At 43.0% G+C, this 144,179-nt stretch overlaps 5 long non-coding RNA genes across 7 annotated transcripts; 2 read left to right on the top strand and 3 right to left on the bottom strand.

The window, feature by feature from the left end:
• The first annotated feature begins 25,994 nt into the window (after nucleotides 1-25,994).
• Nucleotides 25,995-39,199, top strand: LOC309857264. Its single transcript, XR_014307590.1, has 3 exons — nucleotides 25,995-26,080; nucleotides 35,590-35,658; nucleotides 39,113-39,199. It is a non-coding gene; the product is annotated as an uncharacterized lncRNA (long non-coding RNA).
• On the bottom strand, nucleotides 39,098-61,432 carry LOC309857265. The gene is made up of 3 exons (XR_014307591.1): nucleotides 61,025-61,432; nucleotides 59,917-60,044; nucleotides 39,098-39,181 (listed from the first exon to the last, which is right to left on the bottom strand). It is a non-coding gene; the product is annotated as an uncharacterized lncRNA (long non-coding RNA).
• On the top strand, nucleotides 39,270-45,600 carry LOC309857261. The gene is made up of 3 exons (XR_014307587.1): nucleotides 39,270-39,554; nucleotides 45,185-45,271; nucleotides 45,356-45,600. It is a non-coding gene; the product is annotated as an uncharacterized lncRNA (long non-coding RNA).
• A 1,008-nt stretch (nucleotides 61,433-62,440) lies between the features above and the next one.
• LOC309857262 lies at nucleotides 62,441-73,230 on the bottom strand. The gene is made up of 7 exons (XR_014307588.1): nucleotides 73,089-73,230; nucleotides 72,127-72,154; nucleotides 71,197-71,270; nucleotides 69,918-69,942; nucleotides 66,251-67,183; nucleotides 63,306-63,405; nucleotides 62,441-62,829 (listed from the first exon to the last, which is right to left on the bottom strand). It is a non-coding gene; the product is annotated as an uncharacterized lncRNA (long non-coding RNA).
• A 779-nt stretch (nucleotides 73,231-74,009) lies between these two features.
• LOC309857260 lies at nucleotides 74,010-90,356 on the bottom strand. Of its 3 annotated transcripts, XR_014307584.1 has the most exons (5): nucleotides 90,286-90,356; nucleotides 88,833-89,004; nucleotides 79,026-79,103; nucleotides 74,968-75,044; nucleotides 74,010-74,035 (listed from the first exon to the last, which is right to left on the bottom strand). It is a non-coding gene; the product is annotated as an uncharacterized lncRNA (long non-coding RNA). The 3 variants fall into 3 exon arrangements; XR_014307585.1 differs by lacking the exon at nucleotides 74,010-74,035 and having other exon boundaries at nucleotides 74,466-75,044; XR_014307586.1 differs by lacking the exons at nucleotides 74,010-74,035; nucleotides 88,833-89,004; nucleotides 90,286-90,356 and adding an exon at nucleotides 83,514-83,560 and having other exon boundaries at nucleotides 74,466-75,044.
• Between the last annotated feature and the right edge of the window lie 53,823 nt (nucleotides 90,357-144,179).

The raw sequence follows: 144,179 nt of genomic DNA, 5'->3' as shown, positions 1-144,179 counted from the left end.
CACTGTTGTACTATTCTCGAGGCTAGAAGTCTGGGAGCGAGGTTATCAGAAAGGTGATTTCTTCTGAGGAAAATCTGTTCCAGGTCTCTCTCCTTTGGCTCATAGATGGTGATCTTCCCCCATTGTCTTTTCACACCATCTTCTCTCTACATGTGCTTCAAATTTCCCCCTTTTTGTAAGGATACAGGTTAAACTGGATGAGGAGCCCACTCTACTCCAGTATGCCCTCATCTTAACTAATTACACTTGCAATGACCCTATTTCCAAATAAGGTCACATTCTGAGATCGTAGGGATTAGGACTTCAACATATAAATGGGGCAGCCACAGTTTAACCCGTAACATGCATATTTTGAAACATAAATAAAATTTAAATTTTAAAAGGTAAAGATAAATAGAAATACTGTAATGTTTTCTTCCTGTACCCTCAATGGATTATTTTGGTTTTTTGTTTTGTTTTGTTTTAAAAAACAGCTTTCAGGGGCTCCTGGGTAGCTCAGTTAGTTGAGCGATCAACTCTTGATTTCATCTTGGGTCATGATCTCAAGATTATGAGAGCAAGCCCCGCATCAGGTTCCACGCACAGTACAGACATAGTCTACTTGAGATCCTCTCTCCCTCTCTCTCCCTATGTCCTTCTGCTTGTGTGTGCACACTATGAACAAATAAATAAGTAAATAAATAAATTCTTTGAAAAAACAAAACAGCTTTGTTTTTGTCTATATATAAACAAATATAACTCATTATATATATATATATATATAACTCATACACCATACAATATATGGTGATATATTGTAGAGATATAACTCATACACCATACAATTCACCCATTTAAAATGCACGATTCAATGGTTTTTAGTACATTCATAGGGTGGTACAATCATTGCTATAATCAACTTGGGGGCTTTCCACTGTCCCCGGAGGAAACCCCATACCATCAACAATGAGTCCTCATCTTCCCTCAACTCCCTGGCAACCACTAATTTACTTCCTATCCCTATAGATTTTCCTATTCTGGATATTTTATATAAATGGGATCGTATGGTATGTGGTCTTTTGTAACTGGCTTCTTCCTCTTAGCATCATGTTTTCAAGGTTCATCTCCACAACATCCATGAATACTTAGTTTCTTCTTTTTTAAAAAATATTTTGTTTATTTATTTGACAGAGAGACAGTGAGAGAGGAAACATAAGCAGGGGGAGTAGGAGATGGAGAAGTAGGCTCCCCACTTGGAGCCCGATCCAGGGCTACATCACAGGACCCCACGATCAGGACCTGAGCCAAAGGCAGAGGCTTAACCACGGAGCCACCAGGCTCCCCTACTTTGCTTTCTTATTGCTGAATAATATACCATTGTATGAAACTGGCCACCTTTATTTATCTGTTACTCAGTTGGTGGGCATTTGAGTCGTTTTCACTTAAGATTATTACAGGGGTGCCTGGGTGGCTCAGTGGGTTAAAGCCGCTGCTTTCAGCTCAGGTTATGATCCCAGGGTCTTGGGATCGAGCCCCACATCGGCTTCTCTGCTCCACAGGGAGCCTGCTTCCTCCTCTCTCTCTGCCTGCCTCTCTGCCTACTTGTGATCTCTATCTGTCAAATAAATAAATAAAAATCTTAAAAAAAAGATTATTACAAATAATATTGTGCACAAGTTTTTGGGTCAGTGGATTTGGCTAAGTCACCAAAAGTGGAAGTGCTGAGTCATATGAGAAGTCTACATTTGACTTTTTGAGGAACTGGCCAACTATTTTCCAAAGTGGCTGCCCCATTTTACATTTCCACTGAAAGTGTACGAGGATACCAACATATTCCCATCCTCCTCAACCCTGGTTGGTATCTTGGTGAGATGCCAGTGTGTGTGAACTGGCATCTCACCATGGTTTGGATTTCCCTTTCCCTGATTATTAATGGTGTTGGGCAACTTTCCATGTGCTTGCTGGCCATTTGCCTGTCTTCTTTGGAAGATGTCTATTCAGTTCCTTTACCCACTTATAACTGGCTTTTGTCTATTCATTATTGACTCATGAGTGTTCCTCACATATCCTGGAGACCAGTCCCTTACCAGATGCATGATTTCAAATATTTTTCTCCCAGCCTGTGGGCCATTTTCTCAGCTTCTTGATGGCATCCTCTAAAGGGAAAAAAAAGGGCTTTAATTTTGATAAAATCTAGCTTATCCGCTTTTCTTTTCTTTTGTCATTTCTGCTTTTGGTAATAAGATCTAAGAAAGCTTTGCCTAATCTAAGGTCATGAAGATTTATTTATTCCTGTGGTTTCTTCTAATGGAGGATGAGCTGGGGCCTCTTCGAAGCTTGCTGTGTTATTTACCTGTCACTAGTAATGAGGAGGAGGAGGAGAGCTGAGCTCATGCTCTTCTCTTCACTGCTTTATCCTCAAAACATCCCTCTAAGGTAAGAATTATCATCCTTGTTTCGTAGATAGAAATGTTGAGGTTCAGAAAGACATACCTGTGGCAAGAGACAAATCACATATTTAAACCCAAATATCTCTAACAACAAGCACTGGCCACGTCCCAGCCACCCCACCCATGTCATCTCCCAGGTAAGCTCAGAGAATTTTAATGATAAGCTGTTCTTACGTTGACATTCATGTTGACCCCATAATTCATGATGACAGTACTTATAAGTGGACCCAGATCGACCGCATCAGAAGAGCTGGTTAAGACCTACATCTGGGTCTCTCCTATGGGCCCTGGCTCTTTTCAGGTCATCCGGACTAACTTGATAACCTGATAACCTGGTGCTAATCATCTGGCTGGAATAAACACAAACTTTGCCATCAGACAAAACTGGATTTGACTCCAGCCCTTGCCGTTCACACTCAGTTGTGGTCACGAACACACTACTGAACTTCTCTGGATCCGTTTGCTCAACTATAAAGTAGGGATAATAAAATGACCATGAAAAAAAAAACCCAAAGTTATAGTCTTTTGTGGTTATTTTTCTCAAATAGGTGAGAGTGAGAATCAGAGAGGCCAAGCAACTTACCTAAGGTCACAGAGCTAGTCAAGTGGTAGAGCTGGGATTTGAACTCATGTCTGTTAGATTTGGGGGTATAATGTCTACCTGCCATGTTACACAGTTCTCCACAGAAAACTAGCCATGAACTTACCAGAATTTGTAAAAAGGATTTCAATCCAGTGAAGTCTTCACCCAACTGCTGAGCACCTTACACTGAGACTATATGAAATCTCCCCTGCGACCAAAAGAAAAAGGTCCAGAATTCCCTAATTCCCACTGGCTCCCTATAGAACTAGCCTTCGCAAGTTTGCTTGCAGCACAGGAATTTGGAGAGCCCTTGGAGAGAGTTCATTTCTCTAATCTCGCTAGGCACAAGGAGAATTTGGGAGACATGAAAGGTAGCCATTATTTATTTCATGCATAGATAACAGCAAGCCATTTAGAGAGAGCAGTGGCAGGAAGATGAAAAAGCTATTAATACAGTTGGAAGCTCATCTCTTCTGGAGTGGTCAGTAGCAGCATGGGAGGACAAAAACGAGAAAATATTGCAGTGGGCGCTCCTGACAACACAAATTATTCAGGAGATATTAAAGTGCATTGTTCACCATCATAAACATTTTTTTTATGTTTATGAGATCTGTTCAAAGGCATCTTGATGGATGAAACCCAATAGCATTTTGTGTGCATGTGCACATGCTCACAATTCTTTTGTCCTAGTATCCTTTGTAAATCCTCTCTTTGGGCCGACATACTCAACACTGGCTGGGCTGGGCCTACATAATGCAAAGTGAAGCCCATGCCCTTGTTCCTTGGGGAACTGTCCTAGTCTTGATCTGTGCTGCAGGTGGGACTCTGGGAAGCAGGGAGCTGATGTGAGGCAGTCCAATGGGGGCAAAGCAAATGCTGCATTTCTAGGAGGAGAAAGACCATGAGGAGCCTGAGGAGAAGGATGTAGCAGGATGTCCCAGTATACAATGGGAACTGTATATTCCACTCCTCAAAGAGGGGCCACAGAGAGTCGAATTTGGACTGCCATGGAGATTCACAAGGGGTCCTGTTCAAGGCTGCATGGTTCTTGAGGTCAAGCTACAGACCCCTTTGACATGGCTTGCTTCCGCTCACTTCCCTGTCCCTGACCATAGTGGGACACCTGCAAAATTCGGGTGCCTTAGAGAATGCTTTGAGAAATACAACTTGGAGGTGATAAAACCGAGCAAAGCTGTTAATCACTGTAACCAAGCCATGATTATCACCTATACATGATTGATAGTTTAATTACCTTAAATGAAATGACTTGCCATTTAGTTAATAATTGGCCAAATTAGACAACTTACTGGCTTGATCCAAGTCCCCCCCCCCACCTTGAACTGGCTTATTATTCAATTTAAGACTCATGCACACAACAAACTTAACTCGAAGCATAGAACTGAGTTTTGAATCTGTGTGACCTAGCTTTTGTAGACTAATGAAGAACGCTAGCCAGGGAGTCAATCCCACCAGAGTTGCATCCTGGCACCCTCACTTTCTAGAGGCGGGACTTTAGGAATGTCACTGGCCCTCTCTATTTACATTTTTGTTTTTTCCTCTGTAGGAGGGGAGCAAAAATGCTTGAACCTAATACATTGGCTTGTATGGATTAGCTGATATAATGCAGGTGAATTGTGAACACAGGGTTGTCATGTAGTGAATTCTTACTGCGTGTTGCTTACCACCATTGTCATTGCCATCACCATCATCAGAAGGAAGAGGAGGAGTCAGCAGGTGAACCACAAATCTGCCAGTCTCAGGGATGCCAGCCGGAAGGAAGCTGGACTCTTTGTGATATCAACAGAAGGAACATACCCCCTAGAGATAAATGATTATATTGCTGGGGGGGTTATATGCTGACCACTGACCCAACGGTGTCCTCAAGCTCACCATACTTGGTTGTCGGGTTTGTTTATGACATGACCTGTAGTTTGTGGAGTGAAGTTGCTGATGGATGACAGTGGGGCACCGGGTCCCTAGTGAGGTATTCACACAGAGGGATCCAAAGCCCTGTGGCTTCCCTATGCTCCAGACCCACATTCACACCAATGCTCATCCTTGAGACCAAGATGGTTTCAACGTTGGAGTTTGGCTCCGGATATCCAAGCCATTCATGATGCTATTAGCCTCACATGTTGCTCTGATCCTTATTTTGTATCCTCTCTTTTTTTTAATTGTTTTTATTAACATATAATGTATTATTTGCCCCAGGACTACAGGTCTGTGAATCATTAGGCTTACACATTTCACAGTACTCACCATAGCACATACTCTCCTCAGTGTCCATAAGCCTACCACCATCTCCCTACCTCCACACCCCCCAGCAACCATCAGTTTGTTTCATGAGATTAAGACTCTCTTATGGTTTGTGTCCCTCCTGATCCCATCTTATTTCATTTTTTTCTTCCCTCCCCCCAAACCCCCCACTCTGCCTCTCAAATTCCTCATATCAAGGAGATCATATGATAATTGTCTTTCTCTGATTGACTTATTTCACTCAGCATAATACCCTCTAGTACCATCCACGTCGTTGCAAATGGCAAGATTTCATGTTTTTAATGGCTGCATAGTATTTTATTGTCTATATATACCACATCTTTATCCATTCACAAATTTTCAATGATGTGAAAATATTTGGAGGAAGAGTGAACTATCTGGTTAACACAGCAAACAGCAGTCCGGCGATCTGTAAGAACATATCACAACAGCAGCCACACAAAATATTTCTGATTCTGTTTCCCGTCCTTGAGAGTTGTACGTGTCTCAGTGACTCACTCAGCTCAAAGAGGGACGATTGGACAGCACAGCAGAGGTGTATCTCTCATCACCATGGTGATGGTGTCATCATAGACCTTTCAGAGTCACTACAGCTGCACAGTGGCCAACTCCTTATGTCCAGACAGGTGCCTAGTCACAGACAAGGGTGGAACATGAGAGGAAAGACTTCCTTTCCAAAGTTGAACTCTGGCCTCACACATTAACCCTCTGTTTTTGAAAAAAAAAATGACATGAGGGGAGGTGACCTGCCCCTTCCCCCAGAGAGTCAATAGCCCAACTTTAGGGTGAAGAGGGGGAAAGAAACTCATATTGAGAATAAATAGAGGTCCCATTCTTGATTGAGAACACCATCCCTATCCATTTTTACCATCCTGAGTCACCAGACATTTCTAGAACCAAGTTTAACATGGGTCCCAGATGAAATCAAAAACAGTGTTAATACCAATTCCATTTTCCAAAGTCGTATTTCTCTAAGCACATACTAATCAAATTTTGTCATTCTTTCACCATCTATGTATTTGATCTGCTTTTTCTCTGTGTGTAGCTAAGGCTAGGTACTTCATTATCTCTCGACCTTTGTGAACACACTGAACAATTTCTTGGTCACTGTGTGTGGGAAAAACAGGCTCTTCATGAGTAATTATGAGAAACAAATCACTGTTTTTTCAACACAGCATTTCTGTACGAGTGGACGAGTGGAGGGAAATACATAAAATCGATACTTATCTAAATGAAGTATTTTAAATACTCCCCAAAAGGTAGGGTTCAGTGTGTGTTCTGGCACATAGATGGATACTACATGATTTTGTTCTGTTCACGAAAAGGATCAAAAAAGGAGACTGTGGACCCTGAGAATCAAACTGATGGTTTTGGAGGGGAGGGGTGGGGGATGCATGAGACTGGTGGTGAGTAGTAAGGAGGGCACGTATTGTATCGAACACTGGGTGTTATACATAAGCAATAAATCTTGGAATGCTGCATCAAAAACTAATGACATATTGTATGATGACTAACAACACAGTAAAACTTTAAAAAAGGAAAAAAAAAAAAAAAAGGAATAGTGCAGAGGACCATAGGGGGAGGGAGGGAAAACTGAATGGGAAAAAATCAGAGAGGAAGACAAGCCACGAGAGACTCTGGATTCCTGCAAAAAACTGAGGATTACAGAAGGTTGAGGGGACAGGAGCAGAGGGGGTATCGGGCGATGGGTATTAAGGGGGACACATGTGGTGAGGAGCACTGGGTGTTCTATGCAAACAATGAGTCATTGGACACTGCATCAAAAACTAAACATGTACTCTATGGTGGCTAATTGAACATAAGAAAAACAAAGAATGTAGACAAAAGAGGAAAAAAACAACTAACGGTCCACACGTTGGCTAGAGATGTTGTTTACTGTTCAACAGGAGCCAATTCTGGAGTTGGAGTGAATCTTGATGTCTAGAGTTAGAGGCACTACTGATTGACTGGATCAACCACCCTTGCATACAGGAGAGAGGAATGTGGCTAAACATCTCATAGTTTTGTCTTAAATATGGGTCACTGATTAAAATAGACTCATTATTCTGAAATGAACCTAAAGAGTGTGTTTCCACAGTACCTTCAAGTAGGTCATCCATAGGGGGCCTTCCGTTGTTTGGCCTGATGTGATGTTTCCTGAATCACTGCTTCAGACTAGTTGACAGACTAGTTGATATTCTTCACCTCAGGTGAACATTTCTTCTTAATCCTTGAGGCAAGATCCTGGAAAATGCATCATAATAGAGAGAAATGTGGACATCTTGCTGGCAGAAGAACCCAGGGAAATGGGTGATAGCCTATTCCTAGTTCAATCCTTTCATCCCATTATTCACCTGCTGACTGTTCAGTAGAGCCTCCTGAATCCAAGTTGCGCTTGTGGAGCTTTTGCAGTTGGGGGTGCACTAAGAACACCAGACAGATAGGTCCTGTGGGCACATGCCTTCATTTGACGGAGGCATTGGAGAAATGCAGCAACGGGCAGTATGCATGATTGATGGCCTGTGGTCCAGCTCCATTAAGAAGCCAGCAGTATGCAGAATGTTATGTAGATCCCTTTGTGTCTCATTTCCCTGAGATGTTGAAATGTGAATGTGGCCTACTTATCAGTATGATGTTATGAGGCTAAACATAATTAACCACAAGGAAAGCCCTAAGAAAAAATAGATGACTGGTGTTTCCTAATTGCCCTAGTGTTGAATCCCTGAGTGAATGCAAGAAGTAGACACTTGGTAGTGGTTGAATCCAGAGAGGGGATTTGGATGGCTCCACAGCAGGGAGGAAGGATGCTCCCTCTTAGCTTTCACATGGGAATAGTGTTTAACAGCTAGTGGATGACACCTTTGACCATCTCCTGTAATCCCCAGGTGGGCCCTTTTGAGGTGTGGGGGGACAGAAAGGGGTTGTAAGCCATATTCTAGAGTGAGAGCCCTGATATGCACAGAGATAAATTGACATACCAGGAGTTACCAAACAGATGAGGATGGGTCCAGGACAGGAATAGAGTTGGTTCCCTGGGGGGAGAGATCCCTGAAGACGAGACACCTTCCTGGGGTACCTGACATCATGCCCTGTCACCCACAGCCAAGTCTCTTTCTTGGACACTCCTGCTGGAGGAGGTGCCTGAGCCAACAGAAAAGTCCACATGCTCACTCAGCCTCCCACCTCTAGGTTTCCACCCATGACCCAAACCCCAAGACAGTTACCTCCAAGGGAAGCCCCTCTGAAGTGCCAGTGGAAAAAACCCACTATGGCCATCCTCCATCAGTCTTCATATGACAAGCTGTCTCACATGGAGCCTTCCTAGGGACCAGCTGACCACACTTAGTGGCCAGTGAGTGGTCTCTCAACTGCTCAAACTGCTGAGAACATGGGACATTCCAAACCAACTGTCATAGGATGGCTCCTACAAGAATTAGATTCCTTTTACTGACCAACTCTGGTTGACCAGTTACTGTGCACACACTGGGAAAATGGCCGCCTGCATTGGTGCTTTGGTGGCTTAATGAATTAAAGCTGTGACCTTCAGTGTCTTACCGCTTGTTGATCTGAACAAGTGTACAAACAGTTTGGACTAAGGCCTGGCTGAGAGTGAACAGGGGCTGCACTGGCTCTGAGTGGGGAAATTTTCCACTCTTTCATAGCAAAGCGTCTCCCCAGATTATGTCTCTATCGACTTTCTCCTTCATTATTTCCTTAAAGGGCAGGGGACTTGTTCCATCTCCTCTTAGAAGGGCCCTTCCATACCCACAACCTGCAGATTCCCTCCGCAAAATACTCACCAAGGGTCACCAGTCCTATTTTCCTATTTTCTCTTGCATTCAGGAAAACTCTATGCTTATGAGTTCCAAACTTTCAGAATTACCATGGCTCCACATCAAATCTAAAATTTTTGCTCAAGCTATGGCCCAGATATTCAGAATCTTATTCAGCAACTCCACATGGTTGTGTCACGCCTCAGTCTTCATATTTCTAAAGCTGAAGTAAAAGGCAAGGGAGCTTCTGGAAGTAGACCCTTGCTGGAGCAATCTTGAAAGTTGAAAGAGAGGGGGAATTGTGCATCTTCAGAGCCACCCAAGTCAGGAAAACACCAGTGTGGGTAGTACCTGGGCCAGAGCCAGATTTTGCAGGGTTCCGTTAGAGCAGGGTGGGCCTAGTACACCTGACTTAGCCCAGCTCCATACCTGGGGAGTCAGCCACTATCACTTGCATTTGGGCAGAGATTCAAAGGCAGCATAGGAGTAGGGAAACATTGTACAGCCAGAAGGAAAGGCTTCAGGGATGCCCCAATTAGAGCCTCTTGGCATAAGGAAGCTGTAGCCAGTGGTCTAGAAGCATGGCATCCCATGTCTTTGTCAGGGTTATTGTATCTGCTGGGCCTTAGGTCCATATAGGGAAAGAAATCAGGCACAGTCTCAGTTACAAACCATGTCCTGGTCATTTGGGGACAATTGCTACAGAGGTTATTGGTTCGCTTTCTAGGCCGGATGGCCCAGATTGTGCTCTGATGCCTTCCAAGGAGAAAACTGTAGATAATGGGTTGATTTCCTGGGCTACACACTTCAAGCCAGAGACTTTTTTTTTTTTAAGATTTTATTAATTTATCGGAGAGATCACAAGTAGGCAAAGAGGCAGGCAGAGAGAGAGGGAAGCAGGCTCCCCATTGAGCAGAGAGCCCAATGTGGGGCACGATCCCAGCACACTGAGTTCATAACCTGAGTCGAAGGCTTAACCCACTGAACCAGCCAGGCGCCCTCATAGACCTACTGTTATATACAGTCATGGCACTGCCGGTTCGTATCTTCCACGTATCTGTCCCCATTTTGGGCCTTATCTCACTTGGGAGAGGTTGGCCCAGTTGAGAAGACCAGAGATCCCACACTTCACTGCTGGACATGCTCTAGTTATCTTCATAGGCAACTGTATTGGAAGATCTTCTTGACCATGCATGTGATAATGGAACATAGATGCTTGTAAGACTCTGGCCAGAATGCAGTGGACCAGCACTATGACCACTATGAACACAAGCAAAACAAACAAAAGCATGTTAAGGGTATATATAGGGTGCTTCTAAACAGGAACCCCTATTGCTCAACCCAGTCCAAGAGAACTAATCCCTTAAGCCATGAGGATCAACCTTAATGCCAAACAGCTTCTTCCTAAGGCCTTTCAGAGACTGTTCTACCTTTCTTACTTTATGGACCAAGCACAAAAGGTATAAACAATAACACAAATACACCTGCCCAAGAACAATGAACAAAGACTTGAACCTGCCCCCTTTTCTTTGGTTGTAATCTTTCTTCTTCCTATCACGCCATCAAACCCTACCTATGGTTTACAGTGTGTCCCACCAGACAGCCTCTGTGAGGGGTCATGCTAAGCCCGACCCAGTAAATCCCCTGCTCAGTTCTCAACACACATGAACCAAATATAAGCAAGGCCTTGTTGCTTGGCATAGGCAGAGCAGAAAAGAACAGGTCTGGGGGAAAGATAATTTTGTAAAAGTTTTTATTGATTCATTTGAGAGAGAGAAAGACCACAGGCAATGGGAGGGGCAGAGGCAGAGGGAGAAGAATGCTCACCACAGGGCAGGGATAAAGATGTGTGGCTCAATCCCAGGACCCTGGGTTCATGGCCTGAGCTGAAAGCAGACACTTAACAGACTGAGCCACCCAGGCATCCCTGGGGAAAGAAGATCTTAAATAACAAAGCAAGAAAAGGTGACTACAAACATGCAGCCAATAGAGGTGACAGATCTTACTCTTATGTCATTAAAATAGGAAACATGAGGGCCATTTCCTTTTTTTAAAAATTTTTTTTATTTTTTATAAACATATATTTTTAACCCCAGGGGTACAGGTCTGTGAGTCGCCAGGTTTACACACTTCACAACATTCACCAAGGCACATACCCTCCCCAATATCCATAACCCCACCCTTCTTCTCCCAACCCCCCTCCCCCCAGCAACCCTCAGTTTGTTTTGGGAGATTAAGAGTCACTTTTGGTTTTTCTCTCTCCCAATCCCATCTTGTTTCATTGACTCTTCTCCTACCCACTTAAGCCCCCATGTTGCATCACCACTTTCTCATATCAGGGAGATCATATGATAGTTGTCTTTCTCTGCTTGACTTATTTCGCTAAGCATGATATGCTCTAGTTCCATCCATGTTGTCGCAAATGGCAAGATTTCATTTTTTTGATGGCTGCATAGTATTCCATTGTGTATATATACCACGTCTTCTTGATCCATTCATCTGTTGATGGACATCTAGGTTCTTTCCATAGTTTGGCTATTGTGGATATTGCTGCTACAAACATTCGGGTGCACGTGCCCCTTTGGATCACTACGTTTGTATCTTTAGGGCAAATACCCAGTAGTGCAATTGGTGGGTCATAGGGCAGTTCTATTTTCAACATTTTGAGGAACCTCCATGCTGTTTTCCAGAGTGGTTGCACCAGATTGCATTCCCACCAACAGTGTAGGAGGGTTCCCCTTTCTCCGCATCCTCGCCAGCATCTGTTATTTAATGACTTGTTTATTTTAGCCTTTCTGACTGGTGTGAGGTGATATCTCATTGTGGTTTTGATTTGTATTTCCCTGATGCCAAGTGATATGGAGCACTTTTTCATGTGTCTGTTGGCCATCTGGATGTGTTCTTTGCAGAAATGTCTGTTCATGTCCTCTGCCCATTCCTTGATTGGATTATTTGTTCTTTGGGTGTTGAGTTTGCTAAGTTCTTTATAGATTCTGGACACTAGTCCTTTATCTGATAGGTCGTTTGCAAATATCTTCTCCCATTCAGTCAGTTGTCTTTTGATTTTGTTAACTGTTTCCTTTGCTGTGAAAAAGCTTTTGATCTTGATGAAATCCCAATAGGTCATTTTGCCCTTGCTTCCCTTGCCTTTGGCGATGTTCTGAGGAAGATGTTGCTGCGGCTGAGGTCGAAGTGGTTGCTGCCTGTGTTCTCCTCAAGGATTTTGATGGATTCCTTTCTCACATTGAGGTCCTTCATCCATTTTGAGTCTATTTTCGTGTTTGGTGTAAGGAAATGGTCCAATTTCATTTTTCTGCATGTGGCTGTCCAATTTTCCAAACACCATTTATTGAAGAGGCTGTCTTTTTTCCATTGCACATTCTTTCCTGCTCTGTCGAAGATTAGTTGACCATAGAGTTGACGGTCTATTTCTGGGCTCTCTATTCTGTTCCATTGATCTATGTGTCTGTTTTTGTGCCAGTACCATGCTGTCTTGATGATGACAGCTTTGTAATAGAGCTTGAAGTCCGGAATTGTGATGCCACCAACGTTGGCTTTCTTTTTCAATATCCCTTTGGCTATTCGAGGTCTTCTTTGGTCCCATATAAATTTTAGAATTATTTGTTCCATTTTTTTGAAAAAGATGGACGGTACTTTGACAGTAATTGCATTAAACGTGTAGATTGCTTTAGGTAGCATAGACATTTTCAAAATATTTATTCTTCCAATCCAGGATCATGGAACATTTATCCATTTCTTTGTGTCTTCCTCAATTTCTTTCATGAGTACTTTATAGTTTTCTGAGTACAGATTCTGTGCCTCTTTGGTTAGGTTTATTCCTAGGTATCGTATGGTTTGGGGTGCAATTGTAAATGGGATTGACTCCTTAATTTCTTTTTCTTCTGTCTTGCTGTTGGTGTAGAGAAATGCAACAGATTTCTGTGCATTGATTTTTATATCCTGACACTTTACTGAATTCCTGTATAAGTTCTAGCAGTTTTGGAGCGGAGTCTTTTGGTTTTTCCACATATAGTATCATATCATCTGCGAAGAGTGATAATTTGACTTCTTCTTTGCCGAATTGGTTGCCTTTAACTTCCTTGTGTTGTCTGATTGCTGAGGCTAGGACCTTTAGTACTATGTTGAATAGCAGTGGTGATAATGGACATCCCTGCCGTGTTCCTGACCTTAGCAGAAAAGCTTTTAGTTTTTCTCCATTGAGAATGATATTTGCAGTGGATTTTTCATAGATGGCTTTGATGATATTGAGGTATGTGCCCTCTGTCCCTACACTTTGAAGAGTTTTGATCATGAAGGGATGCTGAACTTTGTCAAATGCTTTTTCAGCATCTATTGAGAGTATCATATGGTTCTTGTTCTTTCTTTTATTGATGTGTTGTTTCACATTGACTGATTTGTGGATGTTGAACCAACTTTGCAGCCCTGGAATAAATCCCACTTGGTCATGGTGAATAATCCTTTTAATGTACTGTTGAATCCTATTGGCTAGTATTTTGGTGAGAATTTTCGCATCTGGGTTCATCAAGGATATTGGTCTATAGCTCTCTTTTATGATGGGATCATTTTCTGGTTTTGGGATCAAGGTGATGCTGGACTCATAAAATGAGTTTGGAAGTTTTCCTTCCATTTCTATTTTTTGGAACAGTTTCAGGAGAATAGGAATTAGTTCTTCTTTAAATGTTTGGTAGAATTCCCCCGGGAAGCCGTCTGGCCCTGGGATTTTGTTTGTTTGGAGATTTTTAATGAATGTTTCAATTCCCTTACTGGTTATGGGTCTGTTCAGGCTTTTTATTTCTTCCTGGTTCAGTTTCGATAGTTTATCTGTTTCTAGGAATGCATCCTTTTCTTCCAGATTGTCAGATTTGTTGGCGTAGAGTTGCTCATGGTATGTTCTCATAAAAGTTTGTATTTCTTTGGTGTTAGTTGTGATCTCTCCTCTTTCATTCATGATTTTATTTATTTGGGTCCTTTCTCTTTTCTTTTTGATAAGTCTGGCCAGGGGTTTATCAATTTTATTAATTCTTTCAAATAACCAGTTCCTAGTTTCGTTGATTTGCTCTATTGTCTTTTTGGTTTCTATTTCATTGATTTCTGCTCTGATCTTTGATTTCTCTTCTCCTGCTGGGCTTTGGGTTTCTTTCTTGTTCTTTCTCCAGCTCCTTTAGGTGTAGGGTTACCTTGTGTACCTTAGACCTTTCTTATTTCTTGAGAAAGGCTTGTACCGCTATATATTTTCCTCTCAGGACTGCCTTCGTTGTGTCCCACAGATTTTTGAACATTGTGCTTTCATTATCATTTGTTTCCATGATTTTTTTTCAATTCTTCTTTAATTTCCCGGTTGACCCATTCATTCTGTAGAAGGATGATGTTTAGTCTCCATGTATTTGGGCTCTTTAAAAACTTCCTCTTGTGGTTGAGTTCTAGCTTCAGAGCATTGTGGTCTGAAAATATGCAGGGAATGAGTCCAATATTTTGATACCGGTTGAGTCCTGGTTTGGAACCGAGGATGTGATCTATTCTGGAGAATGTTCCATGTGCACTAGAGAAGAATGTGTATTTTGTTGCTTTGGGATGAAATGTTCTGAATATATCTGTGATGTCCATCTGGTCCAGTGTGTCATTTAAGGACTTTATTTCCTTGTTGATCTTTTGCCTGTATGATATGTCCATTTCAGTGAGGGGAGTGTTAAAGTCCCCTACTATTATTGTATTATTGTTGATGTGTTTCTTTGATTTTGTTATTAATTGGTTTATATAGTTGGCTGCTCCCACGTTGGGGGAATAAATATTTAAAATTGTTAGATCTTCTTGTTGGACAGACCCTTTGAGTATGATATAGTGTCCTTCCTCATTTCTTATTATAGTCTTTGACTTAAAATCTAATTGATCTGATATAAGGATTGCTACTCCTGCTTTCTTCTGATATCCATTAGCATGGTAAATTCTTTTGCACCCCCTCACTTTAAATCTGGAGGTGTCTTCGGGCTTAAAATGAGTTTCTTGGAGGCAACATACAGAGGGGTTTGGTTTTTTCTTTTAATCCATTCTGATACCCTTTGTCTTTTGATTGGGGCATTTAGCTCATTAACATTCAGGGAAGCTATTGAGAGATATGAATTTAGTGCCATTGTATTGCCTGTAAGGTGACTGTTACAGTATATTGTCTCAGCTCCTTACTGATCTACCACTTGTAGGCTCTCTCTCTGCTTAGAAAACCCCTTTCAATATTTCCTGTAGAGCTGGTTTGGTATTTGTAAATTCTTTCAGTTTTTGTTTGTCCTGGAAGCTTTTAATGTCTCCTTCTATTTTCAATGATAGCCTAGCTAGATTTAGTATTCTTGGCTGCAAGTTTTTCTCGTTTAGTGCTCTGAAAATATCATGCCAGCTCTTTCTGGCCTGCCAGGTCTCTGTGGATAAGTCAGCTGCCAATCTAATATTTTTACCATTGTATGTTACAGACTTCTTTTCCTGGGCTGCTTTCAGGATTTTCTCTTTGTCACTGAGACTTGTAAATTGTACTATTAGGTGACGGGGTGTGGGCCTATTCTTATTGATTTTGAGGGGCGTTCTCTGAACCTCCTGAATTTTGATGCTCGTTCCCTTTGCCATATTGGGGAAATTATCCCCAATAATTTTCTCTAGTATATATTCTGCTCCCCTCTCTCTTTCTTCTTCTTCTGGAATCCCAATTATTCTAATCTTGTTTCGTCTTATGGTGTCACTTATCTCTCGAATTCTCCCCTCGTGGTCTAGTAGCTGTTTGTCCCTCTTTTGCTCAGCTCCTTTTTTCTCTGTCATTTGGTCTTCTATATCACTAATTCTTTCTTCTGCCTCATTTATCCTAGCAGTGAGAGCCTCCATTTTGGATTGCACCTCATTAATAGCTTTTTTTTATTTCAACTTGGTTAGATTTTAGTTCTTTTATTTCTCCAGAAAGGGCTTTTATATCTCCCGACAGGGTTTCTCTAATATCTTCCATGCCTTTTTTGAGTCCGGCTAGAACTTTGAGAATTGTCATTCTGAACTCTAGATCTGACATATTACCAATGTCTGTATTGATTAGGTCCCTAGCCTTCGGTACTGCCTCTTGTTCTTTTTTTTTTTTTTTTTTTTTTTTTTTTTGTGGTGAATTATTCCGTCTTGTCAATTTTTCCAGATAAGAGTATATGAAGGAGCAAGTAAAATGCTAAAAGGGCGGCAACAACCCTAGGAAAATATGCTTTAACCAAATCAGAAGAGATCCCAAATCAAGAGGGTGGAGAAAGGGGATAAAAAGAGGTTCAAAAAGAAAGAAAGAAAAAAAAGAAAAAGAAAAGAAAAGAGTTAAAAAAAGAAAACAAACAAAGAAAAATATAAAAATGAAAAAATATATATATTAGATAAAATAGTTAAAAAACGTTAAAAAAGAAAAGGGTAAAAGTTAAAAAAATGTATCACAAGAAGAGAAAAAAATAAAAAAGAAAAAAATTAAATTAACTGCAAGACTAAAAAAATCACAGGGAGAAAGCCATGAGTTCCGTGCTTTGCTGTCTCCTCCTCTGGAATTCTGCTGCTCTCCTTGGAATTGAAACCGCACTCCTTGGTAGGTGAACTTGGTCTTGGCTGAATTTCTTCTTGATCTTCTGGGGAGGGGCCTGGTGTAGTGATTCTCAAGTGTCTTTGCCCCAGGCGGAATTGCACCGCCCTTACCAGGAGCTGAGTAATGCGCTTGGGTTTGCTTTCAGGATTTTTTGTTCCTGAGCGCTTTCCGTAGAGTTCTGGAGGACGGGAATACAAATGGTGGCCTCCTGGTCTCTGGCCTGAAGGAGCCGAGAGCCTGGGGCCCCACTCCTCAGTGCACCCTCAGAGAACAGTGCCCAGTTACTCCCGTCTGCCTGACCTCCGGCTGCACTCTGAGCTCACCAAGCCTGCGACTGGTTCAAGGTAACCCCCAGCTGTGAGCTTACTGTCAGCTCTGTCTCTGTAGCCGGCTTCCCAGTTCCAATACCTGCAAGCTCTGTGACACTCAGACACCCCCAATTCTTCTGTGACCCTGTGGGACCTGAGGCCACGCTGATTCTGCGTGGGCTTCGCCCTGGTTTAGCCTCTGGAGTGATGTCCCTCAGCGGAAAAGACTTATAAAAGTCCTGATTTTGTGCTCCGTTGCTCTGCTGCTTGCCAGGAGCTGGCCCCTCCCCCCGGGGTCTATCATCCCTTCACTTTGGATTCACTTCTCTGCCAGTCCTACCTTTCAGAAAGTGGTTGTTTTTCTGTTTCCAGAATTGCTGTTCTTCTTTTCGATCTGCTGATAGATTTGCAGGTGTTTGCAATTTTTAGATAAGCTACCTATCTGATCTCCTGCTAGCTGAAGTAGTCTCAGCTTGCTACTTCTCCGCCATCTTGACTCCTCTCAGGGCCATTTCCTTTTAAAGAATTTATTTATTTATTTGACAGAGAGCACAAGCAGGGTGAGCAGCAGAGGGAGAGGGAGAAGCAGGTTCCCTGCCGAGCAGGGAGCCCGATGCAGGACTCTATCCCAGGACGCTGGGATCATGACCTGAGCTGAAAGCAGAGGCTTAAACATCTGAGCCACACAGGGACCCTAGGCCATTTCCTTTTTCTGATTTCCTAGCTCCTTTCTTTGTCTCCATGCCACAGGTGTAACCTGACTGCTTCCTGAACCTTCTCGCATGGCATGTGGCTGAGAGTGCTCCAACCTGGGGTGTCTTAGTCTTTGCTGCTCGAATTGTACTTCTGTCCACACTCCAGTCATTAGAGAAATAAGTACGAGCAGCAGGTTATTAGAGAGTGGGGTTCCCTCCTTCCTGCTACTCTAGCAGAGGCCAGGCTGGCTCACCCGGCATCACCTGCTCTTCCTCCAGACCCTCAGACTTGCCCTGGGCTCCCTGGAGTCAGAGCCCTTCAACAAGACCTTGAGCACTGCTGCTAACCTTCAGCGAGAGGAAGGATGCCCTTCATACGACAATTCCCTCTATCCACAGGATCACGATAGCTCTCACCTGCGCACGAATTAACCTGTGATCCCAACAGTGGTGGAAACAGTCTGGGTTAGACTGAACAGGTGCCCTGGGGAGCTGTCTGTGACGATGGAAATGTTCTGTGTTGTAAGCATGCACTACGGGGCACCTGAACTGTGACTGGTATGATGAGGAATGGGAATGTTCAACTTCATTTAATTAATTTAAACATGAGCGGGCATGTCTGGCTAGCAGCTGCCCCTGGATAGCACAGTTCTAGGATCCAAACACAAAGAAGATGTGACCTCCATGGTCTGGGGGTTCCTGCAGAGGTGTTTCCTGGCCTGATCTGATCGTTTATTTGCAGATTCTCCCTGGGATTCTGCTCCCATGCCAGGCATGGCAGGCCCTGGGGACACTCACACGGGAAGGTCAATACCCAGGTCCTAAAGGAATTTCAGCAGGGGCCCCCTTGTAAGCAGAGCTGACGAGCAGGACCCCATATATTTGTGCTGGATGGAATGAGAGCAGCAGAGCAGACAGGGGCCTCCTAACTGTCCGAAGGATCCTGCCTTTCCATTCCCCGGTCCAGGCAAGAGCCTGATCTGAACTCATCCCTCTCCTGGCTTAAGGGGGAACGGGACTCAGGGTCTTCTGTCTCCAGCCAGACCCTGTGGTCTGTTCCTGCTAGCCCATGCCAGGCCTGTCTCCTGTGCATTGGCTCTAGCCAATTTTCCAGGATGGGAAGGGTCTGGAATGTCATGGTAGATGGAATGACAATGGAACAGGAAGGATGCTTCTCCCTGTAGACGTTTGGGAAGATGTCCTTGCCATTCTCAGTCTAGCAATAACACCTGCCTCGTGCCTCCCTCCCACTTAGAAGAAGCATAAACGGAGCCCTGCCCCAGATTACTGAGCCTCAGCTTCATTGTGCTTCCCAGATACGGCATTTATTAAAAGATGGAGGTTTTGGCACCCTCTGTGGAGCAAATATATTGGCACCATTTTTCTGACAGCATTTGCTGCAATGTCTCTGTCTCATATTTTGGTAATTGTCACAATATTTCAAATGTTTTCTCTATTGTTGTATTTATTAAACTGATCTGTGATTGTGGATTGCAGCTTACAGGGAGATCAGATGATGATGAGCATTTTATGACAACAGAGTGTTCTTTATGGAAAGTATGGACCTTGTTTTTCATTGTTTTTTGTTTTGTTTTGTTTTCTTAATATGAGTTATACTATTTATTTATTTTATTTTTTAAATTTATTTTCAGCATAACAGTATTCATTGTTTTTGCACCACACACAGTGCTCCATGGATTTTTTTTTGTTGTTTTTTAAAGATAGAAGGCTATAACATACTTCTGTCTTCTAAGACAGAAGGTTATTGCATACTTAACAGACTACAGGATAATGTCAAGGTCACTCTTGTATGCACGGGAAACAATGAAATTCACTGGACCCACTTTACTGAGATTTTTGCTTCATGCCCTGGGTCTGGAGCAGAAGGTGTACTCTGTCAGAGCTTTGTCTGAATCCTCGTGCTGATGGCCATTGCTGGGCTCCAGCGATGATGCTGTACTGGTTCTCCCGACCTTTACACCATGGAATTCGTCCCTACTCTGTACACTCATGTGGCCTGTGCGCTCTTTGTGTCTTCCTTCTGTCCCTCTGTGTCTTCTCCCTCTTAAGGTCTAGTCCACAGCTCTGGACACCACCTGCCCATTCTCCCATGGAATTCACTGGACAGCTCTCCTGGATTCCTAGATCCCTTGCTCTTGGTATCACTCATTTTTTAACAATCACTCACAGCCTGGGTCCCCTAAGCATCCAGGGAAATTGATGCAGAGATGAAGGATTCCTTGTGACAAGCAGCTTTACCTGGGGGAAATAAAGTGTTGTTTTCAACAAAGTTGTCTCATCATTTTGTTACATGCAGGAAATACTGACACCTGTGGGAAAATTGATTTCAATTTAAAGAGCACGTGTTTCACATAAGAGTCTTGATCCAAAGGGCCCAAGGCATAATTTGCCTCACTTTCTAGTTGTGATTAGTAAAAGAACTACCTTGACTCATTCCCTTGCAAAGGTGTACAGAATAAGGCAAGAACCTGTTTCATCTGGTAGGACCTCCAAGGACATGAGTGGCCATCCTCCCATCACATACTGATTTCCCTGGGCCTTGCAACATTGTGACCTCCCCTTCATCCCCCCAGGTGGGAAGCCAATTGCCCACCCAGAGGCTCAGTCCCTTAAGAAGACCTTGGGGCTCTCTCTTCATCTGACAGAGTGTTTCTTGTCCCACTGCCCAGAAACCAGGGCTGGAGACAGACTTTACACATGGGAAGGCCATTTCCTACTTTTGGCAGCACTTTCTAGGACAACATATTAGACCTTGTTGGTCGAAAGGTGAATGGAAAGGGGGACAGCTTGGCCTGGAGGTTCCTTTTCTTCAGATTCCTTCCAGAACTGGGCCTTGTTCGGGCTGCCCTTAGGGCCAGCTAACCCCCGGTCTACAGCTAAGAGGGGGAGGATTCTTTCTGAGGCTCCTTTCATCAAAAGGGTGTGGGAACAGAGGAAGGGCAGAAGGAAAGTATCAGTGGGGGAAATATCCCTTTAATGCTGAGCTATCTGACAGAACAGAGACTCTGGGATCACTGCAGGCTCCGGGCTGGCGAGCATCCTACAGGAGGAGGATAAGGAACAAGGCATAAAAGTATTACTGATGCCAAATCCAAGGTAGAAGTTTAGACTCTCCTCCATGTTCCAGGTGGTAGAAACATGGGAGAAGATGCATGGGAGTTGGGGTTAAAGGACCTTGTCTCAGTGTCTAACTCCCCATTTGCTGGTCATGCAGCTCTGCACAATTTTCCCACATTCTCAAGCCTGTCTTTCTCGTAAATCAAGTAATTACAGCCTGAGAGACTTTACTTGTTATATGATCCACCAAAATGCCACAAAGGCAACATAAAGGCCTCTTCAAGGTTGAGATTTATTACAAAATGAAGTGGTTATTGACTCAGGAATAGAGCCGGCATCTGAATAAATGAAACCACACTTGAGATGGAATTGGTGGCCCAGAGGAGGGAGGTCTCGTTGAAGCCCTTTGCAGTCCCTTCAGGAAGAGAAAGAAGCCCAGCAGCATGATGAAGGAAGATTTTCTCCTCCCCTGGCAACAGCCCAGCCAATGAGACTGCCACAACTGTGCCAATGAAAAGTCACTACACTGGAAATCCCAGGTCACCCCAATGAGCTTTTCTCTACAATAGCCTGCTTACCTGATCCATTCCTTCCTGTTAGGGGAGCTATCCTTTTTTTTTTCTCTTTGTACTTACCCAGGATTCATATTGCTTGCTTGTCCTTAGGTGCAATTCCTCTGCTATTCCTGAAGAAACCCATTGTGCTTGTAAAGTAACCAGACATTCTATTTCAAGGCTGACAGGAGGTTGTGATACCCCATTTTGTCCTTTTAGAACACTTTGAACATTTTCCTGGGTGGTGATGGTATTTTCTTCCCTGGCTTATTGAGGGATACTGGCATACAGTATGCTGTACATAATGAACGCTTACAATTCAATAAAACTTGATGTACATGACCTCAGAGTGATGGTTAGTCTCGACGGTCTCCATCTCTGATTCCTGGAAAGAACTTCAGAAGTCTGTGGCATTCCCTTAGTGATAAGGTTGCCTTTATTATACCAGTGAGGTGGCTCATCGGAGGCCCCGAGGCAGCAAAAGACCACGTGTATAGATCAGATGGTTGTAACTTTGAACCAAACTGACCTTCAGGGGGAGGAGAGGGCTAGAGACCCTCTCTGGTCTTAATCTAGGTGTGTACTTTACTGAAATTGGATGTATAGTACTTTCCTTAGTTCTAAGAATGAGTTCCAGGGAATTGGTGAAACTGAGGGGCTGTGGGAACCTCTGAATATAGAGCCAGTCTGTCAAGAAAAATATGGGTGGCTTAAGGAATCCCCAAATTGCATCTGGTGACTGATATGAGGACAGGCATGTGGGGGACCCTGACCTTCTCTTGTGGGATCTCGTGCTAACTCAGTGGCCAGCATCAGAATAATATAGGAGTATGCCAACTTGGGGGGTAAGGGAATATATGGGATCAGAAATGCAAGGTTCCTGAGAAGAACTGACTCACTGACACATGTGGTTTGGAAAGAGAAGGGATGACAGTGGGGGTGTGAGTCTCCTTTGATTCCTATGTACTCAGAAAGTCAGCTATGATGCTGACCAGCAGCTGTACCTCAGTCATTTCTGTACATTAAAAGTTATAAAGGAGGGGCACCTGCATGGCTCAGTGGGTTAAGCCTCTGTCTTCAGCTCAGGTCATGATCCCAGGGTACTGGGATAGAGCCCCACATTGGGCTGTCTGCTCAGCAGGGAGCCTGCTTCCCTTCTGCTTTCTCTCTGCCTGCCCCTCTGCCTACTTGGGATCTCTGTCTGTCAAATAAACAAAATCTTAAAAAAGAAAAAGAAGTTATAAAGGAAAGTAGAGTAACAGAATTTGGAAGTGATGGACCCAACTCCTAGGAAGCTGGCCCACTAGAAGTGGAAAGGAAATGTAAAATAATAAGAACAATGTTAAGGAAGCAATCCCTTGGTCATGGTTATCACAGATAGCCAAGTGGAGCTAGAAATAAAGTGCTGAGTCAGATCTCAAGGCCAGACCAAGGTCAGATTTCCGGCAGTCACAAGTCTTCCCCAAAATGAAGTATTAGGCTTGGACAACACAGATTACTGCTACTAGCACCTTTGGTTACAATAAAGTGAGTCCAGCTTTGGGGAAATGACAAAACCAAGAAGTTACCAAAGCCAGGAGGTAGAGTGTGAAGAAGTTGTCTCATTTATGGATGGGCATCACCAGGTCCCCAGCAAACATTTACTGAAATGGGATGTGAGACTGACTCATTTGGGGGCTGTGTCTTTGGTTTTGAAGGCTACAGTGTGGTAGGGCATGTTTGGGTCCAAAGAGGACCCACATCTCACTATGGAACAATTGCAGATGCTGAGCATGGTGAGACACACTGCAGGTTATTCCTGAGGCAACCAGCAAGCCCAGGGACTGGACAAAAGGCATTGTATGGTTTGTGTATACTTACTGCCCCTATAAATGCCAAGGGGTACATCTTGAATGAAGCAATTGATAGACTTTATATGTAAGCAAAGCTGCCCTGGCTTTATGATGACCCGGAAGTATATCCCTGGAATAAGCCCCTTGTCCAGGACATGCTGTTTGTTGTGATTAAAATGCCCCCTTTTGTATGGGCAAACTATGAAATTTTACTGGTGCGAAATTGAGCAAGGGGACAAAATGACTTACTGGATTAACCCATCTCAATTTCCCCTTAAAGGTTTTTCAGATGTTACCCTACCCCCCAAATGGGGAGAATCAGAGAGTCAAGGGATTCATCTCAGCAGAATGGAAATCTTTACATGGCTTTTAAGGAATGGTATCAATAAAGCAGATGTTAGTGGGGTTGAAGCAAAGGTACATTTTTGAAGACTTCTGAATGGAACACTGAAGGAAGTTCTTTGGTGTCCTCCAACACTTAAGGTCCCCAACCAAGCCTGTCCCCTCCATCTAATCCAGTATGGATGAAATTTAAAAGCCAAAGGTAAAGATTACAAGGAGAAGCCCAACATGGAGTTGGATGGGGCGATAGTCAAGCAGATTTATCCAGATGAGTATTGACAAAAGGGCCAGTGTATCTTGGCTCAACGCTGTGCTGGGGACCCAAAACCTTGTGCCCATGAGCAGGTGGAATGTTTGAGGGGTGAAGAGGTTTCTTGGACTCTTTGACAAGGGGAATCCCAGGAATTTTGTCATACCAAAATCTGTTGGTGAGACCATACACAGGAAGCCTACAGTTAAATGGAGGGAATCTAGAAATGCAAATATTGATAAGATTAAGGTGAAAAGTTTGGTTAACAATGGGAATGTTCATGCAGGCTGTGCCTATTTTACCTGGCAAAGTATGAGGGGATGGATAATGTGTGTGACTGGTGAATGTTTCCCCTACCCGACAGTGAAAAACAGAAGGCACATAAATCTGCCCTTCAAGCCATATAATTGGACATGCTAAATGGGTATCAGGAAGAATGCCAGAGCCCACACAGTGGGAAGAAAAGGGGGTGGAGAGTTGGTACAAAGTCTCTGTCCAAGAATCCTGTGTGGAACGTTGACTGGGGGTTGTCATCCTCCGAGCCTTTAGATCTACCACCTGGTACAGACAGCTGATCTGGAGTCAGGGCCTGTTCCCGTTAGGATGCATGGATATTGGTCCAGTGCAATCCACTTGCCTCTCTTGCCCCCTGGAGGCAATGTCCTACCCACCTGCAGTCTCTGTCTCTCTGGTTGGAAGACAGAACAGTTCTTGTGGCCATCTTGTGTCTCAGAAGTTGCAAGAGGAATATGTCTAGGGTTAGCTGCTCTCCACTTTAATACAGTCCATAGGGCAAGGTGGCCACCACCAGCAAGCATACTGGTACATACACTCATCAATTCCAACCATAACAATCTGGTTGGGAGTTCTTCTGAGAAACATTGACAGGTCTTACTTTAATGGTTTCTTCAACTTTCCATGGTGAATGCCATTGGTCCATGCCCCCTTTTGGGCTTCTGTCTGATAGGCCTTTGTCCTTCTGCCCGACCATAGGCATAGGCTATTGGTCAGAACCAGAGAAACTCTACAAAGCCAAACACAGGAGCAAATAGCATGCAATCTAGCCCAGGGAGTTGATTTATTTTGACCTTCTTGATCAGAGTGGTGGTATTCTAAACAGGAAACTCTCACTTCACCCCCAAAAGGCCATCCAAAAGCCAAGCAACTCTGTTGGTCAATCAGGAGCTCTTATAGGGCACTATCTGAGGGGAAGGGGCAACAGAATCATGCAGCTCCTGAGATGTGATGCCCAAGTCAGTTCTCAGGAAATAGGGTGTACCTACTCACAGACACACTGACTAACCATTTCTTTTCCTCTTGGAACATGCCCCATGCACAAACAATTTCTATTTTATGATGGAACTCATCCGGCCATTGCCCTCCATTTAGAGTGTTTCTCTAACAGCACCAAAGGTATTGTGGGTATTTTCGGTTTCAAGCTTCTTTTATGCCCTTCAGTTGCAAGGGCGGAATCAATGTCCTGTAGCTTAGCTAGTTATTATCCCTCAAATGGATATTCTCTAGTTCATGTTTCCAGCAGTTCTCATGGAGAGGGGCTCATAGGATGACAAGAGAACCAGCATGAAGCTCCTGCACTAATTTAGACTGCCAAGTTACATTATCTTAGAAGGAGTAGTGGTTTGACAGGAAGTCAGAATGGGCAGTGAAAGGATCAGTGGTCTGAAACAGAGGGAGAGGCAAGCATGGTGGGCTTGGTTACACAGCTTCATGAGTGTTTGCTCACAGTCAGCATGATAGATAGACCCCTCTGCTTTTCTGGTGGACCTAGGGGAAAGGGGGATCAGAGGATGCTGGTGGGACTATGAAATTCTTCCCAATGGGGAAGAGGATGAGAGAAGTGCTTGACTCAGTGGATTGGGCTGTCACTTCCTCTGGAAAAAATGGGGTTAACTGTGAATGCACCTATATCACCAAGAGGTAGAAATAGCCCACTACTTCTGCACAAATGCAGAGAAGGGGCACTAACAGCTGAGGATAAGGAATGAACACATGCATCGTGCAACGTGGGAGATCTCATATGCTTCAGAAAAGACCCTTAGTTCAAGATGTTGGATGCCTGATGGGGCTTAGCCATAGGTTGCTGAGACCACTCCATCTTTTGGAACCTGCTAATCACAAATGTAAGCCTGCAAACTTGTGTGACCTCAGGAGACATTCTGCTCATGTAATAAGATAATGCACTGAACTAATTATTAATGTCGGCAATTCACTCTAGGAATAGGACACTACCTTTTGACTTTTATTTTTCAGGTCATGTCTACCACATTGCAATAGGCCCTCACACTGGCATTGTGAGTACAACACCGATATGGAGAGTCAAACACATTGCGGAGTACAGGTGAGCTAAAAACCTAGTTTCTGCACCCCACACTTGCTCCTCCAAATATTGGGTATATTCATGTTGAGAAGATTTCTGACTCTGTTATAGAAATGCTATCTCAAATGAGGATCCTCAGACAGGTGTGCTCATTTTTCTATAATGTAAATATGGTCAAAGGCTGGGAGAGGGGAAAGCAGGCTGAGATTGACTACATTCATATAGCCAAGCTTTTATCAACCATGCCTACCAAATGACACCTCAATAAAAATATTCAACAGGAAAGCTCCGTGATGTTTTTTTCATTGGCAAACACATGGTTGTTCTGGGAGGGTAACATGACCTGACTGCACCCAGAAAGGGTGTGGAAACTCTGCTTCCAGTACCCTCCCAGACCTGGCACTCTGTGTATCGTTTATTAAGTTGTGATCTTCAGTATAGCACTTTCCTAAGTCCTATGAATCACTTATAGCAAATTACCAAATCCTAGTGGGTCATGGGAACCCCTGAATTTGTAGCTGGTCTTCTGGAAGTGCAGGTAGCCTCAGGACCTCCAACATGTGGCTGGTGTCTGAAGAAAGGGCAGTCAAGTGTAGCACTTTGCCCTCAACTTGTGGGCTCTCACTGTAACTCTGGGTGGATGGTGTCAGAATGGCATCACTGTGCAGTCAATTAGGATAGAGAGAGGACACACATAAATGTCCATGAAACAATGGTAATGAGTGTTTTTTACCTGAAAAAGTGGAACTTGTGATTTTGCTGCATAAAGGGGATACAGTTGTATGGGAAAGACACACATGCACACACCATCGCACCATACAGATTCACATATAGGCCCACCTCCCTGGCCCCATGACCCAAACCTGTTTCATCTAAAGGGATTACAGCTGCTTGTAGAAACATGGGCATAGTTCATTACCTAGAAAATCATTTTCCTTCACCACACTCTCAATCCTCATTGCCTTCACTAAGCTGGAGCTCGAATTGGCATGGTACCTCAGATGAAAACTTACAAGGAAGACCCACCATTTTTGTCATCTGGATCTTTTCCCTCAGCAAGTGACTGGCCCAGACCATGAATATTTTTTCTTTCTTTCTCTTGAGGCCACCTGTAGTCACAGAAAAGCAACTACCATGAGGGGCAGGTCATGCTATGCCCTGTCTATCCTTTTGGTCTCCTGTTGACTATAGGAAATCAGATGGGAAGGGCACCTGCCAGGCTCAGTTGGTGGAATACGCAACTCTTGATCTTGAGCCCATGAGCTTAAGCCCCACATTGGGTATGGAGTCTACTTAAAATAAATTAATTTAAATAAAGAATATTATATGGGAATCAGTGCTCAAGGGAAGATAATTCATCAGCAAGAGTAGAGGACACTTATACACACCAAAATGAATGAATTGTTCTTGGAGGAGCTATCTGTCACATGCATCTTTGTTGTCAACTACAAAAATCTTAATGAGGAAAAAAAACCACTGCTGAGGAAAAGGCCCCCTACTCACAGTTTCTAATCACTACTCCCATAGTTGAGCGCCTCTTGAAACAAGCATCAGTTGGCAAGAGACTATCCTTCCAGTCCTCCAAGGAAAATGTAACTAACCTGTATAATAGAGATGACTGGGTTTTCATTTGGAACTAGACTGGCTAAGGAGAAAAAAATCAAGAAAGCAACATTTCTATCCCAGGCAAAGACAATCTTGAGTCGGCATTTGGTGGGATCCCTTCATCTGCCCTGCCTCCTGGTCCTCTGTGGTAACTACAAGTGTATAGGTGACCTTTGAGTACATGGGTGAGACTGCTTATGCAGTACTGGATCTCAGCTTAAAGAAGAATTGCAAAAGAAAGGTCCTGGACACCAGGCTGGTGCTATAAACTCTTATTTGTCTCTGTACCCAAGTTTGTAATACCCAGAATTTGGGCATTTCCAGTGCTTCTGCAGAGAATACTCTTAAATTCCAGTAAAATCCTCCTCATTCTTATTTGTTTGGGGTCAGACACAAAGGCATAACCCCATCAAGGACAGAAGTTGGCCACATTGCCTTTCTTTTTGTCACCAAATCTTTAGAATGTGTGAGCTGATTGGAAGTATCTGAACTTTTGATGTGCTTTTTACATATTCCCCTGAATAACTAAAATTAAATACATCAGAAAATACCAAATGCAGCTGAGGCTGTGGAGCACCCAAACTATCTTCTATGATAGCCATGAGCATCAGATGTGCAGATCTGGAAAACCTTTAGTCAGGATGCATGGTGGTGTATACAAGCATCTCCCATGCCCCAGTGCTTTCTTCGGGTGGAGAAACACCCAACAAAAATGCAAACATGTGTTTCCCAGAAGACATTTCCATCAGGAATGTACACAGAAGCATTCCTCTTAATTTCCTAAATGCTCATAATAAGGGAACATGTTAACAGATTCTAGCACATTTCAACAACCATGCACTATTCCTTCCTAGGGAAGAAACATCCTTAAGAACATACTACTACAGCATGGTAAATCTCACAAAACATAGAGCAAAGGAAGTCAGGCACAAAAGGAATCAAGATTTCCTTTAATGGCAAGTGGTTGACGACGGTTCCTTTTGGGGTGACGTTCATGACGGGAAGGAGGTCCAATGGCACTTTTGGGGGTGCTGGGTTCCAGTCGTGAATTTTGGGGGGTTGTCTTTGTTTTTTAATTTGAAGGATGATGACACAATTTGTGAAAATTCATTGAGATGTACAATCATGTCGTGATAGATTTTGGGGTTCAGGCATATAAATCTTTGAAGTGTAGGAAAAGAAAGAGTATATATGAAATATATATTTCATATATACTGTATATGAAATATATACTATATACTATATAATATAGTATATACAATATATAGTATATACAATATATACTATATAATATACTATATATAAATATATACTATAACTATATATAAATATATACTATAACTATATATATGAAATATATATTTCATATATACTCTTTCTTTTCCTACACTTCAAAGAATTATATGCCTGTATATTTCAAACATGGTATCAAAATCCAAGCAGGTCCATGCTGTTGCAGACAGGGTAAGAGGGTCTTTTATCACAAAACCTGAATCATAGCCCTGTATCCAAATACAGCAATCACGTGGGGACTCTTTTTTTTTTTTTTCACGTGGGGACTCTTAGAGTAACTGTTTCGTAGCATCAAAAATCCCCAGACTGCTACAAGAGCCTGATAACATTCACAGCCATTCACCCCTCATGACCAGAATGATCCCAAAGCTGTATCATTAAGCACTCACCTCTGAGTGATCCTTGATACAGACAGGAGAATCTCCTAAGCACACAAAAAGCATACATCTTGGAGTATTTAAGTAAAAATCCACATTGAATTGGGAACTTTTCTTGCCTACATGTTGCACTTTGATTTTCTATGATTTTACCCACATTTACTGAACGTATTTTATGCATGTGTAGTGCACTTCTGAGAAATTCCCACACATACAAAAAATAAGGATTCCATAATATGTTGGTGGAGATTATAGCCATTGCTTACCCTTTCATCCATGCCTTCTTCTTCCCTTATAAGGCATCCCGATTTTGTCTCATGACAGCGATGTCTGGGTTTGGAGAATCCAAATGGGGCCATGTGCCAGAGATAGAAATGCTCAGTCCCAGGCTGAGTGAGAACAGAGTGTGGCCAGAGACCAGGGGCACTGGAGGGATTGGCTGCTTTTCTCTGAGGGTGCACTGAGGTGTGCGACCCAAGCTCTCAGCTCCTATGGGGCTGGACATTGCAAGGCTGCCATTTTCATTCCCATCCTCCTAAGCTCTACAGAACGTGTTCAGGGAACAAACACTCCCAGAACCGAACCCGAGCAGTTTACTTAGCTGGGACCCTGGCAAGGGCAGTGCAATTCCACCTTGGGCAAAGACATTTGAGAATCACAGCAACAGGCCTATCCCTCAGAAGATCAGCAAGAACATTCAGCCAAGACCAAGTTCACCAATCAGTGAGAGCTGTGGAACTCCAAAGCAAGGGGAAAGCAACACATACAATTCATGGTGTTTTCCCCATGATTATTTAGTCTTTCAAAGTTTTTTTTTTTTTATTCTTTTCTTATTTTATTTTTTATATTTTTTATCTTTCCTATTTTAACGTTTTAACTATTTTATCTTACCAATACTTTTTAAAAAATCTTTTACATATTCATTGTTATTGTCATATTTTATCCCTTCATTGTAGTTAACCTTATTCTTTGAATACACATAGGTTTTTTTTCTTTAAAATTTTGGATACAATTTCTTCTAATAGCTCAAAATATACCCTAAATCTAGTGCATGGCTTTGTTCTATTCTTCAGCCTGATCACATTCTTTCCTCTTTTTCTTTCTTTTTTCAACCAACTTCTTATCTTATCAATTCCTTTTTAAGAATCTTTTTAAATTTTTATCTTTCCAGTCATATTCCACCCCTTCATTGTGTTTACCCTTATTTTTTATATATGTAAGGTTATCTTTCTTTAAAAATTTGGAATGTAGTTTCTCCTTACAGTCCAAAATACACCCAAAGTCAAGTGTGTGGCTCTGTTCTATTCACCAATCTAATATATAGATGATATAGATAGATATAGATATAAAGATATAGATATATCTTTTCTTTTTTTCCCCCTTTCTTCTCCCCTGGATGCAGGTCTCTTCTGAATTGGTTAGTGTATATATTTCTAAGGTCACTGCTACCCTTTTAGTATTTTGTTCTCTCATCCATCTATTCTTATCTGTATAAAATGACAAGGTGAAAAAACTCACCACAAAAAAGGAACAAGAGGCAGTACTGACAGCTATGGACCTAATCAATATGGACATTAGTATGATGTTAGAACCAGAGTTCAGAATGATGATTATCAAATTGAAAAAAGCATGGAAGATATTAGAGAATACCTTTCTGGAGAAATAAAAGAACTAAAATCTAACCAAGTTTATTTATTTCTGGGCTGCAAGGTTGGTTCAACATTCACAAATCAATCAATGTGGTACCATACATTAATAAAAAATAAAGAACAAGAACCATGTGATACTCTCTATCCATGCTAGAAAAGCATTTAACAAAGTACAGCATCCTTTCTTGATCAAAACTTTTACAGTGGAGGGATAGAGGGTACACACCTCAATATCATCAAAGCCATCTATGAAATCCCACAGTGAATATCATTCTCAATGGGGGAAAAACTGAGAGCTTTTCCCCTAATGTCAGGAACATGGCAGTAATGTCCACTATCACCACTGCTATTCAACATAGTACGAGAAGCCCTAGCCTCAGCAATCATATAAGAAGAAGAAACAAAAGGTATCCAAATTGGCAGAGAAGTTAAACTCTCACTCCCCTCAGATGATGTGAAACTTTCTGTAGCAAACGCAAAAGACTCCACTCCAAAATTGCTAGAATTCATACAGGAATTCAGTAAAGTGTCAGGACATAAAATCAATGCACAGAAATCAATTGCATTTGTATACACCAACAACAAGACAGAAGAAAAAGAAATTGAGGAGTTGATCCCACTTACAATTGCATTGAAAGCCATAAGATACGTAGGAATAAACCTTACCAAAGAGGAAAAGAATCTATACCCAGAAAACTATAAAGTACTCATGAAAAAATAGAGGAAGACACAAAGAAATGGAAAAACGTTCCATGCTCCTGGATTGGAAGAATAAATATTGTGAAATTGTCTATGCTACCTAAAGAAATCTACATATTTAATGCAATCTTTATCAAAATACCATCAATTTTTTCCCCAAAGAAATGGAACAAATAATCCTAAACTTTATATGGAGCCAGAAACGACCCCAAATAGCCAGGAGCATGTTGAAAAAGAAAACCAAAGTTGGTGTCATGACAATTCCAGAATTCAAGCTCTATTACAAAGCTGTCATCATCAAGACAGCATGGTACTGCACAAAAACAGACACAGAGGTCAATGGAACAGAATAGAGAGCCCATAAATGGACCCTCAACTCTATGGTCAACTGGTCTTCAACAAAGCAGGAAAGAATGTTCAATTGAAAAAAGACACTCTCTTCAACAAATGGTGTTGGAGAAATTGGACAGTCACATTCAGAAAAATAAAACTAGTCCATTTCCTTATTCCACACACAAAAATGGACACAAAATGGATGAAAGGCCTTGATGTGAGACAGAAATCCATCAAAATCCTTGGGAAGAACATAGGCAGCTACCTCTTCGACCTCAGCTGCAGCAACTTCTTCCTAGACACATCACGAAAGGCCAGGGAAAAGAGGGCAAAAATGAACTATTTCGACTTTATCAAGATCAAAAGCTTTTGCACAGCAAAGGAAACAGTCTACAAAACCAAAAGACAACCAGCAGAATGGGAAAAGATACTGTAAATGACATATCAGATAAAGGACTTGTGTCTCAAATCTATAAGGAACTTTTCAAACTCAACTCCCAAAGAAGAAAGAATCTAATCAAGAAATGGGCAGAAGACATGAACAGACATTTCTGCAAAGAAGACATCCCAGAGGCCAACAGACACATGAAAAAGTGCTCAACATCACTCAGCATCAGGGAAATACAAATCCAAACCACAGTGAGATACCAGCTCATACCAGTCATAATGGCTAAAATTAATGAATCAGGAAATGATAGATGTTGGTGAGGATGCAGAGAAAGAGGATCTCACCTACTGTTGGTGGGAATGCAAGCTGATGCAGCCAGTCTGGAAAACAGTATGGCCACTCCTCAAAACATTGAAAATAGAGCTACACTACAACCGAGCAATTGCACTACTAGGTATTTACCCTAAAGATACAAATGTAGTGATCCAAAGGGGCACGTGCACCCAAATGTTTATAGCACCAATGTCCACAATAGCCAAACTCTATAAAGAACCTAGATGTCCCTCAACAGATTAATGGATAAAGAAGATGTGATATATATATATATCTATATATATATGTGATATATCTATCTATCTATCTATCTATCTATATATATATAGAATGGAATACTATGTAGCCATCAAAATAAAGAATCTTGCCATTTTTCAATGACATGGAGCTAGATGGTATTATGTAAGCAAAATAAGTCAATCAAGAGAAAGGCAATTATCATATGATCTCTCTGATATGAGGAATTTGAGAGGCAAAGTGGGGGGTCATGGGGTGTAGGGAGGGAGAAAATGAAGCAAGATGGGATCAGGGGGGAGACGAACCAAAAGTGACTCTTAATCTCAGGAAACAAACTGAGGGTAGCTGGGGGACAGAGAGGTAGGGAGACGGTGGGTGGGATATGGACACTGGGGCACGTGCTATGGTGAGTGCTGTGAAATATGTAAGCCTGATGATTCACAGACCTGTAGCCCTGGGGCAAATAATGCATTATATATTAATTTAAAAAAAGATCCAGGTAGGTGATGAGGATAGAGCACATGGATCTCCAGATAAGTACAGTCTCCAGATAACGTCAACACAAGTCTGGATCTCACCTGTATTCTTCTGTCAAGTTATTTAGCCAAGGGTTTTTGAGAGTCAAGAATTGTCCACATCAGAAATGGCTTTTAAATGTTTTTTTTTAAATAAAAACCAAACATAGAATTAAAAACATGGTCAAAGAATCATATAGTATGAAAATGCCCAGATTTTAAAAACCACACCTTTATAAAAGGACTCTCCTAGAACTATAGGAAATGAACATCCCAGAAATTAAAATTAAAAACTCAATTCATCTGAGGGGTTTGAAGTGATGGGGGGTTGGGAGGTTGGGGTACCAGGTGGTGGGTATTATAGAAGGCACAGATTGCATGGAGCACTGGGTGTGGTGAAAAATTAATGAATACTATTATGCTGAAAATAAATGAATTAATAAAAAACAAAACAAAACAAAACAAAAAAACTCAATTCATTATACCAGGTTAGAGATAGGAGGAAAAAAGAAATACAGAGATGGAAGGTAGTTCTGACATATTTACCCAGCTCAGGCAGAAAAAGAAATTGGATATTCAAAGAAAGCATTTAAATAATATGAAAGCCTGAATTAGAATGTCTAATAATCTAATTTGGCTCCAAGGAGAAAACAGGGAGACTGGAGGAGACAATGCATTTGAGGTCATAACAGTTGAGCATTTCTTTAATCTGATAAAAAATATATGATTTCTCAGCTTTGGGAAACAGGGTGAAGCCACAGAGTATAAATAGATTGAAAACAAACAAAGCAAAACAAAGAAACACCAAAATAAAAGTGATGGGTGGGGACATCTGGGTGGCTCAGTGAATTAAGCATTCAGATCTTGGTCTCAGCTCTGGTCTTGATCTCAGGGTCATGAGTTCAAGTTCCATGTTGTTAATAAATAGCAAGCCAGATAGACTTGGAGACCAAAGGCATCATTTTGTCTTTAGAAGGTCAACACTAATGAAAGAAAAGAAATAGGAGAGAAGAGAAGAGAAGAGAAAAGGAAAGAAAAGAAAAGAAAGGAAAGAAAAGAAAAGAAAGGAAAGAAAAGGAAAGAAACATCCTACATATAGATATATGTTGGTGCAAGTCAAGAAAAAAATGGAAAGATAAGACCTGTGTTACTTACCCCAGAAGAACAATCAGCAATAGTAGAACCAAAGAAAGTCAAATAACACCTTTAGTGAACTGAGCCCAAAGATCAACACAGAGGTATATACTTGGTCAAACACTTATTCAAATAACAGAGAAAAACAGATGATTTCTTGAGAGGTCATTAAAGAAACTGAAGATGAACGATCTCAGAATGGAAGTTTGAGATATCTGGATGCTCAGCAAATATACAAGTAGGCAAAAATGATATCTCCACCAAGTAAATACTGTTTCCCAAGCCAGGATGAAAACTGCAAGTTGGAAGCAAACCCGTAAGCAGAAGTGACATGTAGGGTCAGAAGTAACATGTATGGTGATCAGATTTGAAGTGTGCTCATTCTGTTTGGAATAACGTACGTGTACTCATTACTTTGCATTTTAAGTTAATTTGGCATGTTAAACTTTGAAGAATAATTTAAAAGTGACTGTGTACTTCCAGAATAGTGCAGTGGTTGTAGTTACAAAAATAATACTTACACTGAGTCGATCCAAAAGAAGAAAGGAGGATAGAAGTATAAATCCATCAGGATAAATAGCAAAAAAAATTGAGTAAAAAAATATATAAATGGATCAGTACTCATACTAAATGTAAATGGACTTAACATGACAACTCAAAGGCTGTATCGACTTTGGATAATTTATTTAAAAACATAGGTACATATAAGTACCCATAAATGTTTTTGATGAAGATGTTGGGGGAAGATATTAGGCAAACACTAATGAACAAGACAGAAAACTGAGGCATGTTCATGAATAGTAACACAGACATGCTTGGAATCAAAAGCATTATTTGGTCTTTAGGAGGTCAATACCTAAGAATACATTGCCTGATTCAAAGTAAAGAATTCTGATTCTCAGCTCCGACATGAACTAGCTGTGTGGCCTAGACAAATCACTTACCTTCTCTGGACCTAATTTTCCAGATCTGTCACTTGGGGATCATGACAGCATGGATCACTCGAGGTGGTAAGGATTAAAGGAGAGTCCACTTGGTAAGTCTTGCATAAACACTTCTGTGATTTGGGGTGACTTCTCCCATTCTTCTACCGACTCCAGGGCCTTGTTCCATGCCAGGCACATGATAGGGGCTCAGATTGCTGAAGGAATCAAATCTCATTTCTGTGGCCCTTTGGCTGTGGGCCCAGAGAACCAAAGCAGCTCCCAGAACACCCTCCCCACCTGAGCCGGCTCTGGGGTGTTTTTCCATCAGACCTGGTGACTTGGTGGAGAGGGAACCTTGGCCTTGTCACTAGCTTTGTGCTGAGTTCAGTGGAGCTGGGATGGCAGCGGCTCCTTTGGGAGAGCCCCTCCCCACAGATGCTAGAAGTGAGGTGGGGAAGGCTGGAGTGGGAATAGAAGCCCCTCCAGAGTTGGCCTTGCACCGCAAGGGGAGCAAGTTACTAGTACAGGAGAGCAAGCCTCAAGCTAGCACCACTGCTCCCTGCTGTGTGCCTGCGGACATATCCCTCCACACCTCCTGAGCCTTGCTTCCTGGACAATGGGCTGTCGATGACATGGGTGGCCCCTAGAATTATTGAGAAGCAGGTGAAGAGTGGAGCATACAGTAAGCACTTCTTAAATGTACAGGCACTGCTGTCTCAGCTTTTCCTATAGAACTCCTGAATTCCACAGATAAGGAAACTGAGGCCCAGAGAGTGCCAGGGACTTGTCCAAGGTCACTGAGTCTGTATATTGCTGGTTCCAGCTGTGGCTTTAACCATTCTCCCTGCTCATTCCCCCAACAACCAGCAAAGTTGTGCTTCTGGGTCGACCAGGCAGGGGTCTCCCTAGAGCAGAGGGGTTGGTTGGGAGGGGGTGGTGGAGAGCAATAGGAACAGTCACCTTTACCCAGGGCCTTGTTCTCTCATGAAATCCTAAAAACTCTATGAAAGCGCTAATGTCAGCCCCGTTTTACATATGAGGGAACAGAGGCTCAGAGAGGTGACTGTAGCTTGCCCAGCAATACAGTGAAAAAAGGATCCTCTCGACCCCAACACCCCAGCACCAGATTTGTTGAACAAAGGAAGCAACAGTGGACATCCAGGGACACACAGTGTGAATTCTGCAGTTTTAGGAGTTCAATCTGCCTTCCCTAACCTGGAGATGGAGGACCATAACAGCATCTTTCGTTTGGGGGTCTTTGTAAATTGTCAAAGCTCCAGAGGGGATGCCCTAATCCCACCCTACACACCTGCTCTACCTCTGGTTGGCAGAAGCCTTCCCTGCATACCTTCAGGAGCTGCAAATTGGCATCGGGGTGGCATTCAGAAATCCGGGGACATGTGGGACCAGCACTGCCTCCCTTTCACCCTCTCCACCAGGCATCACACAGAGGCTCACCAGTCTCTCTCCCTGGGGTTACCCTGGACTGCTCCAGCCTCCAGCCAGTAACCTAAGGCCTTAGCAGCCCACTGGGTCTTAGAAGGTCCTCTCCTCCCTGCCTGGAGGAGTTTGTCTCTCTCCTTTCCCTGTGCTTCCTGAGCCCTTTGGCCTCCAGTGTGAAGGTCCAGGTTTTGGGTCCTGCCTACCTTTCAGCCTCTGAAGGGACTGTCTCCATTGTGCACCCCCAACCCCCAGGAGACATAGGAAGGCTTCTCAGCTTCCATTACCCCAGGGAGGGACTCCCAATCACAAGGTCCAACAGGAAGAACCATGTCTTGGGACAGTGATTTCTGGGGAAATCACTTCCAGGGACAGTGATTTCTGGGGATGTCTGTGGACAATTACATTCTGAGTCCTGCTGCCCACTTGTCCTCTGACATCCAGTGAACTCCTGTCCTCTCTGACCCTGGGTTTTCTTTACTCTGCCATGAGTAGAGATTTCTTATACCTTTTTAAAACCCCACCAGTATTTTTTTTCCTGATATTTTTTTAAAAATTATTTTTCAGTGTAACAGCATTCATTGTTTTTTGCACCACACCCAGTGCTCCATGCAATCCGTGCCCTCTCTAATACCCACCACCTGGTTTCCCCAACCTCCCACCCCCTGACCCTTCAAAACCCTCAGATTGTTTTTCAGAGTCCATAGTCTCTCATGGTTTTCTTACAGAAACACCCAAGAGTTCCCCATGGTTTGTTTTCTCCTACATGGAGAGGAGAGGGAAGCCCAGCTTGGAGAGCTGCAGGTGCAGGCCTGGTGGTCACTGGTTAAGGGGCATTGACTGGCCTTTAACCATGTAACGATGATGATCACAAAAACATACACATGGTTTAATTGTGCCGCCCCTGAGCTAAGTTCTTCACTTACATTAATGTGTTTCTTCACATCATCTTTGGGAAGTGGATACTGTGGGCCACTCTGTCTTGCAGATAGGAGAGCCAAGGCAAGCAGAGGGTTAACCACCTGTCCCAAGTCACCCAGATGGGAAGGTTTTGCTGACTTGAGTCCATTCTCTGAGCTGTGTCCTAACCAGTCTTCTTTGCCTGAGCAGACCTTGGTGCCTGAACTACCTTCATCGGTGGAGGTCTTAGAGCATGCTGGAGTGTGGTGGGGAAGGAGAGAAGGTGCTATGCAGCCCGTAAATCAGGCCTGAGAGCAGGAGCCTGCCTGTCCTCTGAGCCCAGTCTTGCCCCTCTCCAGGGAGTAGGGATTTATGGATAGAAGCCCAAATAGGCAGGAAAGGTAGACAAGGGCCTGTACCCTCAGGAGCTGAGAAGTGACACCTTCTGCCCTGTTCCCAGAGGAGGGTGGTTGGGAAAGATGGAGCAGCAAGCCAAAGATAGAGGAGTTGAAATGGGAGAGCAGAGCAGGGGAGAGGGAGGGAGGAGGGAGACATAAAGGGAAAGAAGGTCAACCACCATTTTTAATTTTTAGATTCCTAGTGTTGATGACACAGAGGCGATCTGGTCAGTCCTTCTCATTTTCCAGAAAGCAAATGGAGAACAGATTGTTTACTCAAGCTTTTTGACATTATGGTGGCAACATTAACCCCAATAACTGTAATCTGAACACTTAGCATGGGCCAGTCTCTTTTCACAGACTAGCTCCTTAACCCCCCGGACAGGTCTTGTGTTCCAATTTCCCATTTTACCTACAATGAAACTGAGTCTCAGAGAGGTGAAGTGACCTGCCCAGAGCTGCACAGCACTGGACAGGCTATAATCAAACCCAAGTTCCCAGATTCCAAGTGCCAGAGACTCGACCACCACAGTGTCCCACGGTCCAAGGAAATTTCTCTTTTTTGAGCTCCTATTATGTGCTGGGCACCATGTGAGGTATGAGGTACAGAGATGAATAAGACAGACCCATTCTATGGCCAGTTTTTCATGTGTCCTCTGCACTGGGAACCTTGAGGGTAGAGCGAACTTGTTGCCAGCATCTACTACAGAGCATGGCACATGGTGGAGTCTCAGTTAATGTTGGCTGAGTAAATGCATCCTCATGTGGCCTTGGTTGCTTCACCCTTTTCATCCCTAACAGTCCACATTCACATTTCTTCCTCCAGGTCTTCTTTGCCCCAAACTGCTTCCTCTTCTCCTTTTCTCGAATCGTCCACTAGAGGATTTCTTGACAACTAAAAAGAAGGAAAGAATTGGAAATATAAGAGCCCCCCCCCCACAACACCCACCAGGCCAGGAAAATGCTCACATTGGGAGGGGGGTGCCAGGGCAGAGCCTGACTTCCTGGAGCTCCTGCAGCAAGGGGGCCCAGCCATTCTGATTCCCCACCCTGCTCCCTGCCCACCACTCAGGGCTGCTCAACATGGTTCAGCAGTGCAGACCTAGGTCAGGAGCGAGGGTGACTCCAGTAAAGCTGATGAGGGAGCCAGCAGAGAGGCCTGAAAGACATTGAAGGTGTAAGAACCTCCAGTACCTGCATGGCGCCGGGTTCTTTGGAAGATCCATCCAAAGAGGGAAAGGGGAAGAAACACAAAGAGGAGATCAAAGGTAAGGATGCAAGAAAATGAAAAGAGAGGACTATAGTGATAAATTGCAGGCACAGTTTTGCCCATTCTGTTCGAGTCTTCAACATCTTCAAAGTAGTCTTTGAGGGGACAGGGCAGCAATGACATTGGGATGCCCATGGGAAAGGAAAGTGGAGAAGAAGGGAAGCTAAGGACTCAGAGCGGGCCCTGCTGCTCCCAGGATTATGTCTGCAGATCTCAGGATCTGCTGTTCCCTGATCTGAGGACAGATTCTGTCCTCAGCTTTGAAGTTGACTGATAAATGCAGCTTCCCTGGGCTATGGGACCACTGAGGCCACCCCAGCACGATGGCAGTATGTGGGACCGCTGTACACTCTAGTATTTGCAGGCATGTACATGAATGCCAGAAATGCCTTGCTCTGTGACTAATGATCTCATGGTTAAGTGGTAAGTGCTTGTTAGTGGCCAGAGCAACAACATTGGGACCCATGCTTGGGTTCACAGTTTGGCTTTTCCAACCTAGGCAGTCAAGAGCATGGGCCATCCCTCTCTGCACCTTCTCCACAAAGAGAGGGAATGGCCAACAAACCCCCAGGTCCAGCGGTGGTGAGAGAGGAACGTGGTGTTGTTTGTAAAGTGTGCAGGGGTAATGAGATTTCTGAAGGGAGATCTGACACTTGCTTTGGGCTGGGTACATGGGAAATACCTCCCAAGGGAACACACATACACTCACATTCACAGTCATACCATGTAGACTTACATACACACACAACTCTCACACGCACATGAACCCACACCACCTAAGTGACTCAGTTGCTTGCAGAGCCCATAGACTGTGGCCAAAGCTCTTTGCTGAGCATTCATGGCACCCAATCCCTCCATTCTGGCAGGACCCAGAATCAGGGTAGCCACGCAGGGCAAAGCAGACAGGAAAGCCCCACCTTCATCAGCACTGAGATCCTTCTTAGGCACGTGATTCCAGAATATGTAAAATTTTAGTTTCTTTTTGCATCCATCTGTGATTAAAAAGTATGAAGATCATATCATCTTGTACACTGTTTACATATGGCTTTGTTCTCTGGATTTTATGGAACCAGATGGGATACACAGTCCCCAAAAGATAAACTTTGGGCTTTTCATGGCAGACCTCTCAAGTGCATTTTGGTCAGCAAATACAAACTTCTTTGTCAAGGAGGAGGTTTTTTTTTTTTTTTTTTTTTTTTTCATTTCAGCGTTAACAGTAGTCATTGTTTTTGCACCACACCCAGTGCTCCATGCAATCCTTGCCCTCCTTAATACCCACCACCTGGCTCCCCCCCCCCCCAACGCACCTTCAAAACCCTCAGGTTGTTTTTCAGATTCCATAGTCTCTCATGGTTCACCTCCCCTTCCAATTTCCCTCAACTCCCTTCTCCTCTCCATCTCCCCATGTCCTCCATGTTATTTGTTATGATAAGGAGGAGGATTTCTTACTGAGGAAATTGCTCACTGCCATACACTTTGTAACTGATGCTGTCGATTTTTGCTCTTTTTTTTTTTTTTTCCCCAGTGAGTAAAGTGATAGATGTTTATTAAGTCAGGATACAGAAAAAGCGTCAAGAGTGAGAGGGGTCTCGACAGGGTCGCCAACGAGGGCCTTTAAGGTTGGTCTTTTAGAGACAGCTAACCAGGGAACTTAAAATCTTTTAAGATCTCTATTGATAACACATTCAGTGGCTTAATTCTTTTTTAGGGGCTGGTTATTCTTTGTTGATCACAGGTGATTATCATAACGATATGTACCCCACAGGACCCACAGCACATGCCTGTGGCAGGGTGGTCCTCCATCCCAAATGCCTCTGGTTTCTCCACAACTTCACAGTTTGGGGATTTCTGTGAGCCTGATCACATAGTCCCCTATCTATCTCTCCCTACCAGCCCCATTTGTCCCTTGCCTATTCCTCCCCGTGGAATAGTAACCCTAACTGCTATTAGGGAATGGGATGATGCCTGCTCTGTTTCCTGATGAAATGGGATGGCAGGCTGTGTGACAGTTAGAATATATCCATTGTTAAAATGTTTGTCCTGGGGGCGCCTGGGTGGTTCAGTGGGTTAAATAAAGCCTCTGCCTTCGGCTCAGGTCGTGATCTCAGGGTCCTGGAATTGAGTCCCACATCAGGCTCGTTGCTCAGCAGGGAGCCTGCACTTCCCATCCCCCTGCCTGCCTCTCTGCCTACTGTGATCTCTGTCTGTCAAATAAATAAATAGAATCTTTAAAAAAAAAATGTCCTGCCCGGAGCGATTCAATGCCATCCTTATTAAAATACTACTGGCATTTTTCAAAGCGTTCAAACCAACAATGCTAAAATCTGTATGGTAGAAGAAAAGACCCTGAATCACCAAAGGGGAATGATGAAAAAGAAAAAAAAAGCTGGGGCATCACGTTGCCTGACTTCAAGCTGTATTACCAAGCTGTGATCACAAAGACAGCATAGTATTGGCACAAAAACAGACACATAGACCAGTAGAACAGAATAGAGACTCCAGAAATGGACCCTCAACTTGATGGTCATCTAATCTTTGACAAATCAGGAAAAAATATCCAATGGGAAAAAGAGTCTTTTGAATAAGTGGTGCTGGGAAAATTGGATGGCTATATATACAAGAATGAAACCGGACCATTCCCTTACACCATAAACAAAACTAAATTCAAAATGGATGGAAGACCTCGATGTGAGACAGGAATCCATCAAAATCCTAGAGGAGGACATAGGCGGTAACCTCTTCGACATCAGCCACAGCAGCTTCTCTCAAGACATGCCTCCAAAGGCAAGTGAAACAAAGCCAAAAATGAACTGTCTGGGCTTCACCAAGATCAAAAGCTTCTGCACAGCAAAGGAAACAGGCAACAAAACTAAGAGGCAGCCCACACAATAGGAGAAGATATTTGCAAATGACATTACAGATAAGGGGCTGATATCCAAGATCTATGAAGATCTTCTCAAACTCAACACTCAAAAAACAAATAGTCCAGTCCAAAGATGGGAAAAAGACTTGAACAGACACTTCTCCTAAAAAGACATGCAATGGCTAATAGACACACGAAAAAATGCTCACCATCACTAGCCATAAGACAAATACAAATCAAAACCACACTGATATGCCACCTTATACCAGTTAGAATGGCAACAATTAACAAGTCAAGAAACAACAAATGTTGGTGAGGATGTGGAGGAAGGGTAAACCTCTTACACTGTTGGGTGGTTCGAAACGCCAGCTGTTATAGCCACTCTGGAAAACAGTATGGAGTTTCCTCAAGATGTTAAGAATAGAGCTACTCTTCCACCCAGCAATTGTGCTACTACATATTCACCTCACAGATACAGATGTAGTGAAAAGAAGGGACACATGTACCCCAATGTTCATAGTAGCAGTGTCCACAATAGCCAAAGTGTAGAAGGATCCAAGATGCCCTTCAACAGATGAATGGATAAAGAAGATGTGGTCCGGGACACGTGGATGGCTCAGTGGGTTGGGGCTTCTGCCTTCGGCTCAGGTCATGATCTCAGGGTCCTGGGATAGAGTCCTGCATTGGGCTCTCTGCTCATCAGGGAGCCTGCTTCCTCCTCTCTCTCTCTCTCTCTTTCTGCCTACTTGTGATCTCTGTCTGTCAAATAAATAAAATCTTAAAAAAAAAAAACACCAAACTGTGGAAAGAACCGAGATGGCCTTCAACGGATGAATAGATAAGGAAGATGTGGTCCATATACACTATGGGGTATTATGCCTCCATCAGAAAGGATGAATACCCAACTTTTGTATCAACATGGAGAGGACTGGAAGAGATTATGCTGAGTGAAATAAGTCAAGCAGAGAGAGTCAATTATCATATGGTTTCACTTTTTTGAGGAGCATAACAAATATCATGGAGGAAAAGGGGAGTTAGAGAGGCGAAGGGAGTTGAGGGAAATTGGGCAGGGAGGTGAACCATGAGAGACTATGGACTCTGAAAAACAACCTGAGGGTTTTGAAGGTGCGTGGGGTGGGAGAGTGGGGGAGCCAGGTGGTGGGTGTTAAGGAGGGCACGGATTGCATGGAGCACTGGGTATGGTGCAAAAACAATGAATACTGTTAATACTGAAAAGAAATTAAAAAAAAAGAAGATGTCATCCATATATACAATGGAATATTATTCAGTCATCAGAAATAATGAATACCCACCATTTGCACTGACACGGATGGAGCTGGAGGAGAATATGTTAAGGAAAGAAGAGTCAAGCAGGGAAAGACAATTATTGTATGGTTACACTCATCTGTGGAACATAAGCAATAGCATGTAGTGCCATAGGGGAAGGGAGGGAAATCTGAAAGGCAAGAAATCAGAGAGGGAGATGAACCATGAGAGACTATGGACCCCAAGAACCAACCTGAGGGTTTCAGAGTGGAGGAGTATAGGGGGAAGGGGTAACAGGGAGATGGGTATTGAGGAGGGTATATGCTGAGATTGGGTGTTATAAGTAAAGAATAGATCATTGAGCACTACATCAAAAACTAATGATGTACTACTCTACGGTGGCTAAATTAATATAATAAAAAAATAAATAAATAAACAATCTGGGGTTCCTGGGTGGTTCAGTGGGTTAAGCCTCTGCCTCACTACCATGAGACCATGATCTAGAGACAAAGAATTTCTAGAACCTGCAGGCTCCCACTTCTCAGATTCCCTTCAGAACAGGATGTGGCAACCATCTGCCCTTCGGACCACATGCCCCAGCACTCCCTCTAAGAGGAAGAGGATTCTTTCTCAGGCTCCTTTCATCAAAAAGTTGTGGGAACAGAGGAGGGGCTGTTGGCGAAATATCCCTTTAATCTGAAGAATCTGATAAAACATGGCCTCTGGGATTGGGTTTGGTGAGAGCCCCGTTCAGGGAAGATCAAGAACAAGGCAAAAAGCTATTACTAATGCCACTCAGTGTAGAAATGTAGGGTCTTCCCCTAGAAATAGAGATGGGAAAAGGATCATGAGATCTGGGGTTGAAGGGCCTCATCTTGGTGCTAGGCTCCCCAAACACAGGCACTACATCCTTGCTGTCATTCAGCACCCTCTCCAGCCTCCTTTTTCCCTGACACCAACTGAATATGCTGTGGCTCCTTCTCTTTAGTCATGATCGCTCCCGCTGTCTGCTCAGAGGTGAGACCCATTATGAACTGAAGTCATTCCTGACAGACTCAAGGGAATTCTGAAAATGTTATTTTCCTCTCAGGACCCTGGGAACACTTTCCTCCATGGTGTTGGGATTTTGTCAGATGAAACCAGATGTATTTGGCATACGATAGACTGCACCTATTTTTAAGTCATACAATGCCGTAAGTTCTGACACACAACACACCCATGAGGCAAGGGGCGGGATTTTCTTTGTCTTTTCCTAAATGATAAGTTCACACCAGTAACTGTGATATTTAGGGAGACATAAATCCTGGAAACACACACACACACACACAAAACTACATACCTATTCAGAATCACACCTCGTCTGTTCACACAGAGACACAGCCCACCTCCACATACACAAACTCACTACCTGAACAGTAAAGAGCCACTTACAAAGATATGACCATGGTTATGCACATAGAAAACCCATTGTGTCACCACACCTCTGATCCCCATTCCAGTGGGAACCCAGGATCTGATGGTGCCCCTGACTACAGACAGTGAGAGACTGATTCCAGAATATACACCTCTTTGGGCAGCACCTGAAGGTACGGAAAGGAGGGCACCATGAGGCTCAGGTCATGTTGTATATTGTCTGACTTCATGATCTTTAATTCTCTCAATGACATTAGGAAAGCTGAGGGAACCCAGTGTTTGGCCCCCACGGTAAGGAAACAGGACGCCTGTAGGAAATTGTTTTTCCTTGGAGATGTGTCTGCCCAGTCCACTCAGGATGGTGCCTACAAAATGCTTCATCCAAGTAGGGAAACTGTTGCTGAGGGAAAGAATGCCACCACCGCAATTCTTTTTTTTTTTTTTTTTTTAAGTATCATTGGTGAAGTTCAACCAACCTTTATTTGTCTATACATATTAGGTACATACTAAGTGTTTAACAAATGCGTTTGTTCACAGAATCCAAAATCCTTTTAACTAATGTAATAATAAAGCTAGAAAAGTCTAGTGTAGACTACTGCTGGTCTAAAATGAAAGCATGATCTACTAACTATAGAAAGTTCTTTTCAGCAAGAACACTTGGGCTCCCTGCTTTATGTATCTTGTATAGGTACCTCATAAAAGTTTACCAAATTTAAAAGTTAAATAAGAAATAACCATGAGAGACTATGGACTCTGAAAAACAATCTGAGGGTTTTGAAGGGGTGGGGTGTGGGAGGTCGGGGTACCAAGTCGTGGGTATTATAGAGATCACGGTTTGCATGGAGTACTGGGTGTGGTGCAAAAAGAATGAATACTATTATGCTGAAAATAAATAAAAAATAAATTTTAAAAACAGAAAGAAATTACTTTCTTAGCTTTAAGAAGTGAGGTTATATGATAATATTTCTATAATTTGAAAAAAAAACAGTATCAATACCTTTTCTAAATAATGATAAATTTACACCATTTTCTTTCTTTTTTCTTTTGTACACCATCGCAATTCTAACCAGGTTTGCTGTTGCCATTGGCGAATGTCCTCTCAAATCAGATGATGGTTGACAAGAGACAACCACTCAGCACTCTCCCCAAAAGGAAATTATATATATATGTCCTCTCAAATGTGTGTGTATGTGTAATTGTGTAATTACACATACACACACATTCAGACACATATACAGTTGAAACATCATTTTATTTCCATATACAAGCAATTTATATTAGGAAAATGAATTTTTTAATATTATGTTAAATTCACCAACATGTATGATCTGATTTTCACCTGAATTTGATGAAAGAAACCAAGAGAACAAAGCTTGTTCCTTGGGTGAAGACAGGCATGCTCACCTTGGCAATACGCCGTTGTTTCTGCACTTCCATGCTCTGGCGAGGCCACACTCAGACTGAGCCGATGTCCACATCTAGACAGACATCAAGAATGTACGTGTCAGCACATTGGTGGTGCTGCTCAAGATTAATTCGGGGAGGGGCACCCAGAGGGCTCAATCCTTTCAGCATCGGCCTTCCGCTCAGGTTATGATCACTGTAGTCTCGGGACTGGCAAGCTCCCCACAGGAGGAGGATCGGGAACAAGGGTAAATATATTTTTGATACCAAACTCCGTATAAAAATGTAGGGCCTTCTGCAATTGCATTACTGGGTATTTATCACAAAGATACAGATGTAGTGAAAAGAAGGGCCAACTGTGCCCCAATGTTTATAGCAGCAATGGCCACAGTCACCAAACTGTGGAAAGAACCAAGATGCCAGTCAAGAGATGAATGGATAGGAAGGTTTGGTCCATATACACTATGGAGTATTATGCCTCCATTAGAAAGGATGAATACCCGAGGGAGGACTCAAGATGGCAGAGAAGTAGCAGGCTGAGACTACTTTAGCTAGCAGGAGATCAGCTAGATAGCTTATCTAAAGATTGCAAACACCTGCAAATCCATCTGCAGATCAAAGAGAAGAACAGCAATTCTAGAAACAGAGAAACAGGCACTTTCTGAAAGGTAGGACTGGTGGAGAAGTGAATCCAAAGTGACAGGAAGATAGACCCCGGGGGGATGGGCCGGTTCCCGGCAAGTGGCGGAGCAATGGAGCACAAATTCAGGACTTTTAAAAGTCTGTTCCGCTGAGGGACATCGCTCCAGAGACTAAATTGGGGCAAAGCCCATGCAGAGTCAGCGTGGCCTCAGGTCCCGCAGGGTGACAGAAGGATCGGGGGTGTCTGAGTGTCGCAGAGCTTGTGGGTACTGGAATGGGAAAGACGGCTACAGAGACAGAGCTGACAGTAAGCTCACAGCTGGGGATTACCTTGAACCGGTCGCAGGATCGGTGAGCTCAAAGCCTGGCCGGAGATCAGGCAGACGGGAGTTACTGGGTGCTGTTCTCTGAAGGCGCACTGAGGAGTGGGGCCCTGAGCTCTTGTCTCCTCCAGGCCGGAGACCAGGAGGCCACCATTTGTATTCCCGTCCTCCGGAACTCTACGGAAAGCACTCAGGGAACAAAAGCTCCTAAAAGCAAAGCCGAGCGGATTACTCAGCCGGCCCCTGGTAAGGACAGTGCAATTCTGCCTGGGGCAAAGACACTTGAGAATCACTACACCAGGCCCCTCCCCCAGATGATCAAAAAGAAATTCAGCCAAGATCAAGTTCACCTACCAAGGAGTGCAGTTTCAATACCAAGGAGAGCAGCAGATTTCCAGAGGAGAAGAAAGCAAAGCGTGGTACTCATGGCTTTCTCCCTGTATTTTTTAGTCTTGCAGTTAATTTATTTTTTTTTACTTTTCATTTTTTTCTCTTCTTCTGCTAAAAATTTTTTTTTAACTTTTACCCTTTTCTTTTTTAATGTTTTTTAAATACTGTAATATATATATATATATATATATATATATATATATATATTTATACTTTTCTTTATTCATTTTCCTTTTTTAATTCTTTTCGTTTTTTTACCTTTTTTTTTTTTTTCGTTCTTTCTTTTTGAACCTCTTTTTATCCCCTTTCTCCCCCCTCACGATTTGGAATCTCTTCTGATTTGGTTAAAGCATTTTTTCTGGGGTTTGAGCCACCCTTTTAGTATTTTACTTGTTCCTTCATATACTCTTACCTGGACAAAATGACAAGGCGGAAAAATTCACCACAAAAAAAAAAAAAAAAAAAAAAAAAAAAAAAGAACAAGAGGCAGTACCGAAGGCTAGGGACTGAATCAATACAGACATTGGTAATATGTCAGATCTAGAGGTCAGAATGACAATTCTCAAAGTTCTAGCCGGGGTCGAAAAAGGCATGGAAGATATTAGAGAAACCCTGTCGGGAGATATAAAAGCCCTTTCTGGAGAAATAAAAGAACTAAAATCTAACCAAGTTGAAATAAAAAAAGCTATTAATGAGGTGCAATCCAAAATGGAGGCTCTCAATGCTAGGAAAAATGAGGCAAAAGAAAGAATTAGCGATATAGAAGACCAAATGACAGAGAATAAAGAAGCTGAGCAAAAGAGGGACAAACAGCTACTGGACCATGAGGGGAGAATTTGAGAGATAAGTGACACCATAAGACAAAACAACATTAGAATAATTGGGATTCCAGAAGAAGAAGAAAGAGAGAGGGGAGCAGAAAGTATACTGGAGAGAATTATTGGGGAGAATTACCCCCATATGGCAAAGGGAATGAGCATCAAAATTCAGGAGGTTCAGAGAACGCCCCTCAAAATCAATAAGAATAGGCCCACACCCCGTCACCTAATAGTAAAATTTACAAGTCTCAGTGACAAAGAGAAAATCCTGAAAGCAGCCCGGGAAAAGAAGTCTGTAACATACAATGGTAAAAATATTAGATTGGCAGCTGACTTATCCACAGAGACCTGGCAGGCCAGAAAAAGCTGGCATGATATTTTCAGAGCACTAAACGAGAAAAACATGCAGCCAAAAATACTATATCCGGCTAGGCTATCATTGAAAATAGAAGGAGACATTAAAAGCTTCCAGGACAAACAAAAAGTGAAAGAATTTGCAAATACCAAACCAGCTCTACAGGAAATATTGAAAGGGGTCCTCTAAGCAGAGAGAGAGCCTACAAGTGGTAGATCAGAAAGGAACAGAGACCATATACAGTAACAGTCACCTTACAGGCAATACAATGGCACTAAATTCATATCTCTCAATAGTTACCCTGAATGTTGATGGGCTAAATGCCCCTGTCAAAAGACACAGGGTATCAGAATAGATAAAAAAAAAAAATAAAAACCAAACCCCTCTATATGTTGCCTCCAAGAAACTCATTTTAAGCACGAAGACACCTCCAGATTTAAAGTGAGGGGGTGCAAAAGAATTTACCATGCTAATGGACATCAGAAGAAAGCAGGAGTGGCAATCCTTATATCACATCAATTCGATTTTAAGCCAAAGACTATAATAAGAGATGAGGAAGGACACTATATCATACTCAAAGGGTCTGTCCAACAAGAAGATCTAACAATTTTAAATATTTATGCCCCCAACGTGGGAGCAGCCAACTATATAAACCAATTAATAACAAAATCAAAGAAACACATCAACAATAATACAATAATAGTAGGGGACTTTAACACTCCCCTCACTGAAATAGACAGATCATCCAAGCAAAAGATCAGCAAGGAAATAAGGCCTTAAATGACACACTGGACCAGATGGACATCACAGACATATTCAGAACATTTCATCCCAAAGCAACAGAATACACATTCTTCTCTAGTGCACATGGAACATTCTCCAGAATAGATCACATCCTCGGTCCTAAATCAGGATTCAACCGGTATCAAAAAATTGGAATCATTCCCTGCATATTTTCAGACCACAATGATCTGAAGCTAGAAATCACCCACAAGAGGAAGTTTGGAAAGAACCCAAATACATGGAGACTAAACAGCATCCTTCTAAAGAATGAATGGGTCAACTGGGAAATTAAAGAAGAATTGAAAAAATCATGGAAACAAATAATAATAAAAATACAACGGTTCAAAATCTGTGGCACACAACAAAGGCATCCTGAGAGGAAAATATATAGCGGTACAAGCCTTCCTGAAGAAAAAAGAAAGGTCTCAGGTACACAACCTAACCCTACACCTAAAGGAGCTGGAGAAAGAACAAGAAAGAAACCCTAAGCCCAGCAGGACAAGAGAAATCATAAAGATCAGAGCATAAATCAATGAAATAGAAACCAAAAAAACAATAGAACAAATCAACAAAGCTAGGAGCTGGTTCTTTGAAACAATTAATAGAATTGATAAACCCCTGGCCCGAGTTATCAAAAAGAAAAGAGAAAGGACCCAAATAAATAAAATCATGAATGAAAGAGGAGAGATCACAACTAACACCAAAGACATACAAACTATTATAAGAACATACTATGAGCAACTCTATGCCAACAAATTTGACAATCTGGAAGAAATGGATGCATTCCTAGAAACATATAAACTACCACAACTGAACCAGGAAGAAATAGAAAGCCTGAACAGACCCATAACCAGTAAGGAAATTGAAACATTCATTAAAATCTCCAAACAAAAAAAATCCCAGGGCCAGAAGGCTTCCCGGAGGAATTCTATCAAACATTTAAAGAAGAACTAATTCCTATTCTCCTGAAACTGTTCCAAAAAATAGAAATGGAAAGAAATCTTCCAAACTCATTTTATGAGGCCAGCATCACCTTGATCCCCAAAACAGACAAGGATCCCATCAAAAAAGAGAGCTATAGACCAATATCCTTGATGAACACAGATGCGAAAATTCTCACCAAAATACTAGCCAATAGGATTCAACAGTACATTAAAAGGATTATTCACCATGACCAAGTGGGATTTATTCCAGGTTCAACATCCACAAATCAGCCAATGTGATACAACACATCAATAGAAGAAAGAACAAGAACCATATAATACTCTCAATAGATGCTGACAAAGCATTTGACAAAGTACAGCAACCCTTCCTCATCAAAACTCTTCAAAGTGTAGGGATAGAGGGCACATACCTCAATATCTTCAAAGCCATCTATGAAAAACCCACCGCAAATATCATTCTCAGTGGAGAAAAACTGAAAGCTTTTCCGCTAAGGTCAGGAACACGGCAGGGATGTCCATTATCACCACTGCTATTCAACATAATACTAGGTCCTAGCCTCAGCAATCAGACAACAAAAGGAAATAAAGGCATCCACATCGGCAAAGAAGAAGTCAAATTATCACTCTTCGCAGATGACATGATACTATATGTGGAAAACCCAAAAGACTCCACTCCAAAACTGCTAGAACTTGTACAGGAATTCAGTAAAGTGTCAGGATATAAAATCAATGCACAGAAATCTGTTGCATTTCTCTACACCAACAACAAGACAGAAGAAAGAGAAATGAAGGAGTCAATCCAATTTACAATTGCACCCCAAACCATACGATACCTAGGAATAAATCTAACCAAAGAGGCACAGAATCTGTACTCAGAAAACTATAAAGTACTCATGAAAGAAATTGAGGAAAACACAAAGAAATGGATAAATGTTCCATGCTCCTGGATTGGAAGAATAAATATTGTGAAAATGTCTATGCTACCTAAAGCAATCTACACATTTAATGCAATTCCTATCAAAGTACCATCCATCTTTTTCAAAGAAATGGAACAAATAATTCTAAAATTTATATGGGACCAGAAAAGACCTTGAATAGCCAAAGGGATATTGAAAAAGAAAGCCAAAGTTGGTGGTATCACAATTCCAGACTTCAAGCTCTATTATAAAGCTGTCATCATCAAGTCAGCATGGTACTGGCACAAAAACAGACACATAGATCAATGGAACAGAATAGAGAGCCCAGAAATAGATCCTCAACTCTACAGTCAACTAATGTGCGACAAAGCAGGAAAGAATGTGCAATGGAAAAAAGACAGCCTCTTCAATAAATGGTGTTTGGAAAATTGGGCAGCCACATGCAGAAAAATGAAATTGGACCATTTCCTTACACGACACATGAAAATAGACTCAAAATGGATGAAGGACCTCAATGTGAGAAAGGAATCCATCAAAATCCTTGAGGAGAACACAGGCAGCAACCTCTTCGACCATAGCCACAGCAAAATATTCCTTGGAACATTGCCAAAGGCAAGGGAAGCAAAAGCAAAAATAACCTATTGGGATTTCATCAAGATCAAAAGCTTTTTCACAGCAAAGGAAACAGTTAACAAAATCAAAAGACAACTGACAGAATGGGAGAAGATATTTGCAAATGACATATCAGATAAAGGACTAGTGTTCAAAATCTATAAAGAACTTAGCAAACTCAACACCCAAAGAACAAATAATCTATCAGCTTTCTTTAGGAACACCACAACTAGAGGCAACTAAGTTGTCCTTCACAGGGTGAATGGGTAAACAACCAACAGTACCCTATACAATGAAATAGGATTCTGTAACGAAAAGGGATGAGCCTTCCGGGTATGTAGTTGGCTCTCTCAGTTAAACACCCAACTCTTGATTTTGGCTCAGGTCAGGATCTCGGGGTGAGAAATTACAGCCCCGCGTCAGGCAAGCTCCATGCTGAGGAGGAGCCTGCTGAAGTTTCTCTCTCCTTCTTCCTCTGCCTCATTCCCCACACTTTACCTCTTTCTCTAACTAAAACAATAATACAAAGAAAAGAAAAATAATTCAGGTGTCAAGTCACAGAAAGATATCAATGAATGGTAACTGTATAGATAGAGGGGAAAGCTGTCAGTATGGAAAAGCAACATGGCTTACGGTTCCAACTCTAACATATTCTGGAAAAAGGAAATCTAGAGCAATGACAAACCACCAGCGGTTGCTCTGATTCCTAGAGAAAGTGCAAAGGCATTACTAGGTGAAACATAGGATTTTTATGGCAGTGAACCTACCCTATAAATGGTGGATACAGGACTTTACCCATTTGTCAAAACCCATACTACTGCACAACACAGAGCAGACCTTAATAGCAATGGTGGAATTCAGTGAATAATATTTCTAGGCTGGTTTGTTATTTGTGACGAATGTTCCACAATGATGGTTTTGATACTTGTGGAAATGGTGCACTGTGGGATAAGGGGGATAAGGGAAATTTTTTGATTGTCTCTTCACTTGTTAGGATACTCTAAACCTATTCTAAGTAATAAGGTCTATTGATTAAAAAATAAGAAGAGATCTCTTTGGCTAGTGTTTAATAACACACTCATGTCCAAATGTTAGCTTCACTATACCTACCATTTAGGTATAGTGATACAACTTCTTTTTTTTTTCCTTTTCCTTTCTTTCTTTCTTTCTTTCTTTCTTTCTTTCTTTCTTTCTTTCTTTCTTTCTTTCTTTTCTTTTCTTTTCTTTTCTTTTCTTTTTTTAGCAACAAAGAGAGAGTGTGAGCAGGGGAAGGGCATAGGAATTGGAGAGAGAACCTATGCAGCTCCATACCCACCATGGAGCCCCACATGGGGCTTGAGCTCAGACCCCTGGCATTATGATCTGAGCCAAAATCACGAGTTGGACACCACCCAGGTGCTCCTAGAATAATTATTCTTGAATCCACTTTATGAACGAATTCCCATGGTACCTTCTTTGGGTCTGTCAGAGGGTTTTATTTTTCTATGATGTCTCCATCGTTGGACCCATATCTGGGATAATTTTTCACCTGCGAAGGAAGAAAATGTCAACATTTCTGACAATCTGGATGGCCCTGGAGGACTTCATCTTAAGAGTAATAAGGCAGACCCATGGAGATAAATATGGCGTCACGTCACTTATATGGGGAACCTCAAATAGTCCAATACGTAGAAGCAGAGAATAGAATAGGGGCTGGAAGGAGGAGCAAAGAGGGGAATGTTGACGATAGAATAAAGTTTCAACGATATGGAAGAAATGAGTTCTGGAAATGGACCTTCCTACATGGGGCCGGGGATTAACAACTCTGTATTCCAGGCTTAAAAATCAGTAAAATGTTGGAATGTAGGTTAAGTGTAGCTTAAGTGTCCTTTACTACCACAGGAAAAGATGGGGGGAAAGATCTAGCAGACACTGTGTGAGACTATAGAGAAAGACAGAATGACACTGTCAATGAGAGTGTGGGGTTGGTGATTTGTCAAGAGTGACAATACTGAGGAGTGGGAAATCTGGGACAGGAATGGAGTCAAATCCTTGGGGAGAGAGATCCCTCAATACCTGAGATCTTCCCAGGGCACCTGAGATCATGCCCTGCAGTCCTGAACCAGGGCTTTCTCAGTTCCGTCTCATTCTCAAATCCTCCTGCCCCAAGTGGGAATTTGGGAGACACTTGATGCCCTGGAGGAGGTGCCTGAGCCAATGGAACAGTCCAAATCCTAACTTGGCCTCCTACCACTAGGTTTCAATCCCCAGCCTTGAACCTAATGCAGATGGCCCCATGAGAAACCCCTCTGAAGAGCCAGTGGAATCCAAGGGCCATCCACCCACAGCATTCATACTCCTAGCTCTCTCATGTGGAGCCTTCCCTGTGACCAGTGGACCACCCTCAGGGACCAGTGGTATGCTGGGATCCCAAGCTCATGCAGAAGCCAGGACATTCCAAATGATGGCTCTACCAAGAATCTGCTTCCCTTCAAAGAACTAAGTCTGGCTGAGCCATTCCTCCCAGTTAACTGGGAAAATGGCCACCTGGCCTAGTGCTTTGGTGGTTGATTGAACAAGCCTGGGACCTTCAGTGTCTCCTTGGTTATTGATGGACAAAGGGCTGGCTGGCTCAGAGTGAACAGGGACTCAGTGCGCACCTTCCCTGTTCCTTCCTCCCTCCCCCAGATCCAGTCTCTATAGACTCCTCATTCTTCTCTACACCCTGCAGTGGCAGGGGACCAAGTCCCACCTCCTTTGAGGGGAACCCCTCTGGGGCACCTGTGGGGCTCAGTGGGTTAAGTGTCTCACGTAGGGTCATGTCATGATCTCAGGGTGCAGGGATAGAGCCCATCCTCTGCTTCTGCACTCAGCTTGGTGCCTGCTTGCCCTCTTCTCCTCCTCACCTTCCTCATACCCAGTGCTCCCGTTCTCTCTCTCTCTCCCACTCAAATAAAATATTCTTTCAAAAACCGGGAATATACAAAGGACCCATAGGGAGGGACACTTCTAAACACACTCCCCCATGAAGCTCCCCCTCTCATGACACTCCTTGAGGATCATGCAGACCTCTTTTTGCATTCATCTCTCCTCTGCTCTATACTCCTTGGCACCTGATAATGAGTGACATTTCATTGAGAGACCAGATTCAAATCTAGGCACAACATTGTGTTTCTTGGTTAGGAAGCAACCAAAGTGCTTGGTCCTTGGTGAGGAAGCTCACCAGTTGTTGACAATTTGTAAATAAACAAGTCCTGTCATTGAAAACCAAACACCATTCTTAGTTCTATGTTGATTTCCTTCTGGTCTTGCTGTGTGTTGCCAGGTGTATATATTCATTGAACATGGACTCTCTCCATGCTTGCACTTACTAGCCAACAAAGGGAGAGCACTTTAAGGAGGCAAGGTCCCTACTGGAGCATGGACACTCCTTGACCCTGCAGGACAAGCCTGTGAAAATAAGGATGATGGACACCAGGCTGTTACAAGCGTTTGAGTTCTTATTGGTCAGTGTCCCTAAAGTGTGTAATTCACAGCATTCAAGCATGTTTTTAGGGCTTATGGGGAGAATGTTATCCAATATACTACACTAGGTCCCCATTTATTCTTTCTTTCTTTTTTTTTTTTTCTTTTTTTTTTTTTTTTAGTATGCTCCATGCCCAATATGGGGACTGAACTCATGGCCCTTAAATAAAGAGTCAAATGCTCCCCTGACTGAGTCAGCCAGGAAGCCCCCATTATGCTCCCTATTCTTATTCTATTTGTGAAAAGGGACCATGCCATGACACTGACCACTCTCTATCTCAGCTCTACAAGACAATGGCAATGAGGGCGGTGGAGAGAAGGCTAATCATCAACTGGTTCTCTGAGTCCCTTTCATGGTCCCAGGAGTGTCCCTGGGCTCACAGGATTCCTGCATTACCAGGACTTACTCATATTGGCAATGCCATCAAATACAGTGAAAGAGTCTCCTCAGTTCTGATTGGACTGAGGTCAGGTGCTGAGGAGTAGCCCTGTATTAAAACATAATTTGACTGGGTTGTCCTAAAGGGTGCCTCGAAACCCTCAAAATCTCTGAACTGACCAGGCTTTCTATGTCTGTTTCCAAGTAAAGTCTATGGCAAGGTGTGTACTTGCGGGGCTCAGGAGCTTTGGTGGCCTATGTGACCCCTGAGTTGACGTCATAATGCTAAATAGAGCTTAGGATTTCCCTTGGCTCAGGTAATTCCTGACATACACGCTGAGACTATAGCTCTATGCACAGCACTAATGATCCCATGTCTGAGTAATCAGTGCAGTTCAGTTCAGTAGTTAGAGCATGAGCCCTGGGACTACAGGCCTGGGTTCACCTCTTGGCTCCTTTACATAGGAGACTAAGAACCTGGTCACATTCATCCCTATGCCTGCATTCCTCCACCTGGGAAATATGGAGAGTAAACAAAACATCCAATATGGGCATGATGAGCATTTACTGAATTCATGCATGTCACATGGTCAGGGAGGCTCATTAGAGGGTATAGATCTTGTCGGAGATCTCACAATTTCACAGCTTCCAGAGCTGGGTCACATCTGGGCATTTGAGTTCCCAGACCATTGCTTTGTGACACAGCTGCTTTGCCTAAATACAAGTGTTTTATCCTAACACAATTTCTTTTGGATGGATCAGAGGCATCAAGAAGCCAATAAGGAAAAAACAACCAATTGCTGATTCCCTGAATACACTCTCTGGGACCCTTGGTAGAAATAGTCATGATTATTCTCTAGATTGTTCCAGTTGCCTGACTCATGGTCAGCAGACCAAATGAGAGGAATCCCAGGGTAAAGGATGGCAGGGTCACTATTGCAAAGTCTAGTGTTTTAAAGCATGTGAAGCAATGCCACCTCGCATTATGTATTCCTCACACAAACATAAGTGCGTCCAAACAACATGAGTTTCTGAGGCCCTTGTCACAGTAAAAAGCCATAGGTTAGCTGTTGGAAAGAGATCGGGAGGAAAGGTCAAGAGAACTAACAAACACTCTATCAAAACCACTCTAATGAAGACTCTTTCTGCTTTTGAGCTACCATCTCATGGACAAGTGTACATGCTTATCCACATACATGTAAAGTTTGTCTCTACTCATGGTCTACATCACCCATTGTTCTTTGTGCATTCCTAACAATCTTTGTGCTTGGGTATCAATCCCTCATTAACACAATTCATTAACCAATTAGCCATCTTTCACCATATGTTGAAAGACTGGCTATTCATTGTGTAACTGAGGACAAAATGTCCTTATAGTTTCACCATGCTTACTTCTGGCAACTGAAAGGGATGGGGGATAGCATATGACCTAGACAGCATATCACCTAGGAAAAGTAATTTTGGATAACAGCCAAAGAAGAAAGGGAAACATCTGCTTGGGTGTCATAAGTGAAATGTAGACTCTCCAATTCTTTGGATCTCTTTGGGGCACCTGTTTCTAGGAACAAACCAACATGTGCCCCAAATCCTGAAATGCATACCCATTTTGGGATAAACGATACAGGAAGACATTGTAAAACATGGATAGAACAATCATAAATATCCTCCATATAGACCTTTCTGGGCTCACTCTCACTTAAAGAAAGGAGGAATGTGAATATACAATTTTGGACGTTAAATGAAATATATGATTAATTAAATCAATATATAATTTTGGAAGGAAATGAAAATAGACATTGCTGTATTTTCTCCCCTAGGGGAACCTACTGTGTCAAGGGTGCAGTGCAGGATATCACAGGGAGGAGTACAGTTTTCACACCAAAGACAAAAGGCAACTAGCTTGGTAGAATAACCAAAAATAGAAATCAAGGGATAAAACTAAACTATAAAACATTTGTATAACTCCGAATGACAAGTTGGAGAGAGAAAATTTTCAATGATGAGAAAATTTTGAGGAAGAGTGAACTATCTGGTTAGCAGCAAACAGCAGTCCAGAGATCTGGAAGAACATATCACAACAGCAGCCACACAAAATATTTCTGATCCTGTTTCCCATTCTTGAGAGTTGTTCGTGTCTCAATGACACACTCAGCTCAAAGAGGGACCGTTGGACAGCACAGCAGAGGTGTATCTCTCGTCGCCATGGTGATGGTGTCATCATAGACCTTTCAGAGTCACTACAGCTGCACAGTGGCCAACTCCTTCTGTCCAGACAGGTGTCTATTCACAGACAAGGGTGGCACATGAGAGGAAAGACTTCCTTTCCAAAGTTGAACTCTGGTCTCACACATTATCCCTCTGTTTTTGAAAAAAATGACATGAGGGGAGGTGACCTGCCCCCCCCCCCATAGAGTCACTAGCCCAACTTTAGGGTGAAGAGGGGAAAAGAAACACATATTGAGATAAATAGAGGTCCCATTCTTGATTGAGAACACCATCTCTATCCATTTTTACCATCCTGAGTCACCAGACATTTCTAGAACCAAGTTTAACATGCATCCCATATGAAATCAAAAGCAATGTTAACACCAATTCCATTTTCCAAAGTCATATTTCTTTAAGCACATACTAATTAAATTATGTCATTCTCTCACCATCTATGTATTTGATCTGCTTTCTCTCTGTGTGTAGCTAAGGCTAGGTACTTCATTATCTCTCAACATTTGTGAACTAACTGACCAATTTCTCGGTCACTGTGTGTGGGAAAAACAGGCTCTTCGTGAGTAATTATGAGAAACAAATCACTGTTTTTTCAACACAGCATTTCTGTATGAGTGGACAAGTGGAGGGAAATACATAAAATCAATACTTATCTAAATGAAGTATTTTAAATACTCTCCAAAAGGTAGGGTTCAGTGTGTGTTCTGGCACATAGATAGATACTACATGATTTTGTTCTGTTCACGAAAAGGATCAAAAAGAGAGACCGTGGAACCTGAGAATCAAACTGATGGTTTTGGAGGGGAGGGGTGGGGGATGCATGAGCCTGGTGGTGAGTAGTAAGGAGGGCACATATTGTATGGAGCACTGGGTGTTATACATAAGCAATAAATCTTGGAATGCTGCATCAAAAATTAATGACATATTGTATGATGTTTTAAAGTAAAACTTTAAAAAAGGAAAAGAAAAAAAAAAAAACAAGGAATAGTGCAGAGGACCATAGGGGGAGGGAGGGAAAAATGAATGGGAAAAAATCAGAGAGAAAGACAAGTCATGAGAGACTCTGGATTCCTGCAAAAAACTGAGGGTTACAGAAGGGTGAGGGGAGGGGAGCAGAGGGGGTATCGGGCTATGGGTATTAAGGGGGACACATGTGGTGAGGAGCACTGGGTGTTCTATGCAAACAATGAGTCATTGGACACTGCATCAAAAACTAAACATGTACTCTATGGTGGCTAATTGAACATAAGAAAAACAAAGAATGTAGACAAAAGCGGAAAAAAACAACTAACGGTCCACACGTTGGCTAGAGATGTTGTTTACTGTTCAACAGGAGCCCATTCTGGAGTTGGAGTGTATCTTGATGTCTAGAGTTAGAGGCATTACAGATTGACTTGATCAACCACCCTTGCATACAGGAGAGAGGAATGTGGCTGAACATCTCATAGTTTTGTCTTAAATATGGGTCACTGATTAAAATAGACTCATTATTCTGAAATGAACCTAAAGAGTGTGTTTCCACAGTACCTTCAAGTGGGCCAACCATAGGGGGCCCGTTGTTTGGCCAGATGTGATGTTTCCCGAATTACTGCTTCAGGCCAGTTGATATTCTTCACCTTGGGTGAACATTTCTTCTTAATTCTTGACGCAAGATCCTGGGAAATGCATCATAATAGAGAGAACTGTGGACATCTTGCTGGCAGAAGAACCCAGGGAAATGGGTGATAACCTATTCCTAGTTCAAACCTTTCATCTCATTATTCATCTGCTGCCTGCTCAGTAGAGCCTCCGGAATCCAAGTTGGGCTTGTAGAGGTTTTGCAGTTGGGGGTGCACTAAGAACACCGGACAGATAGGTCCTGTGGGCACATACCTTCATTTCATGGAGGCATTGGAGAAATGTAGCAACGGACAGTATGCATGACTTATGGCCTGGGGTCCAACTCCATTTAGGAGCCATCAGTATGCAGAATGTTACATAGACCCCTCTGGGTCTCATTTCCCTGAGATGTTGAAATGTGAATATGGCCTACTTATCAGTATGATATTATGAGGCTAAACATAATTAAATACAAGGAAAGCCTTAAGAAAAAATAGATGACTGGTGTTTCCTAATTGCCCTAGTGTTCAATCCTTGAGTGACTGCAAGAAGTAGACACTTGGTAGTGGTTGAATCCAGAGAGGGGATTTGGACGGCTCCACAGCAGGGAGGAAGGAAGCTCCCTCTTAGCTTTCACATGGGAATGGTGTTTCACAGCTCGTGGAGGACACCTTTGACCATCTCCTATAATTCCCAGGTGGGCCCTTTTGAGGTGTGGGGGGACAGAAAGGGGTTGTAAGCCATATCCTAGAGTGAGGGCCCTGAAATGTACAGAGATAAATTGACATGCCAGGAGTTACCATACAGATGAGGATGGGTCCAGGACAGGAATAGAGTTGGTTCCCTGGGGGGAGAGATCCCTGAACACGAGTCACCTTCCTGGGGCACCTGAGATCATGCCCTGTCACCCACAACCAAGTCTCTTTCTTGGACACTCCTGCTGGAGGAGGTGCCTGAGCCAACAGAAAAGACCACATGCTCACTCAGCCTCCCACCTCTAGGTTTCACCTCCTGACCCAAAACACAAAACAGTTACCTCCAAGGGAAGCCTCTCTAACGTGCCAGGGGAAAACCCACTGTGGCCATCCTCCCTCAGTGTTCACATGACCAGCTGTCTCAAATGGAGCCTTCCTAGGGACCAGCTGACCACACTTAGTGGCCAGTGAGTGGTCTGCTCAACTGCTCAACTGCTGAGAACATGGGACATTCCAAACCAACTGTCATAGGATGGCTCACCAAGAATTAGATTCCTTTTACTGACCAACCCTGGCTGACCAGTTACTGTGCACACACTTGGAAAATGGCCACCTGCATTGGTGCTTTGGTGGCTTAATAAATTAAACCTGTGACCTTCAGTGTCTTACCGCTTGTTGATCTGAGCAAGTGTACAAACAGCTTGGCCTAAGGCCTGGCCGAGAGTGAACAGGGGCTGCACTGGCTCTGAGTGGGCAAATTTCCCACTCCTTTGCAAAGCGTCTCCCCAGATCATGTCTCTACAGACTTTCTCCATTATTTCCTTACAGGGCAGGGGACTTGTTCCATCTCCTCTTAGAGGGGCCCTTCCATACCAACAACCAGCCAACCTCCTCCCCAGGATACTCACCAAGGGTCTCCAGAATTATTTTCCTATTTTCTCTTGTATTCAGGGAAACTCTATGCTCATCAGTTCCAAACTTTTGGAATTCATGACCCCACTTCAAATCTAAAATTTTGCCTGCACTATGTCCCAGACATCCAGAATCTTATTCAGCAACTCCACATGGTCGTGTAACTCCTCAGTCTTCATATTTCTAAAGCTGAAGAAAAAGGGAAGGGAACTTCTGGAAGCAGACCCTTGCTGGAGCAATCTTGGAAGTTGAAATGGAGCGGGAGTTGTACGTGTCCAGAGCCACCGAAGTCAGGAAAACACCAGTGTGGGTAGTACCTGAGCCAGAACCAGACTTCACAGGGTTCCCTTAGAGCAGGGTGGGCCTAGTACCCCTGACTGAACCCAGCTCCATGCCTGGGGAGTCAGCCACTATCACTTGCATTTGGGCAGAGATTCAAGGGTAGCATAGGAGTAGGGAAACATTGTACAGCCAGAAGGAAAGGCTTCAGGGATGCCCCAATTAAAGCCTCTGGGCATAAGGAAGCTGTAGCCAGTGGTCTAGAAGCATGGCATCCCATGTCTTTGTCAGGGCTATTGTATCTGCTGGGCCTCAGGTGCGTATAGGGAAAGAAATCAGGCACAGACTCAGTTACAAACCATTTCCTGGTCATTTGAGGACAATTGCTACAGAGGTTATTGGTTCGCTTTGTAGGCCAGATGGACCAGATTGTGCTCTGATGCCTTCCAAGGAGAAAACTGTAGATAATGGGTTGATTTCCTGGGATATACACTACAGGCCAGAGACCTATTTTTTTTTAAGATTTTATTAATTTATCTGACAGAGAGATCACAAGTAGGCAGAGAGGCAGGCAGAGAGATAGGGAAGCAGGTTCCCCACTGAGCAGAGAGCCTGATGTGGGGCTCAATCCAAGCACAATGAGATCATAACCTGAGCCAAAGGCAGAGGCATAACCCACTGAGCCACCAAGGCGCCCCCAGAGACCTATTGTTATGTATGGTCATGGCACTGCCCGTTCATATCTTCCACGTGTCTGTCCCCATTTTGAGCCTTGGGAGAGGTTGACCCAGTCAGAGAAGACCAGAGATCCCACACTTCACTGCTGAACATGGTCTAGTCATCTTCATGGGCAACTGTATTGGAAGGTCTTCTTGACCATGCATGTGATGACAGAACATCTGTATAGATGCTTGTAAGACTCTGGCAAGAACGCAGTGGACCAGCACTATGACCACTATGAAGATAAACACAACAAACAAGAACATGTTAAGGGTCACTATAGGGTGCTTCCAAACAGGAACCCCTATTGCCCAACTGAGTCCAAGAGAACTAATCCCCTTAGCCATGAGGATCAGCCTTAATGCCAAACAGCTTCTTCCTTAAGGCCTTTCAGAGACTGTTCTGTCTTACTTTATGGACCAAAAGGTGTAAACAGTAACACAAATACCACTACCTCCTGCCAACTAAAAATCTACGGCAATGGCACGAAAATCACTATGCCAACAATAGGCTCAGACGGCTCCATATTCCATCTTCCACATAAATTGTATTATGAGTCAATTTCCCCAAAATTAGAGATAGGTTTCTTACAGGCTTTCTTATTTATGCAGTTTCCAATAAAGGGAACATTGTTCTAATTTGTGGCATAAATAGTAAATCCTCCAAGTCCTGTGCCCGAACAATCAAAAGTCGCCACCTTTTGGAGCTCACCCAGGAGTTGGAATTTCCAGTCTTGGTGATTCCTTTCATTTGTTGAAATCTGAATTTCCCAGAAGGATTTGCCATGGGGTCCAGGGATGGATGGCACATCCTGCGGTCAGAAGCACAGAGAGGAGTGGCATAGGCTATGTTCTCACTTAACAAGGATAATAATTAGTATAGTGATTATAATAAGAAAAAAAGGAGTAAAGGGGTCATTCTGGGTGAATGGCAGCAAGCCGTTTATGGGAAATGAGAAGTAGTATTTTAACTAAGCGTATACAAAATGAACAAAGAACTAGATGGGAGCCTTGACCCAATATCTTGTGTGTTACATGCCTGCTTCTCAAATGAACGATTTTCTCAAATCAGGTTGTCCAGAGTGGGCCCTGAAGACCCAAATCATCATTGGAAAAGTTGCGGGGAATAAGACTTGAGATTGTGAGGACAGTACATACAGGAAGCAGACATTTTTGTTTTCTGGGAGAAGAGAGAGTTTACGTTTAGAGGATTCCAAAGAGAAGTGGTGATGGTTGGTCAAAATAGAACATTAGTATATCTCATGTCTTGAGCCCCCCAAAATGACAGTTGGCCACCTCTGAACACAGACCCATCAGTCTGGACTCCCCACCCAGTGAAAACCCAGAGAGGATACTGCCAGGACCCAACATTGACTTAGTGGGAGAACTTCAGCTTTTGTGATTGGGGACCTTCAGCTCAGTTCATCGCGGTGGATGACAATCTGCTGAGATCATCAATCTCCCTGGTCTCTGAGGCAGGCTCAGACAAGATTCAGAAGAGCCTATACATGGTTCCAAGCTCTGATTCTTCTTCTTATGACTCACAACAGGTTTGCACAGAACAGTACAACATTGTAACCAAAAGGACAGCATAAGTTGACAAAAAGGAATGGTCTGGTTCCACCAAGGAGGCCAAAAAAAAAGGGGACCCCAGAAGAAGGCCCAGGTGCCAGGCTGGAAAGCTGTGGTTTTGAAGCAACGGCAGCTCAGACGGGGTCTTGGCGGGACCTCTGGTATGACCTGTCCTGTAAAGGAAGGCCAAGCAAATGACAACAGGCAAAGAATATCAGAGCTAGCTAGAGCAAGGGAGTCAAGCCACCATTATGTGCATTTGGCAGAGACTCCACATCAAGCAGAAGAGTGAGAACTCTTGCTAGTGGGGAAAAGGGAAGGCCTCAGCTATGCCCGATGGGAGCCTATTGGCCCAGAGAGCCTCAGTGAGCTGTCTAGAAGTGAGGCATCCTATGTGCCTGTTCGGGGTCCCAGCTTGATGTTTTCTGGTCCGTCAGACCTAGGTGGGGAGTGGGGACAAGAGTTAGGGAAGCGCTCAGATAGAACTACGGCCATTTGGGCCTATTGTTCTGTGGGATCTGGTGCAGATTCCTGGCCTTTTGCTAGATACAGCAGCCAACCTCCTTCCAAGTCTGACATACATAGTAAGCCTGCTTGCTCGGCTGACAACAAGGATTGGGTCCTGGATTGGTTGTGGTCAGAAACCCATCTTCATGTTCGGTCTGCCTATGGCCCATTTGTGCACTCGCTTTTTCATGCAGACTGGGGACCAGAAACCAGGAAAATGCTGAGGAAGTTGCTGAGCAGGGCTGAGGACAGAGACTATAGATTTGAAGATCTGAGAACAGCAAGTGCCTGCATAAGCCCAGGTCCTACAGGAGGAGAATCAAAAAAAGCAGGAAAGAGGAAAGTAGCTGAAGCTACCAAAAGGAGGTTATCAGTAAGAGAGAGGAGAAGGGGTGCCTGGTTTCTTCAGCTGGTGAAGTGTGTGAGTCCTGAGGCCATGGTCTCAGGGTCGTGGAGTCGAGTCCCCTGTCAGGCTCTGCACTCAGTGGGTAATCTGCCTGGGATTCTCTCTTTCTCCTTCTACACCTCACCCCCTCCCATGATCTCACTCCCTCTCAAAATAAAATAATTCATTACCTAAAGAAACTAAAAAGAAAGAAAAGAAAGAGTATAACGGAATGAAAGAGGAAATGATGGCACACGGATTATGGATCTCTTGTTCTGAATCTTCTAAGTCTGCGAAATAGTCTTCTCTGGGCAGAGCGATGGTAACAGACATGGCCATGCCTTGCGAAGGGAAAGGGGACAGTCAGGCTGAGGTGAGGACTCAGGCCACTTCTCCCAGGATCATGTCCCTGACCCAAATACTCAATTTCTGTCCTCAGCTCTGCAGTCCCCCCATCTCACCAGCCCCAGAGCCATGATCCCCTTAGCCCACTGATATGAAGTCCTCCAGGGTCTCTGGGCCCTTTCTGGCCCTTACATTTCAGAACTGGCACCTGCAACCAAAGCCTGTCATCCCATTCTTTCAAGAGGCATCCAAGGTGCTGCCCATGACTTTCTGTCCCCATGATTTCCTGCCTTCCTCGGCTCCCTCCTGCTATGCTCCCTCATCCTTCCCCGAATCATGAATTTCTTCTTTCCCTTCTCCTCTCACCTCCGACAACCTGATTGCTCTGTGAAATGGCAACAGTGGAGCAATGATGATGGGTTTACTGCCATCCTCCCTAGTCCTACCTCAGTTGACCCATGAGCCAAACCAGCTAGCATGGAGGTGATTTCCATGGGCCTGGCTTGTGCTGGGCATGAGTGTGACAGGGACCTGGGCAATAAAGGTACTGCCCTATGCCTGGGCTGATCATAGACACTGGAATCATACTTGAGTGTTACTACAGCCCACAAGTGTCCTAGCCCAGAGAAGAGGTGAATGTGACAGGAGAGGGAAAATGACATCCAAATTCCCCTAGGCTGTCAGTGTGGAGACAGGGTTCCACAGCGAGCACAGCTATATAAACCCCAGCACTTGCCAGCAATCATGCCAAGCCCCCAAGCCCTGGAAAGACTGGGGGAGGCCCCAAGCGGGTTGAGGGAAGGTCCAAGGGTGGTCTGGGACCATGATGTGGGGAGCAGGTCCATTACCGTGTGGCTGGAGCAGTGGGATCAGACAGGAGCAGAGACAATGGTCCCACTTCTAGAGCCCCTGTCCTGGGCCGGGTCGTCCAGGAAACAGCTCAGTGGGACCCTCGAGCACCAGGGTGTGCGACCAGCTCAGCAGTCTTCACACAGGTCTGAAATTCCAACGAGCCTAGGAGGGTCTCCAAAGGCTCTTATGTTTGGCAGTGAGGAATGCAGCCTCACTGCACTTTTGGAGAGAATCATAAATATCAAATAAGAAAAGAGGATTACAAACAGAGCACCTTCAAAGCCCAGACGCAGACTACTTCTATTTCAAAAGAAGGGATTTGGGGTAAATTGGAAGGGGAGGTGAATCATGAGAGACTATGGACTCTGAAAAACAATCAGAGGGGTTTGAAATGGCAGAGGGGTGGGAGGTTGGGGCAACAGGTGGTTGGTATTATACAGGGCACAGATTGCATGGAGCACTGGGTGTGGTGAAAAAATAATGAATACTGTTTTTCTGAAAATAAATAAATTAATTTAAAAAAAAACCTACCATTACAGGAAAAGAACAAAACAGAGACTGAATCTGGATGGCTCAGTCATTTCAATGTCTGCATTCAGCTGGGTTTCTGATCCTTGGGATCAGGCCTGCATTAGGTTCCTGGCTCAGCCTGGAGTCACCATCTCCCTCTCCCATGGCCCCTCCCCGCCAATCCTTCACTCTCTCTAAAAAATAAAATCTCTCCATGGCTGAAAAACAGAAAGAAATCCTCTAATACATATACTTCATCTTTTTGATTTCCTACCTCCCACTCTCGATCTACAAAGTATCTGCTGTAATCTGCCTGTTCCCAGGAACCCTCTCCCCTTGGTTCCTACCTGAGTGTACTTCCCTACCTGGAGGGTCTTCTTCCTCTGAGCTGACTTCTAATATCGTCTCCAGGCTCCATTCTATAGAGACACAAGCATGAGCAGCGGGTTGTTAGAGAGAGGGGTTCCCTTGCGCCTGAGGCTCCAGTGGAGGCCAGGCTGGCTCGCCTGGCAACACCTACTCTTCCACCAGGTCCTCAGACCTGCCCTGGGCTCCCTGAGTCAGAGCCCTTCAACAAGACCTTGAGCACAGCTGCTAAGGCTCAGCAAAAGTAACGATGCCACTTCACATGGCACTTCCCTGTCTCCATGGGATCAAGATAGCTCTCACCCGTGCACGGATCAACCTGTGTTCCCAACTTGGTGGAAACAGTGTGGGTTAGATGGGGTCTGTGAGCAGCCCCTCTGCCAAGCTCAGAACAGGTGCCCAGGGGAGCTGTCTGTGAAAATGAAAATGTTCTGTGTTGTAAACATGCATTACGGGGCACCTGTAATTTAGCTGATGTGATGAAAATGGGACTGTTTAGCTTTGTTTCCTTGAATTAACTCACACATGAGCAGACATGTCTCGCTAGGGGCAGGGACAGTTCACAGTCCCCAGGAGCCCATCTTTCTCTTCCTGGTCCATACAAGAGCCTCGGCAGGCACTTAGCATTTTGTGGGGCCACAGAGGCCCAGACAAGGTGAAGAGGGACGTTTCTGCCCCTGAAGTAGACCCTAATCCAGGCTGTATCAAGAGAGGCTGCTGAGAGCTAACCATCTGGGTGAGAAGGAATGAGAGATGCAATTGGTGCCCTTGCAGTGGCTACCAGGTGCAGGTCTCCTGTCCCCCTGAGTAGAAGGACACAGAGTTTGGGTGTGCGAACTCTCAGATCATTTCAGAGAAACCATCAAACTGATGTCCTCTGGGCCATAAAAGGGAGGAGCAAGAAGCACCCCAATCATGGGATCAGCTCCCATGACTTTGCTAAGTTCACCATGCCTGGAGTCTGTGCCCCTCTCACCTCATGAACACCTAGAATGTTCTACAGCTGCCATAGCCACATGGTGTGAGATCTCTTCAGCATAAATATGTCTGCAGGCCAGATAACCCTTGGCCAACTGCGTGTAGACAAGGACTGGTTACCAAGTGACTTCCAGAAGCAGGTGAAAAGTAAAAACTCGCCCCTCCTAGCCCTGGGTGGTTCAGGCTGGGAGCCTCCGTGTGTCTGGCCTGGTCCTGTTCCATCCACACTGATGTGTCTCGGGTGGGGGAACAGAAGACCTGACGGCATTCTCTGACTCTCCCTAATTTCCATGATGGAAAGAGCCTGGTTTGTCGCACAGGTGGCCGGAGAAGAGGATGGAATGAGAAGCAAGCCCCTTCCCTGGGGATTTAGGAAGACGTCCATACAGTGCTCACACCAGCCGTGACAGTGTGACCTGCCTCGTCCCTGTGCAGGAAGAGCCCGAATGGCGTCCTCAGCATGGGCCAGGCTGGGCCCAGGCTTCACCTGATTCACCTATCCTTGCAATCTTGGCATGCCCTCCCTCTCTCACATGGCCTGGCTATCCTTTGAGCTGTCCCTCTGCCCGCCCCCCCATCCCCTCTACATCTTCCCTCTGAAGATCTAGTCCAAGCCCCTGGATCATGCCCTCACCCGTCAAAGCAGAAGGATCTGATGGAGTCAGGACTCCTTAGAGCCTAGCTGCTGCTCTCACTTCTGTATTGGGTTGTGCCCAGCAGGCATTCCCTTCAACACTACCGTGAGACTATGGTCTAGAGACAAAGGTTTCTAGAACCTACAGGCTCCCACTTCTCAAATTCCCTTCAGAACAGGGTGTGGCAACCATCTGCCCTTGGGACCACCTGCCTCAGCTCTCCCCCTACGAGGAAGAGGATTCTTTCTCAGGCTCCTTTCATCAAAAAGTTGTGGGAACAGAGGAGGGGTCGTAGATGAAATATCCCTTTAATCTGAAGAGTCTGATGGAACATGGCCTCTGGGATTGGGTTTGGTGAGAGCCCCGTTCAGGGAAGATCAAGAACAAGGCAAATAGCTATTACTAATGCCACTCAGTGTAGAAATGTAGGGTCTTCCCCTAGAAATTGAGATGGGAAAAATATCATGAGATCTGAGGTTGAAGGGCCTCATCTCGGTGCTAGGCTCCCCAAACACAGGCACTACATCCTCGCTGTCATTCAGCACCCTCTCCAGCCTCCCTTTCCTCTGACGCCAACTGAATATCCTACGGCTCCTTTTCTTTAGTCATGATCGCTCCCGCTGTCTGCTCAGAGGTGAGACCCATCATGAACTGAAGTCATTCCTGACAGACTCAAGTGATTTCTGAAAATGTTATTAGTCTCTCAGGACCCTGGGAACACTTTCCTCCATGGTGTTGGGATTTTGTCAGATGGAACCAGATGTATTTGGCATACGATAGACTGCACACATTTTTAAGTCATACAATGCCGTAAGTTCTGACACACAACACACCCATGAGGCAAGGGGCGGGATTTTCTTTGTCTTTTCCTAAATGATAAGTTCACACCAGCAACTGTGCTATTTAGGGAGACATAAATCCTGGTTACACACACACACACACACACACACAAAACCACATGCCCATTCAGAATCACACCTCATTATTTCACACTGAGACACAGCCCACCTCCACATACACAAAATCACTACCTGAATTACAAAGACATGACCATGGGTATGCACATAGAAAACCCATTGTTTCACCACACCTCTGATCCCCATTCCAGTGGGAACCCAGGATCTGATGGTGCCCCTGACTACAGACAGCAAGAGACTGATTCCAGAATACACACCTCTTTGGCTCAGTCTGCGCGGCACCTGCAGGTATAGAAAAGAGAGCACCATGAGGCTCAGGTCATGTTGTATACTGTCTGACTTCATGATCTTTAGTTCTCTCAGTGATATCAGGAAATCAGAGGGAACCCAGTGTTTGGCCCCCACGGAAAGCAAACAGGACACTTGAAGGAAATTGTTTGTCCTAGGGGATGTGTGTGCCCAGTCCACTCAGGATGGTGCCTACCAATTCTTCATCCAAGCAAGGGAAACTGTTGCTGAGGGAATGAATGCCACCACCACAATTCTTTTTTTTTTTTTTTTTAAGTATCATTCGTGAAGTTCAACCAACCTTTATTTGTCTATACATATTAGGAACATACTTAGTGTTTAGCAAATGCGTTTGTTCACAGAACCCCAAATCATTTTAACTAATGTAATATTAAAGCTCGAAAAGTCTAGTGTAGACTAATGTGGGTCTAAAATGAAAGCATGATCTACTAACTATAGAAAGTTCTTTTCAGCAAGGACATTTGGGATCCCTGCTTTATGTATCCTGTATAGGTACCTCATAAAAGTTGACCAAATTTAAAAGCGAAATAAGAAATTACTTTCTTTAGCTTTAAGAAAGTGAGGGCACCTGGGTGGCTCAGTGGTTAAGCCACTGCCTTCGGCTCAGGTCATGATCTCAGGGTCCTGGGATCGAGTCCCCCATCGGGCTCTCTGCTCAGCAGGGAGCCTGCTTCTGCCTCTCTCTCTCTCTGCCTGCCTCTCTGCCTACTTGTGATTTCTCTCTGTCAAATAAATAAATAAAATCTTAAAAAAAAAAGAAAGTGAGGTTATACTATAATATTTCTATAATTTGGAACAAATAGTATCAATACCTTTTCTAAATAATGATAATGTTACACCATTTTTCTTTCTTTTATCTTTTGTACACCAGCGCAATTCTAACCAGGTTTGCTGTTGCCATTGGTGAATGTCCTCTCGAATCAGATGATGGTTGGCAAGAGAAAACCACTCAGCACTCTCCCCAAAAGGGAAATTATACATATGTCTTCTCAAATGTGTGTGTATGTGTAATTACACATTTATGCAATTACACATGCACACACATTCAGACACATATACATTTGAAAAATCACTTTATTTCCATATACAAGCAATTTATAGTAGGAAAATGAATTTTTTATTATTATGTTCAATTCATCAACATATATTATCTGATTTTCACCTGAATTTGCTGAAAGAAACCAAGAAAACAATGCTTGTTCCTTGGGTAAAGACAGGCATGCTCACCTTGGCAATATGCTGGTGTTTCTGCACTTCAATGTTCTGGCGAGGCCACGCCCAGACCAAGCCGATGTCCACATCTAGACGGACATCAAGAATGTACCTGTCAGCACATTGGTGGTGCTGCTCAAGTATAATTCGGGGAGGGGCACCCGGAGGGCTCAATCCTTTCAGCATCAGCCTTTTGCTCATCTGAATTATGATCTTAGGGTTGTGAGATCTAGTCCCACATGGGGGCCACCCTGCTCAGCGAGGGTCGTCTTCTCTCTCTCTTTCCGCTGCTCCCACTTGACTGTGGGCTCTCTCTCTCTCTCTCTCTCTCTCTCTGTATCTCAGATAAATAAAATCTTAAAAGAAAAATGAATAGCTCGGAGAGTATTGCTTGATATGAACAGGGGTTAGATCATGTGGGGTCATGTGGTTGGCTGGCAGGGGCTGAACTGCCCCTTTGGGGTCTCCCACGGCTAGAACGTGTGCCCTAGATGAGGTTTATTCTTTTCTCTGAGAATGTTGACTTTGGCCAGTGGCAGTGGTGGTAGAATCTATCTCCTGCAGAAATATACACGCTCTCTCTTGCTCTATTCATCTCTCCCTCTCTGTCTTTCTGTCTGTATCTTTCCGCCTCTGTCTCTCCATGTTTCCCACAAAAAATCACCCACTCACAATCACACTACATAGAGCCACAAAAGACACCTCAACCAAAAACCTCATGCACACAAACTCACAGCACACACACAGAACCCACTGGCTTCCTAGTCTTGCAGACAAAAGAGCATACTTTGTCACCTGGGAAATATGCCTGTCCCCAAACCACCAAGAGTCCTACCAAGAACCCCCAATCAGGGAGGCTCTCCAGACTGAAGATTGCAAGGGGGCCCCACCTGCCTTACCAGCTAGAGTTTTTCCCCAGGAAGAGACTGAGTCCAGAATACGTACCGCCTCCCTCTGTTGATGTTTCCTGAGGCTGCAGGCACAGAAAAGAGGACACCATGAGTCTCTGGCCGTGCTGTATACTTGTCTGCCTGTACTGATCTTTAGTTCTCTGAATGACTTTAGGAAACCAGATGGAACACAGTGATTGAATCCAAGGCCCCAAGAGTGGGACCTGGATGCCTGTATGAAGTTATTTTTCCTGGGAGATGTGTCTACCCAGTCCACTCAGGATGGCAACTACAAAATTCTTCATCCAAGCAAGAGAAACTCTTGTGGATGGAAAGGATCATACCACAGCAATTCTAACAAGATTTGCTGTTGCCAGTGGTAAATATCCTCTTGAATCAGACGATGGTGGGCAGGAAACAACCACTCAGGACTCTCCGCAAAAGGGAAATTATACATATGTCCTCTCAAATGTGTATGTGTGTGTATACACACGTATGTGTATATATATGGATATATATATACTTATATAAACACACATATATTTATATGTATGTATATATATATAAGCATATACATATATATATACACATTTATACATATATATGTATATAAAATTATATATACACATACATACACACACACATACAGTTTGAAATTCACTTTAGGGGTGCCTGTGTGGCTCAGTGGGTTAAAGCCTCTGCCTTGGCTCTGGACATGATTACAGGGTCCTGGGATTGAGCCCAGCATCGGGCTCTATGCTCAGCGGGGAGCCTGCTTCCACCTCTCCCTCTGCCTGCCTCTCTGCCTACTGTGATCTCTGTCTGTCAAATAAAGTTATAAAATCTTTAAAAAACCATTTTACTTCCATGTACAAAAAATTTACATTAGGAAAATGAATTTTTTTATTATGTCCAATTCACCAACATATAGTGTATAATTTGATTGTCATCTGAATTTGATGAAAGAAACCAAGAAAGCAATGCTTTCTCCTTGGGGAAAAAGAGAGGCAACCTCACCTTGGCAACACTCTGGTCCTCTTCTTCTTTGGGCTTATGGCAAAGCGTCTCACAGACTGAGATTTTCTCAGACACATCTGGAAGGACATCAAGAATGTACCCATCAGCACATTGGTGGTGCTGTTCAAGATTAATTCGAGGAGGGGCGCCTGGAAACTCAGTCCTTTCAGCACTGGTCTTCCCGTCAAGTCATGCTCTCAGGATGCTATGATCCAGTCCCACGTGGGGGGCCCCTCCTCAGGGAGGACCTGCTCTTTCTCTCTTCCTCTGCCCTTCCCACCTGACTGTGCTTTCACTCTCTCTCTCTCACTCTCTCTCTCTGAGAAATAAAATCTTAAAAAAATGAATAGCTCGGAGATTATTGCTTGATATGAATGTGGGTTAGATCATGTGGCGTCATGTGGTTGGCTGGCAGGGGCTGAACTGCCCCTTTGGGGTCTCCCACGGCTAGAACGTGTGCCCTAGATGAGGTTTATTCTTTTCTCTGAGAATGTTGACTTTGGCCAGTGGCAGTGGTGGTAGAATCTATCTCCTGCAGAAATATACACGCTCTCTCTTGCTCTATTCATCTCTCCCTCTCTGTCTTTCTGTCTGTATCTTTCCGCCTCTGTCTCTCCATGTTTCCCACAAAAAATCACCCACTCACAATCACACTACATAGAGCCACAGAAGACACCTCAACCAAAAACCTCATGCACACAAACTCACAGCACACACACAGAACCCACTGGCTTCCTAGTCTTGCAGACAAAAGAGCATACTTTGTCACCTGGGAAATATGCCTGTCCCCAAACCACCAAGAGTCCTACCAAGAACCCCCAATCAGGGAGGCTCTCCAGACTGAAGATTGCAAGGGGGCCCCACCTGCCTTACCAGCTAGAGTTTTTCCCCAGGAAGAGACTGAGTCCAGAATACGTACCGCCTCCCTCTGTTGATGTTTCCTGAGGCTGCAGGCACAGAAAAGAGGACACCATGAGTCTCTGGCCGTGCTGTATACTTGTCTGCCTGTACTGATCTTTAGTTCTCTGAATGACTTTAGGAAACCAGATGGAACACAGTGATTGAATCCAAGGCCCCAAGAGTGGGACCTGGATGCCTGTATGAAGTTATTTTTCCTGGGAGATGTGTCTACCCAGTCCACTCAGGATGGCAACTACAAAATTCTTCATCCAAGCAAGAGAAACTCTTGTGGATGGAAAGGATCATACCACAGCAATTCTAACAAGATTTGCTGTTGCCAGTGGTAAATATCCTCTTGAATCAGACGATGGTGGGCAGGAAACAACCACTCAGGACTCTCCACAAAAGGGAAATTATACATATGTCCTCTCAAATGTGTATGTGTGTGTATACACACGTATGTGTATATATATGGATATATATACTTATATAAACACACATATATTTATATGTATGTATATATATATAAGCATATACATATATATATACACGTTTATACATATATATGTATATAAAATTATATATACACATACATACACACACACATACAGTTTGAAATTCACTTTAGGGGTGCCTGTGTGGCTCAGTGGGTTAAAGCCTCTGCCTTGGCTCTGGACATGATTACAGGGTCCTGGGATTGAGCCCAGCATCGGGCTCTATGCTCAGCGGGGAGCCTGCTTCCACCTCTCCCTCTGCCTGCCTCTCTGCCTACTGTGATCTCTGTCTGTCAAATAAAGTTATAAAATCTTTAAAAAACCATTTTACTTCCATGTACAAAAAATTTACATTAGGAAAATGAATTTTTTTATTATGTCCAATTCACCAACATATAGTGTATAATTTGATTGTCATCTGAATTTGATGAAAGAAACCAAGAAAGCAATGCTTGCTCCTTGGGGAAAAAGAGAGGCAACCTCACCTTGGCAACACTCTGGTCCTCTTCTTCTTTGGGCTTATGGCAAAGCGTCTCACAGACTGAGATTTTCTCAGACACATCTGGAAGGACATCAAGAATGTACCCATCAGCACATTGGTGGTGCTGTTCAAGATTAATTCGAGGAGGGGCGCCTGGAAACTCAGTTCTTTCAGCACTGGTCTTCCCGTCAAGTCATGCTCTCAGGATGCTATGATCCAGTCCCACGTGGGGGGCCCCTCCTCAGGGAGGACCTGCTCTTTCTCTCTCCCTCTGCCCTTCCCACCTGACTGTGCTTTCTCTCTCTCTCTCTCACTCTCTCTCTCTGAGAAATAAAATCTTAAAAAAATGAATAGCTCGGAGAGTATTGCTTGATATGAATGTGGGTTAGATATGTAAGGTCATTGCTTTTCTATCAATCTCTATCAGTAGATTTCTTTGCCTGCCATTGTGTGTAAGGCTGGATAATCAATGGGTATATATTGAAATATATCTTGTTTCTATTTTCACCAGTCTATACCTCTGGGGTGGGCAAATGCTGAGTGAAGGCATGCTGCTGGTATTTCTCTATACCTATAATTTAGGCAGATTAATTAAATTAGCCAGATGTCATCAAAGACATAATGTAAAAGAAAATGTGTGTTTTAGTACAAAAGCTTGTATCTAGACACGTTCTTCTCAGCTGTTTTGGAAAACTAGTTCTATGAATAAAAACAGCATGTGCCCAGATGTATTGAAGTCAAGACTCGGGCCACGAGAAGGGAGTTTGAAGGTACATGAAGACAAAAAGAGACACTTCCATGGGCAAAGACCATGGAGATCACCTCTTCTTCCTAAGGACAAGAGAGAGCCTGAAGACACTGAAAAATCAACACGCTCTTCTGGGATCCATAGGAAAACAGAGGACACAGGGAAACCATGGCCCTCAGGAGACAAAAAAGGGAAAACAGGGGATCGAGCTTTCCTGGAGCAGACACTCTCTCGCAGAACACACCATTTTCTCAACCTCCCATGGAACATTCAGCAGGAGACCACATTCTCAGCCGGAAAACACATCCCAACACAATCAAAGAGTAGACTCAATACAACAGCCGCTCTCAGACCTCTATGAAATTCAACTAGAGATCAACAACAGGAAGAAATCTTGGGAGAATCCCCAAGGAGCTGTGATTTAAAAATACACTTCTGAATAACCCAGTGGTCAATGAAGAAATTTCAAGAGAACCTTTAAAATATTTTTCACCAAATGAGATGCAAATGTACCTTGACCAACATTTATGGAAAGGCAGGGCTTGGGGGAACTGATAGGACTGAAAGTCGTGTGTCAGAAAATCAGAGAGATGTAACATGCCTAGGCTTGCTTAGAAAACAAGGCAAGAGTGTAGTATCATAGAAAGCGAGCAAGAGAAAAAAATAATATTATTGCAGATACCATTGAAATGGAACATGGGAAATACTCAGACCTAATCCATTAAACTAAGACACAAGCTCATTCCTTGTAAATATCAGTGAAATGGATAAAGCTGTAGCCTGATGAAAAATGAAAGAATAAGTGAGGACGTACATTAACATGGGACACAAGAGTCATCGTCACTACAGATCGTATGGAGGTTGAAAGGATTCAAAAGTAATATTGGGTATTTACTCCCAAAGATAGAGATGTAGGGAAAAGAAGGGCCATCTGTACCCCGACGTTCATAGCAGCAATGGCCACAGTTGCTCAACTGTGGAAATAGCCAAGACGTTCTTCAACAGACGAATGGATAAAGGAGATATGGTTCATATATACAATGGAATATTATGCCTCCATCAGAAAAGATGAATACCCAACTTTTGTATCCACATGGACAGGACTGGAGCAGATTTTGCTGAGAGAAACAAGTCAAGCCGAGATGAACCATGAGAGACTATGGTCTCTGAAAAGCAATCTGAGGGTTTTGGAGGGGCTGTGTTGGGAGGCAGGGTGAGCCTGGTAGTAGGTATTATGAAAGGCACGTATTTCCTGGAGCACTTGTGTGGTGCATAAACAATGAATTCTGGAACAGTTAAAAGAAATTTAAAAAAATAAATAAAAATTGTTTTAAATAGGATGAATACCCAACTTTTGTATCAACATGGACAGGACTGGAGGAGATTATGCTGAGAGAAATAAGTCAAGCAGTGTGAATTATCGTATGGTTTCCCTTACTTGTGGAGCATAAGGAATAACTTGGAGGACATTAGGAAAAGGAAAGGAAAAGTGAATTGGGGAAAATCAGAGGGGTAGATGAACCATGAGACACTGTGGACTCTGAGATACAAACAGGGTTTTAGAAGTGAGGGGGATGGGTGAGCCTGGTGGTGGGTATTAAAGAGGGCAGTATTGCCTGGACCACTGGGTATGGTGCATAAACAATGAACACTTGGAACACTGAAAAAAAAAATAAAATCAAATTTTAAAAAGTAAAGTAATACATGGAAAAATCCTAGGATGGCTTAAGCAAAAAGGCCAATTCCTTCCAAAACAGAAACTCTCAAGACCCACGCAAAGGAAATAGATTGTCTGAATTGGCATATATCAAAGACAGTGAATCCACAGTTCATACGTTTCCCAGAAAGGAGGTGCCGGCCCCAGGTGGCTGGACTGGTGAATTCTATCAAATCTAACAAAGCATAAGAGCCTTGCTGTGTCTAATCCAGCCATCACACTCTTAGGTATTTATCTAGTTGAGCTGAAAAATTATGTTCCTATGAAAACCAGCCCAGGAGTGCTTCTATCAGCTTTCTTTAGGAACACCACAACTCGAGGCAACTAAGTTGTCCTTCACAGAGTGAATGGGTAAACAACCAACAATATCCCCATACAATGAAATAGGATTCTGTAAAAAACAGAGCTGAACTTCAGGGCATGTAGTCGGCTCTCTCAGTTAAACACCCAACACTTGATTTTGGCTCAGGTCAGAATCTCGGGGTCAGGAATTTCAACCCCGTGTCAGGTAAGCTCCATGCTGAGGAGGAGCCTGCTGAAGTTTCTCTCTCCTTCTTCCTCCTCCTCTCCCCCACACTTTCCCTCTTTCTCTAACTAAAATAATAAAAGAAAAGAAAAATAATTCAGGTGTCAAGTCACAGAAAGATATCAATGAATGGTAACTGTATAGATAGAGGAGAAAGCTGTCAGTGTGGAAAAGCAACATGGCTTACAGTTCCAACTCTATCATATTCTGGAAAAAGGAAATCTAGAGCGATGACAAACCATCAGCGGTTGCTCTGATTCCTAGAGAAAGTGCAAAGGTATTACTAGGTGAAACACAGGATTTTTATGGCAGTGAACCTACCCTATAAATGGTGGATACAGGACTTTGCCCATTTGTCAAAACCCATACTACTGCTCAACACAGAGCAGGCCTTAATAGCAATGGTGGAATTCAGTGAATAATATCTCTAGGCTGGTTTGTTATTTGTGACGAATGTTCCACAATGATGAAGGTTTTGATACTTGTGGAAAAGGTGCACTATGGGATAAGGGGGATAAGGGAACTTTTTTTGATTATCTCTTCACTTGTTAGGATACTCTAAACCTACTCTAAGTATTAAGGTCTATTGATTAAAAATTAAGAAGAGATCTCTTTGGCTAGTGTTTAACAACACACTCATGTCCAAATGTTAGCTTCACTATACCTACCATTTAACGTTACCAAACTCGAGGTGCAAATGCAGCTTTATTCTTGTGGTTATAAACTCATGAGTGACCAGCTGAAATTCAATGTTCACAAAAATAATATGGCTTGGTATCTTTGTCTGAAGTATGGGACACTCACAGGCTAGTATAATGATACAGCTTCTTTTTTTCTTTTCTTTCTTTCTTTTTTTTTTTCTAGCAACAAAGAGAGAGTGTGAGCAGGGGAAGGGCATGGGAATTGGAGAGAGAAGCTTAAACAGCTCCATACCCACCACGGAGCCACACATGGGGCCGAGCTCCGGTCCCTGGCATCATAACCTGAGCCAAAATCAAGATTTGGACATCACATAGGTGCTTCTACAGTAATTATTCTTGAATCCGATTCATGAATAAATTCCCATGGTACCTTCATGGGATCCATCAGTGGGTTGTATTTTTATATGATGTTTCCATCTTCGGGCCCATAGCTGGGTGAATTTCTCACCTGCAAAGGAAGGAAATGTCAACATTTGTGACAACCTGGATGGCCCTGGAGGACATCATCTTAAGTGAAATAAGCCAGACCCAGTTAGACAAATATGGCATCATGTCACTTATATGGGGCACCTCCAATAGTCCAATACGTAGAAGCAGAGAATAGAATAGGGGCTTGGAGGAGCAGCAAATAAGGGGATATTGATGATAGAACAAAGTTTCAAAGGTACAGAAGAAATGAGTCTGGAAATGGACCTTGCAACATGGGGCCTGGGATTAAGAACCCTGTATTCCAGCCTTGAAAATCAGTAAAATGTTGGAATGTAGGTTAAGTGTAGCTTAAGTGTCCTTTACTACCACAGGAAAAGATGGGGGAAAGCTCTAGCAGACACTGTATGAGACTATAGAGAAAGACAGAAGGACACTGTCATTGAGAGTGAGGGATTGGTGACTTGCCAAGAGTGACTATACTGAGGAGTGGGAAATCTGGGACAGGAATGGAGTCGAATCCTTGGGGAGAGAGATCCCTCAATACTTGAGATCTGCCCAGGGCACCTGAGATCATGCCCTGCAGTCCTGAACCAGGGCTTCCTCAGTTTAGTCCCATTCTCAAATCCTCCTGCCCCAAGTGGGAGTGTGGGAGACACTTGATGCCCTGGAGGAGGTGCCTGAGCCAACAGAACAGTCCAAATCCTAACTCAGCCCCCCACCACTGAGTTTCAATCCCCAACCTGGAACACAATGCAGATGGCCCCGTGAGAAACCCCTCTGAAGAGCCAGTGGAATCCAAGGGCCATCCACCCACAGCATTCATACTCCTAGCTCTCTCATGTGGAGCCTTCCCTGGGACCAGTGGACCACCCTCAGGGACCAGTGGTCTGCTGGGATCCCAAGCTCATGCAGAAGCCAGGACATTCCAAACCAACTGTCCCATGATGGCTCTACTAAGAATCTGCTTCCCTTCTAAGGACTCAGCATCCCTGAGCCATTCCTGCCAGTTAACTGGTAAAATGGCAACCTGGCTTAGTGCTTTGGTGGTTGAATAAATCAAGACAGGGACCTTCAGTGTCTCCTTGGTTATTGATTTGAGTAAGTCTCCAAACAGCCTGGACGAAGGGCTGGCTGGCACAGAGTGAACAGGGGCTGCACAGGCTCTCAGTGGGCACCTTCCCTGTTCCTTCCTCCCTCCCCCAGGCCCAGTCTCTATAGACTCCTCATTCTTCTCTACACCCTGAAGTGGCAGGGGACCATGTCCCACCTCCTTTCAGGGGAACCCTCTGGGGCACCTGTGTGGCTCAGTGGGTTAAGTGTCTCACGTCGGGTCATGTCGTGATCTTGGAGTCCAGGGATCGAGCCCATCCCCTGCTTCTGCACTCAGCTTGGTGCCTACTTGTTCCTCTTCTCCTCCCCACTTTCCTCATAACCAATGACCGTTCTCTCTCTCTCCCCCTCAAATAAAATCTTCTTTCAAAAACCGGGAATATACAAAGGACCCATAGGGAGGGACCCTTCTAAACCCGAGCCCCGCGAAGCTCCCCCTCTCATGACACTCCATGAGGATCACCCAGACCTGTTTGCATTTATCTCTCCTCTGCTCTATACTCGTTGGAGCCTGAGAATCGGTGACCTTTCATTGAGACTAGATTCAAATCTAGGCATGACATTCTGTTGCTTGGTTAGGAAGCAACCAAATTGCTTGGTCCTTGGTGAGGAATCTCATCAGTTGTTGACAATATGTAAATAATGAAGTCCTATCATTGAAAACCAAGCACCCTCTTAGTTCTATGTTGATTTCCTTCTGGTCTTGCTGTGTGATGCCAGGTGTATATATTCATTGAGCATGGACTCTCTCCATGCTTGCACTTACTAGCCAACAATGGGAGAGCTCTTTAAGAAGGCAAGGTCCCCACTGGAGCATGGACACTCCCTGACCCTGAGGGATAAGCCTGTCAAAACAGAGACGATGGACACCAGGCTGTTACGAGCATTTGAGTTCTTATTGGTCAGTGTCCCTAAAGTGTGTAATTCACGGCATTCAAGCATGTTTTTAGGGCTTATGGGGGAGAATGTTATCCAATATGCTACACTAGGTCCCCAATTCTTCTTTCTTTTTTTTAGTAGGCTCCATGCCCAACATGGGGACTGAACTCATGACCCTGAGATCAAGAGTCAAATGCTCCCCTGACTGAGTCAGCCAGGAACCACCCATTATGATCCCTATTCTTATTCTATTTGTACCATGCCCTGAAAAGGGACCATGCCATGACACTGACCACTCTCTATCTCAGCTCTACAAGGCAATCGCAATGAGGGCAGTGGAGAGAAGGCTAATCATGAACCGGTTCTCTGAGTCCATTTTATTGTCCCAGGAGTGTCCCTGGGCTCACAGGATTTCTGCATTACTAGGTCTTACTCATACTGAAAATGCCATCAAATACGATGAAAGGGTCTCCTCAGTTCTGACTGGACTGAGGTGTAGCCCAGCAATGAAACAGAGTTTGACTGGGTTGTCCTAAAGTGTGCCTCCAAACCCTCAATATCTTTGAACTAACCAGGCTTTCTATGTCCCTTTCCTAGTAAGGACTATGGCAAGGTCTGTACTTGTGGGGCTCAGGAGCTTCTGTGGCCTATGTGACCCCCGAGATGACCTCATAATGCTAAACAGCACTGGGGATTTCCCTTGGCTCAGGTAATTCCTGACGTACACACTGTGACTACAGCTCTATGCACAGACACTAATGAATCCATGTCTGAGTAGTCAGTGCAGTTCAGTTCAGTAGTTAGAGCATGAACCCTGGGACCATAAGCCTAGGTTCACCTCATGGCTCCTTTACATAGGAGACCATGAACCTGGTCACATTCATCCCTATGCCTACGTTCCTCCACCTGGGAAATACGGAGAGTAAACAAAACATCCAATATGTGTGTGATGAGCATTACTGAATTAATGCATGTCACATGGTCTGGGAGGCTCATTGGAGGGTATGGATCTTGTCTGAGATCTCACAATTTCACAACTTCCAGAGCTGGGTCACATCTGGGCATTTGAGTTCCCAGACCATTGCTTTGTGACACAGCTGCTTTGCCTAAATACAAGTGTTTTATCCTAACACAATTTCGTTTGGATGGATCAGAGGTATCAAGAAGTCAATAAGGAAAAAACAACCAATTGCTGATTCCCTGAATACACTCTCTGGGACCCTTGGTCAGAAATAGTCATGATTATTCTCTAGATTGTTCCAGTTGCCTGACTCATGGTCAGCAGGCCAAATGAGAGGAATCCCAGGGTAAAGGATGGCAGGGTCACTATTGCAAAGTCTAGTGTTTTAAAGCATGTGAAACAATGCCACCTTGCATTATGTATTCCTCACACAAACATAAGTGCCTCCAAACAACATATGAGTTCCTGAGGCCATTGTCACAGAAGAAAACCATAGCTTAGCTGTTGGAAAGAGATCTGGAGGAAAGGTCAAGAGAACTAACAAACACATCCCATCAAAACCACTCTAATGAAGACTCTTTCTGCTTTCGAGCTACCATCCTATGGGCAAGTGTACATGTTTATCCACTTACACGTAAAGTTTGTCTCTACTCATGGTCTCCACCTCCCATCGTTCTTTGTGCATTCCTAACAATCTATGTGCTTGGGTATCAATCACTCATTAACACAATTCATTAACTAATTAGCCATCTTTCACCATATGTTGAAAGACTGGCTATTCATTGTGTAACTGAGGACAAAATGTCCTTATAGTTTCACTATACTTACTTCTGGGGAACTGAAAAGGATGGGGGATAGCATATGACCTAGACAGCATATCACCTAGAAAAAGTAATTTTGGATAACAGCCAAAGAAGAAAGGGAAACATCTGCTTGGGGGTCATAAGTGAAATGTAGACTCTTCTCTTCTTTGGATCTCTTTGGGGCGCCTGTTTCTAGGAACAAACCAACATGTCCCCCAAATCCTGAAATACCCATTTTGGGATAAACGGTACAGGAAGACATTGTAAAACATGGATAAAACAATCATAAATATCCTCCATATCGACCTTTCTGGGTTCACTCTCACTTTCAGAAAGGAGGAATGGGAATGTATAATTTTGGACGTTAAAAAGGCGTAAATTAAAATAGATGTTGCCATGTTTTCTCCCCTAGGGAAACCTAGTTTGTCAAGGGTGAGGTGCAGGATATCAAAGGAAGGAGTACATTTTTCAAAATGGAGGACAAAAGTCAAGGCAGCTAGCTTGGTAGAATAACCAAAAATATAAATCAAGGGATAAAACTAAACTATAAAACATTTGTATAACTCTGAATGACAAGTTGGAGAGAGAAAATTTTCAAAAATGAGAGAATAGTTGGAGGAAGAGTGAACTATCTGATTAGCAGCAAACAGCAGTCAGGAGATCTGTAAGAACATACCACAACAGCAGCCACACAATCCAATCTTGTTCCCCATATAGAGAGCTCTAGGTGTCTCAATGACTCACTCAGCTCAAAGAGGGGCCGTTGGAAAGGACAGCAGAGGTGTATTTCTCGTCGCCATGGTGATGGTGTCATCATAGACCTTTCAGAGTCATCGCAGCTGCACAGCGGCCAACTCCTGCTGTCCAGACAGGTGGCTCTTCACAGACAAGGGTCTCACGTGAGAGGAAACACTTCCTTTCCAAAGTTGAAGTCTGGTCTCACACATTATCCCTCTGTTTTTGAAAAGAAATGACATGAGGGGAGGTGGCCTGCCCCCCAAATAGAGTCACTAGCCCATCTTTAGGGTGAAGAGAGGAAAAGAAACACATATTGAGAATAGATAGAGGTCCCATTCTTTTTTTGAAATGTTTTTTAAATTTATTTTTTATTTATTTTCAGCATAACAGTATTCATTGTTTTTGCACCACACCCAGTGCTCCATGCAACCCTTGCCCTCTCTAATACCCGCCACCTGGTACCCCGACCTCCCACCCAGGCCCATTCAAAACCGTCGGATTGTTTTTCAGAGTCCATAGTCTCTCATGGTTCACCTCCCCTTCCAATTTCCCCCAACTCCCTTCTCCTCTCCATCTCCCCATGTCCTCCATGCTATTTTTTTTGCTCCACAAATAAGTGAAACCATATGATAATTGACTCTCTCTGCTTGACTTATTTCACTCAGCATAATCTCTTCCAGTCCCGCCCATGTTGCTACAAAAGTTGGGTATTCATCCTTTCTGATGGAGGCATAATACTCCATAGTGTATATGGATCACATCTTTCTTATCCATTTGTCCTTTGAAGGGCATCTTGGTTCTTTCCACGGTTTGGCAACTGTGGCCATTGCTGCTATAAACATTGGGGTACAGATGGCCCTTCTTTTCACGACATCTATATCTTTGGGGTAAATACCCAGTAGTGCAATGGCAGGGTCATAGCAAAGCTCTATTTTTAATTTCTTGAGGAATCTCCACACTGTTCTCCAAAGAGGCTGCACCAACTTGCATTCCCACCAACAGTGGAAGAGGGTTCCCCTTTCTCCACTTCCTCTCCAACACTTGTTTTCTGTCTTGCTAATTTTGGCCATTCTAACTGGTTGAATACTGTTATGCTGAAAATTAATTAAAAAATTAAAAAAAAAACAAAGAAGATGTGGTCCATATATAAAATCAGAAACAGTGAAAACCCACCATTTGCACTGACATGGATGGAACTGGAGGGGAATATGTTAAGGAAAGAAGAGTCAAGCAGAGGAAGACAATTATCATATGGTTACACTCATCTGTGGAACATAAGCAATAGCATGAAGTGCCATAGGGGAAGGGAGGGAAATCTGAAAGGGGAGATGAAAGGGAGATGAACCATGAGACACTATGGACCCCAAGAACCAACCTGAGGGTTTCAGAGGGGAGAAGTGTAGGGGGAAGGGGTAACAGGGTGATGGGTATTGAGGAGGGCATATGCTGAGATTGGGTGTTATATATATATAAAGAATAGATCATTGAGCACTACATCAAAAACTAATAATGTACTCCTATACAGTGGCTAAATGAATATAATAAAAAAATTAAAAAAAAAATCTGGGGCACCTGGGTATTTCAGTGGGTTAAGCCTCTGCCCTTGGCCTGGATCATGATCAGGGTCCCGGAATCGAGCCCCACGTTGGTCTCTCTGCTTGGTGGGGAATCTTATTCCCCTCCTCTCTCTCTCTGCCTGCCTCTCTCCCTACTTGTGAGCTCTCTGTGTGTGTGTGTGTGTGTGTGTGTGTGTCAAATAAATAAATAAAATCTTAAAAAAAAAAATCTATCCAGGTTTCCATCCAGGGGCTCGTAGTATGGCTCCGGGGGTCATGATGGGCAGCAAATGGTACATGCATCAGCACATGAAAAAGGATTAACGTAAAATATTTGTTGCCAAGTTATGATCACATCCCTTAAATATATCCCCAATTACCAATTTTGTGAAATAGATCGGTGTATATCTTGATCTTATTTAATTGACCACAAATGTCCCCTATTAATTGGACACCTTTCCTGAGTTAACTGTAACATTAAGACAACATATGTCCTTTGAAATCAGGTATAAGTTGATAATAGACTCAACATTCTCCCCACGCCCAACAAGGAAATTGTGGATGTCATCTATAACGCACATTGTTTCATTTTCTTTTGAAGAAAGAAAGGAAGCAAGGTTTCTATCTCAAAGACAGGCTTGCTTCCCTTGGTGGTAGATGGGACCACTTTCTCCCTTGTGTCTCCAAGAAGGTTCTCCAAAAGGCCTTTGGACGGAGATAGGGCACAGAGAAGCTGTCAGGACATTGGAAGTGCTGCTCACTTATTACTCAGGGAGATTTGCTTGGTGTGGACATGGGGCAGGAACGTATGCATATCGTTGGTTAACCAGCAAGGACTGAGCAGCTGCTGGAGCATCTTCCTCAGTGGTTGAAGGCAGGCAAAGAGAAGGAGCAGGAAGGAAATGAGAAATAGAGGCTTTGTCTTTCTAGCTAAGGGGAACTTAATCCATGTGAAATGGTCTATCTAAAAAAGGCAAACATTAAAATGTATGTTGTTTCAATGATGGAGTCCCATGATTCCTACCCATTTTAAAGCACAGCAAAATTACACTTATTCAAATGTTATAAGACCTTTTCAGCCTCCATGCTTTTTATACACAGCTACTGTATTCATCACTAGTCTATTGGATTTTTAACTTTTTTACTGTGATGAAGAATATATAACATTCATCCTTTTAATCATTTGTCTGTATACAATTCAGTGGTTTTAATTATCTTTACACATGTATATTCATCACTACTATCTATACCCAAAACTCTCTCATCCTATCCAACATAACCTCCATACCCAGGAAGAGATAACTCCATCTTCCCCACTGCTTCTGGCTCTTAATAACCTCTGTCTTTATGAGTTTGCCTATTCTAAAGACATTATATTAGTGGAATCATACAATATTGGTATTTCTGTGCTAGATTGATCTCATAGAGGATAATATTTCTTCAAGGTCCATACATGTTGGGCATATTTCAAATTCTTTTTTATAGGTGAATAGTACTTTATTGTGTGTATATAACACATTGTGATTGATCCATTCATCATTTGAGGGACTTGAGGGTTGATTCCACTTTTTGACTAATGTGAATAGTGCTGCCAGGAGCACTGATGTATGGATTTCTGTAGAATCCTGGCATGGAACCTCTTCGACCTCAGCCGCAGCAACATCTTCCTAGGAACAAGGCCAAAGGCAAGGGAAGCAAGGGCAAAAATGAACTATTGGGATTTCCTCAAGATCAAAAGCTTTTGCACAGCAAAGGAAACAGTTAACAAAATCAAAAGACAACTGACAGAATGGGAGAAGATATTTGCAAACGACCTATCAGATAAAGGACTAGTGTCCAGAATCTATAAAGAACTTAGCAAACTCAACACCCAAAGAACAAATAATCCAATCAAGAAATGGGCAGAGGACATGAACAGACATTTCTGCAAAGAACACATCCAGATGGCCAACAGACACATGAAGAAGTGCTCCATATCACTCGGCATCAGGGAAATACAAATCAAAACCACAATGAGATATCACCTCACCCCAGTCAGAATGGTTAAAATCAACAAGTCAGGAAATGACAGATGCTGGCGAGGATGCGTAGAAAGGGGAACCCTCCTACACTGTTGGTGGGAATGCAAGCTGGTGAAGCCATTCTGGAAAACAGCATGGAGTTCCTCAAAATGTTGAAAATAGAACTGCCCTATGACCCAGCAATTGCACTATTGGGTATTTACCCTAAAGATACAAACGTAGTGATCCAAAGGGGCACGTGCACCCGAAGGTTTATAGCAGCAATATCCACAATAGCCAAACTATGGAAAGAACCTAGATGTCCATCAACAGATGAATGGATCAAGAAGATGTGGTATATATACACAATGGAATACTATGCAGCCATCAAAAGAAATGAAATCTTGCCATTTGCGACAACATGGATAGAACTAGAGCGTATCATGCTTAGTGAAATAAGTCAAGCAGAGAAAGACAACTATCATATGATCTCCCTGATATGAGGAACTGGTGATGCAACATGGGGGCTTAAGTGGGTAGGAGAAGAATCAATGAAACAAGATGGGATTGGGAGGGAGATAAACCAAAAGCGACTCTTAATCTTGCAAAACAAACTGAGGGTTGCTGGTAGGAGGGGGTTTGGGAGAAGGGGGTGGGATTATGGACATTGGGGAGGGTATGTGCTTTGGTGAGTGCTGTGAAGAGTGTAAACCTGGTGATTCACAGACCTGTACCCCTGGGGATAAAAATATATGTTTATAAAAAATAAAAAAAATTTTAAAAAAAGAAACACGCCAGTGAAAATTCACAAAAATTTTAATGTTTCAATGTTCTATAAGTAGCAAAAATTTGGAAGAAGGTAGAGTCATGATAGATTTTTGACCAATCATTTGGTAAACTTCTATTGAATTAGACTGATGTCTGTGTTAAATGGTATCTGTGACAATAAATTGTATCACCAGCCATCATTTGTCACCAGTTATGTTCTCACTGATTTCACAAACCTAGTAGGAAACCTAGTAGGAAAAGTAAGTCAGATATAGCCAAATATTTAACTCAACTCTTTTTTATATTGGTTTTGTTTTTCTGTCTGTAATAAATCTATCAAAGTAAAAAAAAAAAAAAAAGAATCCTGGCATGGTGATGATACACAACACTATACATTTGTCACAACCCCCAGAATGTCAAAGCACAAAGAGTGAATTTTAATGTAAACCGTGGACTTCTAGTTAATAGAAGTGTATTGATATTGTTTTGCAAATTATAACAAATGGACCACATTCATGTAAGATGTCCTTAATGGATGAATCAGGGGGCATGGGTTATGGGAGCTTTCTATATTATCTGTTCAACTCTTACATTCATCTAAACCTCCTGTTATAAATAATACCTATTAATTTTTTAAAATCTGAAAACACTTTTTCAGTCAAAGATCTGTTTCAGCCAATGTTCAAAAATCAGCTAAAAGTCTATATGTTAACTAAAGATGTTGTTTACTGTTAAAAGGAAACCCATTCTTGAATTTGAAAAGTACCTGTATTCTAGAGCTACAGCAATACTGAATGGCTTGCTCATTTATCTTTGCATACACAAGAGAAGAATGTGGCTTAACATTTTTATGGTTTTCTCTTAAAGATAGGCCAGGGAATAAAATAGAATCATTATTCTTGAATGAACCTAATGAGTCCATTTCCACAGTACCTTCAAGTGGGTCATCTATAGGGTGCCCTCTGTTGTGTGGCCAGAGGTAGAGTTTCCTGAATCACTGCTTAGGACCAGTTGATATTCTTCACCTTATGTGAACATTTCTTCTTAATCCTTGAAGCAAGATCCCAGGAAATGCATCACAATAGAGAGAACTGTGGACAACTTGCTGGCAGAAGAACACAGGGAAATGGGTGATCATCTATTCCTAATTCAATCCTTTCATCCCATTATCCACCTGCTGCCCGCTCAGTAGAGCCTCCTGAATCCAAGTAGGACTTCTGGAGTTCTTGTGGTTGGCTATACGCTTAGAACACCCTATAGACAGATCCTGTGATCAAATACTTTTATTTCACTAAGGCATTAGAGAAATGCAGCAAAGGGCACTATCCATGACTGATGGCCTGGGTTCAAACTCCATTTAGAAGTCACAAGTGCCTGAGAAAGTGACAAAAACACTCTGTGTAATTCCCTGTTCTGAGATGTTCAAATGTGAATATGGCCTACTTTTTTACTATTATGTTAAGAGCCTAAACATAATTAAATACAAGAAAGCCTTATTACAAAAAACAAACAAACAAACAAACAAACAAACAGATGACTGGTGTTTCCTAATTGCCCTAAGTGTTCAATCCCTGAGTGACTGCAAGAAGGAAATAGACACTTGGTAGTGGTTGAATCCAGAGAGCGGATTTGGATGGCTCCACAGCAGGGAGGAAGGAAGCTCCCTCTTAGCTTTTACATGGGAATGATGTTTCACAGCTCGTGGACAATACAATACATGTGACCATCTCCTGTAATTCCCAGGTGGGCCCTAGTGAGGTGGGTGAGGGCAGGGCAGAGGCTGTAAGCCTTATTCTTATTTTTTTTTTTATAAACATATATTTTTATCCCCAGGGGTACAGGTCTGTTAATCACCTGGTTTTCACACTTCACAGCACTCACCATAGCACATACCCTCCCCAATGTCCATAACCCCACCCCCCTTCTCACAACCCCCCTCCTCCCAGCAATCCTCAGTTTGTTTTGTGAGATTAAGAGTCACTTATGGTTTGTCTCCCTCCCAATCCCATCTTGTTTCATTTATTCTACAGTGGGAGGCCCTGAAATTCACAGAGATGAACTGACATGCCAGGAGTTACCATACAGATGAGGATGGGGTCCAGGACAGGAATAGAGTTGTTTCCCTGGGGAGAGAGATCCCTGAACACCCAAGACCTGCCCAGGGCACCAGAGATCATGCCCTGTCGCCCAGAACCAAGTCTCTTTCTTGGACGCTCCTGCTGGAGGAGGTGCCTGAGCCAACAGAAAAGACCAGATGCTAATTCAGCCTCCCACCTCTAGGTGTTAATCCATAACCCAAAACACAAGGCAGTTAACCCCAAGGGAAACCCCCTGGAGTGCCGGTGGAAGACCCACTGTGGCCATCCTCCCCCAGCATGCACATCACCAGCTGTGTCACGTGGAGCTGGAGCCTTCCCAGGGACCAGTTGGCTATGCTTAGTGACCAGTGAGTGGTCTGCTCAACTGCTAACTGACTCAGAATACGGAATATTCCAAACCAACTGTCACAGGATGCCTCTGCAGGATGCCAGATGGCCTCTGCAGGATGCCGGAGCAGTTACTGTGAATAAACTGTGAAAGTGGCCATCTGCATTGGTGCTTTGGTGGCTTAATAAATTAAACCTGTGACCTTCAGTGTCTCATAGGTTGATCTGAGAAAGTGTGCAAATAACCTGGACTATGGCCTCAGAGTGAACAGGGGGTCTGAACACTGGCTTGAGTGGGCAACTTCCCTACTCCTTCCTTCCAAAGAGTCTCCCCAGATCCAGGTTCTACAGACTTTTCTCCCTTACTAGTTCCTATAGGGGCAGGGGACAATGTCCTGTCTCCTCTTAGAGGGCCCCCTTTATACCCAGAACCTGCAGACCCCCTCCCCAGGACACAAACCAAGGATCACAAACCAGACATATTTTCCTATTTTCTCTTTCACTCAGGAAAACTCTATGCTCATCAGCTCCAAACTTTCTGACCTAGCATGGCCCCACTTCAAATCTAAAATTTTGCCCACACCATGCCCCAGACATCCAGAATATTACTCAGCAATTCCACACAGTTGTCTCATGCCTCAGTCTTCATATTTCCAAAGCTGAAGACAAAGACAAAAGAACCTCTAGAACCAGACCCCTGCTGGAGCAATCTCGAGAGTGGAAATTGATGGGCAAATTGTGCATGTCCAGAGTCACCCAAAACAGGAAAATAGCAGTGTGGGGGAGTACATGGGCCAGAACCTGACTTTACAGGATTTCCTTCCAGCAGGGTGGGCCTAGTACACCTGACTCAGTCCAGCTCCCTGCCTGGACCATTCAGGGTTTCTTGACACTATTCAGTGGTGATGTGCATAAAAACGAAGACCAACCGTATGATAACAAGTAAAGGGGATTTATTCAGAACTTGCTAGAGCAAGGGAGTCAGCCACTATCACTGCATTTGGGCAGAGATTCAAAAGCAGGAGAAGAGTGCAGAAACATTGTAGAGCCAGAAGGAAAGTCTTCAGGGATGCCTGATTAAAGCCTCTTGGCATAAGGAAGCTGAAGTCAGGAATCTAGCAGCAGGACATCCCATGTCTTTGTCAGGGCTATTGTATATGCTGGGCCTCAGGTGCAAAAATGGAGAAAAACCAGGCTCAGTCTGTTACAAATCATGTGCTGGTCCTTCGGGGCCAATTGCTACAGAGGTTATTTGTTAGCTTTCTGGACTGGATGCCCCAGATAGTGGTCTGATGTCTTAAAAGATGAAAACTGTAGATAATGGGTTGGTTTCCTGGGCTACACATGTCAGGCCACAGTCCTATTTTTATATATATTCAGGGCACTTTCTTTGGGGTCTTCCATGTGTCTATCTCCCATTTTGGTCCTTATCTCACTTAGGAGAGGTTGGCCTATTCAGACAAGACCAGAGATCCCACACTTCACTGCTGGACATGGTCTAGTCATCTTCATGGGCAACTGTATTGGAAGGTCTTCTTGACCATGCATGTGATGAGAGAACATCTGTATAGATGCTTGTAAGACTAACACTGGCTAGAACACAATGGACCAGCACGATGACCACTATGAAGACAAACAAAACAAAGAATATGTTGATAGTCTGTATAAGGTGCTTCCAAACCAGGAAGCCCTATTGCCCAACCCAGGCCAAGAGAACAAATCCCATAAGGCATGAAGATCAACCTTAATGCCAAACAGCTTCTTCTTTAAGACATTTGAGAACCTGTTTTACCTGCCCTCCTTTATGGGGTCAAGCACAAAAGGTGTAAACACTAACACAGATGCCACCACATTCTGCCAACAAGAAATCTATGGCAATGGGACAACTGTCAAATGCCACCAATATGCTGAGACTGATCCATATTCCATCTCGGACAAAAATTGTATTATCAGTAAATTTTGCCAAAAGTAGAGATAAGTTTCTTTCTTTTTTTTTTTTTTAAGAGATCACAGGTAGACAGAGAGGCAGGCAGAGAGAGAGAGAGGAAAGCAGGCATTATGCTGAGCAGAGAGCCCGATGTGGGATCAATCCCAGGACCCTGGGATCATGACCTGAGCTGAAGGCAGAGGCTTTAACCCACTGAGCCACCCAGGCACCCTAGAGATAGGTTTTTTTTTTTTTTTTTTTTTTTTTTTAAACATAATGTGTTTTTCTTTCTTTTTTTTTTTTTAAGATTTTTATTTATTTATTCGACAGAGAGAGAGATCACAAGTAGGCAGAGAGGCAGGCAGAGAGAGAGGAAGGGAAGCAGGCTCCCTGCTGAGCAGAGAGCCCGACGCAGGACTCCATATCAGGACCCTGATTTCATGACCTGAGCCGAAGGCAGCGGCTTAACCCACTGAGCCACCCAGGCGCCCCCTGGAGATAGGTTTCTTATAGGCTTTCTTATTTTTGCAGTTTTCACCAAAGGGAACATTGCTCTAGTTTGGGGCATGAATAGTAATTCCCCCAAATTGTGTGCCTGAGTAACCAAACATGGCCTCCTTTTGGAGCTCACCCAGGAGTTGGAAATTCTGGTATTGGTGATTCCTTTCATTTGATGAAATCTGAATTGCCCAGAGGGATTTCCCATGGGGACCAGAGCTGGATGGCGCATCCCACAGTCAGAAACACAGAAGAGGTATAGAGTATGTTCTGACTTTAAAAGGATAATAATTAGTATAATGATTATAATAAGACAAAAGGAGTAAAGGGGTCATTCTGGGTGAATGGCAGCAAGGGATTTAAGTAAAATGAGAAGAATAATTTTAACTAAGCAGATACAAAATGAAAAAAGAAGGAAGGGGCACCTGGGTGGCTCAGTGGGTTAAAGCCTCTGCCTTCAGCTCAGGTCATGGTCTCGGTGTCCTGGGATCGAGCCCTGCGTCGGGCTCTCCGCTCAGCAGGGAGCCTGCTTCCTCCCTCTCTCTCTCTGCCTGCCTCTCTGCCTACTTGTGATCTCTCTCTGTCAAATAAATAAATAAAATCTTAAAAAAAAGAAAATTAAAAAAGAATGAAATGGATGACTTGACCCAATATCTTGTGTGTTACATGCCTGCTTCTCAAATGAACGATTTGGCTCAAATGAGGTTGTGCAGAGTTGGCCTTAAAGACCCAAGTCATCATTGGTGAAGTTGTGGGGAATAATAATTGAGATTGTGATGAAAGTACACATGAGAAGCAGATCTTTTTTTTTTTTTTTTTAGGGAGAACAAAGAGTTTAGGTTTAGAGGATTCCCAAAGAAGTGGTGATGGTTGGTTGAAATAGAACATTTGTATATCTCATACCTTGAGCCCCCATAATGGCAGTTGGCCACCTCTGAACACAGGTCCATTAATATGGACTCTCTAGCCAGTGGAAAACCAGAGAGAGTACTCCCAGGACCCAACATTGACATAGTGGGAGAACTTTAGCTGGTTTCATAGAGGATCTTCATCTCAGTTCATCCCGGTGGATGACAGTCTGCTGAGATAATTAGTCTCCTTGTCTGTGAGGCTGGCTCAGACAAGATTCACAAGAGCCTATGCATGGTTCTATGCTCAGATTCTTCTTCTTATAACTCACAACAGTTTTACACAGCACAACACAACATTGTAACCAAAAGGACAGCCTAAGGGGACAAAAAGGAATGGTATGAATCCACCAAGGAGGCAAACAAATGGGTCCTCAAAACAAGCCCCAGGTGCCAGCCTGAGTATCAACAGCCTAGGAACTCACTGCAAGAGAGCAAATTTCAGATTCAGTGCTCACTCATAGGCTTTCTTATTTTTGCAGTTTTCACCAAAGGGAACATTGTTCTAGTTTGGGGCATGAATAGTAATTCCCCCAAATTGTGTGCCTGAGTAACCAAACATGGCCTCCTTTTGGAGCTCACCCAGGAGTTGGAAATTCTGGTATTGGTGATTCCTTTCATTTGATGAAATCTGAATTGCCCAGAGGGATTTCCCATGGGGTCCAGAGCTACATGGCACATCCCACAGTCAGAAACACAGAAGAGGTGTTGAGAAGCTGCATGCAGCAAGGCCAAGGGGCCTGGTGGGCACCACACAGGCTTGAAAGCTGTGGTTTTGAAGCAACAGGCAGCTAGACAGGGTCTAGGCAGGAACTCTGGGATGACCTGCCCAGTAAAGAAAGGTCAATCAAATGACAACAGGAAAAGAACACCCAGAGCTTGCTAGAGCAAGGGAGTCGAGCCACCATTATGTGCACTTGGCAGAGACTCAACATCAAGCAGAAGAGTGAGAACTCATGCTAGTGGGAAAAAGGGAAGGCTTCAGCTATGCCCTGATGGGAGGTTATTGGCACAAAGAGGGTCTAGTGAGGTGGCTGGAAGGGAGGCATCCTCTGTGGTTGTTAGAGGTGCATACTTGGTTGTTTTATGGTCAATTGGTTCTTTGTGGGGAGTGGGGACAAGAGTTAGGGAAGCTCTCAGATAGAATTATGGCCATTTGAGGCCCACTGTTGAGAAGGACCTGGTGCAGAACCCTGGCCATTTGCTATGTACAGCAGCTAATCTCCTTCCAAGTCTGACATACATAGTAAGCCTGCTTTCTCTGCTGACACCAAGGATTGGGTCCTGGATTGGTTGTGGACAGAAACCTATTTTCATGTACGGTCTGCCTACGGCCCATTTGTGTGCTCGCTTTTTCATGCAGACTGGGAACCAGAAACCAGGAACATGCTGAGGAAGTTGTTGAGCAGGGCTGAAGAGAGAGACCATAAATTTGAAGATTTAAGAACATCAAGTTCCTGGATGAGCCCAGGTCCTGCAGGATGAGAATCATACAAAGCACGAAAATGGAAAGTAAGCAAAGTTACAAAAAGTAGCTTATCAATAAGAGAGAGGAAGGGTGCCTGGTTTCTTCAGTTGATTAAGTGTCTGAATCCAGGTTTTAGCTTAGGCAATCGTCTCAGGGTCCTGGGGTTGAGTCCCCTGTCAGGATCTGCACTCAGCACGCTGTCTGCTTTGGATTCTCTCTCCCTCTTCCGCCCACCCTCCAACTCATGTGATCTCACTCTCTCTCAAAATAAAATAATTCATTAACAAAAGAAAATAAAAAGAAAGAAAAGAAAGAGTAAAAAGGAATGAGAGACGAAATAATGGCACACGGATTGAGGATCTAGTGTTCTGGGTCTTCCCAGTCTGCAAAATAGGCTTCTCTGTGCAGAGCAATGGTAACAGACATGGCCTTCCTTTGGGAAGGGAAAGGGGAGAAAGAGGACTCAGGCCACTGCTCCTAGGATCATGTCCCTGACCTCAGAACTCAATTTCTATCCTCAGCGCTACAGTCCCCCAACCTCACCAGCTCCAGAACCATGATCCCTTTGACCCACTGATAACGAAGGTGTCCAGGGTCTCTGGGCCTTTTCCAGCTCTTACATTTCATAACTGGGACCTGCAACCAATGCCTGTCATCCCATTCTTTCAAGAGGCAGCCAAGGTGTTGCCCATGACTTTCTGTCCCCATGATTTCATGCCTTCCTCTGCTCCCTCCTGCTATGCTCCCTCATCCTTCCCCGAATCATGAATTTCTTCTTTCCCTTCTCCTCTCACCTCCAACAACCTGATTGTTCTGTGAAATGGCAACAGTGGTGCAATGATGATGGGTTTACTGCCATCCTCCCTAGTCCCTCAGTTGACCCGTGAGCCAAACCAGCCAGCATGGAGATGGTTTCCATGGGCCTGGGTTGTGCTAGGCATGAGTGTGACAGGAAACTGAGCAATAAAGGTACTACCCTATGCCTGGGCTGATCATAGACACCGGAATCATACTTGAGTGTTACTACAGCCATTAAGTGTCCTAGCCTAGAGTGCCAGGGTGTGCGACCAGCTCAGCAGCCTTCACATATGCCTCTGGAATTCCAACCAGTCTACGACTATATCCAAAGGCTCTCCTGTTTTGCATTGAGGAATGCAACCTCACAGCTCCTTAGGAAAGAGAATCTTAAATATAAAATAAGAAAAGAGGATTACAAACAGAGCACCTTCAAGGCCCAGAGGCAGACTACTTCTTACTATTATTTCAAAAGAACCTACCATTACAGGAAAGGAACAAAACAGAGACTGAATCTGGGTGGCTCAGTCATTTCAATGTCTGCATTCTGCTGGGTTTCTGATCCCTGGGAGCAGGCCTGCATTAGGTTCCTGGCTCAGCCTGGAGTCGCCATCTCCCTCTCCCATGGCCCCTCCCCGCCAATCCTTCACTCTCTCTAAAAAAATAAAATCTCTCCATGGCTGAAAAACAGAAAGAAATCCTCTAATACATATACTTCATCTTTTTGATTTCCTACCTCCCACTCTTGGTCTACAAAGTAGCTGCTGGAACCTGCCTATTCCCAGGAACCCTCTCCCCTTAGTTCCTACCTGAGTGTAGTTCCCTACCTGGAGAGTCTTCCTCCTCTGAGCTGACTTCTAATATCATCTCCAGGCTCCATTCTATAGAGACACAAGCATGAGCAGCAGGTTGTTAGAGAGAGGGGCTCCCTTGCACCTACTGCTCCAGCAGAGGTCAGGCTGGCTCACCTGCCATCACCTGTTCTTCCTCCTAGATCCTCAGACCTGCCCTGGGCTCCCTGGAGTCAGAGCCCTTCAACAGACCTTGAGCACATCTGCTAACCCTCAGGGAGAGGAAGGATGCCCCTTCACATGGCACTTCCCTGTCTCCATGGGATTATAATAGCTCTCACCCGTGCACGGATCAACCTGTGATCCCAACTGTAGTGGAAACAGTCTGGGTTAGATGGGGTCCATGAGCAGCCCCTCTGCCAGACTCAGAACAGGTGCCCAGGGGAGCTGTCTGTGAGGATGAAAATGTTCTGTGTTGTAAACATGCATTATGGGGCACCTGTAATTTAGCTGATGTGATGAAGGATGGGACTGTTTAGCTTTGTTTCCTGGAATTAACTCACACGTGAGCAGACATGTCTTGCTAGGGGCAGGGACACTTCACTGTCCTCAGGAGCCCATCCTTCTCTTCCTGGTCCATACTAGAGCCTGGGCACGCAGTTAGCATAATGTGGGTGGACATAGACCACGACAAGCTGAAGAGGGAAATTTCTGCCCCTGAACTAGACCTTAATCCAGACTTTATCAAGAGAGGCTGCTCAGAGCTAACCATTTGGGGGAGAAGGAATGAGGGAGATGCTGCTCGTGTCCTTGCAGTGGCTACCAGGTGCAGGGCTCCTGTCCCCATGAGTGGAAGGACACAGAGTTTGGGTGTGTGAACTCTCAGATCATTTTAGAGAAACCATCAAACTGATGTCTTCTGGGCCATAAAAGGGAGGAGCAAGAAGCACCCCAACCGTGGGATCAGCTCCCATGACTTTGCTAAGTTCACCATGCCTGGAGTCTGTGCCCCTCTCACCTCATGTGCACCTAGAATGTTCTACAGCTGCCATAGCCACATGGTATGAGATCTCTTCAGCATAAATATGTCTGCAGGCCAGATAACCCTTGGCCAACTGCGTGTAGACAAGGACTGGTTGTCAAGTGAATTCCAGAAGCAGGTGAAAAGTAAAAACTCGCCCCTCCTAGCCCTGGGTGGTTCAGGCTGTGAGCCTCCGTGTGTCTGGCCTGGTCCTGGTTTCATCCCCACTGATGTGTCTAGGGTGGGGGAACAGGAGACCTGACTGCATTCTCTGGATCTCCCTAATTTCCATGATGGAAAGAGCCTGGTTTGTTGCACAGGTGGCCGGAGAAGAGGATGGAACGAGAAGCAAGCCCCTTCCCTGGGGATTTAGGAAGACGTCCATACAGTGCTCACACCAGCCGTGACAGTGTGACCTGCCTCGTCCCTGCTCAGGAGGAGCCCGAGTGGCATCCTCAGGGTGGGCAAGGCTGGGCCCAGGCAGTGATCCTGTACTGATTCACCTAACCTTGCAATCTTGGCATGCCCTCCCTCTCTCACATGGCCTGGCTGTCCTTTGTGCTGTCCGTCTGCCCCTCCCCCCACCATCCCCTCTACCTCCTCCCTCTAAAGTTCTAGTCCAAGCCCCTGGATCATGCCCTCACCCTTCAATGCAGAAGGATCTGATGGAGCCAGGACTCCTTAGAGCCTAACTGCTGCTCTCACTTCTCTATTGGGTTGCATCCAGCAGGCATTCTCTTTCACACTACCAATTGACCATGATCTAGAGACAAAGGATTTCTAGAACCTGCAGGCTCCCACTTCTCAGATTCCCTTCAGAACAGGGTGTGGTAACCATCTGCCCTTGGGACCACCTGACCCAGCTCTCCCACTAAGAGGAAGAATATTCTTTCTCAGGCTCCTTTCATCAGAAAGGTGTGAGAACAGAGGAGGGGCAGAAGCAAAGAATCCATGGGGAGAAAAATCCCTTTACCTTAAAGTATGTGAGAGAGCAAGGACCCTGGGATCACTGTAGTCTCATGACTGGCAAGCACCCCACAGTAGGAGGATCAGGAACAAGTTGTAAAAGTATTTTTGATACCAAACTCCTTGTAGAAATGTGTGGGTCTTCTGCAATTGCATTACTGGGTATTTACCATAAAGATACAGATGTAGTGAAAAGAAGGGCCATCTGTGCCCCAATGTTTATAGCAGCAATGGCCACGGTCGCCAAACTGTGGAAAGAACCAAGATGCCCCTCAACAGATGAATGGATAGGAAGATGTGGTCCATATACACTATGGAGTATTATGCCTCCATCAGAAAGGATGAATACCAAACTTTTGTAGCAACATGGACAGGACTGGAAGAAATTATGCTTAGTAAAATAAGTCAAGCAGAGAAAGTCAGTTATCATATGGTTTCACTTATTTGTGGAGCATAAGAAGTAACATGGAGGACATGGGGAGATGGAGAGGAGAAGGGAGTTGAGGAAAATTGAAAGGGGAGGTGAACCATAGAGACTATGGACTCTGAAAAACAATCTGAATGTTTGGAAGGGGCGGGGGGTGGGAGGTTGGGGGAACCAGGTGGTGGGTATTGGAGAGGGCACGGATTGCATGGAGCACTGGGTGTGGAGCAAAACAATGAATATTGTTACGCTGAAAATAAATAAAAAATTTAACAAAAAAATGTAGGGTCTTCCCCTAGAAATGGAGAGGTGGGAAATGGTGCATGAGATTTTGGGTTAAAGAGCCTCATCTCAGTGCCAGGCTCCCCAAACACAGGCACTAGGACCCCGCTGTCATTCAGCACCCCCTCCAGCCTCCCTTTTCTCTGAGGCCAACTGAACACCACAGGAGTCCTTCTCTTTAGTCATGATCGATCCCACTGTCTGCTCAGAGGTGAGACCCATCATTAACTGAAGTCATTCCTGACAGACTCAGGGGAATTCTGAAAATGCTTTTTCCTCTCAGGACCCTGGGAACATTTTTCTGTGTGGTAATGGGATTTTTCAGACGAAACCAGGTCTATTTGGTATATGATAGACTACACACATATTTAAGTCGTACAATGCCGTAAGTTCTGACATACATATGCACCCATTAGGCCAGGGGACAGGATTTGCTTTTTCTTTTCCTAAATGGCAATGTTCACACCAACAACTGTGCTATTTAGGGAGACATAATTTCTTGAAAATATACACACACAGAGAGACACACAAAACCACATGCCCACTCACAATCACACCTCGTCAGTCCACACAGAGACACACTCCACCTCCATACACACAAACTCACTACGTGAATGCTACACAGCCGCAAAGACATGACCATGGTTCTCCATGTGGAAAACCCATTGTTTCAACACACCTCTGATCCCCATTCGATTGGGAACCCAGGATCTGATGGTGCCCCTGACTAAAGATAACAAGAGATGTATTCCAGAATACATACCTGTTTTGCTCAATCTGGGTGGCACCTGCAGGTACAGAAAAGAGGGCACAATGAGCCTCGGGTCATGTTGTATACTGTCTGTCTGCTAATCTTTAGTTATGTCAGTGAAAATAGGAAACCAGAGGGAACCCAGTGCTTGGCTCCCATGGTAAGCAAACAGGATGCCTATAGGAAGTTGTTTTTCCTGGGGGATGTGTCTGCCCAGTCCACCCAGGTGACTATAAAATTCTTCATTCAAACAGGAGAAACTGTTGCTGAGGGAAAGGATCCTATCACAGCAATTATAACCAGGTTTGGTGTTGCCAATAGTAAATGTCCTCTCAAATCAGATGATGGTTGGCAAGAGACAACCACTCAGCACACTCCCCAAAAGAGAAATTATATATGTGTCCTCTCAAATGTGTGTGTATGTACACATACACACAAACACTCATACAGTTTAAACATTTTATTTCCATATACAAGCCATTTATTTATTTAGCCAATGTTTTATTATTTTCAATTTACCAACATATAGTATGTTATATGCTTTTCAACTGTATTTGATTAAAGAAACCGAGAAAGCAACACTTGTTCCTTGGGCAAGGACAGGCAAGCTCACCTTGGCAACACATTGGTCGTCCTTGTCTTTGATATTCTGACGAAACCTTGCCGAGATCGAGCTTTTTTTGGGGATGTCTAGAAGGACATCAAGAACATACTTGTCAGTACATTGGTGGTGCTGCTCAAGAATAATTCGGGGAGGGGCTCCTGGAGGGCTCAGTCCTTTCAGCATCGGCCTTCCACTCAGGTCATGATCTCAGGGTCCTGAAATTGAGTCACACGTGGGGCCTCCCTGCTCAGCGAGAGTCTGTTTTTCTCTCACTCTCTGCCCCTCCCAACTGACTGTGTTCTCTCTTTCTCTCTCTCTCAGGTTAATAAAATCCTTTAAAAAAAAAAGAATGAATAGCTTGGAGAGGATTGCTTGATATAAATGGTGTTAGATCATTGGGGTCATTTGGTTGGCTGGCAGGGGCTGAAATGAACCTGTGGGGCCTCCCACGGTCATAGGGCTAGAACGTGTGCCGTGATGAGGTTTTTTTCTTTTCTCTGAGAAGGTTGACATTGGCCAGTGGCAGTGGGATTGATCTGCAGAAATATACACTGTCTCTCCTGCTCTTTCACTCTCTCCCTCTTCCTCTCTGTCTCTGTGACTGTATCTGTCTTTATCTCTTTCTGTCTCCCACACAAAAGCACCCACTCACAATCACACTACATAGAGCCACAAAAGACACCCTAACCCCAAGTCTCATGCACACAAACTCCTATCACACACACGGAATACATTGGCTTCCTAGTCTTGCAGACACAAGAGCGTACTTTGTCACCTGGGAAATATGCCTGTCTTGCAAACCTCCAATAGTCCTACCAGGAACCCCCAACTGGTGAGGCTCTCCAGACTGAAGATTCCAAGGGGGCCCCACCTGCATTACCAGCTAGAAGTTTTTCCCAGGAAGAGACTGATTCCAGATAACATGCCACTTTCCCTTTGCTCCCGACATTTCTGGGGGTTGCAGGTATAAATAAGAGGACACCATGGGGCTCAGGTCATGCTGTACACTTGTCTGTCTGCACTGATCTTTAGTTCTCTGGATGACTTTAGGAAACCATATGGAACACAGTGGTTGAGCCCAAGACCCCAAGTACATGACCTGGATGCCTGTAGGAAGTTGTTTTTCCTGGGGGATGTGTCTGCCCCATTCACTCAGGATGGCAACTACAAAATTCTTCATCCAAACAGGAGAAACTGTTGCTGAGGGAAAGGATCCTACCACAGCATTTCTAACCAGGTTTGGTGTTACCAATAGTAAATGTCCTCTCTCATCAGCTAGCGGTTCAAAAGAGGGCACCACTCAGCACTCTCTACAATAGGGAAATCATAGGAGATATATATATATCTCAACTCAAATGTACATTGTCCCATTGTCATCTGTATTTGATTGGAAAGAAAACAAGAAAGCAACATTTGTTCCTCGGACAAAGAACATCAAGCTCACTGTCACAATGGATAGATCTTTGGTAATGATGTTATCATCACCCAGAGCTGTTCCTAGGAAGTCCTCTGAGAGATCTAGGACACAGAGTACCCATCAGCATGTTGGTGGTATTGCTCAAGAGTAACCCGGGGCATGTTAGTTGATATGGACGTGAGCCTAGAGTGTATGGTGCCAGTTGGGTACCAAGCATGGACTGAAATGCCAATGTTGGGCCACCCACAGCAGTAAGTTTTAAAGTGTGCCATGTGATAATATTTTTTTAGAAGGTTGATATCATGTGGTTTCTGTCTGACAGTATCTCCTGGAGAAACACATTTAACTCTCTATCATCTCTCTCTGTGTGTCTTTATTACTTCTCTCTGTCTCTGTCTCTGTCTCTGAAGGAGGGTACATGACGGAACACACGAATCACTCAATTCTACCTCTGAAACCAATACTACAGTATCTGTTACCTAATCTGAATTTAAACTTTTAAAACAAGCATGCAGGTGGCTCTTGGTGAGCCACCCTTCTTCATGGAAGGAAATGCAAGGCAGAAGAGTAGAAAAGAAGGGAGAAACAGAGTCTTGGCTTTGCCATTGAAGACAAAGTTACACCTGAAGCTAAGGGGACATTGTATGTCAACTTGGCCTCCATTAAAAAACAATAAAGGAAAATAAAGAAACCCTAAAGAGAGAAGAATGTCCAAAAATTTCAAAACATGAAATTAATACAAGTAACCATCATTAATCTCATGGTATCTTTCCATCCAGTCTGTGTCTCATCTCTGTATTCACTGAGTTGGGTGGCTCTCCGAGTGAGCAGTAGTCATTCACTCATGGGATGATTCTTTACAATGGGAGGCCTGGGTTCCTTCCAATGTTCTCTATCTAACCCAACTCTGTATGAGAGTTGCAAGAAAGAAAAAGAGTGGAGCCTAGGTTCATAGCCAAAGGTGACTTTGAGTTCTTGTTTGTGCTTGTTGCTTGCTGTGTACCTTCCAGTATCTGAGGCTTTCTGGGGCTCAGCAGTCAATGAGTACTAACTTTCTCCCCATTTCTGTTTGGGGCTGGCTGCTGAGAGGTGACCCAACACTGAGATCGACTTACCAGGTTTCTCAATGTTATGCCTCCCAATCTCAAAATCTGTGAGATGGCCAGACAGTTTAGACCTTTTCTGTGCTTGTCACACTAATGGCTATGCCGACATTGGTCCTCCATGGGACCACTGAGGTCACCTTATGAGGATAGACAGTGTTTGGGATTTCTGTAGACTCAAGCAGTTCAGAAATCTATACAGACCTTGGAAAGACCTTCCATTGTTTCTACTGAACCCATGGCTCAGAGCTACCCTTGTCAGTGTGGTAAGTGCAATTCTGTATCTCAGAGGATCAGCATAGGGGTTTACATTTTGGCATTTACACTTAAGAGCTTGTGTGCCTGGGCATATTCATCTCTGTGCCTCAGTTTCTCCATCTGAAGAGTGCCATTAGCAAGGAAACCACTAAATTGGTGGTGAGGGTTGAATGGTTCATATAAGTAAAGCATGCCGTGTAAATGATCAGAAAGGTTACTTAGAGGTGAGATGCCTTGTCTGAGATCCTATAACTTCACAAAACTCAGAGCTACATTCAAACCCTGGCATCCAAACTCCCAGGGCAGTGCTTTTTCCATGACTTACAGCTGCTCTGTCTAAACATGACCACTTTATCTTAAACCGACCCGGTGTTGAAGGAGTCAGACAAAGGTCTCAGAAATCTTTTGGTTGAGTATACTGCCTGAGTATACACCAAGTGGGTATTTCCCAAAATAATGTGCATCATGCTTCCAGAATGTGTTAGTTGCCTGACCCAACACCTATCTGGTAAAACACAATGAACACCAGTTTTCTAGGGAGAGAGGATTGCCTACATAACATATGGGTGTTCCAAAATGTGTGAAACGAATCATCTCGTGTGATTTGTTCCTTCTCAAGTAGGCATGTCAAACTAAGACCTGTTTCCAAGTCATGCAAATGATGTTAACCTCACCTTTGAAAAGAGCTCTAGGTCTTTCACGGGACCAGATTTGCGCATTACATCAAAACAACATCCATAGAAACTTGTTCTTTTTTAAAGCTGGTGCTCTATATGCAAAAGTATGCAATGATCTATATACATAATTTTTTTATTTCTCTTTTCATCTCAAAAATTTACCTTTCATTTTTTTGTTATGGTATCAACTCCCTATGGACTTGCTTTTTGATCCATCTCTGTCAATGGATTTCTTTGTCTATCATTGTGTGTGAAAGGCTGGATACTCAATGGGTATATATCTATTTTTTTTCTCTTTTCACCAGTCTACACCTCTGGGGTGGGCAACAGGTTGAGAGAAAGCATGTTGCTGATATTTTTGTACACTTATAATTTGGGATAAAGATGAAAAGATGTAAAGGAAATGTGTTTTAGTACAGAAGCTTACATCTAGACACATTCTTCTTAGCTGTTTTGGAAAACTAGTTCTATGAATGAAAGCACCATGTGCCCACATATATTTAACTCAAGACACATGCCAGGAGAAGGGAGATTGAAGGCACATGAAAGCAAAAGGAGAGGCTTCCATGTGCAAAAAGCATGGAAATCAGCTCTTCTTCCCAAGGACAAAAGAAAGGCTGAAGACACTGAAAAATCAACCACTCCTCTGGGATCCATAGGAGAGGGGAAGACACAGGGCAAACCATGGCTCTCAGGAGACAGAAAAGGGAACACAGGGAATAAAGCTTTCCTGGAGCACAGGAGCAGAGACTTTAGTAGAACACACCATATTCTCAAGCTCACATGGAACATTCAGCAAAAGAGACCACATTCTGGGCTGTGAAACACACCCCAACACATTTAAAAGAGCAGAAGCCATACAATAGTTGCTCTCAGACCTCTATGAAATTAAACTAGAGAGCAACAATAGGAGGAAATCTTGGAGAATCCCTAAAGAGCTGGAGATTTAAAAATATATTTCTCAATAACACAATGGTCAAAGAAATTGTTTCAAGGGAAACGTTAAAATATTTTGAGCTAAATGAGATGTAACTATATCTTGACAAACATTTATGAAGAGGTAGGGCTTGGGAGAATTGATAGTACTGAAAGATGTGTGTTGGAAAATCAGAAAGACATAAAGTGACTAGGCTTCCTTCTTAGAAAACAAGGCAAGAGAATAGTGTCATATAAAACAAGCAAGAGAAAAAAATAATATTATTGCAGATACCAATGAAATGGAACACGGGAAATTCTCAGACCAAATCCACAAAACCAAGACATAAGCTCGTTTCTTGTAAATATCAGTGAAAAGGATGAACTCTAGCCTGGAGAAAAATGAAAGAAAAAGAGAAAATGTACATTATTATCGGACACAAGAGGATCACTACAGAGCCTATGGAGGTTGAAAGAATTCAAAAGTAATACTTGGTATTTACCCCCAAAGATATAGATGTAGGGAAAAGAAGGGCCATATGTACCCCAACATTCATAGCAGCAATGGCCACAGTTGCCCCACTATGGAAATAGCCAAGACGTTCTTCAACAGACGAATGGATAAAGAAGATATGATCCATATATACAATGGAATATTATGCCTCCATCAGAAAGGATGAATACCCATCTTTTGTATCAACATGGACAGGACTGGAGGAGATTATGCTGAATGATATAAGTCAGAGAGAGTCAATTTTCATACCAGGGAGACGGGAGTGATTGGCTGGTTTTCTCTGAGGGTGCACTGAGCATGGGGCCCTGATCTCTTGGCTCTTCTGGACCAGAGATTGAGAGGCCACCATTTTCACTCTCATCCTCCAAAGCTCTATGGAAAGTACTCAGGGAACAAAACTCCCGAGAACAAACCCGAGTAGATTACTTGGTCCACCCCCAAGCAAGGTCGGTGCAATTCTACCTCAGACAAAGACAACTGAGAATCATTGCAACAGGCCCTTCCCACAGATCAGCAAGAACACCACCGAAGACCAAGCTCACTGATTAAGGAGAACAGTTGAACTCCAGAGCTAGGGGAAAGGAATGCATAGAATTCATGACTTTTCCCCCATGATCCTTTAGTCTTGCAAAGTTAAATTAATTATTTTTTAATTTTCTTTTTTTCTTACTCTATTTTTTAACTTTTGTTCTTTCCTCTTTTAGTGTTTTTTAACTAGTTTATCTTCACAATAGATTTCTTTTAAAAAAATCTTTTTACACCTTCATTGTTAGAGTCATATTTTATCCCTTCATTGTATTTAACCTAATTTCTTGTATACATATAGGTTTTTTTTTCTAAAAAAATTTTGCGATACAATTTCTTCAAGTTGATTAAAATATACCCAAATCTAGCACATGGCTTTGTCCTGGTTGCCAGCCAGAACGCGTTCCCTCCTCTTTCTTTTTTTTTTTTTTTTATTTTCCTATTTCCAACCAACTTATCAATTCCTTTTTAAGAATTTCTTTAAAATTTTCATCATTACACTCATATTCCATCCTTTCATCATGTTTAACCTTATTTTTGTATATATATATATAAGTTTTTCTTTCTTTATAATTTTGGGAGGTAGTTTCTCCTAAGAGACAAAATACACCCAAAATCAAATGGGTGGCTCTGTTCTATTCACTAGCCAAATGTGTGTGTGTGTGTGTGTGTGTGTGTGTGTGTGGGTGGGTGTTATACTGGTGGCTGGGGACCTAATCAATATGGACATTGGCAATTGTCAGAACTAGAGTTCAGAATGATGGTTCTCAAGGTGTTAACTGGGCTCAAAAAAGGCATGGAAGATATTAGAGAAATAAATATATTAGACTAAAATATAAGAAAATATAAGAAATATATATATAAAATATAAGAAAATCTTGTGATTTAAAGGGCACTTTAAATCTAAAGAGCCTGATTGGAGCACCATTCTTCTTCTTCTTTTTTTTTTTTTTAAGATTTTCTTTAGAAAGAGAGGATGCGCATGTGTGAGTGAGGGGAGGAGCAGAGGGAGAAGGAGAGAGAGAATCTCCAGCAGACTTGACACTGAGCATGAGACCCACATGGGACTCGATCTTCTGACTCTGAGATCACGGCCTGAGCCGAAATCAAGAGTCTTGTGCCTCACCAACCCAGCCATCCAGGAGCCCTTTGAGCACCATTCTCACAAGGGATATTACTTCCTGAAAAGAGATTCCATACCAGTTGCTCTTTAAAGAAGGAAGAAAGATGGGACGCCTGGGTGGATCAGTTGGTTAATTGCCCAGCTCTTGTTTTCAGCTTAGGTCATGATCTCATGGGTCATAGGACAGAACCCCTGGGCAGTGCACACTCTCAGCAGAGAGTCTCCTGGAAGATTCTCTTCCTCTGTGATTCTGAAAGCATGTGCACGCCAGATTTTTTTTTTTTTTTTTAGATTTTTTTTTTAATCTCAAAAAAAAAAAAAAAAGTAAAGAATGAAGAAAGATCAAAAAGATGCAAAAACAGGAGCTGTTGTGAAATCACCTTGTCAGATCATGTACAATAAGACACCCTCTTCTCGCTCTATGCCACCATTCTGATCAAACAAATCTCAGCTTTTCTCTACATGGCTTCTTTTGATCTCTATATTCACAAAGAAGGCACTTGATGGCTTAGTCCTGGCTGGATCCTTGTGATGGGTTTCTCCTTTGGGTAATGTGCTCACCATGTCTGTACATCTATGGTCATCTGTCCCATCTGTGTGTGCCAAGCACTTCTCTGTCTTCCCCACTAGCTGCAGCAGTCTTTCTAAAAACAACTTTGTTCTGACTGCTATCCTGCTTAGTGTCATTGGATAGGAAAATAGCACCCCTATTCCTATACTCTTTTCCCCTTTCCCCCAAAGCCCACGTGGCCAAGGGCCCTATTCTTGGCCTCCACTCAGGCCTGCTGTGGACCTCAACTCAGAGCAGAATGAGTACAATGACCAGCTATGTCTTCCTGTTTCAAATGACTGTCATTCAGTGCCTACAAAAGAGATTCTTTCTCTGGGAACTAGACCAAAGGGTTAATAGAGAAATGAAAAATGATTAAAGGAATCCTAACAATAAAGTGTATACAGTTCGAATATACAATATCCTACTTAAGTATACACTTAACTTTCCATACAAACACTGTAGACGTTGTATGATGTGGGTCTCGGATGATCTCTCTCTTGCTGAAACAGTCCATTAAGTGCAGCAAAGGAAACTGGGCCTCTGAGCGTTAGCTAGACTTTCCTCTGTGTTCATGACTCTGCCCACCTGGTTCCGTCTCCCTGCTGATAAGCACGTGCCTTGGGCCTGCATACCAGCCCTGGGGATGCCTTGTCTCTCACATTGTGATTCCTCAGTACTCAGATGTGAACTACAACCCCTTCATCAACCATTCATGTACTTTTTAGCTACCTAAGACTCTACACGCGATTAAGCAGCCCCTGAAAATCTCACCCTTAACTGCATTTGTTCCCACCAAATGAGTCTCCGCAAAATGTTCGCTGGAGCCGTGTGTTACGCACGAGTAGATTCTCTGCTTTCAGGCTGGACTCTGTTTTACAATTCCACGGTCCTGACACTTTTGGATGAGGGTAAAGGAGGTCAAATGGGTGAAGGGGGTCAAAAGGTACAAATTTCCAGTTATAAGATAAATAAGTCCTAGGGATGTCATGGGTAGTACCATGCGTGTAGCTAACAATACTATATTGTATGTTTGAAAGTTGCTAAGAAAGTACATCTTAAAAGTTTTCATCACAAGTTGAAAAAAAAATTGTAGCTTTGTGTAGTGATAGATGTTATCTAAAAGTCTTGTGGTGATCATTTTGCAATATCGCCCTATATCAAATTATTATTTTGTTCATCTGAAACAAATATGATGTTTTTTAAAAAGCTAATACAATGTTATTTGTCAATTAGATCTCAATTTAAAAAATTAATTTTTAAAGGAGAGAGAGAGAATGGCTTTGTAAGAACCAATGATGATAATGTACATGCTCCTGAGAACCAATAAAAATATTTTAAGGGTAACATATACTTATTGTAAAAAAGTGAATAAAAATGCACTCAATCCTAAAACAAAACAAAAAAACCAAAAGCAAAATAAAAACAAAAGCAAACAAAACCAGAAACAGAACAAAACAAAAAAAACCAACAAACCCAATCCCCCCAAACTTCTTGATCCTAATATTCTGAGATCCACTATCAGAAATAGTCCCTGGGCCTGGCAACCTGAGACTTTGCCACTGAATCATTTCCCACCCAAGCTTTTCAGGCCTCCGTGGAAATCAGTTCGCTGCGGGATCCCGGAAATCTGCTGCTGGGCGCACGCTGAGATTTGTCTGTGCGGGAGCGCGCTTGGCTCCCCGGCTCCTGGAACCGTGGGTACCACGGACATCGTTTCATCTTCTCTTCTCTCTTTTTAATTTCCCAAAGCATAGTGAATCCTTCAAAGACAGTAAGAAACAAAACGTGAATAACTAAATGTTTGTATGTTCTAAACCGCATGTAACCAAAACGAAAAACACCAGAGCAGGAACCTTTTAGACGCCACCTAACACACTCCTTCTGTGTCCTTTATTCAGTTAAACCGCGTCTCCAAAAAGAATGCCAAACACATGCCTGTTTGACAGTTTGAGTGCTATCATTTTTTTAAAAGATTTTATTTATTTATTTGACAGACAAAGATCACAAGTAGGCAGAGAGGCAAGCGGAGAGAGAGAGAGAGAGAGAGAGAGGAAAGCAGGCTCCCCGCGGAGCAGAGAGCCTGATTCGGGGCTTGATCCCAGGACCCTGAGATCATGACCTTAGAGGAAGGCAGAGGCCTTAACCCACTGAGCCACCCAGGTGCCTCTGAGTGCTATCATTTTAATGAAAAATATCATAGCTTTTATTTTTTTAACTGAATGATCATCAGTTAAATTCTTAACTGACTTCATATTCTACCATCAAGTATTTTTTCAAAGGCAAATACATGTATGATAATGAGAAAGCGTACCTTGAAAATAAGGTTGGGTTTTGTTTTGTTTTTTTCGTTTACAGGAAAATGCTCAGAAACATTGCTATGCCCCTGCCAGAAAGACATTGTAGCAGGATGAAAGTCTCCATGTTAGGAATCTGTTTTAGGCCAGATCTTTAAAAATCAGAGCCTAAGGCAAAGCTCTTGTGCCAATGTTCTATTCGTGAGTGCGATCTCAGGGCAACAAGAATGCAAGGAAGGAAGGACTGACTGCGAGTACAAAGTGGTATACAGCCGGATCAGCTGGAGCCTCTCAAAAAAGCCTAGTTGCTCACTCTGTTGCATAGGACACAGACAAGATGTTGTTTGAAGTCTCTGTGTCCATCGGGGATAAGAAAGGCAAACATCTGGGCGCCTGTGCGGCTTCAGTTGGTTAAGCATCTGCCTTCAGTTCAGGTTGTGATCCCGGGGTCCTGGGATTGAGTCCTGTGTTGGGCTCCCTGTTCCATGGGGAGCCTGATTCTCCCTGTGCCTCTGCCTCCCTCTCTCTTTCTTTCTCATGAAGAAATAAATAATATCTTGAAAGAAAGAAAGAAGAAAGGAAGGAAGGAAGGAAGGAAAGAAAGAGAGAAAGAAAAAAAGAAAGAAAGAAAGAAAGAAAGGCAAACATTTTATGGGTCGGCTTTTCCTGAACTCTAGATTGCTCCCATGTGGTCTTATTTCCTTGCAGTTCCAAGTTGTGGGGCTTATCCCCTCCAGCAGCTGCTGGAGACCAGCTCTGCCTTGGGTCCAGGCGAGATCCACGTGCTGGAGCTGTGGTGGCTCCCACAATGGCAGGTACAGTAGGGACCATGCTTCTACCTGGCCATGGTGTCCCAGGAGCGCCTGGAAGGATCACTGGCATCAGAGACAATGACGGGGCAATGACGGGGCCGCCCCAGCGCTGCAGGACTGTGGGAACACTATGAGCTCCTGTGGGAGCCAAGCAAGCCTCCCAGTGGAGGCCTAGGATCCAGCAGATCAGGGCAGGGGTATAAACATGGTCTGACACAGGAGCTGAGGAGGAAATGGGTAATACTGAGCCCTGGCTTTTGGCTCTGTGACTTCAAACAGGTCAGGTGACCTCTTGCCCTGGTCACTGCATTTGTGAATCCTCCAAAGGGGAGGAATAACCTTAAGACTGTCTCTGTGTGAAGAAACAGGGTTGGTAGATCTCAGACCCCAAGACACATAATAAGCTTATCTCCTTTAGCACTACAAGGATCTGCAGTACGCCAGTCTAACATCCTCATTGCCCACATGAGAAACAGTAACAGAGGAAGGTTTAGGTCTTTTAGTTCTATCTCATAATATGTACAGTTGGCAGAGAGCTTTCACACATACTATCTCATGGGACACTTTGCACAGCCCTAGAGGTGCATACATCAGCTAGCCCTGCCTCCCACAGTACTAGAGATGCAGTCTTTGCATTTCCACTCGAAAGCTAATGATCTTTCTATTACACTATAAGTCCCACTTTTCATGTATCTGCTTTCCGCTCAAGAAGGCATGCCTTTCTAAGGCATTCTCATCAGCCCGTACTTTGTTGTCTAAGAAGCCCAGTGATTTTCTTTCCATTAATGCTCTCAGTACTCAGTAGATGACACATCCTATAAGTATTTTGGATGACACTACTTTAAGTATTTTGGACAATGGGCTTGATTTATGTTCTCTGGCAGGGGTTGGGGCAGGGGGGAGGGGGCTGGCCCAGGTGGTGGTAATTCCGCAGGCCAGATTGCGACAGAAGGATTACCTGTAATTATTGGCACAAGTTACAACGTGTTGATAATGACGGTCCCAAGCAGGATGCCAAGAATCAGAGTTAGAGAATCATACTTGGAGATCAAATGTGCCATCAGGTCTATCAGGGTCAGAGATAGAATTCAATGGCCAAGGGATCATGAAAGAAGAGCCCAAGGAATAAAGGATTGAAACAAGGGAGGGAGGGAAATCTGGGTACCAAGATGGGATGATGATGGGTTTTTGAGCCTTTTGAGGCTGAGTTGAGCCTTTAGTGAGCCAGCCATGGAACAAAAATAGTGTGTTTTCTGCTGCTTGGTGAAAAATTCCAAATTTGATAATTATTTGCGAAGGGGTTACTTTGGCTACAGAATTAAAGGCTCAGCTCTTAAAGCTTGTGTTTCATAAGGAAATAAAAAATGCGTACACTCTGTACATTAATGAATCACAAGATGGTATAAGTTAAGTATAACATGAGTAGTATAAACAACATATTCTAATTATTCACAGTGATAAGAGATCTGAACTTTGAATTCGAAACCCTAGGTTTTCGAAGGGAAGAGCATCACATTTTGCGAAGATTTTTCTGGAGACAGCATACGTAACAGATCAAGATAAAGTGACTGAGACAGAGAAATCCCTTAGAAGATTATGGTACTAGTCCATATATGGTAACAGAAGGGTTTAGTAATATAAGTCATAGCAATAGAAATATTTTGGATAGACCCATTTAAGGTTGTCCCTCAGATTTTTTCTTTAAATAATAATATCAAAGATAAAATACATTTGTTTCATTAAGTTCACACCCCACTGAATATTCTTTTTTTTTTTTAAAGATTTTATTTATTAATTTGACAGAGAGAAATCACAAGTAGACAGAGAGGCAGCCAGAGAGAGAGAGAGAGGGAAGCAGGCTCCCTGCTGAGCAGAGAGCCCGATGCGGGACTCGATCCCAGGACCCTGAGATCATGACCTGAGCCGAAGGCAGCGGCTTAACCCACTGAGCCACCCAGGCACCCCCCACTGAATATTCTTTAAGCCATCTCTCTTTATATACTGGTCGAGCTTTGCACAGAGGGTCTGGAAATTGGAAGGTAAGGTGCTACATAAGAGGAAACAATTATAGGAGGAGATAGTACGGTAAAATATTGGTGCCTGCATGAGTGTTGGAACTGGACACATCTGAGTTCAAACTTGTTCACCAGTGTATAATCTCGGGCAAGTTACTGAAAATATCTCTAAACCTCTGTTTCCTCATCTATAATATGAAAATAACCTTTCCCTAGTGGTATTTAGGAAGGATTTAAATGCAACCACATAGTAGCTATCTCTAGACAGCCAGCACTACAGAAATATAGCCTATTGTTACCATGAGACCATTTAAAAGAAAGTGTTATTTTCTATGATAATGATACCCCTGGAAGGTCATCTGGAAGGTTACTGCATGTACAGACCTCTTTGGACGTCCACAGAGCATGGTGGTGCTCTGGTCCTTATGCACGGTTGACGCTGTCCTCAAAACAAATCTTGCATCCATCTATTTCATGTTGTGAACATTAGGTTTTTTAAAATCTTTTTAAAAAGATTTTACTCATTTATTTGACAGAGAGAGAGATCACAAGTAGGCAGAGAGACAGGCAGAAAGAGAGAGAAGCAGGCTCCCCGCTGAGCAGAGAGCCCGATGCAGGACTCGATCTCAGAATCCTGAGATCATGACCTGAGCCAAAAGCAGAGGCTTTAACCCACTGAGCCACCCAGGTGCCCCACGAATATTAGTTTTAAATTATAGTAAGTTTCTCATTTTTATACTTGAGGTTAAGACTTGTTAATTTAACATACATAGATATGCAAAGCAAACATTTAAATCCACAAATCCACATTATACTTCTTAGGACAAAGCTCTAACATTTAAAAAAGACATAGTTTTGGATTACCAGGCACAAAAGTGTAGGCTTATATTTTAGTATCTTATTTTTTATTTTTGCATTAAATATCTTTCTTTTTAAACTTCAGTATCTTATGGAAGCAATGTCTTCTCCATGTGTCTGTGTGAATGTGTGTCATACATAGTTTTGGCGATTAGTTCTGAGACACGTCTGAAAATAATTAGGCCGCAGAGAACGTGAAAGAGGATTACTTATTTCTCTTCTGGTTTCATGTGACTAAACCCAATCAAGAAAATTGCATCCATCCTGAAAACACTTTGATGCAGAATTTTGGCTTTGATGGAGGAGGGGGACACATTAAAGTCAAGAGAGGCAGGGGCTTGGGAACAGAGTCTTTAAGAACTGTTGGGTGTTCTGGTCTGTGACCCACGATGACTGAGTATGATAGGTAGATAACAGAGTTCAGTGGTCCCATTTGGTGTTCCTTTATTAGGAAATGTTTATTCATTTTTCCTCTTCATTTCTAGTCCCCTAAACTGGCTTTAAATACCAGTGCCTGTATCCCCACAAAGACAAAAACTCTCAGATTAATATCAATCAGAGACTACTGAACTATTTAGTTTTATAAGGCAGTTTTAGAATCCATCCATAAAACAAAGAAAGAATTACCTGCAGGAACCTACAACTTCTTAAATGTCAAAATATCCTCCTGGATAAAAAGAAGGAGGAAAAACTCCAACACAGAAAAAACATTTGGACCAACGAACCACCACCTCCTATAATTTCATGGTAGTGATCAGCATAAGTGCTACCTGTCACAGGTGTCATGTGATATAAAATAACTATCATTTATTTTGGCAACTTCACTGCTAATATTCCAGGGAGTGGTTTGTCATCTGCGTTCCAATGGGAATAAGATAAAAAACATCAGTTTGAAGTTAGTGAAAATAAAATTACAATTTTTTTTCAGAAATAAAGAAATCAATAAATTGAACTAAGTCAAGGAAAACTTCAAATAGGATGGCTAACATGTTGGTTTCTAGCACATGTCAAGCCTGTACATTTATTTCAGATCCATTGGCTCAAGTCTGTGGGGACAGGACAAAGAAGACAAGAACAACAACAAAAGGAACTCCCTGCAAAGGCCTGGCTTATTCAAGAGCTCTGTGAACACTGAGGATGAAATTTAATGGTCTGTGACTCCTCTAAGCACAGACCACCTAGTTAGCATCGTTGAATGCCTTTGATTAGCTTGGCCAGGAGAAGTAACCTACTGAACCCTGAGTAGATGTGGCAGACAGAAATCTAAACATCACTGAAAGCAGCGAAGTCATAGGCATTAACCTTCCACAAATATTTATTGAATATCTGGCAGCCTAGGGGCTCTCATTCCAGGAGGCTCTGACAAACTAAAGGAGGGAGCAAGAGAGACACGCATGTGACCAACCGCAATTTATTTTCACAAGCAGTGTACTGAAGAACAAAGAACTAGGAGAACACTTCAAAAGACGGCAATCTCTTCTGACAGGGGAGTTGGAGTCGTCTGGAGGAACTCACAGAGGTGGTGATGTTCCAGGAAGACCCTAGAAAGTAAAGAAACCCACCCAGCACAGTCAGGTGGGAGGGACATTTTATGTGGGAATGGGAAGGGCATGGACAGAATGGGGCAGCAAATGGCATGTGGCACCAGAGGGGACGGAACATGAGGGGTGGTGAGAAGGGAGGGGAGTAAAAAGTGACATTGCAAACCTGTTCTGAAGGAGCCCGAATGCCATGCCAAAAAATTTGGGCATTATTCTGGAACTATCATGAAATCATTGGATCATTCATTCAAACAATATTTTAGAGGACCTACCATGTGTTAAGTAGCGGTTTTCCTCCCATCAGAAAGTATAGCATTCCAGTGGTATCCAGATAGCATCAAGTATGGAAGCAACTGCCACTTGCTTTTTTTTTTTTTTTTTAATTTTATTTATTTATTTGATGCGAGGCTTGATCCCAGGGTCCTGAGATCATGACCTGAGCCAAAGGCAGACTCTTAACCAACTGAGCCACCCAGGCACCCCATAAATGCCACATTCTAAAAGTGAAAATCCTCTACGGATTTTTTTTCATTAGCAGAAGCAGGTATTAACGTAGGCGTCTTGTAAAAACAAAATGGTGTAAGGCAGCTTTCAGATAGCAGGGAAATCTGTACTATGTTAGCTTCTGAAGAGTAAAAGAAAGAGAAAGGACAGATTTTTCTCGAGGGGTGCATAACCTAACAGGGAGAAAGGCAGGCAAACAATCCCTACACAGCAAGTTAAATGCTAAGACAGACGTGGAAATACCGGGGACTCCGGGAGACAAGACCAAGTCGGGAAAACGCAAGGGAATCCTGACAAGGGCTTCCCTACGTAGACCGTTTCTCTGCGAGTGCCCAGAACTATTGTGTTATGGACACACAGACTCGCTGACTCTTGCAACAACCACCCAAGGTAGGGGCTCCTGTATTATTAATCCCATCTATGGAGGCTGAACCCGGAACAGTGTGAGTTGCCAGGCCCTAGGGTTGGTAGGCAGCAGAGGTAGGCTTAGAAGCTGACAGTCTGGCATAAGTTTGTATGTTTAACAACTTCGCTGTTTCATCTCTGAAGGGAAAACTTCACTTGATCAGAGGCTTCCTAGGGTGAGAAAGCAGAGACCTCTGAGTTGAGGTGGTTGGAGGAGCAAGAATTCTGAGGGCCCAGGCTGAAGCCGCACAGGGCCTGGGGGAGGACAGTGAGTGCAGCTCAGCCTCTGGGGCCAGGACACGGTGGAAGGGGTGAGGGGTGGAGGGTGGGGAAGTGCCAGAGTGGCCCCTGAGATTTGGCACCAGGCCAGAGCTAGACTCTAGGCTCTAAGCAGCATCTGTCAACACGGTCAAACTCTAAGAGCATTTTTGGGACAATCATTTTCTAACTTGATATTTATTTATATGTTTTCAAAGTCCTAATTGTTCTCTTTCTCATACCATGCCAACCCAGAGCCTATCTGTACCTTCCATGTTGGAAGAGGGCATCGGCGATGTTGTCTGTGACCTGCGCCCACCCAGGGGGCAGAAGCTCTCCAGCCTCACCCGCCTGACCTCAGCAGCTCTGTGGCATGTGGCTCTTTCCACCTCAGCCACTCCCTGCAAAACTCCCGCAGCCACTCTGCCTGAAGGCCATTTGGCCTCTAAGCTTTCTCCCAAGGCCTGAGGCTCACTGGGTCTGAGGTACAGCCTAGCAGTGTGTGTTGGAGGAACCCAGAGGCAGATAGGGTAGGTGCATAACCACCCCACCTCAGGCCCTTCAGGTAGGGGAAATTCTGATGTGTTTTCTACATGCTCCTGGGGACCTGACAGGGTTGAGTCCCCCATGCCTCTCTGTCATGACATGAGCCCATTGTTCATTGGTTCTTCTCCCTCTGACCTATTCTCCAGCTCCCTCAATCCTCTCTGCTGGGACCACCTCCAGGTAAACTTAACCTGCACCAAATCCTCATTTCAGGCTCTGCTTTCAGGAGACCCAGACTAAGACGATTTCTTTAAATCCTGTTGCGTTTCCTCCTTTCAGCTTTTTCATCATGACCGGCTCCACGGGTGTTCAGGCTGCCACAGTAGCCAATAAGGGGGGGTGGGTCTAAGGTGTTAGTGACCTAAAAGAAAATGACATCCACCCCTTTTAGACAGAGGAAGAAAAAACTGTCGGTGGTTTTTAAGGATTTGTGTGGAGAATCGTTTCCATAATTTTCTGCCCGGACCCTTGATATTCCTATTCCTAAAATAAAGGAAAGGAAATGGAAAATACTACTCCATTTGTCATAATCTGAGGAGTTTGTAGCTACTGCACAAATCCCACCCTGTCCTGACCTCTGGGTGAGCTGCTGTGACTACCCAGAGCAAGGGGTTCCACCAGATTTGAGGATCTGAAGATTTGGCAAATATCTTTACTTTTACCTTTCCCCCATTAAATTGTAGGTTTTCCTTCCTTCCTTCCCTTGCTTCTTCCCTGTTTCCTTCCTTCCTTCCATTTCTTCTTTCTTTCTCTCCCTTTCCCTCTTTTTCCCTTTTCCCCTTCTTTCCTTTCCTTGCACTTTAAATCCCAACCTAGGCCCCTCTAAACCCCAATATTCTTAATATTGTGAGAGTGTGTGTGTGTGTGTGTGTGTGTACAAGGCAGTTGGTGGGGAGTCTGAGAGCCAGGGAAGGCAAGCCTGCTCTTTGGTCCTCACTTCCTGATTGATTATAAATTCAGGATGAAAGGAGGATCAGAGAAGATGACCTCGATGAATTCTTATGGAATCCTATGACTGGAACACCATCTCAACAGTGAAGTAAAGTAATAATGAGGGAACACTAACATCTCAAAGAACAAAACTAAATTGTCATCTGCTGAACATAAAAGAGGCTTGGAAGCAGTAGCCAGGAATTAACAGAGCCTTCCAAAAAACAGGTTGAAGGTTTAAAAAGGGAGTACCCCAAAACGTGGTAGAATCCTGAGATGGCTCTAACCATTTCTGTTAGGACCTAGCCCACAGCCTGTTCAGAAAGAGTCTTGCTCCTAAGCGGCCCTCAGCTCCTTCCTGCTGATGTGCTAAGTGATGCTAGCAGGGAGAGTTAACTTAATGAGGAACTTTTAAACATCAAAAAACCTTGAAGATCAGAAGAAACAAGGAGCTAATGGAGTGAATCCAGGCATGGTGACAGGCATGGGACAGATAACTTGAGAGAGAGGAGTTTTCATAGCATCATTAAGTCTACATCATGGAGAGGGCCCCTAATCTGGCTCCTTGTAATACCAGCCCCCCACAACCACTGTCAATTTTCTGCTTGATGAGGTGGAGCATGAGAAAGCAAATTATTTAATTGGCCAACACCTGCACTTACCCACAAAAACCTCAAGAACTTCATGGAAAGACAAGCATATTTCAATAAGACACGGTGAAGCTTGAAAATAAAAGCAAGTCTGTTATTTTCCTATATTGAAGGTGAGTTCACATCAGAAGCTCCTTCCTGGGGATGGGATGGCTGAAGACAATCCATATTCCTGGGTCAGGGGTGAGGGGTATAATGATTTATCCTGAGACCCAAAGCACTAAAGGTTTCCTTTGGACAAGGATGCTGTGGCAACGCGTATCAGGGCCTTAAAAAAATAATAAAACTTCACTTACAAATAAAGGAGAAATACAGTGATGTTAAGGTACTTGCTTCAGAACAATAAAATTAAAACATTCAATCTGATGGACTTAAGAGGAACATAGAAGAGCCTTCCATCCTTGTTCTTGTTTTGTTGGTCCAGGTATGATAGATTACTGGGTAGAAATATACTGAAAAGCCTCTTCCTTCTTATTTTTTTTTCATATTGGAGGAAGGGAAAAAAAAAGACACATAAGGAAATTTGGTTTCAAACATTCACAGGAATAAGTATCAGTTGGTTTGTGGTGAATAACAAGCAATCCCAGAAATTAGTGGCTTCAACCATCCACCACTTATGCAGCCTTATGATTCTGCAGGTCAGTGGTTTGAGCTCATCTAGGGGGCTCTTCTGGTCTTGACTGGGCTCACTTGTGTGTCTGTGGTCAGCTGGGAGATAGGTAGATTTTAGGGTTACCAGCTGGGCTGACAGAGGCAAGAGCAGGATAGTCTGAGCATACACACAAGGAGGGGTGAAGAACTCTGCCCTTTCCCACACTCGAACCCAGCCACTATGCTATGTCTGTATAAGACACAAAAATCCCGAAGGTGAAAAAGAAGACATTGGCATTATGGCTACTTCATGACCGCCATTCTCCTGGAAGAGAATCAGTTCTAAAAAAGCCTGTTTGTGTTTCCTTTCTCCAGCCTGACATTGCCTTAGTATGTAATATTATGAAAAATGACACCTAATAAGCATAGGATATTATATAAAATAATACTTCTAACGTGTTTTTGTCTTCTTCCTATGACTCTACCAATATCTTTCCAGTCACCTTCACCTTGAGTCACAGCTGGACCATCACTGGAGACAAAAGGATCACAATGAAAGAGCAACATGTCTAATATCCTGCTAGTGATGGAGTTATTCACTCAACACTCAGAAAATATAAACAATTTCCCCAAAGTCAGTTAGAGATGAGAATAGTACTGGAACTCCAATTTCCTTTCCGTTTTTTCCTCCCTTTCTCTTTCTTCCCTCCTTTCTTTCTATTATTTATTTATTTTTTTGGAACTCCAATTTCTTGATTGTTTTTTTGATACTCTATTTCCACCCCACCCCCCATACTGTGATCTTTACACCTGATTGCCTGGATGGATTTTGCCAATAAGTCTGATGAATCGGTTGGTTTTCAGATGGCCAGAGTGTTCATGAACAGTGTACTATCTGAAAAAGAGTGCTCTGCTAGAATAAGCAAGATGAGCCCGCAAATCAGGACCTCCCTACTGTGCTCCAGGAGCCTCTTGCTGCTGGCTGTCTTCGGGGACTCCTGCTGGCGTTCGTCCCCCCGCCCCCCTTCCTGGTGGCTGTACTTCTTGAGGAGGTTTAGGGGCAATGTCGCTGGCAGAAGAGTCCATGCCTTGAACTCTGTTGTTAGTGGCCCTAAAGATTAGTTTGGGTTGAAGAAAAAAAGAAAACCCCCAATAACAGTTCTATAAGCATCGTTCTCTCCTAAAACTCTTCTCACGTCACGGAAGTTGAGTTCGCTGAATGGGACCAGAAAGGCAGCTCCGCAAATTCCTTACAGACCCCGGTTGCTTCTTTCTGCTTCTCTCTTCATCTTTAGGTTATCACTTCTGCCCTCAAGGGCGTTACAAGGCTGCTGAAGCTTCAGCCATCACATCTGCCATCCAAGTAGTGAGAAGGCAGATGGAGGAAGGAGGAATATACTTCCTAGTATAGCTTCCTCTAAGCACCCTTCTTGGATGTCCCATCCAACATTTCATCTTACTCCTTCAGGGCTTGTTACAACACTACACTTTGCTATAAAGAATCTGGGAAATATAGTCTCATTTGGACACATCCCTAGCCTGAATAAAAGCAGGCTTGTCTTACAAAGAAGATGAGATTGACATTGGGTAGGGGCCTGTCAGTCTCCCACACTTGCTCACCAAAGATAGCCAGACTCTGGTGAAATAAAATGTTGTTTCTCCTCCAAACAGTATTTCCCTCCTTGTGATTAGGGAAGGCCCTTGCACTTGTAGTAGGCAGTCAGAAATTCTATCTGGTGACAGGGCCAAAATTTCTAACAAAAGATGGCAACAGGGCTTCTCTAGAGTTCTGTGTATTTAAGAGGGTCTTTTTTTTTTTTTTTGAACTAAAATACATGTGAGCTCATGAGATTTCCTCTCCATGAATTTTCCTTAACTTTCAACATTTAAAAGTAAATTTTGGTAAAAATGAAATGAGAATAATGTTATTAAAGCAATGCAAAATTCTAATGTAGTCATCAGAAGATGCAAACTAAAACAGAAAAATTAACAATAGTAAGTATTAATAAAGATTGTTTATTCATAGTTGCTCCAGGAAGCAACTGGAACTCATGTGTTGCTAATGGCAATGTGAGGAGGTACAATTTCATGAAATTGGCGATTTAAAAAAAATTGGTGACTTTTAATCATGAATCCCTGGCAATCTACTCCTTCACATCCAACCCAAAGAACTGAAAACATATATTAGCACAAAGGTTTGAACTCTAGTGTTCACAGCAACATTATTCACAATAGCCCTAAGCTGGAAACAACCCAAATGTCTGTGAAGAGATCAGTAGATAAATAAATTATAGTATATTCCTGCCACAGAACACTACTCAGCACTAGGAGTGGATGACCTGCTAAAATAAACAACAACATTAGTGAGCCTCCAAATTTTAAAAATACATGAAGCAAAAGAAGCCGGACACAAAACGAGTACATACCATGTTATTGTGTTTCTCAGATATTCTGGAAAAGGCAAAATTATAGGGAGAGAAAACAGATCAGTTATTACTATGGGCCAGGGCTTGAAGAGATTTACGACAAAGGGGAACACTGTTCTACACCTTAATGGTGTTGGTGATTACACGGATGAATGACTTGCCAAAAGCAGGTGAAGTGAGTGCATTTATTGTATGTAGATCATGTCTCCATAAAATTGATTTTTTAAAAGATTTTATTGATTTATTTGGGGGAGACAGAGAGAGAGCATAAGCAGGGGGGAGGGGCAGAAGGAGAGGAAGATGCAGCCTCCCCGCTGAGCAGGGAGCCTGATGTGGGGCTCGATCCCAGGACCCTGGGGTCATGACCTGCACCAAAGGCACACACATATAGACTGAGTGTGCCACTGACTGACTGAGCCACATAGACACCCCAGTGAAACTGAGGTTTTAAATGACATGAGGATATCCCAAGAGGTCATTACCCATTTACCTCCAGGGAGCTTTATGTGAGGAAGTCCTTCTGTGTCCGCCCTTGGGATCACCCTCGCCCTATCAGCTCTGGGGTCTCGGATTGCTGAGGACAAGGGGAACTTCGTCTTCTGCAGGAGCTAGAAGCAGTGCAGGTAACAACTGAATTCCGTATGTATTTGAGAGTGGTTAATAGGACAGAAAAATCCTTTGGCTGAATAAATGGGAAATTAACCAGTGTCTGTCTGAGAATGAATTTCAGTAGGTGCTATCCAAAGTGCTATGTTACAATTATAGATGCTTTAAGTATCTAGTGAGACTTATTAAGAGCAAGACTGTAAAACACTGGGCATAGAAGTGGCTACCTGAAGCAAGGTAGATAAACAGGCTCAAGTCTGTCTCCAGGAAGGCTCCCCAGACTTCACGGGACCCGCCTCACATAGCCTCCTCACTCCTAGATCCTATGTACTGTGTCCAAATGGGGGTAGTACCAGCTTCCAGAAAAATGTCTGGAGAAATTAGCTGTTTGCTTTAAACCACTCCAACTGTCTTTGCATATACACTTAGGAGATAAGTAAAATCCGTATTACTCCTTGAATGCAGGCAAGCTTGTGGTATAAGTTAAAAGCAATTACTATGATAACATGGATGCGGGAATGGAAATTATCTTAACAAATGTGTGGTTTTGATTAATTATATCAGCATTTCTGTAGGCCCCACAAGATCCCACACGCTTGGGAAAGGCTGCATATTCTGATGCCCTCTTGGAGATCCACAAAGAATAGTTGCTCATTAAAAGGATTTAAAAGCCCTGTGTTTTAGAACTCTAAGACAGGATTTCCCAAACTTACATGACCAGACCCCCTCTCCCCCTTTTCTTCCTTACCTTTTGTTTCCCATGTAAGACGTTTTAAAATTCCACGGCCCCTGCCTCAGGAATTGCTGCATAAAATGACAAGTTGATTCAGCTGCTACAAAAGCACTCCTCAAAGGTCACTGGTGTATTGGTGTCACCTGTATGTAACGATGACATTCAGAGAGCTTTTATGCACACGTTTTGTCTTCAATAATTTTATATCTGTGAGAGTGAGATAGGAATGTATATCCAGATTTTTAAAGATTTCAGTTTCTACACTTAGGGTTAATTTTAACTTCCGCTTTAACTTCCAAGTTATATTAATAATTTTTCCACTTACAGATGCAAAATTTGGTACCCAAATGGTCATGCAGAAAAGCAGTCCACTGCTGGCAAAATAAACTACTCTGGGTACAGTCAGCCACCTGGCGCTGACTAGATGCCATCCACTAACGGTTGCTTACAAGTGGGGGCCAGAACTACTTTACTATGTTCCTTCATTTGTGGAGAAAACGTTAGGCATAATTTTAAGAGCAAAAATAGGAATATTAGAAGAACATCTGAACTCTCTCAAAAAATTACTATCCTAGAATAATTTCTCAATGACTATATAGTTTGATTTAACCTGTCTCTAAGGTTTTCAAAGTGCTATGATATGCATGGGTTTTGCTCATTCCATAATTTTGGTTTCCTTTACCAGAAAAATCAACTTTTATTTACCTGAGAGGGTTAGATATTTTATCTTTGTCAAAAGACCTGTGTGTAATTTCATGATTTCTTTTTATGCATGTTTCTTGAATTTGAAGATCAGTTCCCGACCATCATCAGTGGACTCCTGCCCATGGCTTTGGAAAATACAAGTACATCGTGTCAATAGAGTGAGTATGCTGTGATTCCCCTGAATATGTCTATTTCCTAGAAGCTCCAGTTCTAATGAACTTCTTAGTACATTTTTTTCTTGGTTAGATCTAGATACATCCATATTACATAACCTAAAATAAAAATGCTTCAAATATGCTTTTCAGAGTGACAGACAATTAAATGTGTTCCCTGGTGGGCCTCAGAGCTCCCAGCCTTCCTGGAATGGAGCAGGTATGTCCTTGTATTTGATAGTTTATTGACTAGTGATAAGAAACATTAATATTGAAAAATTTGACCATGTGATTAGTACCAGGTAGTATCACAGACTACAGACCACTCTAGTCAGAGACAGTCAATGTAATGATAAAAGGGTGAAAAGACACAGCTTGGAAGCCCTTAGTATTCCAGGTTTCATTAGCTTGATACTAAGGACCACTACCCTTTGTGTGTAGAAATAAAATTGCACGTGTTTCATGCATGTGAATATGGAGAGGAATTTACTTCCACTTTGCATAAAGAGGCATTAGATATAAAAGTAATATTAAAAATTATAGACATTTCTTCCTAGTCACATAAGATAGCTAGGAAGACCTTATCATTTTGAATGCTACTGTAAGATCATGGAAGGAGGGGAGGGAGGTAGGAAAGAAGGCGTTGGCCATTTGGATTTCATGATAGTTATAATTAAGGGTTTTCCAGGGGACTCATTAATTTTAAAAATGCTTACAACATTACCCCTGCTGAAATTTGTTTATAATAACTCGATTACTACTCTATGGTTACATTGGTTTTTAAAATGATATGAGATAGGCTTTAGAGCAGGGCTCTGTTGTTGGTTCTAGCTACTACTCAGTAGAATGACCCAGGAGACTTTGAGAGAACACAGAGGCCTAGATCCTTCTCTAGAATAACTAAACCCTAACTTCAGAGGTAGGCCTGGGACTGTGTGTTTTCTAAAGATTCCCTCAGGAGATTTTGTGCCCAGAAGCATGGATTCCAATCCTCACTGTTGAAGAATTAGTCCATATAGTCTCATGAATACTAAATGAAATGTTTTTATCTATCTGAGATTCTTTTCACTAGAATAAACTAATACACGTTTTAAAAATAAATGATGTGTTCAGGTAGATGATCGGGGGGAGTCCTCAAATACCCTGGTAATTACCTTCATCAGTTTGCACTAGATTCTACACAATTCACAAAAATAACTGAAATGCACATCTAAATCTATGTAAATTATATAGCCTTATAATTAGCACCTTGAGGTTTTTTGGTGAATTTCTTCCAAGCTGCAGTTAGGAAGCTCTAAATTCTGAAATTGGCTGCAGAAGGAGGATGCTTTCCAATTAGGGTATTTTCTCTTAACTAAGTAATTAAAGTAGCTCAGTTGATTTTAACAGCCTTCAGGTAAGAACAGACAAAAATGGTAATATATGTCCTCATTAGAGAATAATATGCTCATGCAGGAAAAAAATTCACAAAGATGGAAGAACGAAGTGGAAATTATTCCTTAGGTATGATAGCTCTTTAGCAGAATTTTGTACTATACCATTACTTAAATCTAAGAAGAGATTTCAGCATCTCCATATATTTGATAGTAATCCAGAATAGTTCATTCTAATTCAGAGTGTACCATCTCATTTAGGTCTGTACGGATTAAAAAAAAAAAAAGTATTGGAAAACAAATGCATTCTTTAAAATATATTCTTTTTTGTGCTAAATAAATAACTATCCAAAAGTATTTGTAGATTAAGTTCACTTAACTTTGTACTTCAATCACTTAAAAGACTACAGAGTTATTCTAAATACTGTTTATCAAGCTTGAGACTTTTCTCCAGGTTCTGTCTTCCTTTTTGGATCATATTTTCCCGCACTGCTTTGGAAGACTGTAAAACCTCAGATAACCAACAGCAGGCGTAAATATTTTGGAATGTTATTTTTAGACTGAAAAATAATTTTAGCCCCCAAACTCTTGATATGAAAAGTCTCCTTTAACTTGCCAGTTTCATTTCTAGTATGATTTATTCATTCAAAATGTTCTATAAAGGATTGTGGGTTAATTAAATAGATCATCTGGCAGAAATCCCAGCATTCAGAGGACATAGTTAATCCAAACTTCAAAGAATATCAAACTAAGATAAATACAAGAAAACAAAAATAAATGAACACAAAATGAATCCATATTTTCCTCCTGTAAACTAGTCATGGTTCTCTTCAAATGCCACTTAGAACAAAAATATAAGACAAAAGCAGAAAATACCCCCAAGTAGTTAAAATTTAAAGGTTTGGTGGTGTTTAGATGATGCTGGTGTGGCAGAGACTAGAAACACATTGTCTCAAGACAGAAAGACAGATAGATGTTGCTGTTTGGGTTTTTTTGTTTGTTTGTTTGTTTGTTTGTTTGTTTTTTGGATGTTCTTCATCCTGAAAGCTCAGGAAAGGAAACAAAGAATACTTGTGAAGGGAAACAGATTCTACCCAACAACATTATTGAAATCCTATTCAACAACTTTTATTACCTGAAGATCTCCTTGAGTAAAGAGTCAAATGGACAGATTGGAGAATTTAGAATAAAATGATCAGATCTGAGAATTATATGGAGAGGCTTCTCATTAAAGATGGCAGACAGAACACTTATATCTATGTCTCTGCCTACCCAAGGTCTCTATGAAATTACTTAAAACACATTTTTAAAACTGTACAACATACAGGTACCTGAGTGGCTCAGTCAGTGAAGCATCTGTCTTCTGCTTGGGTCATGATCCTGGGGTCCTGGGATTGACCCCTGCGTGGGGCTCCCTGCTCAGTGGGAAGTTTGCTTCCCCTTCTCCCTCTCCCTCTGCTCCATCACCCGTTCGTGCTCTCTCTCTCAAATAAATAAATAAAATGTTAAAAAAAAATTGTGTAACCATAAGTGTACTATCAGGGGCCCAGAGTTGGCTTAATAAGCAGAATAGAACCTTAGAAATTGTCTCAGAGAAGTTCCGATCTGGAGGATATTAGGGTTGAGAAGAGGTTATTTGCTTATTTATTCAATCACTAATTTGACAAATAGGTATCAGTGCCTACCCTATGCCAGGCAATATTCTAGATGCTGAGGATTAGCCAACCCCACCAGGGACAAAAACCCCTGCCCTCTTAGAACTTACACAGGCCACATAGGAAATCAATCAATCAATCAATAGATAACATATGTCATATGGAAATGAAATAATATGGAGAAAAAGAAAGCAGAGGATAGAGTAAGGGAGTAAGCAATAGGGCTGGGGTCTTAAATGGAAGTTGTCCTTGCCCATTTGGGCTGTGCCATAGCCAAACGACACAGATTCAGTGACTCATGGACAACAAATACTTGTGCCTCATAGTTCTGGAGGTTGAGAAGTCCAAGATCAGGTGTGAGAGTTTTAGGTGTTAGGTGAGATGTGTTTCCTGGTTCAGGTGGCTGTCTTCTTTCTAAGCGCACAGGGTGAAAGTGGGAAGGAGTGCTCCAGAGCCTCTTTAATAAGCATACTAATGCCATTCATGAGGGCACCATCTTATGATCTAACCACCTCCCAAAGTGTCCTCTCGTGAAACCACCACATAGGGATTCACCCATATGAATTGGGGGGAGTGGTGCATATACACACATAGCAGGGGACTCAGAAAGACCTCCCTGAGATCTGAATGAATTGAGGAAGCAAGTCACACAGATATCTGCAGGAAGCATGTGCTGAGCAGAGGGAAGAGCAGGGACCATTGCCCTGGGGAGACAGTGTAGTGGGGATTGAGTGAAGAGGGATGACACACAGGGGGTGCCTGGGTGGCTAAATGGGTTAAAGCCTCTGCCTTTGGCTCAGGTCATGGTCTCAGGGTCCTGGGATCAAGCCCCGCATCGGGCTCTCTGCTCAGCGGGGAGCCTGCTTCCTCCTCTCTCTTTGCCTGTCTCTCTGCCTACTTGTGATCTCTGTCAAATAAATTAATAAAATCTTTAAAAAAAAAAAAAGAGGGATGACACACAGAGGAAGTGACAAAGAAGTAGTAGATCAGACGAGACTTTGTGGACCATGGTGAAGACTGAACTGTATTCTGAATGAGATGAAAAGCCATGAGAGTATTCTGAGCGGAGAAATGAAATGATGTGATAACATTAAAAAGAAATCACTCTGGCTCCAGTATGGAGGAACAGACTGGAAGGGCAACAGGAAGGGCAAGGGATGCAAGTTAGGAGGTTATTTTACAGCCCAGTTGAGGCACGATTGTGGCTGAGATCTGTATATTGAAGTGAATGAGAAGTAATTGGATTCTGAATAGAAGACATCTGAATAAAGTGAACTTGAAAATAAAAACAATACGATTGCTTAAAACACATCCATACATACACAGATTGGTAGATGATGTGCTGAAGTTAAAAATTGGACAGCTGGGTGGCTCTGTCATTTGGGAGTCTGCCTTTGCCTCAGGGAATGATCCCAGGGACGTGGGATCAAGTCCCACCTCAAGCTCCCTGCTCAGTGGGAAGACTGCTTCTCCCTCTGCCTGCTGCTTCCCCTGCTTGTTCTCTCTCACTCTCTCTCTCTGACTAGTAAAGAAATTGAATTTTTAAAAAATTGGACAAAACTTGGAGAGTAAATTATTAATCTGGAAGGCAACATGAAGGAAATATAATATTGACCAGAAAACAAAGAGATTAAAAATTAAAGTCAAAAGCCATGAAAGGTAGTGAAGGAAATCCAAAATATAGCCAAGATTTCCAATTAGGAAAAACAGAAAAACAGAGGAGGAGAGGAAATAAAGAAATACAGAAAGAAAATTCTGGAAATTTAAAAACAAAACAAGGAGACTCTTCAGACTGGAATCACCACAGACCAAGCAAGGCTGGTGAGAACAAGTAAAAGCCTCATAGTCAGAGATCTCTAGAAAGAATGGCACATCTCTAAAAAGGAAAGCGAACAGACTTAACATCAATCCTCTAATTAGAAACACTGTATGTTAGACACAAGTGAAACAATTCATTCAAAGTTCCGAGGAAAAAAAAGTATTTTGGTCCTGGAATTCTTCACTCAACCAAAACAACAATCAAATGTGAAGACAAAGCAAAATATGTTCAGACACGAATCTTACCATTTGTGTAACTTCCATGGCAAGAAAATTGCAAAGTGACTTGTCAAGAACAGGCAGAAGTCTGGGATTTCACTCTGCTTACAAGCTGGTTTTCCAGTTTTGTAGCTGCTGACAGAAAAGTGACTTTGTTACTCATGGTACACTAGGCCCTACTAGGCATCTGCCCCCCAGTCCTATGGGGCTGATGCAGGGCAGCCCAGGTGGGTGCAGTGCATGACAATGGTTTTGCCTCAAGGTGACCCTGACCTTAGGAAATCTCTGGTCGTCCAAGGGGCTGTAAGTAAAACTGACCAACTCTCCCTTAGAGGAACACATCATCATCATCATCATTATCCTTGTCAGGAAACAAATCCGCCCTCTATCCCAGAGGAAGACACTAAACTTGCCATACAAATGGCCTTGAAAAGATTGTGTTGGAAAGGCTGTCACAATCCATATAAGAAATGTCATGGAGTTGTCCCCCAACATTATTCCAGCAAGACAGAGGGAAAAAATCACAGGAAAAAAATATCCTTATGCAAAAATTTTTACATCTGACTATGACCGGGGAAATAGATAATGCTCGAAAGAAATTCACATATAGGGCGCCTGGGTGGCTCAGTGGGTTAAGCCGCTGCCTTTGGCTCAGGTCATGATCTCGGGGTCCTGGGATCGAGTCCCGCATCGGGCTCTCTGCTCAGCAGGGAGCCTGCTCCCCCATCTCTCTCTCTCTCCGGCTGCCTCTCTGTCTGCTTGTGATTTCTCTCTGTCAAATTAATAAAATCTTTAAAAAAAAAAAAAGAAAAGAAATTCACATATAATTACAATGAGGTGCTTGGAAAAGTCTCCTTTGACCCACAGAGTTTTAAGTGGCACAACATTACATTTCCATTTCATTCTATGTGGCTTGTGGATAGAACCACATTCCAGTTCTACAGTGAGTAAAGTTTACATAACTTTTTAATATGATTAAATAATACTTCACTGTGGTTTATTTATTTATTTACTTTTTAGATTCAACCCTCAGACAACTTGTGGGAAATCTAATTCTAATTACAAATGAAATCTTAATATTTAAAAATATCTTAAGCTGGCACAGCCCAGACAGGACAAAATAAGAAAGACCAAACTTAACTTCCCTCCATGACTAACTAAGAAACTGCACAAAGTATGTGGAACAACTGTTTTCAGGGGTTGGACAACAGCCAGCTCCGGACTATGATCCCTGAGAGTAGACAAACAAAGTAAGCTCTACGTTGGTCCTGTTTCTGCCTGGAAGCACTTTCCCAAACACAGGTGTAAGGAGAGGAACTCCAGACAGGGCCAGTGTCCCACTGAGAGGACAAGATGGAAATCAGAGTTCGAAAAGCCTGGAGCAGCTGGAGATTGAAGGCTTGAACCCCCAGAAACCAGACTCCTTCCATCTTACAACACTGCCATTTTCAACACAAAACCTCAGTGACCCACACATGAGTCATTCCTTTGAAGGATGACAAGGTTCAGAATCCCCACCAGTGCCCCCTGCACTCTGAGAAAACATTATTGGTTTTAATGACTGTTTAAGCAATAAACTCTCATGTTGTAAGCCAATGAAATATTTAGATCGTATATCACAGCAACTAGTGTTACTTACCCTGACGAATAACACATGATGTTTTTCAACTTCAGCATGGCAAAAGAATTTCATAAAGCAGAGATAAAAATGGCAAAAGTAGGAGAATATATTTGCAATATGAATTGCAAAGTAAATGCTGAAAAATCAGTAAGAGAAAGACTAACAGGTCAATAGAAAAATGGGTAGAAGTTATAAACAGAGTTTTCATGAAAAAAATGCAAATGGTATTTAAACACATCAAAAAATTCTCAAACTTGCTCATCATAAGGGAGATGCAAATTAAAATTAAAATTATACAGTGGTTTATATTTTTTAAGGCAGTAAAGTTCATTTAAAAAAGCAAATGTTTTAAAAAGACTTTAATATATTTAAACCAAACCTCAAAAATAACAAATAAAAATGTCCTTATAAAAATGCATATAATATCCCAATATAAATTATTAACAGATAAAATTAATAAGTATTATTCAAAAAATAATAAAAAACAAAAGTGTTATTCAGAAAAAAAAAATCTAGACAACACATTAAAATCAAAAGCATGTAATTAATCCCCCCAAAATTTAAATCCAGGGGCGCCTGGGTGGCTCAGTGGGTTAAAGCCTTTGCCTTCAGCTTAGGTCATGATCCCAGAGTCTTGGAATCGAGCCCCGCATCAGGCTCTCTGCTTGGCAGGGAGCCTGCTTCCTCCTCTCTCTCTGCCTGCTTCTCTGCCTACTTGTGATCTCTGTCTGTCAAGTAAATAAATAAAATCTTAAGATAAAAAAGTTTAAATCCAATGATGTTATTGAATCTTTTGAAGTCTGATCTTAACAAATAAAATGAATCATGTCACCATTGTTGCGTTGTGAGTGGATTACTGAGCAAGTATTTTCAGCGGCTGAAAAATCCCTTGCTGACTTTGTTTCAGTCACAGGAATGGTGAGCAGACAGTACTCCAAACATCTTCTAGAGCTCCATCATCTTCAAACAATTCTTTTTTAACTAAGAGAAGTTTTCAACATTTTTTCCTTTTTTTTTAAAATAGCGGAACTGCAGTATTTTTATCAATCACAAACCATAGTTCATCTCTAATTCACCTTTAGCTTAATTTAATCAAATATAGAATTTCCCTACCAACAAATTTGACAACCTAGAAGAAATGAATAAATTCCTAGAAACATAACCCAGCAATGTTAAATCATGAAAAAAACAGAAAATTCGAATAAACAGATTACTCATAAGGAGGTTGCATTAGTTATCAAAAAACCCAACAAATGAAAGTTTAGGACCAGATCACCACACTGAATTCCTATCAAACATTCAAAGAGGAATTAATGCCAATTCTTCTTAAACTCTTCCAAAAAGTAGAAAAAGAGGGAATGCTTCTAATCTCATTTTATGAGGCTAGCATTACCCTGTTACCAAAATAAGACAAGGATGTCACAAGAAAAGAAAAATACAGGCCAATGGTCCTAAAGAACATGGATGCAAAAATCCTCAAAAAAATATTAGCAAGTTGAATTCAACAATACATTAAAAGGATCATACGTCACAATCAAGTGGGATTGATTCCAGGGGTGCAAGGATGGTTCAACATCTGTAAACCAATCAGTATAATATAGTACAGTAACAAAATGAAGGATAAAAATCACAAGGTCATCTCAATAAAGCCGCAAAAAAGCATTTGACAAAATTCAACATCCATTCTTGATAAAAACGCTCAACAAAGGGGGTATAAAGGGAATGTGCCTCAGCATAATAAAAGCCATATATGACAAACCCACAGCTAATAGCATACTCAATGGTGAAAGGTTGACTGCTTTTTCCTCTAAGAGTAGGAACAAGATAAGGAATTCTACTGTTGCCACTTTTACTCACCGTAATATTAGAAGTCCTGGCCAGAGCAATGAGGCAAGGAAAAGAAACAGAAGTCATCCAAAGTGGAAATGAAGAAGTAAAACTGTCACTATTTGCAGATGATGTGATATAATAGTTGCAATACCCTAACAGCACCACCAAAAAGCTATTAAAATTACTAAACGAGTTCAGTGAAATTATAGGATATGAAATCAGTATACAAAAATCAGTTTTTTCTAAACACTAACAAATTATCAAAAGGAGAAATTAATAAAGCAATTACATTTACAATTGCATCCAAAAAACATAAAAAATACCTAGGAATGGGGACGCCTGGGTGACTCAGTTGGTTAGGCCACTGACTTCAGCTCAGGTCATGATCCCAGGGTCCTGGGATCAAGTTCCATATCGAGGTCCTTGCTCGGCAGGGAGCCTGCTTCTCTCTCCGCCTCTGCCTGCTTGTGCACTCTCTCTCTCTGACAAATAAATAAACAAATAAAATCTTTTTTTTTTTTAAAGATTTTATTTACTTATTTGACAGAGAGAAATCACAAGTACACTGAGAGGCAGGCAGAGAGAGAGAGAAGGAAGCAGGCTCCCTGCTGAGCAGAGAGCCCGATGCGGGACTGGATCCCAGGACCCTGAGATCATGACCTCAGCTGAAGGCAGCGGCTTAACCCACTGAGCCACCCAAGCGCCCCAACAAATAAAATCTTAAAAAAAAAACCAAAAAGCCACCTAGGAATGAATTTAACCAAGGACATGAAAGGCCTGTATGCTGAAAACTATAAGACATTAATAAAAGAAACTGAAGAAGAATTAATACTGTTAAAATGTCCATACTAAATAACCAATCTATAGATTCAATGTAATCCCTATGAAAATTCCAGTTGCACTTTTCAAAAAATAGAATAAACAGTCCTAAAACTTGTTTGAAACCACACAAGCCCCCCAGATCCTGGGGGCTTTCAAGCGTCCTGATTTCACACTATATAACAAAGCCATAGTAATCAAACTAGTATGGTACCAACCGTACAACAGACACACAGATGAGTGGAACAGAACAGAGAGTCCAGAAACAAATCCATGCATATACGGTCAATTAATTTACAACAAAGCAGGCAAAATATACAATGGAAAAAGGACAATCTCTTCAACAAGTGGTACTGGGAAAACCTGACAGCCAATGCAGAAGATTGAAACTGGGCCATTATCTTCAACCATACACAAAAGTTAACCCAAAACTCATTAAAGACTTGAACATAAGACCTGAAAACCATAAAAATCCTAGAAGAAAACATGGATGGTGAGCTCCTTGACATAGGTCTTTGTGACGATTTTTTGAATATGACACCAAAAGCCAAAGCAACAAAAGCAAATATAAACAAATGGAACTACATCAAAGTAAAAAACTTCTGCATAGCAAAGAAAACTGTCAATAAAATGAAATGCAACCTACTGACTGGGAGAAAATACTTGCAAAGCATGTATCTGATAAGGGGTTAATATCCAAAATATGCACATACAACTCAACACCACAAAAAGCCCTTTATGCCTGTGATAGAAGGTTTGCCACACCACAATGCTAGACTCAGTGGGATTCATGCAGAATCCCTCCTATCTGTACTTGCAGACCACACACCCTTTTGAAAAATGAAGTCCTTGGGGGCGCCTGGGTGGCTTAGTCAGTTAAGCATCTGACTTCAGCTCAGTCCTGATCTCAGGGTCCTGGGTCGAGCCCTGCATCAGGCTCCCGGCTCAGCAGGGAATCTGCTTCTCCTTCTTCCTTGGCCTGTCTCCCCCACTTGTCCTCTCGCTCTCTCTCTCTCTGAAACAAATAAATAAAATCTTTAAAAAACAAGCAAACAAATAAATAAATAAAAATGAAGTCATCAATTTTTATCTTAAAATGTAAATTTTAAATTTAAATTCTAAATTCAGGTCTATTTACAAAAAATAATGATATCCCCACATCAGCCCTCTCCCCCTCCCCCCGCCCCACCAATACCATATTTTACTACTGAAAAAGGACAATGTGTCAGAAACCAGGATTACAAAACACTGGCCTTCTAACCTTTTCTCAGGTTCAGAATGTGTAAATCAGCAGTAAGGATAACTCATGGTCTTTGTGGGACAATCACAGAGATGATGACAATAAAATGTCTGGGACGTAGAAGGCAGTCAAAAGTTTTCCTAACTTTTTGACGAAGCTGAAGGCATGTGTATGGGGAAAATCGTGGAGGTTATAGAGAACAGAGTTGGGATTTTGGTCACAGGGCATGAACATTGGGATCAACATTGTTCTAGGGGCTGCTGGAAAGGATATTCCTGTCACAGTGTCAGCTCTATTATGAGTATTTCTTCAGCCATAAGCACTATCAAAACTGCCCAGTAACAGAGAAAGTGGAAGCAGTTTAAGTAGGCATTTGGTGGCACTAACGAGGAAAGGAGTCAAATTTTCATCATAGTTTCATGTAATCAGAGCGATTTTTGGCTACAGGGGTCATCCTGGCAAAGTAATATTAATAATAACAGTCGCCAAGTCTTTTTTTTTTCTTTCCCTCCAGAGCAAAGATTAGTAGGGTAAATCTAGTGAAGGATTTTGAGAAAAACTGATATGTGAGCACTGTTCTTAGTATCATATTCATCAGGAGTTATTTGCAAAAGATTAAAGACAACTTACTGCCCAGCTCGTAGTGGGCTCCAGGACAAATTTTTCGAGCGTTTTATTGAAAAGCACAACAATGCAGCAAATTCAATTTGACCTTAAGACCAAAGAAATAGTTCGAAAAATTGGCTTACTTGAATTACCATAGTTAAAAGCTCACTCTCACGCTGAGACCCCCTTGGATCCCCATTTTACATTCCACCACAGGTTAGATAAATAGCACTTCCCGGGGCTCGCCACAGTCCCCCCACGACATGCTGGCTAGGACAGAACAGCCAAAGCCAGAGGAATGACAACAAGCACTTTTTGTATTCTTCCCCACGCGGCGGGGGTGGACCATTGCTGTCAAGGTCAGAGCTCACTACTAATTAAATATATATAAAGGATTGTTTTAAAGAAAACATGTTCTTTATTTGCAGGCACTGAAATGATAAAACCAGGGCACCCTAAATGAGAAAATGAGAAAACCAGAGGATGCAGCCTAGAACCTCCCAAAGGACCCACACCATCATGGCAATTTGATAATGTTCAAGCTGTTGAACTGTGGCAGGTGAAATTCAGGATAGATGCGTGAAAAAGTCCTAGTCACAGAGCAGCTCTAACGAGATTTCAAATGACTAACCCTGCCACCTTTCCATCTCTTCTTGGCCAGCTACGTTCATGGTAACTAAGCCACTGGAAGCACCTGATGTCCATGTCTGTCTTGCATGGCTCCTGGTAGCTGGAAGCTTCTGGAATGGATATGGGCAGGTCAACTGGGATATCTGCCAATACTGTATCTCTTGTTACTAGATTCTCAACCCTCTAATCAGTGAGCCAGGGCAGTCAATCCTAGGGCAGCATGCTTCTAAATTCTCACGTCAACAGTTCACTTACCCAAATCCTCCATTAGGAGGTCTACAGAAATTGGAGGGATTCAAAGCTGGTATATTCCTGGAGAAATGAGTACTTGAATGGTTTTGGCAAGAAGGGGAATCTGTAAATGTGTGCAGTCTCAGGGCACAGTCATAATCAGTTGACTTTTTATCTTTTCAAATACAAAATTATGATACTGAATTTGCTTTACACTGAATGCATTTTTTCCTTTTTTTTACATTGGATACAAATTCGATGTTATAATTTTATATTATTTTCATATAAATTTCAGAAAATGTAGCTCAAGAAATTTTCTTGATGTGCGACAGATTGTTGAAGACAGGGAATGCTGTTACTTCTTAATTTTCTGTGTTTACTACTGTCTTTACAATTTTTAGTGAAGATAGTGATAATTTTACATTGGTGCCAAAAACAGCTTTTTGAAAATGAGAAACATTGATGTAGTCCATATCCTCATTTTTCTGGTGCCTCCCAGGTCCCAGCTCTGACCTGGGAATCAAACTGGAGTCCGAGCCCTATGATGATGGCGCCAAGTTCACAGAGGTGTTTGAACTTGGTGATTGAGGAGCATTTGTGAGGATGCCCCGAGTGGGGCCTGGAGTCTGTCAGCATTTGGAGGTGAGCTGGGATTAAAACCCACACCTAAACAGAAGCCGGGGAAATGACCTTGGTGTTTGCCATCCCTGAAACATTAACTAGAAACCGTCTTTTGACTAAAATCTTAAATTCTTGTGTTTTATTGCCCTTGACTTTTTATACACAGAGAAAGTGTTCAGTTATTTACAGTTTCTTGTTACTTAGACTCTGGATAATTAAGGTTTTATATATCTGTCTGGAAAGGCAGACATGAGGTTCACTGCTACATGCTGTTTGATTTGATAGCTATGTGTTAAGGAACATCAAAAGCGAGTTTGGGGAGCGTGCTACAGACTAGCTGGGTGTTGTGGTCAGACCAAGCTCTTCCCAGCTCTTCCTTCGGGTGTGGTCGTTTCAAGCAGAGCTCCGAAAATCACTGGAATTTGGAGACTCCTCAAATTAAAGTAATAGGCATGTTTGGATTCAAGTTCAAACTGAAGAGAGAGATTTGCCTGAGAAAATTTAATCCCCTAGCATAGCTATAATTCTGCTATTTGGCGTTTTTTGTTTTTTTGTTGTTTTTTGTTTTTTTCCAAGTTAATAAGGAATAGATGAGCATTTGGGCTCCAATCAAATAAAAAAGATTTTTAGGACGTCTTTTTTTTTTTTTTTTAAGATTTTATCCACTTATTTGACAGAGAACTCAAGTAGGCAGAGAGACAGGCAGAGAGAGGGGGGAAGCAGGGTCCCCACTGAGCAGAGAGCCCGACAGGGTTTGATCCCAGGACCCCAGGATCATGACCTGAGCCCAAGGCAGAGGCTTTAACCCACTGAGCCACACAGATGCCCCTCAAATAAAAAAGATTTTAAGAACAAAACTGTATTAATATCCTAAAAACTCTCCATGAGCTTTACCAGAACCCTACAGTTGAAGTTCTCTTTCTGTTATTAACTTCTATTGTTAGGTTTACAGTTTTATTCCGGAGACCTGCTCTGGCCAAAACCTGACAAACAGGTTCCCATTCTGTGTAAAGGAAACACCTGAAGGGGAACCCGCCAGCCCAGATTCTGTACACATTTTGCAGTTTCTCCCTTTCTATCTGGGACTACTGGGATGTTCTGTATGTGTAAATAGGCAGGCAGACACATAACAGGGAGGGTTCAACCTCCCACCCCCATCCAGAGAAACTGGGATGAAGATCATTTTGTAAACCAGAGAGGCAGGAATTTAGGCGAATGTGCCTCGCAGAGCCCTCCCACTGATTTAGACAGTGGTACCTACCGTCTCTTGCAAGTGAAACATCTTCTATGCTCTAGTTCAGGATTTTGGCAGACGAGGATTTTTGCTATCATTACAGCACTCGGTAGAGCTAATGATGGGTTCTCTGTAATAGCAAGCCCTCCCACGAGCCCTTTGATTAGAATTCACAAGACTTTTGCTTTAAAATAATTTCTGATCAAATTCTTTTTCTTTGTTTTTCTTTGCTAGCTTCCTCCCACTTTGTTGGGCTGAAAAGTAATGAGTTTGAATGAGTTTAAATGGCTTATTAGTCTTATTTCAGCCTCTGCCCCATCGATGCAAACTGGCCTTCCTCGGCCTTTTCCTTCTTTCTAATTTTTCTTAAGAAAAATGGAGCACCTTGTGCCAAGAAAAATATTTTCTCCACCAAGCATCTTCCAAGGAACTGAGTTTTTACTCCAAGTTTCAAAGTTATACTTCAAAATCTCAAGAAGCCTCCACACTTTATCTCAACCTTACATTTGGAAACCCTAGTAACTTTATCTTTGCCTGAGCAGCAGTTTCCAAATGTCAAGTACAGTTTATTCCAATTTAAGTGAAGGATTTCGAGTTAAAACTTTTTCTTTTTTCAAATCCTTGTATCTTTTGGCCAGAACTATAGCTCTCTCTTGAATGATTCTTAGATCATTCCTGCCTGCTTATCATGGAATTATTAACACCGAAGAACTCACCCTACCTCCACCTTCCCCAGCTTTTAAATTTGTCAGGGTGAAAATATCACAATCTCTAGGAGCCTACTTTCTTGTAAACATTTGCTACTGGTGTGTTTACCACATGAGGATCAAATATGACTATTGCCAACAGAAAACTTCCCAACCTTGGAAAGGTTTGCAAATCCCGCTGCAGTTAAAAAAAAAAAAAGAAAAAAACAAAACCCTCCACAACAGGAGGCTAAACTCATGGATTCTTCTAGAAGGGCATAGCCTTCTCTACCTCCAACTCCTTTTCTGTGTTTGGCTCATCATGGCATGAACTCCCCACAGAGAAGAGGCAGATTAAGGAGGGAAAGTGGAAAAACAAAAGGAAAGGTTTGGAGGCCAAGTGGGCAAGCATCCAAGGAATGAGATAACTACTGGAAAAAGGCAGAGCTCCTTCCGAATTAATCATCCCTTGTCCTCATTTCTATATTGCTCATTCTCTGTTTTGAGCCCAGAGGAGGTTAAAATAGAGAGATGAAATGAAATACCTCCATAAGCAAACCTGTGCTGATGATATTTTGTGGTGCTTACTCGAGGAACATGGGCTCTGCTCCCTCCTTTGGCTGTCACTGTCGCACAGCAGGAATGCCACAGGATGTGCACCTTTACGCTGATGTCACTGATGGTGCAGTAGCCAAAGGATGTCCCTTTAAGTTGACCTCTGTTAAAGTAAATATGTGCATTTCAATGGGTTGCTAGATAGCAGCAGGACAGACTTCTCTGATGGTTGACCTTCTTAGGGCCAAGTTCGATGCCTATTGGCCTGGTTTGGCTTCTTGTAGGCAGTGCTCCTCAAATTTAATTACCTCTAAGATGTGAAACAATCTGCAGGATAAATGCCATCAGGTTTCCTCAAAAATGCAGGAGATTAGAGATTAAAGCACTGTAACTCATAACTTACAGTGTTTTCATAATAAAAAATATGGTGGTTGTATTTCAGGTGGGATGTAGAATTCTTACTTTATATAACAGAACATCAGGCTACCAAGACTTTAATAATTAGGGGCCTTGAATGTTTAGGGGGCAACCTCAGAAACATTGACTCTCTTCTGTTTATAGGTGGCTTCAGTAACAATATTTCAGAGATACTGACTGAAGGCAGCATTGCTAAATGAACATGCCAAGTTATACTTATCCATTACTGGGCTGCAGGTTAAATAGCTTTTTTTTTTTTTTTAGATTTTTATTTATTTATTTGACAGACAGAGATCACAAGTAGAGAGGCAGAGAGGCAGGCAGAGAAAGAGGAGGAAGCAGGCCCTCTGCTGAGCAGAGAGCCCAATGGGGGGGCGATCCCAAGACCCTGAGATCATGACCTGAGCCGAAGGCAGAGGCTTAACCCACTGAGCCACCCAGGTGCCCCTAAATAGACTTTTTTAAGAAAAAGTCGGTTGTAATGGCAAAAAGCAGATAATTCTTAGTGAGGATTCAAACTCCCTTGACTTAAAGAAAAAGAGGCAAGAAAGGAATTCCTAATTAAATTCCTAATTAAATAGTAGTCAGTAATTAACTAACATATAATTAAAAAGTCAAGGGCAGGTCCAGTTTCAGGTATGCTTGGATCCAGAGCATCAACCAATACCCAGTGACATCCTTTGCTCTCTCCTTTACTTGGCTTTGCTGTCTTGTGTGTTAATTTCACTCTCAGGAAGACATTCCTCTTGGTGGCCCCTGGCAGCTAGGGGCTTGATTTTTATCCTTACAGCAAGGAATTTCTGTTCTCAGCCAACCCACAAAAGAATCCCTGGACCCATTCTGTGCCCAGTGGCATAGACTGAGCTGTTTGACCATGAAGGGATCATACGCCTGTCTTTAGAAAGAACAGAGGGACGAGGTGTATGCAAACCACAATAGACTGGAATGTGAGAACGTATAAGGGAGGTTATGAGGGGTTCAGAAGAAAGTGGAAATTGTAAATCCCCCTGGAAATCCACCAAGATTATTTTTCAAAAGCACGTTTCTCCCAAGATCTGAGTACCTCGCATGTGCTTAAGGTAATTCCTCTGCTCAATGGGGCTGGGTTTATTGGAGAGTAAAAGTAACATTAATCTACCACCTCCTATTTCGGTCTTCACGACAATGTTTGGTAGATATTATTAGACCCCATTGACAGATGAAGAAGCTGAGACACGGCAGATAGGAGATGGTGAGTACAAAATCACGACCACAATCACAACCCTACCACTGCCACTTACCAGTCTGGGTGGGGAGACCACCAGCAGTTTGGGAGGACATTATAGACAACCAGGGGGGAAGGAAGGAAGAGGACAGAAGGGGTCCGAGGTACTTCGTGGTCAGAGTGGGGCTGCCAGCCATCGTGTCCTGGGGACACATTTCCTCTCTTGCTCCAAACCAGTCAGTTCATGGGTCAGTAATCAATGTGTCCAAAAATGCAAACAGGCTTTGAAGACTCCAGTGGCGGTTAATCATTTCTATATTAGGGTGGATTACGTGAATCAGATGTTTTTCTCCTGACACCTGGATTAAAAATGGATTCGAAGCTGAAAATCATTCAGGTGTGAGGGGGTAGCATGGCTCTCCCTGGAGAAGGGCTGGTCTGGGAAAAGAACGTTCTGTGGGACCCGAGATACCATAAGGGCTCTGAGACCACAGTCGAGAGTAAAGGCAGGTGGAAATCATCTCAGAAAGGGAGACAAACAGATCCCGATGACGAACTTCAGGTATTTTCGTATTTTGAGCACATGAATGGAGGGGTTTGGATATTTTGTGATATCCGTATGCTGAAATTCTTCCTTTCTGTTCTTTGTTTACAAACCTAAAAACCTGAGAGACAAGGCTTTGTTCCTAGAAAATCAGGGCTAAGTAATTTAGCCAGGCCTTAACTACCATTTAGAGCATAATGCATGGGAATTGTGCTGATGTCTTGAATGCAATCTCTTCATTCTGTGCCTCTTTCTGGTTTCCTTAACTCTCCCCATTTTTCAGGAAGTAGCACCCGTTCCAGAATAACCAGTCTGAAGTTGGCGAGCACCAGCTGTAATGGAAGGTAACCTTCCAGGTGAGAAGGCAGGTTCGGGGGGAACGGAAGGCAGCAAGCGCCCTTCCCACTGGCTTCCAGGTGACCTTGCAGTGTCTATTATCTCTTAGAGTCCATACTGGTCCAGTAAGTTCCTTCCTAGCCACCTACTCTACTAAAATCACTAACTTCCAAGTGGGCAAATTCAATCCGAAACGTCCACAAAAAGGTCGTTATAGCAGCTAATTTTCATTGGGCGCTGAGCATGCCAACACTTCTTCCATGTGCTCGTGATCTCTAGGATTGGGTCACACAGACAGCCCAGGAGGCTGGGACAGGAGTGCCAGCTGGAGGGGCTGCTTGTGTCTAAAGAGGCCAGTAAGTGAGTGGGAGCCACTGAGAACTCGCCCTGTGTGCAAGGGGAGAAGCGCTGTTGGAAGAGGAGACCTTCGGGGGTAATTTTTATGTGAGAGAAAGTATGTACCCCATGAGTCCCAACAGCCATTCCAAGGAAATGAATCTGTTTTCTCTTTACGGTTTCTGGTGGTCTCGGCTCTATTTTTATTACATTATTTTACTTAAGTGGATGTGTTAAAACATTTCATAGTACTTGTCTAAGTGCACAATTGTGAATGGTTTACTGCATTCTTTTGTGGTCTCAGGACCACAGTTTCTTTTCTCTTTGTGGAACATGCTGCTGAAATTAAATGTCAGTTGAAAATATGACCCAATTTACCAAGATGGATACTCAATTTCTTCAGAAAGTTCCTTTGTGTAAAGCAAGAGACGACTGGGTTTTCCTCTCCGCCCCCCAATCTCCTACCCCAGGCAGTGGGCGTCAACTCCTGCTGCTCTAAGGAGGAGAGATGGTGGAGGCTCTGTGCCCAGGCAGCCTTGGAACTCTGTTAGTGGCATGACTGGAAAGTCACTGGGATTTAAGGGCACCTGGTGGGCCACATTCCTCCCCTACTGATACCAATTCATTCTTTGACACTTGAATCCATCCTCTTGAAAAGGAAAGGAAAAAAAATAGTGAAATATGTATACTTGGGGTGTATGTGGATTTTGGGGTCATCAGCCAAACCTGGTGAGGGTTTCAGATCTGTTGCTTTGTAGTAGAGACATGGGGCAGGTTGCGTAGACTCTGTGGGCCTCACAGGAGGAAAATAAAGACCCGGGTTTTGACGGGATCCAGTGCTGGCTCGTGCTAGGTTCTGGGTAAGTGATTGTGTCCTTCTAGAGAATATATCAGGCTCACTTTCTTCTGTCATCGGAGAATAGCATAATGCATGGAAGTGGAGGAAAATGGAAAATGGAGGGAAAGAGGTGGGTGGGAAGGAAGAGCTGCTAAAAAACTGGCTTAATGGTGAAAAAGGGATTCAAAAAAGGGGTGCCTGGGGGTCGAGTGTCAGTCTCTTGATATAGGCTCAGGTCATGATCTCAGGGTCATGGCATCAAGCCCTGCATCAGGCTCTGCACTCAGCCTGGAGTCTGCTTAAGATTCCCTCTCCCTCTCCCTCTGCCCCTCCCACTTGTGCTCTCTTTCTCTCTGAAATAAATAAATAAATAAATGAACATATATGTGTGTGTGTGTGTATATACACACACACACACACACACACATAAAAATATATACATATTAAAAAATATACATATATATACATATATATGTATTTTTTTTAAGAGGGGGATTCAGAAAAAATTGAGGAAGCAGATTTGTCAGGGGGCAAACCCAGAGCTGAAACTTCCACAGAAAGGTGATAACAGTAGCCGAGGTTCATGCACCGCTGACCAGACCAACATATCCTAGAGTAGATATTGTTCTTATCGCCCCAGCTGGACAGATGGGGATCCTGAGGTCTAACACGTTGAATTGGCATGCTTCAAATCAGCCCCCTGCTAAGGGGTGAAGCGGTGAATTAGAATCAGACATTCAGAAGTCAGAGTTCTTGTGAAATTCGCATGCTGGGCAATGACGGGCGGCCATGAATTGCCTTACTTTCCTCTGCTGTGCCCACAATGGCAGATAGATTATTTTTGCACATTTCCATGAGGTCCATGAGCTGACCTGTTGGTGTCAGGGAAGGAGGGAAGAAAGGGAAAGGGAGGAAGGAGGGGAGGAAAGAAGAGGGATAAGGCAAGAACTCCAGAAGTAAGAGCCTGCAGAGGTTCTGGCACCTGCTGGGGCCCCTGGCGTCTGACTCACTCTGCATCTCTCCCGTGCCTTCGCTGCTGGTTGGCCGCTGTTTCTCCAGAGCTGGGAGATGTCATAATGTGATTGATGCACCCAATAGTAAAAATAACCAGTTATTTTGATGTCGGGTGCGTCATCCCTAAAAATAACCGGGTGTCTTGGAACCGAAGGCGCCACGGGGAATGTTGGGTTGCTTCAGGCACATGCACATCAACACACACACACACACACACACACACTCCCATCAACACACAAGACACATGCACCCGAGAGTCACTTTAAACGGGATGGGAGAGCACAGCGACTTTAATCAAGGGGCAGAAGTCTTTTCCTCCTCTATCATCCTCACTGTGAGCTGGGGACAGTGACGTTTTCCTAGGGGGCTCTTGTCAGAGGCAGCTGGATGGGGACAGAATGAGGCAGCCTACCCTGGGTATCAGAGAACACCGCCGGCGAACAGCTGTCCCCAGGCTGTGGCAAAGCACCCATTTCCAGCT

The sequence above is a fragment of the Mustela nivalis genome (genome assembly GCF_964662115.1).
Source record: "Mustela nivalis genome assembly, contig: HAP1_SCAFFOLD_568, whole genome shotgun sequence".
Taxonomy (NCBI): Eukaryota; Metazoa; Chordata; class Mammalia; order Carnivora; family Mustelidae; genus Mustela; species Mustela nivalis.
This window is presented reverse-complemented; position numbering and strand designations above follow the sequence as displayed.